General features: G+C 32.4%; 24 protein-coding genes and 1 long non-coding RNA gene across 33 annotated transcripts; 6 read left to right on the top strand and 19 right to left on the bottom strand.

Annotated features, from left to right (window-relative positions):
- Positions 1–13,701: 13,701 nt before the first annotated feature.
- LOC126667105 (ethylene-responsive transcription factor ERF096-like) lies at positions 13,702–14,159 on the bottom strand. Its single transcript, XM_050360075.2, has one exon. It carries the CDS (start codon positions 14,125–14,127, stop codon positions 13,711–13,713), a length of 417 nt encoding a protein of 138 aa, XP_050216032.1. The 5' UTR covers positions 14,128–14,159; the 3' UTR covers positions 13,702–13,710.
- A 15,493-nt stretch (positions 14,160–29,652) lies between these two features.
- On the top strand, positions 29,653–31,118 carry LOC126667101 (RING-H2 finger protein ATL16). The gene has a single exon (XM_050360072.2). It carries the CDS (start codon positions 29,891–29,893, stop codon positions 30,878–30,880), a length of 990 nt encoding a protein of 329 aa, XP_050216029.1. The 5' UTR covers positions 29,653–29,890; the 3' UTR covers positions 30,881–31,118.
- A 3,450-nt stretch (positions 31,119–34,568) lies between these two features.
- On the top strand, positions 34,569–37,482 carry LOC126667102 (electron transfer flavoprotein subunit beta, mitochondrial). The gene is made up of 5 exons (XM_050360073.2): positions 34,569–34,712; positions 34,814–35,098; positions 35,256–35,336; positions 36,305–36,399; positions 37,115–37,482. The coding sequence occupies exons 1-5, from the start codon at positions 34,644–34,646 to the stop codon at positions 37,338–37,340; spliced, it is 756 nt and encodes a 251-aa protein (XP_050216030.1). The 5' UTR covers positions 34,569–34,643; the 3' UTR covers positions 37,341–37,482.
- Positions 37,483–38,420: 938 nt separating this feature from the next.
- On the top strand, positions 38,421–39,994 carry LOC126667103 (transcription factor bHLH34). The gene is made up of 5 exons (XM_050360074.2): positions 38,421–38,693; positions 38,870–38,947; positions 39,034–39,114; positions 39,304–39,466; positions 39,563–39,994. Exons 1-5 carry the CDS (start codon positions 38,566–38,568, stop codon positions 39,806–39,808), a joined length of 696 nt encoding a protein of 231 aa, XP_050216031.1. The 5' UTR covers positions 38,421–38,565; the 3' UTR covers positions 39,809–39,994.
- On the bottom strand, positions 39,839–50,465 carry LOC126667100 (WAT1-related protein At2g39510-like). 6 transcript variants are annotated; one of them, XM_050360067.2, is made up of 8 exons: positions 50,342–50,465; positions 41,913–42,169; positions 41,692–41,754; positions 41,179–41,295; positions 40,861–41,095; positions 40,621–40,779; positions 40,389–40,540; positions 39,839–40,311 (listed from the first exon to the last, which is right to left on the bottom strand). In XM_050360067.2, the coding sequence occupies exons 2-8, from the start codon at positions 42,116–42,118 to the stop codon at positions 40,149–40,151; spliced, it is 1,095 nt and encodes a 364-aa protein (XP_050216024.1). In that variant the 5' UTR covers positions 42,119–42,169; positions 50,342–50,465; the 3' UTR covers positions 39,839–40,148. The 6 variants fall into 6 exon arrangements, with proteins under 6 accessions (XP_050216024.1, XP_050216025.1, XP_050216028.1 ...); XM_050360068.2 differs by having other exon boundaries at positions 41,913–42,165; XM_050360071.2 differs by having other exon boundaries at positions 41,913–42,043; positions 50,342–50,464.
- LOC126668080 (uncharacterized) lies at positions 44,629–45,642 on the top strand. Its single transcript, XM_056104610.1, has 2 exons — positions 44,629–44,644; positions 45,209–45,642. Exons 1-2 carry the CDS (start codon positions 44,629–44,631, stop codon positions 45,640–45,642), a joined length of 450 nt encoding a protein of 149 aa, XP_055960585.1.
- Positions 50,466–52,126: 1,661 nt separating the features above from the next.
- On the bottom strand, positions 52,127–56,671 carry LOC126667099 (WAT1-related protein At4g08300-like). The gene is made up of 8 exons (XM_050360065.2): positions 56,483–56,671; positions 54,330–54,585; positions 54,136–54,198; positions 53,736–53,852; positions 53,415–53,649; positions 53,173–53,331; positions 52,943–53,094; positions 52,127–52,864 (listed from the first exon to the last, which is right to left on the bottom strand). Exons 2-8 carry the CDS (start codon positions 54,536–54,538, stop codon positions 52,702–52,704), a joined length of 1,098 nt encoding a protein of 365 aa, XP_050216022.1. The 5' UTR covers positions 54,539–54,585; positions 56,483–56,671; the 3' UTR covers positions 52,127–52,701.
- Positions 56,672–59,892: 3,221 nt separating this feature from the next.
- Positions 59,893–62,062, bottom strand: LOC126666989 (CASP-like protein 5B3). Its single transcript, XM_050359928.2, has 3 exons — positions 61,612–62,062; positions 60,419–60,551; positions 59,893–60,317 (listed from the first exon to the last, which is right to left on the bottom strand). Exons 1-3 carry the CDS (start codon positions 61,740–61,742, stop codon positions 60,123–60,125), a joined length of 459 nt encoding a protein of 152 aa, XP_050215885.1. The 5' UTR covers positions 61,743–62,062; the 3' UTR covers positions 59,893–60,122.
- A 1,744-nt stretch (positions 62,063–63,806) lies between these two features.
- LOC126667424 (1-aminocyclopropane-1-carboxylate oxidase homolog 11-like) lies at positions 63,807–72,344 on the bottom strand. The gene is made up of 6 exons (XM_050360395.2): positions 71,702–72,344; positions 69,377–69,698; positions 68,939–69,201; positions 65,135–65,485; positions 64,732–65,053; positions 63,807–64,266 (listed from the first exon to the last, which is right to left on the bottom strand). The coding sequence occupies exons 1-6, from the start codon at positions 72,238–72,240 to the stop codon at positions 64,018–64,020; spliced, it is 2,046 nt and encodes a 681-aa protein (XP_050216352.1). The 5' UTR covers positions 72,241–72,344; the 3' UTR covers positions 63,807–64,017.
- A 667-nt stretch (positions 72,345–73,011) lies between these two features.
- On the bottom strand, positions 73,012–76,555 carry LOC126667415 (1-aminocyclopropane-1-carboxylate oxidase homolog 1-like). 2 transcript variants are annotated; one of them, XM_050360381.2, is made up of 4 exons: positions 76,308–76,553; positions 74,614–76,224; positions 73,678–74,002; positions 73,012–73,496 (listed from the first exon to the last, which is right to left on the bottom strand). In XM_050360381.2, exons 2-4 carry the CDS (start codon positions 75,135–75,137, stop codon positions 73,239–73,241), a joined length of 1,107 nt encoding a protein of 368 aa, XP_050216338.1. In that variant the 5' UTR covers positions 75,138–76,224; positions 76,308–76,553; the 3' UTR covers positions 73,012–73,238. The 2 variants fall into 2 exon arrangements, with proteins under 2 accessions (XP_050216338.1, XP_055960741.1); XM_056104766.1 differs by having other exon boundaries at positions 73,356–73,496; positions 73,641–74,002; positions 76,308–76,555.
- Positions 76,556–78,192: 1,637 nt separating this feature from the next.
- Positions 78,193–79,945, bottom strand: LOC126667421 (two-pore potassium channel 1-like). 2 transcript variants are annotated; one of them, XM_050360391.2, is made up of 3 exons: positions 79,840–79,945; positions 78,721–79,598; positions 78,193–78,609 (listed from the first exon to the last, which is right to left on the bottom strand). In XM_050360391.2, exons 2-3 carry the CDS (start codon positions 79,584–79,586, stop codon positions 78,456–78,458), a joined length of 1,020 nt encoding a protein of 339 aa, XP_050216348.1. In that variant the 5' UTR covers positions 79,587–79,598; positions 79,840–79,945; the 3' UTR covers positions 78,193–78,455. The 2 variants fall into 2 exon arrangements, with proteins under 2 accessions (XP_050216348.1, XP_050216349.1); XM_050360392.2 differs by lacking the exon at positions 79,840–79,945 and adding an exon at positions 79,718–79,794.
- Positions 79,946–80,923: 978 nt separating this feature from the next.
- Positions 80,924–82,740, bottom strand: LOC126667420 (two-pore potassium channel 1-like). The gene is made up of 4 exons (XM_050360390.2): positions 82,611–82,740; positions 81,579–82,385; positions 81,371–81,480; positions 80,924–81,287 (listed from the first exon to the last, which is right to left on the bottom strand). The coding sequence occupies exons 2-4, from the start codon at positions 82,350–82,352 to the stop codon at positions 81,146–81,148; spliced, it is 1,026 nt and encodes a 341-aa protein (XP_050216347.1). The 5' UTR covers positions 82,353–82,385; positions 82,611–82,740; the 3' UTR covers positions 80,924–81,145.
- A 287-nt stretch (positions 82,741–83,027) lies between these two features.
- Positions 83,028–84,956, bottom strand: LOC126667416 (1-aminocyclopropane-1-carboxylate oxidase homolog 1-like). 2 transcript variants are annotated; one of them, XM_050360384.2, is made up of 4 exons: positions 84,343–84,956; positions 83,698–84,019; positions 83,299–83,574; positions 83,028–83,118 (listed from the first exon to the last, which is right to left on the bottom strand). In XM_050360384.2, exons 1-3 carry the CDS (start codon positions 84,867–84,869, stop codon positions 83,320–83,322), a joined length of 1,104 nt encoding a protein of 367 aa, XP_050216341.1. In that variant the 5' UTR covers positions 84,870–84,956; the 3' UTR covers positions 83,028–83,118; positions 83,299–83,319. The 2 variants fall into 2 exon arrangements, with proteins under 2 accessions (XP_050216341.1, XP_050216340.1); XM_050360383.2 differs by lacking the exon at positions 83,028–83,118 and having other exon boundaries at positions 83,166–83,574.
- A 1,563-nt stretch (positions 84,957–86,519) lies between these two features.
- Positions 86,520–96,139, top strand: LOC126667425 (uncharacterized). The gene is made up of 3 exons (XR_007638186.2): positions 86,520–86,839; positions 87,306–87,569; positions 88,215–96,139. It is a non-coding gene; the product is annotated as an uncharacterized LOC126667425 (long non-coding RNA).
- A 932-nt stretch (positions 96,140–97,071) lies between these two features.
- On the bottom strand, positions 97,072–98,703 carry LOC126667419 (1-aminocyclopropane-1-carboxylate oxidase homolog 1-like). The gene is made up of 3 exons (XM_050360389.2): positions 98,115–98,703; positions 97,713–98,034; positions 97,072–97,451 (listed from the first exon to the last, which is right to left on the bottom strand). Exons 1-3 carry the CDS (start codon positions 98,627–98,629, stop codon positions 97,197–97,199), a joined length of 1,092 nt encoding a protein of 363 aa, XP_050216346.1. The 5' UTR covers positions 98,630–98,703; the 3' UTR covers positions 97,072–97,196.
- Positions 98,704–100,766: 2,063 nt separating this feature from the next.
- On the bottom strand, positions 100,767–102,248 carry LOC126667417 (1-aminocyclopropane-1-carboxylate oxidase homolog 1-like). The gene is made up of 3 exons (XM_050360385.2): positions 101,606–102,248; positions 101,203–101,524; positions 100,767–101,085 (listed from the first exon to the last, which is right to left on the bottom strand). Exons 1-3 carry the CDS (start codon positions 102,130–102,132, stop codon positions 100,831–100,833), a joined length of 1,104 nt encoding a protein of 367 aa, XP_050216342.1. The 5' UTR covers positions 102,133–102,248; the 3' UTR covers positions 100,767–100,830.
- Positions 102,249–103,420: 1,172 nt separating this feature from the next.
- On the bottom strand, positions 103,421–105,001 carry LOC126667418 (1-aminocyclopropane-1-carboxylate oxidase homolog 3-like). The gene is made up of 3 exons (XM_050360388.2): positions 104,406–105,001; positions 104,009–104,330; positions 103,421–103,880 (listed from the first exon to the last, which is right to left on the bottom strand). The coding sequence occupies exons 1-3, from the start codon at positions 104,930–104,932 to the stop codon at positions 103,626–103,628; spliced, it is 1,104 nt and encodes a 367-aa protein (XP_050216345.1). The 5' UTR covers positions 104,933–105,001; the 3' UTR covers positions 103,421–103,625.
- Positions 105,002–108,142: 3,141 nt separating this feature from the next.
- On the bottom strand, positions 108,143–108,513 carry LOC130015087 (1-aminocyclopropane-1-carboxylate oxidase homolog 3-like). Its single transcript, XM_056104609.1, has 2 exons — positions 108,369–108,513; positions 108,143–108,327 (listed from the first exon to the last, which is right to left on the bottom strand). Exons 1-2 carry the CDS (start codon positions 108,511–108,513, stop codon positions 108,143–108,145), a joined length of 330 nt encoding a protein of 109 aa, XP_055960584.1.
- A 49-nt stretch (positions 108,514–108,562) lies between these two features.
- LOC130014501 (1-aminocyclopropane-1-carboxylate oxidase homolog 1-like) lies at positions 108,563–110,207 on the bottom strand. The gene is made up of 3 exons (XM_050360387.2): positions 109,558–110,207; positions 109,160–109,481; positions 108,563–109,021 (listed from the first exon to the last, which is right to left on the bottom strand). The coding sequence occupies exons 1-3, from the start codon at positions 110,070–110,072 to the stop codon at positions 108,767–108,769; spliced, it is 1,092 nt and encodes a 363-aa protein (XP_050216344.1). The 5' UTR covers positions 110,073–110,207; the 3' UTR covers positions 108,563–108,766.
- Positions 110,208–112,201: 1,994 nt separating this feature from the next.
- On the bottom strand, positions 112,202–113,103 carry LOC126667423 (uncharacterized). Its single transcript, XM_050360394.2, has 2 exons — positions 112,788–113,103; positions 112,202–112,684 (listed from the first exon to the last, which is right to left on the bottom strand). Exons 1-2 carry the CDS (start codon positions 112,891–112,893, stop codon positions 112,560–112,562), a joined length of 231 nt encoding a protein of 76 aa, XP_050216351.1. The 5' UTR covers positions 112,894–113,103; the 3' UTR covers positions 112,202–112,559.
- A 2,223-nt stretch (positions 113,104–115,326) lies between these two features.
- On the bottom strand, positions 115,327–118,515 carry LOC126667422 (chromatin structure-remodeling complex protein BSH). The gene is made up of 10 exons (XM_050360393.2): positions 118,277–118,515; positions 118,090–118,178; positions 117,927–118,021; positions 117,769–117,840; positions 117,648–117,695; positions 117,271–117,354; positions 117,121–117,159; positions 116,900–116,982; positions 116,712–116,774; positions 115,327–116,046 (listed from the first exon to the last, which is right to left on the bottom strand). Exons 1-10 carry the CDS (start codon positions 118,330–118,332, stop codon positions 115,947–115,949), a joined length of 729 nt encoding a protein of 242 aa, XP_050216350.1. The 5' UTR covers positions 118,333–118,515; the 3' UTR covers positions 115,327–115,946.
- Positions 118,516–119,888: 1,373 nt separating this feature from the next.
- LOC126669072 (transcription factor HY5-like) lies at positions 119,889–122,109 on the top strand. Its single transcript, XM_050362386.1, has 4 exons — positions 119,889–120,050; positions 120,125–120,254; positions 121,322–121,478; positions 121,834–122,109. Exons 1-4 carry the CDS (start codon positions 119,924–119,926, stop codon positions 121,885–121,887), a joined length of 468 nt encoding a protein of 155 aa, XP_050218343.1. The 5' UTR covers positions 119,889–119,923; the 3' UTR covers positions 121,888–122,109.
- On the bottom strand, positions 122,074–125,446 carry LOC126669071 (F-box/kelch-repeat protein At1g16250). Its single transcript, XM_050362385.2, has 4 exons — positions 125,265–125,446; positions 124,452–125,027; positions 122,592–123,254; positions 122,074–122,330 (listed from the first exon to the last, which is right to left on the bottom strand). Coding segments are annotated over exons 1-3 (1,140 nt in total). The 5' UTR covers positions 125,267–125,446; the 3' UTR covers positions 122,074–122,330; positions 122,592–122,692.
- Positions 125,447–126,172: 726 nt separating this feature from the next.
- LOC126667828 (DEAD-box ATP-dependent RNA helicase 50) lies at positions 126,173–131,278 on the bottom strand. The gene is made up of 8 exons (XM_050360918.2): positions 130,858–131,278; positions 130,163–130,668; positions 129,556–129,750; positions 128,604–128,791; positions 127,267–127,480; positions 126,999–127,130; positions 126,726–126,901; positions 126,173–126,635 (listed from the first exon to the last, which is right to left on the bottom strand). The coding sequence occupies exons 1-8, from the start codon at positions 131,036–131,038 to the stop codon at positions 126,398–126,400; spliced, it is 1,830 nt and encodes a 609-aa protein (XP_050216875.1). The 5' UTR covers positions 131,039–131,278; the 3' UTR covers positions 126,173–126,397.
- A 921-nt stretch (positions 131,279–132,199) lies between these two features.
- On the bottom strand, positions 132,200–134,332 carry LOC126670389 (rhomboid-like protein 14, mitochondrial). The gene is made up of 2 exons (XM_050364103.2): positions 133,875–134,332; positions 132,200–133,403 (listed from the first exon to the last, which is right to left on the bottom strand). Exons 1-2 carry the CDS (start codon positions 134,085–134,087, stop codon positions 132,627–132,629), a joined length of 990 nt encoding a protein of 329 aa, XP_050220060.1. The 5' UTR covers positions 134,088–134,332; the 3' UTR covers positions 132,200–132,626.
- Positions 134,333–137,489: the final 3,157 nt, after the last annotated feature.

The raw sequence follows: 137,489 nt of genomic DNA, 5'->3' as shown, positions 1-137,489 counted from the left end.
GAAAAGGTGTGTTCTGTTTCCCATTTTGAATTGCCGATTATATACATATACATCACATGCTACATGTGGTCGAGATTTGCAGATGGTGGTTCGAGTTTTATTGTACGGTCAGGGTTTAAAGTTCCATCTCCATGCATTAAAATAGAAATAATAAAATAACTATATAAAAAAAATTATATAGAAAAGAATACTTATTTTCACATGCTTTTGATGCGTTACAATATCGTTTCATTTTCTTTTTTTTTATTAGTAATAAGGTTCGGCTTTAATGCTTGAGGAATTAAGAGATGCAACCATGCATAACAATTTGAATAATCTCTGATATTTTTTTCTACATGATTAGACTAAAAAAAGAAAATTAAATCATAACGGATATTTATGATGGAAAAATTCGTCATAAGTTTATAACGGAATTATAAAAAAATTATGATGGATTTTTGAGGATTTATAACGAATTTGTAATAGAAGCTGACATTATGAAATTTTATGACAGCATTTTCCATCACACATTCGCAGTGGTGAAGCTAAAAATTTAGTGGAGAGAGGCAAAAGGGAAAAACCTAATCGATAATTTATTAGTACCAAGCTTAAAATAAAACAAAAATGCTCCAAAAAATTTACGGTTCCAACCAACTCCATCAGGGCGCCGGCCGCACTGCTCTACTTGTAAGAGGCTCCGCCACTTCACATGCGTCATAAAATTTTGTGACCGCAATTTTCGTCATAAATTGAAAGTTTTTTTTGTTGGATGCCATTTGATAACAGAATCAATGGCCTTAATGCTTTAGCTAGGTTCTGAAAGCTACAACCAGATGGTACTATTTTGAGTGTGATATTGATGTAGAAGAAGACTCGGAGACAAGTAACAGTAAATTAATTAAAGCAGAATCTAAAGAAAGAAATTGACATATATTTGCCACTAATCTAAGAATCAATGGAAAGAAAATGGAATAGGTTGAGATAAATGACTGAAACTGATTTGAATTTTATGAATAGTATCATTGATACCATTGTCTAAAAAAGTTAATCATGTCAAATATACATTTACCAAGAGAATTACAATTTACAATTTACAATTTATTGACTATACTTAAAAATCAAACCAGTCCACTCTAGGGCTGAATGAACGGATTACCGATTCACAGTTTGAATGGTCAGGTTAGTTCACAATTTATTGTCGACTCTTTCTCTTTTCTGACTAGATCAGAAACCGGATCTAGATCAAACCGATTTGTCCAATTTTTACAATATAGCACCCAAAAAAACTAAAACTTTTAAATAGAAAAATGGATAACTTTTAAACCGCGTAGATGAGTTGGTAAGCCGCTCTTTTAGCTTAATCAGTGTTTTAAAAACCGAACCGGTGAGCCACCAATTCCTGGTTCAACCGGTTCAATGACCAGTTCAATCGGTTTAATGAATTTTAAAAAATATTAAAAAGATTCGGGTTCACCGGATTTTTACCTGTTCAACCTCCAGTTCACCGTTCAACACCGGATTTTTACCTGTTCAACCTCCAGTTCACCGGTTCAACACCGGTTTTTTACCGGTTCAATCCGGTCCAACCCGGTCCCATTAAAAGATCCGATTTTCTGCTGTTTTAGATCGGACCACCGGCCAGTCCGGTTTGATTTTTAAAACACTGGCTTAAGTGAAGTTGTGGATTCGAACCGTACTCATGTATGCAGCCGTTTAAAATTTGGGGTCAGACTTTTTCCTCCCGCAAGAGACCTACCCGGCTCGAGTGGGATTAGTCTGAATGTGAAAGATTTAAAGGTGTCGTTTTATAATTGGAATCCGTTCAGGACACCTCATAAAATTACCAAAAAAAAGGTCAATTTTATTACTACCATGAATTTAGGTATGCATTACTATTATCCCCTCAATTTTATAAGAGGGTTTTAATTAAAATAAAATAAAAAATAACGTGAAAAATACTGTCACACATCCACAGTGGTGTAGCTAAAACTTTTAGTGCAAAGAGGGACAACAAACTGTAATTTGCATTATTTTTTATCTCGAGAAACAAAAAATTTGTAGAAAGAATTAAATCTATGACTTAATAAAATATTATTTAGCACTTATACTATTTGAGCTATATTTTATCGGTAATTGTAATCCAGATCTAAGCTTATACAATAATAACAATTATTTCTGAAAGAATGACATTTTAAAAGAAATTGTCCAATATTACTATTGTCTATAAATAACAATGGAAATTGATGAAAGAGGTAAAATAATACTATCTCCGTCCCGTTTAAGAAGGGACAAATGACTTTTTCACATATATTAAGGAAACATTAACTACTATAGTCTTTTCTTATTTTACCCCTATTTATGATAGTGTTGTATATTGTGTATAGACTAATAGTCATTAATTATGAAAAGAGAAAAGGGGGTAAAAAAGGAAAATTCATATAAATTTGCACAAAAAACACGATATGGCCTTCTTAAGTGGGACAAATAAAAATGGAATATGTCCCTTCTTAAATGGGACGGAGGGAGTAACAAATTGAATAAAAAACTGTTTTTAGAAATGGATTTTTCTATTGCTGAATGACAAAAACTTATAGATGAATTTTTTTATTTTCTCAACAGCGACATATCACTCAAATGGTATAAACGTTAGATAAAAAATGCTAGGTCGTGGATTTAAATTCTCTCACAAACGCTCTTTCTCTCCAATTATATAAAAAAAACAGCTAGCGACAAATCAAATCAACACTAATAAGATTTCGTTGCTGAACTATTCCAAATCCGTCTATATCTCCAATTTCTAAATTAGCAACCTTCGTCAAAATCTGTCACTAAAAACCAAATTTCCATTAGTGGTAGCAACTGGAAATTAAAGTGGTTTGCAAATTTTAAGGAAATGTGATTTAAACTAGCTAGAGAAAGAAAAATTAAAGTTGGAATTAAATTGTAGGAAAAATGTTGGGAAGAAATGACCTTCCCCTAATAGAATTAGGACATCTTTTATTTAATGGAAAGGTTATGTGTGAAGCCATTCCATTTGGCCTGAAACTACCTTCCCCTAATAGCATTGTCCGAAAGAGATAGAATATATACTTGTTCTTGATTATGAAATCAAGTTAAGTTTTATATAAATAAATAATAAATATAGCGTTATTCTGAATCTTACTGATCTAATTAATCTTCATAAGAAAACTTAGTTTTCATCAAATTGCTTTATAGTGGTGGAACAAAAACTACCCAAATTCCCACATGGATACCTTATCACCGAATAACTACTCAATGGTCATGTATAAAACATTTCTCACGTTATCATTTATATGTTATAAATTTATTTTAAAAACAATAGAAAGATTATTTAGAATGATTCTATATAATTTATTTATTTTTCAAAAAAATAGAAAAAACAGTCTATTTTTTAAACAATTGTAATTTTTACCTTGATAAAAAAAAATATAGAAAAAATACCTCGCCTTTTTAACACTTTTATTTTAAAATATGTTTTTAATATAATAACACAAAATTTTTATTATATTTTACTTTAAGACACCGTTTGGATTGAGGGTTTTTAAAATCCATGGATTTTAGCAAAATCGATGGATTTTAAATTAATGGAATTTAAATCCATAGATTTTAAAATTCCATCGTTTGAATTGAATATAAAATCAATGGATTTTTAATATTATTTATGGAAAATAATAAATAATATAACAATCCATCATCTATTAAAAATGGTGGATTTGGACTTTCCCACCTAGTAGGTGGGAAATCAAAACCCTCAAAAATGATGGATTGTAGAAAATGAGGGAATTTATAAATCCATGGATTCTATTAAATTTTTTTCTAGGCAAACGATAGATTTTGTCCAAATCCATGGATTGTTTAGAATCCATCGTTTAGAATCCATCAATCCAAACGGTGTCTAAGTGTTTTTTAGAGGAAATTTTCTGCACTATACTATTTCCTATTTTATTTGCAACTTTACATTGTTTTTTTTGTCTTTATTTTTCTAAATTTCTTTTTACGAAAATACCTTCTTTTTTAATTTCACAAATACTTTTTTCACTTTTTAACGATTTATTCTCTTTTTTATAAATTTTTTCTGGTGTTTTTTTATTATCGTGTTTTTTAGTGTAACTATGGTGTATTATAGTGTATATATTTGGTTTTTTAGTATATCTATGGTGTTTTTATAGTGTAACATATTGCATATATATATATAGTGTATATATGTTATTTTTATAGTGTTTTTATAGTGAATGCCATAAAAACACCAGAAAACATAAATGCACTAGAAAAACACCAGAAATACATTATAAATACACCAGAAATATACTAACAAAAATACACCATAAAAACTACAAATACACCATAAATTAATTTATTTTTACAAAATCAGTAGCATCAAAATAAAAGAACAAATCTATGAATAAAAAAATACGAAATAATTATATGAATAATAGAAAAAATTTATAAATATAAAATAATAGATCCACAACAATCTCTTTATAAAAAAATTTAATTTATCAAAAAAACTTAAAAATTAAAAATATCTAAAAACAGCGTCGATGAATCCATCGGAAGAAACGCGGCGACGAGAAAATCATTGGAAGAATCGTGATGATGAGAGATCCACCAAAAAACCCGATGATGAAAAAAATACGACGAAAAATCCATCGGAAGACATGCGACGGTGAAATGAAAGAAAGCGGCGATCGAAAAAGAAAAAAAAGAAGAAAAATTAATATGGAAAGAAGTAAAAAGGAAAAGAAAAATTTAATAGAGAGAGAAAAATAGAGAGAAAGAGAGAATTTGTGTGAGGATAGAGAAAAAATGTGGAAGCTATAAGAATCAAATGACCTACAATAAAATAAAGTCATAATATATAATAGGGTATTTTTTATATTATATTTTAAATAAAGATAGAGCAGGAATTTATGGAAATATAGATGAAAAAGATATAAATATGTTTTAAAATGGAATATTTTGAAAATAATTTCTTTGTTTACTCTACCATTTTTTTCGGTTTCTATTTCTCTCTCCTCATTCTTTTTCTTCTCCATTTTTTTCTCTTCTTCTTCGTCGTCGGTCAATCGTCGTTCCTTCATCGATCTAACTCTTTCCGCCATCGCTCCGTCATTTTTTTCATATTTAATTTTAACAATTTTTTTCTTAGCTCGTGGAAATTGTTACAATTTATTTTAATTCTCAAATCTAAAAAATTGCTCTTTAATTTTATTTCATTTTTCAGATCTAAATATCTTCATATAAAAAAAATTAATGAAATAAACGATTTTCTGCAGAAAACAGCACTTTATTATCATATCGATATCACTAAACTATTATATCGGTATCATAACACTAATAGAAAAACAATTTTCTGTCAAAAAGGGGTTGATTATCATATCGGTATTATTATACTATCATATCAATATCATATCTTTATACAGTTATGATAATAATATGATTTCGTTATATAATAATAGTATGATTGTTGGCAAAATACTGCAAGCGTACGTATGCCAACTTGTAATACAGATTGTGAAGTCCAGATATCGTATCTACAAGGAAAGCTACTAAAGACAACCAGTTAGCAGACTCGATTTGGATAGGTAAGAGATAATTTGAATGCTGTTATTAAACTAAATAAACTGAAATAACAATTATGGTTAAAATTAACTAAATATGTAATGAAAACAAGGTCTTAACAAGGCCTAATGTCTTAAAAAAAAACCTGACCTTTCATCCCCTTTTCAATCCTACCCTGACGTTGCAAATCAGTCAATTTTACCCTATTTCGTATTTTTTTCATTTCAATTGTACCTTAAAGCATAAAATTAACCTTTTTTATCTGGCAAAAATTATCTAAATTGATCCTTTTTGCATTAAATTAACTTTTTATATTAAATTGACTATTTTTAAAGAATTCTTTTGAAATTTTGTCAAATAAATAAAGGTCAATTGTATGCTTTAACGTACAATTGAAATGAAAAAAATACAAAATAGGGTAAAATTGACAAATTTTCAACGTTAGGGTAGGATTGAAAAAGAGATGAAAGGTCGGGGTTTTTTTAAGGCATTAAGCCTTTTAACAATAATGGAAAGGCAGGGATTATTAACTGTCATTATGCTGTTCAATCAGATTGAAATATGGATTTGGTTGTTCTACTAAGATTCAGGCTAATCGTAAGCACCTAAAATTCTCTTTCGAGAAATTGCAGGCAAAAACATACGACGAACTAAAACCAGGCTAATTACACACTTTCGCACAATTATTAACCTAATCACTAATCAATTGATGGTTATGAAGCAAACCCTAAGAACACATGCTTGTCAATTATTAACTTAATCACTAATAAATATGTAAATTTTCTTTTTTTGTTTATTTGATGTACCACCTAACATGATAATAGAGAAGAGGTGAGAGATTTTATTTGTCTAAACATTTTTAGCTAAGGATTTGATAGTAAAAAAACTAGCACGAAAGGAGAGAAATAGAAGCTGGTACAAAAAGTGGATTATTTTTTATTGGATGCGCAAGTAACAGGATGATCAGAATCCCAATCTGATTATGATTAGACTTCCAAATTTGATTATGATTAGACATCCTATTTTGATTAGGACTATTTTAGACTGTATATATATACATATGTAAACAACAAATCAAATACACAGAATTATTATTATTCAATTCTACAATTGCTTTCATCTTCTCTAATTATTTACATGGTATCAGAGCCTATCTGATCCTTTATCTAAACACAAACCCTAAAATTCTAAAACCATACTATGTCGAAAGAAGCTGAGGATGCCGCCGCCGTCGCACACGCTGCCGCCGCCGCTGTACCGAACTTCAAATCTCCATATTATCTTCACCCTTCGGATCACCCGGGACTTAAAATTTGTCCGGTGACTCTGAAAGGCGAAAACTACGAAGAATGGTCTTCTTCCATGATAAATTCTTTGGTAGCTAAACGCAAACTCGGTTTCATTGATGGCCGAATTACGATACCATCTGCCAATATTGATTTGATTGAAGATTGGCAGATGGTAAACTCTATGCTTATAGGTTGGATCGTCCAATCCATTGATCCTTCCCTTAGGTCTTCCATCACTTATTTTCCCACTGTCAAAGAATTATGGGATGATCTAAAGCAGCGTTTTTCAGTTGGGAATGGCCCCCGAAAGCTTCAACTACGATGCGATATCATCTCTTGCAGACAGAACGGGAAATCAGTATCAGATTATTATACGACTCTCAAAAAATTATGGGAGGAATTGGCGACATACGTTCCACCCAATAAATGTTCATGTGGTGGTTGTAAGTGTGAGATTACTGCAACCATAAACAAAGAACGTGATGAAGAAAAAATTCACCAATTTTTAATTGGCCTTGATGACTCTGTGTTTGGTTCTCTTCGCTCCACCATCTTGGCTCAAGAACCCTTGTTACCTATTGCTAGAATTTATTCTCTTATTGTTCAGCAGGAGCGATTAACAACTGTAGTTACAAACCGTGAGTCACCTGCGGATGCAACTGCATTTGTTGCTCGCAAATTCACATCTTCTTCCAAAGACGCTGTCTTAATCGACAAAAAGAATTTGACTTGTACTCACTGCAATGGAAAGGGTCATGACGTTTCCATTTGTTTCAAACTTCACGGTTTTCCTGATTGGTGGAAAGAGCGCGCCGCTGCCAGACGTGGATCCTCATCAACACCTATCGAACACACATCTTCTAATCCTAGTATGACTCGCAATTCTGGTACTGCCAATGCTGTGCAGCCTGCTGTTTCATCCTCCGCTCCTGCTCAGTCCCTCACTACTCAGGATCGTCAGGCTTTTGGTCCAGCACTTACTAATGACCAATGGACTGCGGTTCTTAATCTTTACAACTCTATGAATGTTACGTCCGACAAGTCAGGTAAACTTTTTTGGATATTAGATACAGGCGCATCTTTCCACATGACAGGCGATAGATCTCTTCTTCGGGATATCATCTCGGTTCCTCCTATTGCTATCACTTTACCGGATGGTCGCGTTTCATCGGCTGTTCAAACCGGCAGTTTGACGTTTGATTCAATTCAGCTTCACAACGTCTTATACATACCAAATTTAGATTGTCATTTATTGTCTTTATATCAGCTTGTTCATGATCTACGCCTGCTTGTTCTAATGACTGATCGTGTGGTTGTTTTACAGGAAATCAGTACGAGGATGGTGATTGGCGTGGGTAAGCCGCGAAACGGGGTCTATTGGCTGCAGACGTTCTCATCGGATAGTCGTGCTTGTTCTGCTCACTCTTCAACATCTTCTGCTAGTCTTTGGCACAACCGTCTCGGTCATCCTTCTGCATCAACCTTGTCTTCTATTACTACTTTGGCTTTAGATAGTTCTAGTTTATCTACAATAAATCCTTGTGATGTATGTTACAAGTCTAAACAAACTCGTTTGTCTTTTCCTTCAAGTTATAATAAAGCAGATTGTTTATTTGATCTTATACACTGCGATGTATGGGGGCCCTACAGTACACCTTCTTCTAGTGGTGCCTCTTATTTTCTTACTATTTTAGATGATTACTCCAGGGCAGTATGGGTACATCTGTTCGTTTCCAAGACTGAGGTTTCAACTTTACTGCGTAATTTCTTTGCCATGGTTAGCACTCAGTTTCATAAACAGATTCGACGAGTGCGTGCCGACAATGGCACTGAGTTCCTTCTACTTCGACCTTTCTTTGCCTCCAATGGTGTTGTGTTTGAAACATCCTGTGTGTCTACACCACAACAAAACGGACGTGTCGAACGAAAGCATCGCCATCTTCTTAATGTGGCTCGTGCCTTGCGCTTTACAGCTCATCTTCCGCTGGATTTTTGGGGTGAGTGCGTCTCTACAGCTGCGTTCCTTATCAATCGCACTCCTTCTTCTGCTATTGAGGGCCGAACGCCATATGAATTACTTTATGGCCGTGCTCCCTCCTATGATTCTCTACGTGTCTTCGGGTCTCTTTGCTTTGCTGCGCAAGTTCCGAAACATGGTGACAAGTTTAGCAGTCGAAGTCGGAAGTGTATATTTGTCGGCTATCCGCAGGGTAAGAAAGGGTGGTTATTATATGATCTAGAGACTCGGGTTATATTTGCAAGCCGGGATGTAGTATTCTACGAATCACATTTTCCTTTCTCTCTTGGAAATACCTCGGCGTCAGGTCAACTGCAAGACCGATCTCCGGCTGTCTTTGATGACACTTCACCATCAGATGAACAACCCGACAGGGGGAGTTCAGAAATCGCTGCTATACCTCCAGCAGAGGTGATCCCACCACCCATTGCTCCGCAAGTTTCTCCGCAAACAGAAATTGCGCCAACTTCTATTTCGCGCAGCGATCGTATTCGCCGGCCACCGTCTCATCTAAACGACTATGTTTGTCGCACTACTCGCCATATAGACTCCGTCGGCACTTCATCAATACCCATGTCCTCTTCACATACCTCAGGTACTCGGTTTCCTATCGAAAATTTTGTTTCTTGTGCTAAATTTTCTGCTTCCCATAGTGGTTTTCTTGCAGCTGTTACCGCCGGGGATGAACCGGCTCATTTCAGGCAGGCCATTAATCATCAACATTGGCGGGATGCAATGAGTGCAGAACTCAATGCTCTTTCTGCTAATCACACATGGACACTTACTCCTTTACCACCCGGGAAACATCCAATTGGATCCAAATGGGTCTATCGTATTAAGTACAACTCAAACGGGACTATTGAACGATATAAGGCGCGACTTGTTGTGCTCGGTAATCGCCAAGTGGAGGGCGTTGATTTTAATGAGACGTTTGCCCCTGTTGCTCGCATGGCCTCAGTACGTGTGTTTCTATCCGTCGCATCCGTTCGGCAGTGGGAGCTTCATCAAATGGACGTCCATAACGCTTTCCTTCATGGAGACTTAGATGAGGAGGTGTATATGAATCCACCTTTGGGTCTTCTCGGTGTCCCTCCTGGTCATGTTTGTCGTCTTCGCAAGTCTCTCTATGGACTACGGCAAGCTCCGCGTAATTGGTTTGCAAAATTGGCCTCTGCTTTGCGCCATTATGGCTTCAAACAGAGCTATGCTGATTACTCATTGTTCTCTTATTTTCGACATAAGACATGTATTCATGTTCTAGTCTATGTTGATGATCTCATCATTGCCGGTAATGACTCTGCTACTATAACTCGTTTTAAGACTTACTTAAGTTCTTGCTTCCATATGAAGGATTTGGGGGCTTTGAAGTATTTTTTAGGTATTGAGATAGCTCGAAGCGACAAGGGTCTTTTTCTTTCTCAGCGAAAGTATGCGTTGGATATTCTTTCCGAGTCCGGTCTTTTGGGAGCTAAGCCGGCCGCTTTTCCCATGGATCAAAATCATCATCTTGCGTCTTCTACCGCTGAGTTGCTCGATAAACCGGATCAATATCGGCGTCTTATTGGTCGGTTCATATATCTTACTATTACTCGACCCGAGATCTCCTACTCTGTGCATATGCTAGCACAATTTATGCAAACACCTACTCGTGATCATTGGCAAGCTGCTCTTCGTTTATTACACTATATAAAGGGGAGTCCGGGCAAGGGCCTACTCCTTTCTGCTTCAAGCTCTTTACAGTTACGTGCTTTTTGTGATTCCGACTGGGCTGCCTGTCCTACTACTCGACGGTCTATCACCGGTTTCTTCATTCAGTTGGGTGTATCACCTATTTCTTGGAAGACTAAAAAGCAGGTAACTATTTCTCGGTCGTCTGCTGAGGCTGAGTATCGTTCTATGGCCTCTACATGCTGTGAGCTCATCTGGCTAAAGTCTCTGCTTCTTTCTCTTGGAGTTGCGCATTCCCAGCCAATGCATCTTTTCTGCGACAATCAGGCCGCTTTACATATCGCTGCCAATCCTGTATTTCATGAGCGCACTAAGCATATCGAGATCGATTGTCATTTGGTTCGCGATCAAGTACAGGCTGGCAATGTTCTTACTCGTCATATTGCTTCCGCTGACCAACCAGCTGATCTCTTCACGAAGGCTCTTGGAAGGGTTCAGTTTACTACGTTATTATCCAAATTGGGCATGATTGATCCTCATGCTCCAACTTGAGGGGGAGTATTGGATGCGCAAGTAACAGGATGATCAGAATCCCAATCTGATTATGATTAGACTTCCAAATTTGATTATGATTAGACATCCTATTTTGATTAGGACTATTTTAGACTGTATATATATACATATGTAAACAACAAATCAAATACACAGAATTATTATTATTCAATTCTACAATTGCTTTCATCTTCTCTAATTATTTACATTTTTCATTTGTTATTTTGAGTGCAGCTCTTTGAATCTCTCTCAGGTATCATACAATGACTCCTAATCATTCTACTGAAAAATGATGATATCTTTGATCAACTTGCAGTTTTCGCCGCAAAAAAGTACTTGGCGAGAAATGCTCAACTAACTCTCCCCATGAGATGATGGCTGCACTGGAAGGAGATTGAATCCAAACTCTTGCCATATCCTTTAAAGAGAAAGAAAAAAGACAAAGCTTTATCTAGTCTTCTGTCATTAGACCTGTGCATCGATCGGTTTCGGTCGGTTCGATGAACCGCACCGAAAATAGGCCAAAATCCAAAACCGATTCGGTTCCGAAATAGACCAAAAACCGAAATTGAAACGAACCAAAATTGAACCGAACCAAAAAATTCGGTACTGTTCGGTTCGGTTAAAACCGATTTTTTTTTAAAAAAATCCAGTTTTTTTAATATAAAAAATTTAAAAAATATTGATTAATTATAATTTTACATATGTTATTTGTATATTTTATCTATTATAATAAATTATTAACTTATATATTACATATTATTAAAAAATAAATACTAAAAAAATATAAATAAACATATAAATTTTAATTTTTTCATAAAAAAAAATTGTTATTCGGTTTTTCGATCGGTTCGATTTACAAAAACCTAAAGCTAAATTGAAAACCTAATATCAAATTTTTAAGTTGACAAAAACCAAATTAAACCATTTTAACTAAAAAACCGAACCAACATTAAAATTTTGGTTCGGTTCAGTTCAGTTTTTCAGTTTAATTTGGTTTTTGCACACCCCCTATCTGTCATTCCACTAATCTTGAAAAGATTTTCAAGAAATTGGAGATGTGGTTGCTGGGTCCTCACTCTATAGACCATGACAGTGTTTCTTCAGAAATTGGATGTTACTCATCTTAATCTCAAAATTATTCACTTGCAATGTAGGTGCGAAATAACCATGGCTTGTGTTTTCCACATTTGACAGAAATCCAATGACTTTTCAATCCTACCCTGACTTTAAAAATCGGTCAATTTTACCCTATTTTATTTGTTTTTCATTTCAATTATACCCTAAAATATAAAATTTATCTTTATTTATTTAACAAAAGTTCAAAAAAGTTCTTTAAAATGGTCAATTTAATACTCCCTCCATCTAAGAAGTCCCATATTCCATTTTGGGATGTCCCATTTAAAAAGTCCCATTACTATTTTTAGAATATTTTTCCATTAAATTCTCTATTTTACCCTTTTTAAAATTATCTTAAAAGAGTTCTATGGAAAATCCACTACCATTAATAAGGCAAAATATGAAAAAAGATGAAAAGATAAAGATAATTAATGTTTTCTTAATCTATGTGTAAAGTCAAGTGAGACTTCTAAAATGGGACGAAGGGAGTATTAAAAGTTAATCTAATACAAAAAGGGTCAATGTATATTTTTTTTTTAAATTTTTGCCAAATAAAAAAGATAAATTTTATATTTTAAGGTACAATTGAAATGAAAAATATAAAATAGGGTAAAACTGACTGATTTCAACATCAAGTTAGGATTGAAAAGGGAATAAAAGATTGGGGGTTTTAAAACATTAGACCTTATAATAATCATATTATGTGTCACATATTAAATGGATAGTTTATAATCCTACGTGGTAAACTTGATTCACCTAAAAAAACTATCTTTACTGAGGGTTGTATCAAGGGTTGTATCATGTATGTGTGGTAACTGGTAAGTTGATTAATATCAGTTTATTCCATCGGTTGCTGTTTGTTGTTTAAGAATAGTGTTGAAAACGATAAATATATGATTTGACAATAACAGTTTGCCATCTAGAAAAAGTCATATTTATATATATTTGTTACAAAATCTCTGCACTTTCTTGTTTGTAGGGAATATGCAGTTATGCATATGATTCATAAAAGAAAATTCAAGTAAACGAGATACATTGAATTAGCGAGAATAACAAATAATACATCACGGATGATTTAATTAAGAACTTGACAAATTTGATTAACTAGCTTCATGCGTAATATCTCTTGACTGGGTTGTTGCATGCAATAGTAATCAATCTCATTGTTATGAGAAATTCTTATACAACTTAATTCACTTTGAAAATTATTTATTTATTACATGACACGCGTCATTATAAAATAATCAATCAATAAAGCTTTTAATTTTAATTTTAATTAATATAATATTTATAAATAAGTTAATTTATTCTATAATATCACGTGTTATATAATTAAGTAGATGATATTTAATTTTTTTTGTTAATTAAATATATATCTCTCGTTATATTAGTGTTTGAAATCGAAAGAACATCTGACACGATTCAAATCATTATATTATATATATATATATATATGTGTGTGTATATATAATGATATGCAATGCAAACCAATGCTCTTATCGTTTACTTGTCCTTGCTCCTTTGCTCTTCTTCCTCAAGCATTTCCTCTAGTAACTTATCATCCAAATACTCGAACTCGAATACTTGCTTGTGCATTGAAGACGAAGAAGAGCTAGAGGAGCCCGAAGCAAAATGAGGCGCAGAAGAACAACCACTACTAGAACTAGAACCACCGCGGCCACGACTTCCCCCACTTGTCGGAGGATATTCGTCTGGAAAATTAAGAATAGCTAAGTGGCCTCTCATTGTATAAGCCGCACGATCATAAGCTCTAGCTGCTTCTTCTGCCGTATTAAACGTACCTAACCAAACACGTACACCTTGGCGTGCCGAGTCACGTATCTCCGCTGCAAATTTTCCCCATGGCCGTACTCTAACGCCTCTGTACTTGACTTCTCCGCCGTCATTTTTACTAGCCATGGAAATTACAAATGCTATAAGCTTAAGCTGTCTCTGTGCTGTTGTTTTTATTAGTATTTGCATGGGTATAATAACTATATATAGCTATTGTCTAGAACATTCTTGTACGGATAGCAAAAGAATAAAGAATTGGAAGAAAAGCCACCTGGGATTGGAAAAAGTCAAAGCAACATTTAGCCACGTGGAAATAAATCAAGGAAGCGTTCGTATTAAAAGAAGTTTGAAGATTGAGTGGAGTCCAATGCACCTGGATGGTCAATGTGATGGCTTTAGTTTAAATGAGCCCTTTTTTCATTCCTTTTTATTGTATTTTGTAATTTAAAATTATAACCCAAAAATTATTCCATTTTAAACTTTTGCTTTAATGACATAAAAGTGTTTCATTATTATAGTTGTATTTGTTTTAATCCATAGTTTACATTAATTTGAACCTTATAATTGAATTGTAATTGGGTTAACTTAAATTAAACATTTCTAATTTGTGACTAATGATTGATTTTAATTTGATTTTTGTTTCTGTAATGTAAAGCTTGTTCTTTTAAAAGTGAAATTGAGAAATCAAATTTGTTAATGTATGTTTCATAGCCATAATTAACAAACACAATATAGTTAGTTTAATTGTAATTTATGAGTTAAAAAAACTGACACATTCAATCGTAAAACTTGAATGTGTGTTTATTTAATCAAGGCCTAATTATTTAAAAACCACTCATCTTAAATTTTTTTTCGTTTATACCCTGAATTAGGAAAAAATTCATTTATACCCTGACGTATGTGTTTATGTTTCACCTTTACCCCGAGGCACTAAATTAACCTCTTTTCATTTACAAAAAAGTTTAAAATAGTCCTTCATTTAGAAAAAAATTCATTTATAATTAAACTCTAATTAGCTTAGGTTAAAAATGAAGAACTATTTTAAACTTTTTTCTTAATGAAAAGAGGTTAATTTAGTGTCTCGGGTAGAGGTGAAACATAATTACATACGTCAGGGTATAAATATGAATTTTTTCCTAGGTCAGGGTATAAACGAAAAAAAAGTTCAAGATGAGTGGTTTTTAAGTAATTAAGCCTTTAATCAATTGTTAATTTCACTTGGATTTTATTTAGATTAATTACAAATTAAATTACGAATTTTATCCTAATTTACAATTACAACACGAATTTTAAAACTTATCAATGTCAGTAATCAACTTTTAATTTTAGGCAAATTGATACACTGACCAATCATGCAACGACATGTGGCGGTACATTAATTTGCCCACATCAGTGTTTTTTTAGATTGGTGTACTAATTTGTCAAAAAATGAAAATTGGTTACTGACTGAAGTTTTAAAGTTTGTATTATAATTGCAAATTAGCATAAAATTTGTAATTTAATTTGCAATTAATCCATTTTAGTTTTACCAATGAACACGATTATATAGCTAAAATAATTATTAATGTCCAAGTTGAAAATTACCCTTCATGACTTAAAAAGCACATTTTAATTTAAATAATTTATATTAAGTTTATTGTTTTTTTTTTTGATAATTTGGGAGGAGGAGCGCTTGTGGGAGGAATTGAACTCAAGACCTAACAGTTTGCTGCTCAACGCTTATACCATTTGAGTTAAAGTTCATTGGTTATTAAGTTTATTGTTTAATAATAAATGTTTTATTATTTCAAATTATATTATTCTATAAATATGGCTAAAATGAATAAAGGTAAGAAAATACTATGAGATATTCTTTGAAAGCACGATGATATCATCATTAAACACGTCACCTTATTATTAATCTCCACCTCACCTCAGGTGATTCTACAAATTTTCATTTTTCATTAAATGGGCAAATTAGCCTCCTGAATTTGTCTCCAAATCAGTTCAAACTGAACTTTAAAGTCAATTTAGTCCTAATGAAATGTATTATACCACAAAAGCATCTTTTTTATATAATTCATTTGGCAATAGCATTGAAAATCAATATTTTAAAAAATCGGACTAAAAAACGAACCAGTTTTATTGAAAAATTATGGTTCAATTGGTTCAACCAAGTTGGATCCGATTTTTTGATTTTAATAAATATAAATTATTTAAATTAAAAATATGATAAAATATTTAAATTATTATATTTTTTTAAACAATATAAAATATAATTATAAATGGTCATTTTTTAAGAGTACATAAAATAATTCTTTATACCAAAGAAAAAATAACTTTTTATTTGAATAAATGTCAATTATTAAATAAGAATATATGATAAAAATTTATAAATAAAAAATACGGTATATTTAAATAAAATTAAATATTAAATATGTGAAATATATTTATAATTGATTAAAAATGATGATATATTTAAATAAAATTAATTGTTAAATAATTAGTGTTGTGTTAATTTTATAAAAGAGAGAGTGTGTGTATAGGGGGATCACACATATAAATAACAGTGAGGGTAGAATCTAAGAATTTTTTTTGTCATAAGAGAATCTGAGAGTTAGTATGAGATATAAGGGAGACCATATATTTATTTTGAAACAAATGCTACATTTGCAGGTATGTTTTCACAAACCAATTCTACCGATTTTGACTTATAACCGAATTTTAACGGTCAAACTCAGATCTTGACCGATTTTTAAGCTTTTGGATTTTTATACATAACTGCACTAGGCACAGCTGGTTTCGGGTTAACCTGATTCGAATGACCGATCCAGTTAACCTAGTCCGACTGGCTGGTCCAGTTAACTCGGTCCGACCAACCAGTCCGATCTGTTTTTTAAAGCATTGTTGTAAGCTTCCAATATAATATTTTATACATAACTAACGAAATGAAATTGAAATGCCTGCAAAATGATCGCATAAATTTTGAAGAAAACTAATAGAGAAATTGAACATTTTTAAAAACAAATAAATTCATGAAGCAAAAATAATTTAAAGTTTTTTTTATTGTTTACAGTAATTAAAGTTCTTATTTATATATAAAATGAATTATTATTTTTATTTATTTGAGATGGAAGGATTGAACAATTTCCATTTCAAATTGACCCAACAAAACTTAAGAAAAGAAAAGAAAAGAAAAGTAAACGAAGTTTAGGGATGGGATGGTCAATTTTCATTTTTCTCAATTTAAAACACATGGGTCAAAAATGATGAGACACATAATAAATGGTCAAGAATCTAAAATGTTGTGGGTTCCATAAGAACAATTATATTCGATTTGATTCTTATTTCGCAAAATGCAAAATTATTTTATAGAATTTGAAGAGCAAGTTAAATGTATAATTGTTGAACATTGCAAGTTAATGATAAGTTCATTAATCTTGAAAAGAGATAGAATCTTGTTGTACTTGTAAGGAAATTAATGTTAACATATGAGCTAATTTGTTATGCTTCTTGGCAGCCACATTAAAAAATTCTTTATAAACTCTCTTTTTTCACTTATAATCATCCATTTTTTTAATTTTTTTTACTATATTTTTTTAAGGCCTAATGGTAAAAAAACCCCAAACCTTTACGATTTGTTGTAATTATATCCAAACTTTTTAATTTTTGCAATAATATTCAAATTGCATTTTTTTATTGCAATAATATCCAAATTGCATTTTTTGTAGCAACAATAGTCAAATTGATGGATAAACTTATTGTTTTCAATTAAGATATTAGGCTATTATTATGTTTTGATGTATGATAATATAGTAAACGTCTCAAAAAATGGCGAAAAACTCAAAAAAATTCACATAAAAAGTACAATTTGGATATTATTGCAACAAAATAATGCAATTTGGATATTATTGCAAAATTAAAAGGTTTAGATATAATTGTAACAACTCGTAAAGGTTTGGGTTTTTTTTGCCATTAAGCCTTTTTTTAATAATTGGGAGGAGAAACACTTGTGGAAAGATTTAAATCCACGACCTAGCAGTTTGTTGCTCAACGGTTATACCATTTGAATCGGTTTTAATGACTTTCTTAAAATGTATGTTTTGTTAAAAATTGACAATTAAAAAAAACAGAGACATGAATAATTTGACAAGATCATTTTATGGCTTAAACATTGAAGCTGTAGTATATACATCGAAAACTCTTTAAATTAATACTCGATAAATTAATCTAAAATAATACTATATTTTTTGATTTGGGATACTCGATAAAATAATCTAGAATAATACTCCCTCCATTCCATATTTCCATAAAAATGGACAAAATAGAGTTTTCACATGAATTAAGAAATGATGGTTAAAGTAGTTATATTTTATTAACTTCCAATAATAACCTTAATTTAATTATTTAAATATTATTAATTTATATTATGGGAAAGGTAATTATTGTGTTGAAATTGTAATTAAATTTTAAAAAGATAAATTTGTTATTAATTTTTGTATTGTGGACCTTCTTCTTTTACTATTTCTTGCCTTTTTTTTACGTGTAAATAATCAATTATTATCGACGATTCTATTCATATTTGTTTTATGAAAACTGAAAAATTCTTCCAGGTTATATGATAATATGTTGAATATATTGGTTTGTACTGCTCCAGGACCTTCTTTGTAAATATTGACATTTTTTTATATTTTTTAAATAAATCGACAGATTCATCATTTTTACCATTTTATATACAGAAAATCTGCCTTGATCACAAATTGTTTAAAATCGTTTAAAACTATTTTTTTTAGGAACTGTTTGAAACCATTTGCAAATGTATGAAAACTATCTGAAATTATTTTTAGCAATTCTTTTTGAAAATTATATGAAAATAATTTAAAACCGTTTGAAATTTTCGATAAATTATTTTTTAGAAACGGTTGCTAATATGTGTTTTAAAAATCATTTAAAATCCTTTAAAATTATTTGAAATATTATTTTTAAAACTATTTAAAATTGTTTGAAACTGTTTTATAAATTATTTATAAAAAAAAAAGGTTGTATAATTGTGTTTTTGAGATCATTTGAAACCATTTTTTTCGAAAACACATTGAACTTGATTTGGAGTAAAAATCCAAAGCGCAAGAGTAAAATTAATAAATTAAAAAACACGTTAGAGTTTTATTTTCAAATTTTACTTTTAAGGTTAAATTTTGCAAATATTCCTTTTTAGGTAGTTTTTAAAAGATTCCTTTTGGGTTCTATATTTGAGGCTGTACCAAGGTCCCAAGCTTATATGAAGCCAGTACCCAAACAAGGCCCAATTTTATAACTCTTCTAAAATCATGCATCCACGGGGTCAAACTTAATATGGACCGGGTTTAATAATCTGTTGATGCGCGAAAGTCCATAACATTTTTCCAAATTAATTTTAATATTTTAAAATTTAGGATCAAATATATATTAAAAGTATTTTGATAATTTTATGAATTAATTCCTATATGACTGATGTTTTTTTTTTCGGATATTAGATTTTTTTTTTATTAAGTTAATCTTCTTTAACATTTGATTTACTCTGATATTCTTTAATGTGTCTTTATTATTACTTAATTATCTTTTAAAAGAAAAGTAGATTCAAAGCTTACTTTCAGTAAATATAAACAAATATTGTTTGAGTTGGAAAACTGTGATAAGTAGGACTCAGCTCTCATCAATATATTATAGAGATCCCAATATTTTCTTTTCTAATCGGAGAGATTCCTAGGTAGACTCAGTCCACCACGTCATCCGTGGACTATGTCTATCATATAATGACACGTCATTAAAATGATGGCAATTTTGTAAATTTGTTTATTACTTATTTACACTTTTGAATAGTAATATTACAAGATTGTCATCATTTTAATGACGTGTCATTATGTGATAGGCTTAGTACACGGATGACGTGGTGGACTGAGTCTACCTAAGAATCTCTCTTCTAATCGTTAACATTTTAGAATAAAAAATATTTTTTAGATGTTTTATTTAAATTATAATTTTTTAATTAATATTTATTATTAAAAAAAGGCTTAATTTATTAAAAAAATCCCACCTTGTATTTTTTTTTTGTTTATACCCTGATCTTATAAAAACACCATTTGTACCCAATTTTGAGTTTTTATATTTTATCTCTACCCAAAAGCATTAAATTGTACTCTTTTCATTTGAAAAAGAGTTTAAAACAATCCTTCATTTTTAACTTATATACTAATTAGATATTAATATTATTAATACTACAAAAATACCATCTTCTTCAAAAAATTAAAAATAATTTTTTTTTCAAAAGTATTTCCGAATTTTTTTAATTTTTTAAAAAAAATTTAAAATTTTTTAAAGAATATTTCCGACAAAAAAATTAAAAATAATTTTTTTTTATTTTATAAAATTAAAAAAATTAATTAATTATTTGGATGTATTTGATTATTTTTTAAGTTTAAAGATTTATTTATATTTTTTAAAATAGAAAAAAATATGTTTTAAACTTTTTTTCAAATGAAAATAGTACAATTTAATGCTTTTGGGTAGGGATGAAACATAAAAACTCAAAATTGGGTACAAATGGTGTTTTTATAAGATCAGGGTATAAACGAAAAAAAAGTGCAAGGTGGGGTTTTTTTAAGAAATTAAGCCTTTAAAAAAATATACATAAACATGATATATTTAATATAATTTGAGGATAGAAAATTAAAACTGCATATTAATTAATAAAGTTTTTAAAATAACATATTAAACAAATATTTTCAATTAGATTTATAAATACAGTAATGATAAGGACCCACCTTTTTTTGCTACTACAATATATTATTACCTATTAATTAATTGTATATATGTATTATATTCATTAAAATTTCCTAATAGGCCCGTAAAATTTTAATAAAAAATGGTTAACTAAAGTTTTATGAAATTTTTTATCAAATTTGTGTATATATTTTTCCGTAAATCATGTTGAGATATTATATAGAATAAAATTCATATATAGTTGAATCTAATAAATAATTAATTTTTCAATTATAGACTCGACATATGGTTAATTATTGTCTAAAAAAATAAATCCGATATAAAATTTACTAAGATTTTAAAAAAATAAACTGAGTGATAAAATTGTTTAATGATTATTTAATAATATGTGTAAATAATGTATTTAATATGTGAGTAACAATTGAGTTATCCAATATATCAAATAATATAAAATTTCATAAAGGATAAAATAAAAATAATTTAAAATATAATACTCCCTCCGTCCCGTTTAAGAAGTCCCATATTCCATTTTGGGATGTCCCATTTAAAAAGTCTCATTACTATTTTTAGAATATTTTCCATTGAATACCCTATTTTACTCTTATTTTAGTCATTTTAAAAGAGTTCTATGGAAAGTTTCACTATCATTAATAGGGGCAAAACATGAAAAAACATGAAAAGACAAAAATAGTTAATGTTTTCTTAATCTGTGTGTAAAGTCAAATGAGACTTTTAAAGTGGGACGGAGGGAATATTATATATTAAAAAATTAAATTGATAGTATTAATTATATTTTAGGAGATGGTTAATGATTATAGAGAAACGGTTAAAGTTAAAACGATGATCCAAGTTTTGTCAACTTTTGACCATGTTGACTTATTGAATTGTTGTGAAATACTTACTGAAATTGCATTAGCAGCACGTGATACCACGTGCGCATTCAGTGTTGATAACTGTCTCTTAAACTGAAAGAAGACTCTAGAAGACTGATTAATTATCCACTAATTTGGCATTAAGTCACGTGGGTGTAACTTTTCCTACGTAAGCATCCACGTGATCAGCTGAGTTTGTTACTCTCACTACTGCTAGACACGTGGCACAAAACCAATTTTTACATTTGTTTTTTCCAGCTCCCCAACATATAAGATACTAAGAGATCTTTATAATTTATAAAAATGTTTCATTTTCCTCAAAGTTAAGTTTTATTTGGTATTTTTTTATCATTCATTATTTGATTTTATATAAATTTATTTTTAATATAATATATTTGTGAAAAGAAAATTTTACACTTTTATTAAAACTAAAATAAAATATTAAAAAGCTAGTCTAATCCATAAATATTATAGTACAAAGTTGATATTTCATACGATCATATTTTAAATTTAAATAAAAATTATTTTTCTATTAAATATAAAAAATAAATTATTCCTGTTGTGTAATCAACCTCAAATAAATTAAAAAATATACAAGAACATTTGTTATTATAATATGATGTTTCAATGAAGAAATATAAATTTATACGAAATAACATTATAATTGAAAAATTAAAACGAGTTAAAGATATAAGTGAAATCTACTAAACAAAATAAGACAGATTACTATATAAATAATTTGCTATATTAAATTATAATTTAATTAATTCATAACTAAAACTTTTTCTCTAAAAAAAACTAAAAATTTTAAAAAATATTAATAAAATAATAAATATTTTAAAAACTTGATATTTAACTAACACGATTTCTTTTACATTTATGGGATAAAGTAGCTTTCTATTTTTTATGGAGGAGTAGATTGTTTTCTTTTCTTTTTTCTCTTAACTTCAATTCTTTCTTAAATATTGGAGTTTCTCATCTGTTGGAACTCTTCTAATGGACAGCTGTGCTCCCATGCCATGTGTCAGGTTAGACTTATTTATTCCTAATTAATGATTATTAAATAATTTTATCTCCTCTAAAACTATACACTAGTCAAGACAATGCATTTTTAAATATTTTACACGTTATATTTAAAAAATAAATACATAATTTTGACATAGAACAGAATCATTTGTATTAGTATTATACTAAACATGATTCTATTTAGACTATGTGTATAAATATAACAAAAATGGATATAAATTAGGTTACAATGAATTAAATTCTAATAGTAAGTGATTTCAGTTCATGAATGTAATTAGCAGATTGAGCAGCAAACGACATCCCTGAATCAGTAGTTGGAGTGTGTGATATTATAAAGTTTCAACGACATCAATATTTGACTTGCAGACCAAGCTACACATTGGTACAATGAATTAGTTTTGACCAAGCTACACATTGGTACAAGGATTAGTTTTGAACGATCAGAAGTTGGAACATACTTCAAATACTCCCTCCGGTTCATAATATTTGTCGCATTTAACTTTGACATAAAAATTAAGAAAACAATTAATATGTCTTAATTTATAAATACTTTTACTAAGTTAATCCCACACTGAAACTTGTTTACATTTATAACTATTATTTTCATTTGTTTATTGTATTCTTTTTATAAATTAATGAGGGACAAACATGAAAAAATAACAATTAATGCTCTTTTGATATTATAACATGACAAATATTATGGACCAAAAAATTTCTCAAGTGCGACAAATATTATGGACCGGAGGGAGTAGTAAATAATTTATGAAAGATCTAATTTTTAACAACAAATATTTTCTTTTATAATTAAAAAAAGAGAGCGCTTATATAATAAATTGAACTTACGACCTAACAGTTAATTAGTTATTCAGTGCTTATTATTTAAATTATAATTTATTGATAAAAATAAATATAATTTAATATTTTAAATAACTTTATAACAAGTTAGTCTGTATTTAGAGAAACAAATATTATAATTGTTTTATAATAACATACAGTATCTTTACTAATGACATATATAATGGATATATAGATTTTACAATTTTATATGAAGTTTCTCAATTTTAAAAAGTTGCATGGCCAAACTAACATAGTTTATTCATTCATGTATATTTCTTAATTTTGTTTACAATTTGAAATAGGTATAATAAATTTACATGGCCACAATTATAACAAAATTGATAAATATATATTTAAATTAAATTATTTTTGTAATTTGGTCCAACAATTTTTTTAATTAACTAAATTCAATAAGAAAAATAAAGAGTCTAATAATAATAATAAGATATAATTAAGTATAGTAAATTGTTGGCTTAATCACCAAAAAATGCCAAACCTATACGTTTTGTGTCAATTATAGCCAAACCTTTAAAAATCACCAGATTTAGCCAAATCTTATATGTTCAGTTTCTTTTTTAGCCATTTTTGAATCGAACCGTTTTTTCTGACACCGTGTCGTCCACGTCACCGCCAACTAAGCAACTGGCTGGCATGGCAGCTGAAATATTTAAGTAAGGTTTGGCTATAACTGACACAAAATGCATAGATTTGGTATTTTTTGGTGAATAAAACTAATTTTAAAATTAAATAATTAATTATATTATAATAAAATTCATATACATTTAAATAATAATATTTTTATTTAAAGCTAATTAAAATTAATTTATTTTTTTACTATATTTAAATAATTCTAATAATTTTTTTTTTACATATTTGATGGATATATAATTAATTTAAATTCTATTAAAACCAAAAAATGTCATATTCATCTTAATTTTTTTTTAAATTTCAGTTGTCGGTTCTTTGACACCGCCGCCGTTTGAGACCCAATTGTTCGTCTTCCGACGAACAATTTGAGAGTAATATATACAACAAACATACGACATTATTTATAATTCAACTTTACACACATAGACATAAAAATTATCACTGAATAGACTGCTTATTTAAAGGACGAGTGTAATTATTTTCTCATTTTTTTTTCTTTAAAAAGTGAAGCTCATTGTTCTGTAATCAATATATATCATGATGTTTATAAGCATAAACACATATCTCATTTTACTCGGCATAGCCAAAAACTTACCTTAATTTACACATAACTATTTTATTTATTACCTAAACCCAGTCACAACAAGATCTCAACAACATTAAAAATAATAAACCAAGCTCAAAATTATCATGAACATTAAACTTTTTCACCAAATTTAATTCTACATTAATTCCTAAGTAATACATTAATTCATTTTTTTAATTACATATTCATTAACATATATTATAATATAAATTTATTAGATTTAATTAGGTTTAATAAAAAATTAAAATTAATTTTAATTAGTATTAAAAAGGAAATATTAATTATTTTTAAATATATGTAAATTTCATAAATGATATAATTAATTTACTAATTATTAAATTTAAAAATTGGCTTGAATTTAAAATTAGGTTTATTCACCCAAAAAATACCAAACCTATTTTTTTATGTCAGTTATAGCCAAACCTTATTTAAATATTTCAGCTGACATGCCAGCCAATTGCTTAGTTGGCGGTGACGTGGACGACATGGTGTCAGAAAAACCGGTTCGATTCAAAAATGGCTAAAAAAGAAACAGAACATATAAGGTTTGGCTAAATCTGGTGATTTTTAAAGGTTTGGCTATGATTGACACAAAACGTATAGGTTTGGCATTTTTTGGTGATTAAGCCTAAATTGTTTTTATGATTAACAATTAATTCATACTAAATATTTTTTTATAAAATTTAATATAGTAAAATATATTTTAATGATAACATATATATTTTTATATAGATAATTATAAGCTAATTTATCATAAAAATTAACTAAATGATCAAAATAAATTTATTTTTATCAATTAAACTATTTATTTTACTTGTTACTTAAATAATATTGACAAAAGTTATAAAATTGTTGAATCAAATTATTAATTTTGTAATTTATTATATAAATGACAAATTCATTATAGTTTTAGACATGAATTATTTTTATAAAATGAATGATGAGGATATATATTGTTTTAATTTTATAGCTTGACTGATAAACATATACCAGTATAATTGTTTTAAACATCAGATTTCTAGAAGAAGAATCTGATGTTTGGTGATTTTCTTTTGAAAGCAATGATTTTTGATGATTAGTGATCTCATTTGCAATAAGATCAACATTTGTAAATGTTAAGTAAGAAATAATGAATCAAGAGGAATGTTTCTGTTAGAATATTAGTAGAAGATGATCTCATTATACCCATGAAATAACTTTTTCTTCACCAAAAAGGTTGATAAATTTTAAATCCTAATCTTAAATTAATGTTTAAGGATGAACATGGTAGAATTTGACCATGAAATCCAAGAAAACAACAAACGAAGTCTAAGCAAACAAGAAATGAACATGGAAGAATTTGATCACCATCATAAACCAACCAAGGGAATAGCCATATGGTCTTACCCACCTTAAACTACCTTTGACAAAAATACAAAAAATTTAGAGACTTAGTCAGATTTTTTTTTTAAATTAGTCGTGATTTTTTCAAATTAGTCGTGGACTTTTGTTTGTATTGATCAAGACGGAATTTAAAATTAAATCCATAAAATAGTTGTATTTCCAATGATATTTAACCACGGCGGACGGCTCCGTCCAAATATAGCTCCGGCACTATTTAAACTCTATTGGTTATTTTCTAGTTACAAGTTCAATTTTGTAAAAAAAATAAATTTACAAGTTCAACTATGCACATTCTATAGTCAGATTGATTCATGTGTCGTGTGTGTAATATCTATTTTTTGAAAGCCAAAATAGAGAATAAATAAATAAAATGAAATTGAATTGATTCATATATTTGGTTTCCGTGTCAACCGATGGTTGAAGTAGTTAGCTAACAGATACATATCATATGTTTATTTGGTAAAATTTAGTTTTGTTGATATGTTAAATAATTTGGATAAAAAAATATGTTAAATAATTTTAGAAATTAAACTTATTTTAATATTCTTTTAAATTATAAATAAGTAATTAAGTACAATTGTATCAATCAAATAATTGAAATTAAACAATATTTTAATATTTTTAAATTAAATTAAAAAAATTAGTTAAATTATTACTAGTGAAAATAACTTTTACTTAATACTATAAATAATTAAATATTTTACCTAATGTTATATATTATTAAAATAATATATAGCACTAATATTTTTTTAAAAATTAAGTTAACATCTGTCTAAATAGCTATTTGAAACAAAAAAATTATTTTTAACCGCCAAACAGTTGAGCTAAACATGTGAACTAAATTTCCACCGAATGTTCATCCATTACTGATAAATTAATTCTTTGAAAATACTGATAAATTAATTTTTAAAAAGGTTCAAAAGTCACACTGATGCGAATGAAAAAAGTTGCAGGCGGTCTACAAACCAGAAAGGAAAATAAGGCAAAGAGGAAAATTCTGAAATCTTCGGCAGAGATACAAAATTCTTTGACTGTGGAAAAACTTTTAAAACATTTTCTTACCTAAGAATGGTTTGTCAACACGCAAGTATGGAAAATGTCGGTCCTGCTTTTATTATGTCCTTTTATTTCTACATATTTGACTTTCTTGTGTGTATAAAATATTTAATGGCGATTTTGGACCCACCCACCATCAATATTTATCTTTAATTCATCTTTTTATATCTAACTTTTCAAATTAGAGTGGAGGGAGAGACTTTGTATTACAGTATGTTTCAGGAGAGTTTAATTATCATATGGTGACCACTTGTTTTATGATTGATGATAATGATTATGATTGAGAATAAATGAAAGGTCAAGTCCTTTTTGTATCATTAGTGTACATGTTAAAAAAAAATTAACTAACACCCTGTCTTGTGTTAGATATTGATCATTATCAAAAAAAAAAACTCAGATCGAATTGAATAGATAAAAAATTGATTCGGTTTAATGTTATGAATTTTTTATTCAATTTCGTTTTGAATATAAAAAAATTCCAATTTTGTTGTAAAACCAAATAAAATCAAACTTAACTATAAAATCAATCGAACCGATAAATTCAATTTAATTCTTTTACATATGTTTAGAGATTTAAATGCAATCTATATTGGATTTTAGGTAGTAGGTAACACTTCCAATCAGTAGATATTATGAGTCTCATCATTAGAAACCAACTAATGGGTGGTTAATTAGCTCCTATCATGGTTCACTCACTACCAACCAGATTCAATATATTACACAAACTTGTGATTAAAGCTTCTAATTTGAAACCTCCTGTCTATCATCCATATGAATATGATGATAGCGCCCATTCTATTAAATCTCTAATGTTTTAACTTTTAAGAACCGGACCTGTAGTAGTCGAACCAATGTGGCTATGGATTCACGGTTCAATTAATTCAACTATAATATAATTTATTAAATAAAAAATCATAATATAAATGACATTTTCTACTTTCTAATTGCCCATCTAAATAAATATATTAACCTATAAATATTTGATTTTTTTTTTAATTTTTTGATTATGGGTAACGTAGCCAGTAACATAAAGGCAGCAAAACAGCCTTATCAACATAAGACCCCACCAAGTCAGGCAAGTAGGGAACCCGGAACAAAATACCTCCACTAAACAGCATATCGGACTGCTAACTGCATGAGTAGAAGAGATACAAAAACGGTATCTCGGTAGAAAGCACGACTGACGCGATGATCAAAATAATCGACCCAGCTCGGTTCACATCTAGACCGACCTTTATTTTTACCAACAAACTCTCTGAAATCACTAACAGAATTTGACACATACAGAAAGTTCTTTGCATCGCGTATCTTGCTCGATATACGAGACACAATGAGGAGCTACCACATCAGCTAACCGATTATGTGGGGACCAAGAGAAGAGTAATAATCCACTAAGATAGGTATGCACAAGGTGAATCTATATAAAACATCTTATGTGCAAATTTTGAGGTAATTCTTTTTTCATACTCTGCACTTTCTTTTTCTCTTCTCTTCTTCCTTTTCTTCTTACAAACACCGACTAGACCGTCGGAGTGATCTGCCGATGTCCCTCACCGGTGTTTCGTCTGACGTTTTTGTTTGTTCTTATTCTTTCAGGCCCTGTGGACCGGATCAAGCCCTGCAGACCGGATCAGGCAGTAGTGATTTATCAATTATCTATCAAATTCATCCTTCCTATAATTAAAGTGTCACTATTAAATACTAGTTCAATATATACAACTAAATTTTGTCTCTTCATAATCTTACAATCCATATAATGAATTAAAATATTAATTAACTAATAATTCTAGTAATTTGAAATAAAAAAGCATTTTCTTATTTAAATTGACAATTAAAAAAGTTCGGAGGGGGTTAATATACATAAGTCTAAAATAAATCTTTAAAATTTTAACAAATATGACCAAATCTTTTAAATTTTGTAATAATGTTCAATTTAAATTTATTTTTTTGTAATTGTGACCAAAACATTGAATCTCATTTTTAAATCCAAAACTTTGCATACTTTATCAATTAATATCAATTTTAATTTTTTTCTCTAATTTTTAAGAAGAGTTAATAAATTTTTTTGGTCGCAATTAATAAAAAACGCAAAAGTTTAAATTAAAAAAATTAAATTCAAAGTTTGTTCGTAATAGCAAATTAAATAAGCTTTTAAATAGGACATAATTGTAAAAATTAAAAGATTTGGTCGTAATTGATAAAAAAATATAAAAATTTGGATTTAAAAAATAATTACACCTATTTTATTAATAAATTGAAAATAAAAAGAATTACGGTTAAATTATTGTTATAGTTTTTAGTTCCAAGAGGTTGACCCATTACTTTAGTACAAAAGAATCAAACCAAATCGTTCCTTGGTTTCCGCAAGAACGGGCTGGTTTGGTTCGATTCTTAGAACTCTGAGTCACTGACTACAGCTACTCTTTGAAAAAAAAACAATTAACACAATAATCGAGGTAAATCATATGTATTTCAACAACCACGTACTCTTAGCTCAGACTTAATAAATACTAAATTTCTGTGCCATAGCACATTTGCATTCAAATTCAAGTCCCATGTCTCCATTTTAGCACCTCCCTCATTTTCTACACCACCTGCTTTTTCTCTCTTCTGTCTCTCCCTCTTCTTCATCCTTAATTTCTTACACTTATGTATGTTGCTGTACATTAATAATATTTCAAGATCTCATTGGTTCTTCACTGTCTGCAAAATATTTTTCCTCTGTTAAATTAATTTTCATTTTATGGATCCAATCACAACTCCATCTTCGTCAACCTCAATCTTTAGACCTCACACACATTCTTCGGACACAAGTTTCCCCATTATAGCCATTGCCCTCATAGGAATTTTAGCCACTGCTTTTTTGTTAATCAGCTACTACATCTTCGTCATCAAATGCTGTCTAAACTGGCATCGAATCGATCTTTTACGACGGTTTTCTATATCAAGAAACAGAAACCAAGAACACCCGTTAATGGTTTCATCTCCGGATATCGAAAATCGCGGGTTAGATGAGTCGATTATAAGGTCTATCCCAGTCTTGAAGTTCAAGAAGTCCGACACTAATGGCGGAATTCAAAGCTTTTGTGAATGCGCAGTTTGTTTGAATGAGTTCGAAGAAGATGAAAAACTACGAATTATACCAAATTGTAGCCATGTTTTTCATATAGATTGCATTGATATTTGGCTTCAAAACAATGCTAACTGTCCACTCTGTAGAAATAGTGTCTCATTAGTCCCATTGGATCACATTACAGCTCCGAGTTCTTCACCTCAAGATCCAAACCCTAATTACAGTGAGCGTCTCGTTAGCGGAGATGAAGATTACGTTGTTATCGAACTGGGTAGTATTTATAACACGAATTGTGACCATCAAACGAGTTCAGGAGATCAACTAGCACCCGCACGATCAATAAGTTCTTCGCCGAGGAAGCAAAAGTTTGCAGTTCAAAAGAAATCAAGAAAGTTTAGCAAGGGTGATGAGTGTATTAATATTAGAGATAAAGATAATCATTTTGCAATCCAACCGATTAGAAGATCTATTTCAATGGATTCGTCGGGGGACCGGCAACTTTATTTGTCGATTCAAGAAATGGTTCAGCAGAACCGAGTTGTTGATGAGCATGATCAGGTTAGTCCAGCAACAGAAGGTTGTAGTAATGGTAGACCAAGAAGGACTTTTTTTAGTTTTGGGCATGGCAGAGGTTCAAAAAGTTGTATTTTACCTGTTTAATTGGACCCATAAAGCTTAAACAAGGGGTTAGAGTAATTCTTTTTTCTTTTCTTTGTATTAATTTTAAATAGTTGTGTTTAAAAAGGCATATATAGGCTATTTATTTTTGACATAGATAAATTGGATTCAGTTGAAGTCTCATATAAATTTGAGATTCATTGATGTAAAGAGTGGACCAACACCCATGTTTGTTATATGATTCAACAGCAGCAATGAATTATGATTGTGATGGCTCAAACTTCCACTCTCTTGTGCTCATATTTTGTTTCTAAATCTCCATCTTTTGATTGAATATAAATTGTGGGCACGGGCGGAATCAGGTGCAAGGTGGACGGTTGTTCTTTTGATCGCATTCATCGATTGTTTCTAGTGGCGGAATTATGATTTTTTTCACTCCGAACTGAATCATATTTGATTATTTAATTCAGTTTCGACCTTATGGCAGCTCAGACTCAACTTCTTTCTAACTCTGACTTCATACAAGCTTTCTCTCTTCAAAATCAAAAACAAATCTCTAAAAAAAAATCTATAACAATTTAGGTGTGAATTAGAGTCTCTCCCAAAATATATTTGATACAGTCCCTTTCCAAATTTTATTTGATATCGCCCCTAATTGTCTTTAAGTTATTTTTTCCTTTTGATATCATTTTTTAATTGTCTTGTTTGTCCTCTGCTGTTGCCGACCATTTTTCATTTTAGTCCTATCTCGCTTTTTTTTATTTTGTGTTTTCTCCCTCATTTTTAATAATGTTTAATTTATTTTTTAAATAATTTTATTTTTGTTCTTTTCCTTTTAAAGAAAAGAAAAGTTGGGAAAGGTCCCCATCTATGGATTTAGGGAGTAGAGCAAGAGGGTCCTCTATAATAAGAAATATGGTCCTCCTCCATTGATTTAGGAGAGCAGCTTTTAAATTAAGACAATAATGAGAATGGCCACACCAACTTCTTATGTCAATAATGCTAATGTTGGTGAAAGGAGGAATTGGCTAACTTATTCCATAACAACTAGTACTCATATTTTTCCAGCCTGTACCAATTCCATCCATCTACTCATAATTATACTATGCATGGACATTACTTGAGTTTTTAGTCTTATTCTTGATTCCAAATAGCACTCTCTTGGAGGTTTGTTATCATTGTTATATCTAGGGACGGACCTAAAAAGAGCTTATGGTGGGCAATTGACCTCCTTATTTTTTTTGAATCTTTTAAAATGACTAGTTTTGCATTATGTGCTATGCACGTGGCTCGTAACGTAACTCGTCAATGAATATATTAGTAAATTTATAATAATTATATTAATTTTTTATTTATAATTAATATTAAATTAGTTAAGAATTTTTATAAAAGTAAATATAATATATTCGGTTATTAAATGTTTTTCATACTGAATTTATTCTTCTTTTGATTTTATAATAATCATAATTAAATAATTAACTTAATTTAATTAATAATATCTTTAAAAATAATAAAATAGAAATTTAAATAATAATATATTGATCAGATAGAGTATTTTAATTTTGTAGTGCAATCAAACTAAAAGATAGGTATTCCTACTAATTTGGAGACAATTTAGTTATTTTTTGCATACTAAAAACTAAATTTGAGACAATTTAGCTACCTATTTTAATTAGGACTTTGATTACAATAATGATTAATTAATTAGTTAATGACTATAAAACCTTTATTTAATAGTAAACTGAAAAGGATTATTCAGTAAATTTGCCTGTCCCCCCCCATCCGTGCTTTTATATATAGTATAGATATAAATATATACATTAATAGTTTAGTTTTTCAACCTTAAATTTATAACACTGACCATTTTCTTTTATATTATCTATTTTATAAATTGTCGGTACAATCTTGTCAAACTTATAAAAAGTTTCTGTATCCGCTACTGACTATACCATAACTCTATTATTGATTTAACATTTTTGTTGCTATTTCAGAGACTATGATAAATGTTGAGTTGGAATTTCAATATAGTAGTACTGAATTATACTATTTCCTTAAAGTTAAAAATATTTGGTCCAACTCAGGGACAATGAAGATGCACCTACTTCAAGGTCTATATGAAATAAATAAATGTACAACAATTAATGTGAAACAGTATAAAATTATTCAGCAAAAGGTCACTATCTTACCCATATCTTCAGTTTCTTGTTCATTCTCAATTTGTTTGAGGGGGACCAACCAACTCAACTGGTGTTTCCGGTGTTCTGGATGGCATGAATTAATGGGATGTGTTCGAATTCGGAATAACTAGTCGGAACTGTCGGACGGAGCAAGTATTTCTCTTGTTGTATCCAGCAATATCTTTAGAAGTATCAAAAAATCTTTTCCTCAACATGCTTTCGTCTGAATTACGGGTTTGAGTTTTTAAGAGGAAAATTGTTTTTTCTCTTTTAAATAGGTTCACGAGCCGGATCATTGAAGCATATAAGAGACGACCAGCATTTAGCCAACGATATCAAAAAAATTATAATGTATATATTATATTGCATCAAGAAAATTGTTAAAATTTAAAACTGCTAATCGAGCTGATTCAGCTATTGCTTTTGGCTAAACCCTCTTTTCTGAAAAAATGAATGCCAGAAAAAAAAAATCAAAGACGGACTTTCACCAATTAAAATTGGCAAATCAATTAAATTCCATATCAATATTATATATCAGCAAATGCCAAATTGCTAATTAAAGATTCACAAAATGAGATGTGATGCAAGTATTTTTCGTTGGCATGGCATACACGTTCAATACACTTTTTGCCCTTATCCATACTATGAATTATGGATCCCCCCTACTTTACATATGGGTAAGGCCACAATAACATTTAGATCTATTATGTTTGCAAATCAAATTATTATTATTTTTCAAATTTTAGTTTTATTTAACTAAAATATTTTATATGAAAAAAAGATATAAACAAAAATAATTAATTTTCCCATTCCATAAATGTACAAAAGTTATATGAATCAAATTTTAAAATACTTTTAATTTTATCAAAACAACATTCAATATACTTTTTGATTTAATAATCATGAATTAATTAAATCATAATTTTCAATGTATAATATTTCAGGCACTATCAACCTCGGGTATTGTGTGTTTTCTTGGTTTAAAATTTAGTTAATATTTCCGCTAACTCACTAACATCTAACTGGATTGTATAACACTTGAAGTTAAAAAAAAATCGGCTGTTGTAAAGAATGGACAATTTTATTTGTGTCTAGAGCTTTTTCTTTTTTTCATATATACCAAAAAAATATTTAAATTATTAATATAATAGTTTTGATTTTTATAGATAATTAATTTATAATGCTTTATTACTAAAAATATTGAAGGAGAAATTTAGAAATATTATAACAAATTTACTATAATTACCTATTTTTTTTTTTTTTGAAATCAACATAATCTTTTAAATTTTAATAAAAGTATATATTTTTACTTTTTAAGGGACATAATAAATGTAGTAAAAAAGTCCAAAAATAATAATTTAATAAAAATGTAAGAAAAAAATTATATTTATTTCTTATTTAATACAGGAATTTCTTTAATTTTATTATATATTAACTGCAAAATCAAATTTTAATTAATTTGAAATGAAAATGGACAAAAATAAATCAAAAGAAATACAAATATTATTTCCTTTTTCAAAAATATACAAATCTCTTCTTTTAAAACTTATGCTAATTCCGTATTAAGCTTAATTTATTTCGTAACATACGAAGAAGCTTTAACATCGAACGGAAGAGACAAATAACCCATGAAGATATTGGTGGCCGTGAAACGAGTCATAGATTACGCAGTCAAGATCAGAGTCAAGCCCGACAAGGTATCACCTAATCAACTTAACACACAATCTTATTCACAACCGTAAAAAACAAAATATTAACACTGAAAAATTGTTTAATTGTTGAATTGTTTTGGGTTTAGAGTGGAGTGGAGACACAGAATATAAAGATGTCGATGAACCCGTTTTGTGAAATCGCTTTAGAGGAGGCACTTAGAATTAAGGAAGCTGGATTGGCATCTGAGATTGTTGCTGTTAGTATGGGTCCTAAGCAATGTGTTGATACGCTGCGTACTGGTCTTGCTATGGGTGCTGACCGAGGGATTCATGTGGAGGCTAATGAAGCTTTGGTTCCACTCACTGTGGCTAAGATTTTTCAGGCTCTTGTGGGTTTGGAGAAACCTGGTTTGATTATCATGGGCAAACAGGTTTGTTTTTGATTTGGGTTTTGATGAAGTTGTGATCTTTTTGTGAAAATCTTGTGTGGGTTTTGATAAAGTTGTGATCTTTTTGATGAATTTGTAATCTTTTTTGTTTTTTGATTTTGATGATCAACTCTTATTGTTGAGTTGATTTTTGATTCAGGCGATTGATGATGATTGTAATCAAACAGGGCAAATGGTGGCTGGGTTGTTAGGTTGGCCTCAAGGGACATTTGCTTCAAAGGTTAGTTAGAGATCGTTTATTAATTTCAAAAGTTTTGCTGCTAGAGTTAGAGGTAGGCTAGGTAGCACGGACCGTGAAACGGGACACTTGAATACAGTCACGGTGAAACGGTGTTATTTTCAGGTTTTCTATGTTAAGAATGAAGGTTTGTGTCCGTAATGCCAAACGTTGATTGAATGTAGGAGGTAGGCAGTAATTTCAAAGGTTCTCATAAGAACAATGTGGCTTAGTTGAGTGTAAATTCTTCCCGAAGCTTGAAAACACTGATGAATTAAGTGAGGTACAAGCATAACATAATGAAGAGAGACAAGTTGAATAGTGGTCCTAATTATTGTAGCATATGATATTATCCTGTTATGTCTATTTAATTTAGACAAACTTCTAATAATTGAATAGGATTTGTCATGTTTGTTGCGTATATGAATCTCGGGATTTAGCTGCAGCTGTGATTCAACGGAAGCTTGTGTTATTGAAATTGAATCCTAAGACTTTGCTTGTGAAGGAACTTATATAGGTTACTGTGAACAGTATGAGATTATGGAAACTTGTTGGTGTTGAATGTTGCAAAAGGGAAATTCTTACTTAGGCAGGGTCAATGATTGGTTTAGGTCCCAACTAATAAAATCTAAAAATCTTGTATTTTTTTTTCTTCTAGTATTTGATTGGTTATGTCCATGCATTTTATGGACATAACCGATGAAACTGTCTAGGTGAAAAGCTCCCATTGCTAATGATTCGTTACTGTTGGCGCGGAGCATTAGTTCTCAATAAGATATTGCTTAATCATGAATGAGTTTGTTCACCAAACTGACTCTATCATTAGTCTTAAAATGCCTCGGCTCTTGTTACTCAATAATTTTATTAGCAGGAGCTTTATCTAGTTCCTATACGCAGAAACTCCCTCTCCTCTGCGTCTAGCTTTTTCTTGTTTCACGTTTTTTTTCCAATGACTTTCTGCTGTCTAGTAGGTTTTGCTTGATAAGGAGAAACAAGTAGCAACAGTAGAAAGAGAGGTGGATGGTGGTCTCGAGACCCTGTGTCTCGATTTACCTGCAGTAATCACGTAAGTGACCGAGCTTATGATATTCACTTTGAATTCAGTTGCTGCTACAGTTTGGATGCCCACTGCTATAACATGTGCTAGCTACAATTTTATGAAAAATGCCTACTATCATTATGCTTTAGATAAGTTTTCCTGTTCCCTTATCCAATATGACTCCATAAACTATATAAAATAGTTATTTCTTCCCATACACAATAATTTCAAGATACATTAAGTTAAAAAGACCAGAACAACATTATATTTTCCTTTTGCTATCATGTCACCAAGTTGTTATGCCCCTGAGTATATGCCACCATTATACCGTGCCAGTGATAACATATGCTTTGTCTGAGTCCATGCATTGAAGAGAATTTAAATGTCTTTTCCGGGTTACAAATTCCCTACAGCCTGTGTAGTGGCTAGATTACTTTACCATAATTTTGATTCGTGTCAACGTTTAGAAAAATTAAAGACAAATCATAATACGTCAGTTTTCGAGTAGTTCAACTACATGCTCTGTTGCCCGGAAATTTATTAGGTTTTACGTTTTGGCGTTTTGTTTACATTTCGGAAACACTTATGAAACGTCCAAACTTTATATTTGTAACATATTCATAGTGTCGTTTTGCATTTTCTGTTTTAGGATTTTTTATTTTAACGATTTTGTTTCCGTGCAACATAGACTAGATGTCTACTCATGTTGATGGCTACTTGTTTGTATATTCTCATTGCGCAGTACTGATTTGAGACTGAACCAGCCGAGGTATGCGACTCTGCCGAACATTATGAAAGCAAAATCCAAGGTCATAAAAAAGTACACTCCACAAGAGTTGAACATTGAAACGAAATCTGATATCGAGGTCGTTGAAGTTACAGAGCCACCAAAGCGAAAAGCCGGAGTTATTGTTTCTTCTGTGGATGAATTGATTGACAAGCTTAAAAATGAAGCTCATGTCATTTGATTACTGAGCAGTTTCACTAAATTTCCATTGATATACTCTTCTCTGCTAATGTCCAATAACAGTGCTTAATTCTGTATACCAGCTTTTCAGCTGAATAAAAAAGCTAATTTATAATGAGATAAATTCAAATAAATTGTACCAATTTTTCTCCTTTTTTCACCATATAATTTCTTTTGTAATTTTTATAACTGAAATCTCTTATATGTCTGTTTGGATTGCTGTTTAGACCAGTTTTTTAAGAATCAAAACAGACCAGCCAATTCAACCAGTTTGCCCGCAAACCAGAGGTTAATATCGCTCGGTTCTTTCTTAAAAACCAACTTTTTTACTAGTCCAAGTATGATTTATTTGCTAGTTCGTCAAATATATTTTTAGTTAAAATTTTCTTATATTTAAACTTTAAATAAATATACTTTAAATATTATTCATATATCGTGTATATTTTTTTAACAGACATATATTGTATATATTATATACCTATTTGAACCTTTAGTTTTTAAAATACCGGTTTAGACTTATAATATTTTTTTTTCTAAAATTACATTGAATCATTATTTTAATTTACTTTAAAAATCAATAAACATTCATTTTGCCCCTTCAACTTGAAACAAAATATCAAATAAGACCGAGTTCATGGCTTTAAACAAAAACACCCTCACAAAAATACCTTAAAAATAGACATTTTAATTTGTTTTACCCCTTCAGCTCTAAGTGGTACAATAGTTTGTTGCCTTCTCAGTTCGAGTACTCCAATCATTTTTTACCGCCTTAACTAAAGGGGTAAATGAGCCAAATTAACCAACATCAAACTTGTGTTTGTATTTTTTATCAAATTGACGGGGGAAAATGAACCTTTATTGCGTTAAAAGTATAAAGGGCAGTGAGTAGTGGTGGGCTGTTAGCTCAGTGGCTACAAAGTCAGGTCCACAGCCACGGGTGGTTCATAAACACTTACTACGGTCATGATACGACGACGCGGCGGCTCGCAACCCAACCATCACTGGCTGATTTCAACCACGTGTAACGTAATTATTGGTTCTATCTTCTAACAAATTCTCCACCTCATCCACTTGTCATTTTCCAAATTTCAACTCCCCCAAAATATTCCCAATTGCCATCGTTATTATTCTTAATTATCCCTTCTTTTTCCCCAAAAAGTAAAAAACAAACCCTAATTTTGATTCATTTTACATTCGCAATCACAAGAAATCAACATCTCCGATCAATGGAATCATTAGAGGAAGGATCGTGTTGGGATTTTCTTGATTATGATTTCATCGAAGAAACCACCACCACTACTACTTCTCACGATTTCTTATGGTCTAATAATAATAATAATAATAATAATCAGAGGTATTAATTCTTTTATCCAATCCTTGTTTCGTTTCATTTTATTTATTTCATGTTAATTATTGATCAATTGATGTAGTTTTGATTAGGGTTTGTTTTTTATTGTAGTTGATTAAAATATTTGATGAATAGGGTTATGAACTGTTTTAATTAATCTTGATTTGATGGGTGATTTACAGTGATGGAGGTATTGCCGATATTGATTTTTCATCTAGCGGCGGTGCTGTATCAGAAGCAAAACAATGCGTGCGGAAAAGGTAAGCTTGAGCTTCTAGCTAGAATTATGTTTTCTGGATGTCTTTAGTAATGAGTTGTGTTTGATTATTTTATATTTAAAATACAGGAAACACAGTGGTGATTCTTGTAGCAAGCCCGTGACTAAAGCTTGCCGCGAGAAGTTAAGGAGGGAGAGGTTAAATGACAGGTAAGATACAGATTTTATGGCAGGAGTTATGTTTGTCTGTGAGTAAAAGCTTTTTTAGTATAAGATGTATAAGGAGTGGAGTTAGTAATACGGAAAATGTTAAAGCGGATTTAATATTTAGAATTTCTTGAATAGTATAGCGCATGTTTGCTAATGTTTTTAGCTTTGGTGGTTATACCATGATTTCAGGTTTCAGGATTTGAGTTCTGTTTTGGAACCTGACAGACCTGCTAGAATTGACAAACCAGCTCTACTTGATGAGGCTATTAAAGTTCTGAATCAGTTGAAAACTGAAGCTCAAGAGCTCAAAGAAAGTAATGAAAAGTTGGTGGAAGAGATTAAAAGTTTGAAGGTGACTATATCTGAAGTTTGTTGAATTACAGTTTTTATTGCTTCTTGTAGCTCCTATATGTTAGCGCTAACATTCTGATTTGTGACCATGTAATAGGCTGAGAAGAATGAACTTCGCGAAGAGAAACTCACACTCAAGGCGGATAAAGAAAAGATGGAGCAACAATTAAAAGTTATGGCCGTTCCATCACCTGGATTCATGCCAACCCATCCAGCAGCCTATCATGCTGCAATGAATAAGATGGCTGTTTACTCTGGCTACGGTCTGATACCAATGTGGCAATTACCGCCTGCTGCACGTGATACATCTAAAGATCATGAGTACTGGCCTCCTGCTGCATAATTGTTGTTTTTCTTTTTTCAATAGTAAAGGTTATCTAAATTAGAGATGCTTTTTCTAGATTATTCAACAATTTTTGTTTCAAATGTAAATACAAATGGTTTCACCCTGTCTGATTTCGACATTTGAATATGGCTAATGTGCTGTTGGCTATTGAAGAAATGAATTAGTTGGCTATTATTTTCTCAACCAGATTATCCAATATCTGTACTTGATGATTGGTCTTGAAAAAAATTCTGCTTTTTCGGTTGAAATATCTTCAAGTTCGATCCCTGACTTCAGCCTATCGGTAAAGGAATGTTTGGAGATATTGATCCCTTGATAGGAGGAATGAAGTTAGATATCATGGATGAGCTGGTGTTACTTTAATTTCAATAGAAGCATCCTTTTGTTCGTTGTCAGTCGAATGTGATTGATCTTTTGATTTACTGTCAACTGGTTGATCACCTTCTTTACCCCATAACAGCAAATATAAGCCGACAATTACAACGATAGCTCCTATAATGCTGTACAATCCACACATCTTAAACATTTTAGTTCATGCTTTTAAGCTCATAATTCACTTATCTAACTCTATAATTACCTTCCTGTGTACAGTTTTTCGCCGAGAATAAAGTATGCAATAATAGCAACTAATATTGCCGAAACCGGATTGAACACGGTGACAAAAACTGGTCCTTTTACTTCTGTGCACCATAGCTGTATGAAAATTACTGCACCCGACATCACTACTCCCTGCCATTTATAATTTAGCATAAGCGTACTGCGCTTTAAGAATCAGACTGCATATTAAAACAAACCCTGACACCACTTACACCATATATAATTGACCACAAATCGACATTTAACCCGACTGTCCAAGCAGCTTTTCTATGTTCTACAATCACCGTGAAGAAAGCCGACTGTGCTGCCCCAACAAAACTCATCCACGCAGTAAGCGATAGTTGAGCAGGATACCTTTTCAGAGTCACTGCCTGAATATTCAAGCAAATAAGCAAGATAACTACATGTATATGCATTTTTGTAACAATAAAAAGTTGAATTTCGAATTGAACCTGCATAATATACCAGACGGACCATGTTATGCAGCTTGCAACAGTAAGAATCGCACCCTTTATCCAGTTTTCATGGTTGGAGCCAGAACTTGCTTGAATATGTACAGGAACATGCCCCAAGTGTTGCATTACAGGACCTTTATACAATGTCATAGTCGTTACCCCGGCTAACGAGACCAAAGTCCCGAGAAGTTTTGCTATCCCCCGAGGATTTCGAAGATTAAGACTCTCCAATCTATATATGTTAGAATAACTGTTTCAGATAATGAAAGAACGATATTTGTGTTATGAAATTGTCAATTAATAGGTTGTTATAACCTGAATGCAATTGCGATTACGAAAGTTAAAGCAGCTACGGTGTTAACCACTGATGCAACGAAAGTTGGTGATGTGTATCTCAAGCTTGCATAGTACATGTTCAGTGTCAAACTCACCCTGTCATTGTTTAAACACACCGTTAGTGAACTCCTGCATTAGTTAATATCTCTTGCATCTTCTTACCAGTTAAAACTTTTGGCGGTTAGCCTTTAACAAAACGATAATCGACATTGATTTTGTTACATTCTGGCAACGTTACTATAGGAATTCGGGCTAATACTTGCTTATTTAGCAACGACAAAGTCGGATAACCACACAGTTTTCCATCGCCGCATAAGTAATGGTTGAACATAATTTCTAAAGTAACTTTCGGTTATTGTAAAAATTAAAATTCAGTTACCAAAATATAGTATTTTTTTTTTGATAATTGGGGAGGGTGACCAAAATATAATATTGAAAACGTAAAAAGTCTATAGTTTTAGTATCCGCAAGAAATTTCAACTCTCATCTTACCCGAGGAGAGATAGAATGAATATCTCAACAAAAAGTGCTAATGTCAGCTTTGGCCTTTGTTTTCTGCACCACAAACATAAAACAAGTTAGAGTTTCCATCTATAAAAAATTCATAATATTACGTGGTGAACTGAGCTGATCAAAACAATTCATGTTTCCTAGCACGTTAAGGAAAGAAAAGACTCGAACATATATGAAATCTTACGTAGAGATCGCATTACCTTTCGAGAAAGTATGCAAATGGAATCATCACAACACTAGAAACAACGTGTCGATAAGTTACGTAGACGTGAGGATTCATGCCATGATTGAATGAAGCTTCAGTGATGATGTAAAGAAATGTATAGGCAACCTGAGCAAGAATCATGAATAGGTGTGGCTTAAACTTATTGCAAAGCTGCCCAACATTGCAAGCCTTCATTGTCATAAATTAATTCTCTTGATCACTTCAATTTTTCTTCTTTGTCTTCAATCCTTTCTTCACACAAATGAAAATATTATGGAACATAAATAAATGTAATTAAATAGACCAACTGGGAAGATTTTGATTCTTGTGACATGTTGATTTAGTATCATGTTCTTTATCAAATTCTGTAATGCACCTGATTTGTCCCTTTAGATAATCATTCTTATTCCACTTGCATTATTATTATTACCTACATATTTCTTCTTCTACTTCATGCAATTGTACCAAAAAAAAAACACTCATAAGCTTAATTTCATTAAGGGGGTAATTGCAAAATAAATCGTGAATTATAACGCGGTCTGTAATTTTAGCACAAAATCTAAATTTTGGCAATTTAAAACACGAATTATTAATTTTTATAATTCGAGATACTGAGTAATATTTTTTTATCAATAAATGCTGATGTGGATGTTAGATAAGTAATTAACATGGTAAAATAAATTATAAACTTTAACATATTTTGTAATTTTAACATAGATTTTAAATTTTAGCCATTTAAAACACAAACTAATAATTTTTTGTAATTTAAAATACCGAGCAAATTTTTTTTATTAAAAAATTCTGATGTGGATACCAGAAATACATGGTAATATATGTTTAGACGTCTAAATCAGCATTTTTTGATTGGAAAATTGCTCGTTGTACAAATTTAATAGTTTGTTTACTAAATTACTAAAATTTAAAATTCGTGTTAAAATTGCAAAGCGTGCTAAAATTCATAATTTCTTTTGCAATTAACCCTTCAAATTATTAAGAAAAATTATGTAAATGATGAACTTGTTGGCGAACACCCAACAAGATGGAAAGTAGCAACAGATAGAAAGAGAAGAAAGATACTGGAAATTAACTCATAAAAATAGGTACTTACAAATTCTTGTTTGGTTGACTAGAATTTGATGGAAAATATTATGTCTATAGGAGAGAGCACAAATTTTTTGTGCAAATTTTCTGGATATTAATTAGTGATTATACATTGATTTTGCAGTACTTAATTAAGCTAACATCAGTAACTAACACTTAATTTCTTATTTTCTTGGAACACAAAGATCATTGGGTAATCAAACCAAGTAAGCACATCTTGTGTGAGTTTAGCTAACCAGTTAAGCTAAAATTACTTCCAAGTCCCACTTACCAACTATTGCAATTATAAGAGTTTATAGGCCTAATCGATATAAAAATTCAAACTTTTTTTATTTATTGTAAATCTAACTAAGAACTTTAATTATTTTAAATATTATTTTTCATATAAATTTAAGAAATTATTATTTCCCTCTTTATATTTTAGTATTTTTAAACTAAAATCCCTCTTAGGGTGTTTTGTTATAAAACATAAAAAATAAAAAAATAGTTCGGACTTAAATTTATGAAGATTATATTTAATATATACATTTTCTGGATCATTATTATATGATATATCAAATCTATATATCTCTCTTTTATATGTAAGATCATCATATGTGTGTTTAACCAAAAAATAATGTATACTCATATATTTATTGCATATTTAACTAAAACATATTATAGATATAATAATGAAAAACTGTGTAGTTTTGTGCAAGAATATATTGCGTCACAGCATGGTAAATTATGCCATAGCCAAATGGATTTAAGAATGTTCACTTGCAAAGTTAAAATCAATCTCCACAAATCTTCAGAGAATGAGAATGATTATATTCTACTTAGTGCCTATAATATTTGTAAGAAAATACCTTAAGGGTCCTTACTTGACCCTCAAGCCTATTTCCTTTCCCGTAATGTGGTCTAATTAGGAATCTTATTTTCTATAGGAAGTAAGATATATCTAATTGATTTGGTTATTAAATAGGAGATCTTTTCCAATTATGACTCCACCTTGATGGACGGTTGAGATTAAGTTTTAGGGGAAACCCTAATTGGAATTTCGGTCCTCTCTTCTCCTATATATAGTGCTTTTGGATCATCACAAAATCACACTAACAAACACATAACTAACAGATATATAGGTAAGAGGAGAGAAACCGAAACTCTTCATTATAGTGTTTATTCTATTATTCCGCATTCGTAATCGCTATGGAAGGAGGTATTCTTCTATCTCTCCTTTATATTAGTCTATTTGTGATTATCATATTTGTTCAAAGATCTTAGGGTTCATGTAAATTAACTTACATGTGGTATCAGAGCTTAGGTTAACGAACATATGATTGTCCATAAAATAAATAGACCAAAAATTAAAATCGTATTTTTTTTTGCAACGATTAATTATCCTTTTAATCATTATGTTGCATTACGTCAATTCCGTTGTATCCTTGCCAGAACTTATGTTTTAAATTACTGCTCCTTGTATGCTAATTAAGATTCTCGGCCATTGATCATTATGTTTTTGTTATGACTATTGATTGTCAATCTTATGGCCATTAATGACATAGAATTAGGATATTATTTTTTAAGAATATAATATTTGAGTGGCCTGTTTACCATGTCTTTTGAATAATATGGAATTCTCTTGCTGTATTTTCAAATTATAACTGATTGATTTCATATTCATAATTGCTGGAATTAATCAATTTAAATCATATATATTTGTTCATTAATTTAAAAGGGTGACTATTAAAATTTGTTAAATCTGTATGTTAATTTTTTTAAAATTTTGACGATAATTATGAACTTTTATTATTTAATATTTATATTAAAAGTTTTAATGTATTAAATTTTACTATTGAATTCAATTAAAGATTATGAATTGCATAAAATATTATATTACCATTGTTATGTTCTATTAGTCAATATATTAATTAATTATCCACAGATAATTAAAATTATATTTTGATTAATAATAAAGAAGTAATGTATATATAGACTAAGAAAATCCACAGATTTTTTTTGGGTCTAATTAAAGTAAATATATTACTTAATTATGTATGATAGATATTACGACTTTTAATGGTATAAATTGTAGAATATATAGTGACTGCCCACAGGAGCATTATATTTTCTTGTCGTAAATATTCAATTTTATGTGTTACTTATGTCTTTTAAATGCCTTAAAATTTAATGTATCTCTACAAATTGCAGCATCTTTTCCTGCGCATTTGTCATCATCTGTCTCATCTGTCCCACTTCTCACGGGAATCAACTTATCAGAATGGAAAGAGAAAGTTGAATTCACCTTGGGAGTACTTGATCTGGATTTGGCTCTTCAAATTGAAGAGCCAGCTCCTCTTACAGAAACAAGTAATGATGAACAAAAGGCTCTCCATAAAGCTTGGGAGAAGTCTAACAGATTGAGTCTTATGTTTTTACGTATGACAATTGCTAGCAACATCAAAACTTCCTTACCTAAACCGGTAAATGCTAAGGATTATTTAAAAGTAATAGAAGATCGGTTTAAGACTGCAGACAAATCCCTTGCGGGGAAACTTATGGCAGATCTTACAACCATGAAGTTTGATGGCACACTCTCAATGCATGATCATGTCATTGAGATGACGAACTTGCGGCAAAGCTAAAGAATTTAGGAATGATGGTGGACGATTCTTTTCTCGTTCAGCTTATCCTAAATTCTTTGCCTTCTCAGTATGGACCTTTCCAAATTCATTACAACGCCATTAAGGATAAATGGACGGTGAATGAGTTGGCTAATAAATTGGTTCAAGAAGAGGGCAGGCTAAACCAACAAGGTATTAAGGTTGCACATCTTGTCCAAGGAGCTGGATCTAAAGTTGGGAAAAGGCATAATTCAAGCCATAAAAGAGCACCACCCAAAATGAATGATTCTAATCAATCAAAAGAGAAGAAGGCAAAGAAAGAGGCCAGGTGCAATTTTTGCAATAAACCTGGACACTTTCAGAAAGATTGCCAAAAACGAAAGGAATGGTTCGAAAAGAAAGGTAACCCCATGGGTTTCGTAAGCTTTTTTGAATCAAACTTTTCTTATGTTACTTCTCATGCTTGGTGGATTGATTCTGGTGCTAATGTTCATGTTTCAAATTCCATGCAGGGATTTCTTACGACCCAAACCATAAGCCCAAGTGAAAACTTTTTATTTATGGGAAACCGAGACAAAGCGCCAGTTGAAGCTATTGGCACTTATCGTCTTATTTTGGATAGTGGATTTCAGTTAGATTTATTTCAAACTCTTTATGTTCCATCTATTTCTCGTAATTTAGTTTCAGTAAGTAAACTTGATAGTGCTGGTTTTAAAGTTAATCATGGAGATGGTTGTTTTAATTTATTTTTAAATTCTAGCCGTATTGGTTCTGGAATTCTAATTGATGGACTTTATAGATTTAATCTTGCTAGTCAAATTTCTGAAACCCATCTCACCCTGCATACTAATGGTGAAACAAAACATAAGTCGTCTAAAAACGACTCTTATTTCTTGTGGCATAAAAGGTTGGGACACATTTCCAGTGAAAGAATAAAGCGATTGGTAAAAGATGAAATTCTTCCAAGTCTTGATTTTACCAATCATAAAGCATGTGTAGATTGCATTAAAGGAAAGCAAACTAAACATACAAAGAAAGGAGCCACAAGAAGTACACAGCTTCTTGAAATCATACATACAGATATTTGTGGACCCTTCGACGTTCCAACGTTTGGAGGTGAGAAGTATTTCATTACTTTTATCGACGATTTCTCACGTTATTGTTATCTCTATTTATTGCATGAAAAATCTCAGTCTGTGGACGCTGTACAAGTGTTCATAACTGAAGTTGAAAGGCAATTAGATAGAAAAGTGAAAATCATAAGATCAGATAGAGGTGGTGAATTTTATGGAAGGTATGATGAAACAGGACAACATCCTGGACCTTTTGCAAAACTTCTCCAAAAACTTGGAATTGTTGCTCAATACACAACGTCTGGTTCTCCAGGGCAGAATGGTGTAGCTGAAAGGCGAAATCGTACTTATATGGGAATGGTTAGATCCATGATGAGTCATGCCAATTTACCAATATCTTTGTGGATGGATGCTTTACGAACAGCTGTTTATATTTTAAACCGGGTTCCTAGCAAAGCAGTTCCAAAGACCCCTTTTGAACTGTGGAAAGGCTGGAAACCTAGTTTAAAACATCTCCAAATTTGGAGATGCCCAGCTGAGGCTCGAATTTACAACCCTCATGAAAAGAAATTGGACTTCAGAACGATCAGTGGTTACTTTATTGGTTACCCTGAGAAGTCCAAAGGATATTGGTTTTATTGTCCCAACCATAGTACAAGAATTGTTGAAACCGGAAATGCTAGATTCTATGAAAATGGCAAAATCAGTGGGAGTGATAAAGTACAAGATGTGATCATTCAGGAAATAAGGGTACTTATCCCTTTACCCTTAATTCCGAAAGGTGTTGGAAATCTCCGAATTGTCGAACAAATTGACAATGAGGAATACCCAAACAATGATCCACAACTCCATAATGAGATTATTGCCAATAATGATCATATGGCTGAAGCACCAGAGGAACCAGCATTAAGAAGATCTACTCGTGAGAGAAGATCAGCTATTTCCGATGATTACTTGCTTTATCAAGTAGAATCTGATATTGGGATTATTAAAGATCTGATTTCATACAAACAAGCCCTTAAAGATGTTAATTCTAATAAATGGATTGATGCCATGAAAGATGAATTAAAATCTATGGCTGAAAATGAAGTCTGGGACGCTGTTCAATTGCCTACAGGACATAAGCCAGTCGGGTGTAAATGGGTCTTCAAGACCAAATGCGACTGCAATGGCAATATTGAACGACATAAAGCTAGACTTGTAGCCAAAGGTTTTAATCAGAAAGAAGGCATTGATTATACTGAGACTTTTTCCCCAGTGTCCAGGAAAGACTCTCTTAGAATTATCTTGGCATTAGTAGCTCATTATGATCTCGAGTTACATCAAATGGATGTGAAAACCGCCTTTCTTAATGGAGACTTGCAAGAAGAAGTCTACATGCGTCAACCTGAAGGCTTCATTACCGAAGGTCAGGAAGACATGGTCTGCAAACTTAAGAAATCACTTTATGGACTGAAACAAGCTTCGAGGCAATGGTATCTAAAGTTTGACGAAACCATTACTGTTTTTGGTTTTAAGGAAAACATTGTTGATCCATGTATATACCTCAAGATCAGTGGGAGTAAGTTCATATTTTTGGTACTGTATGTTGATGACATCTTATTGGCCAGTAGTGATCTTGGTCTTTTACATGAGACTAAGCATTACTTATTTGAGAACTTTGAAATGAAAGATATGGGCGAGGCATCCTATGTGATTGGAATAGAGATATTCCGTGATAGATCACTTGGAATTTTGGGGCTGTCTCAGAAAGCCTATATTGATAAAGTTCTTGAAAGATTTGGCATGATGACATGTTCTTCTAGTGTTGTTCCATTGCATAAAGGAGACAAACTTGATCTTGATCAATGTCCGCAGAATGAATTGGAACGTAAAGAAATGGAAAATTATCCTTATGCTTCACTTGTTGGGAGTTTGATGTATGCACAGTTTGCACGAGACCTGACATTAGCCATGCAGTTGGCATGTTAGGCAGATTTCAAAGTAACCCAGGACTCGCTCATTGGAAAGCTGCAAAGAAAGTGTTGAGATATTTAAAAGGATCAAGAAATTACATGCTCACATATAGAAAATCAACACATCTACAGATGGTTGGATTTTCTGATTCAGATTTTGGTGGATGTTTAGATTCTAGACACTGCACTCTTGGCTATGTGTACCTCTTATCTGGAGGTGCAGTATCATGGAAAAGCCAGAAATCTGAGTTGCTCTATACATCTACTATGGAAGCTGAATATGTGGCATGTTTTGAGGCTGCAAATCAAGGAGCATGGTTGCGAAATTTTGTCTCTCAGTTCGGGGCTTTGAGCTTCATCTCTAAGCCTTTGACTATTTACTGTGACAATAATGCTGCAATCCAATTCTCCAAGCATGATCGGATATCTAAGGGAGCCAAACACATGGACCTTAAATATCTATCACTGAAACAAGATGTTAGAAGAGGAAAGTTTGTCATTCATCACTTAGGCACGAATGATATGGTTGCAGACATATTTACGAAAGGACTACCTCCAAAGCCTTTTCAGAAACACACTGAAAGTATGGGCCTTGAAGATAGCTCCTAGTTATTACTTTTCTGACCATTTATTATGTCTGTATTTGACATTTATTATTGAGCTCTTAATAGAATTCTACATCTTTTCCATTCTGTTTTCCATTGTGTACACATATTATTTTTTGGACTAACGATAACAGAATTCGTCTTTTTAAGACATTATGGGACCATTATGAAAACTCCTGATAATGGCCTAATTATGATAGTTGTTAATGACGTGGTACATGGAAGGAAGCATGTTGAAAAATGATGTAACCGCCATGACTCACATTAACTACTAGATTAATCAAGGCACTTATGACAACCGACTAAAAACAGGTTTATCTTTTTATGCGCGCCTTATGATTTCTATTGAAAATATTAATGAATATTCCTAAAGACCAAGTGGGAGACTGTAAGAAAATACCTTAAGGGTCCTTACTTGACCCTCAAGCCTATTTCCTTTCCCGTAATGTGGTCTAATTAGGAATCTTATTTTCTATAGGAAGTAAGATATATCTAATTGATTTGGTTATTAAATAGGAGATCTTTTCCAATTATGACTCCACCTTGATGGACGGTTGAGATTAAGTTTTAGGGGAAACCCTAATTGGAATTTCGGTCCTCTCTTCTCCTATATATAGTGCTTTTGGATCATCACAAAATCACACTAACAAACACATAACTAACAGATATATAGGTAAGAGGAGAGAAACCGAAACTCTTCATTATAGTGTTTATTCTATTATTCCGCATTCGTAATCGCTATGGAAGGAGGTATTCTTCTATCTCTCCTTTATATTAGTCTATTTGTGATTATCATATTTGTTCAAAGATCTTAGGGTTCATGTAAATTAACTTACAATATTCTCTCTCTTTATTTGGCTTAATGCCGTCAACTTCTTAATAACTCTTGGTCATCATCTATGAAAATTTCTTCTTTCAAAATTAAATTTGATAGAATTTATATAACAATATACACAATATATATATTATTAAATCGAATCGAATTATATGGAATTGTGGAATTTAATCCAATAAATAGATATAAATCTTTCTTCAAAATAAAGAGACATATATTAATCCTTAATTAGAGTGAGTTCAGCATGCTTACCTTAAGGAATGAGTTTTAGTGTATGATCAAGACAATTATCTCCACAGTTTTACTAGCCTCTGGCAGCTTCTTTAATAATATGAAAAAACAAAAATAGAAACTAGAAACCCATAATTATTTTTTGAAAAATTTAAATCTTGATGTTTGCTAAATGATCAAATATATATGGTTATTAATTAATTCTTATTAGCAAAAAAATTGATTCACGTGTTTGATGTTAGTGCAAGTGTCAGCATTTGGTGATTAGCTTCAAAAGGGTGTTAAGGGGGTGTCATTCTGCGTGATTATCATTTGTCATATTCTTAAATTAAGTTATGAGAATGATGCTTTAATTTAAATTTTCTTAATTAGTGAATTTCAAACGTGTCATCCATTTTTCTCTTATCTGTAAATTGTTTTTTTTTCTTCTTAATTTGCTATGTCTTTTGTCACTTTTTCCATATATGTAATCAATATTTTTTAATAATTAAGATGCAAAATTTATCTTATATAGAGACGGGGGATTAATATGTTGAAAATAAATTAATAAAATTGAATATTTGTTATTGTTTGAATTAAGAATTAATCAATCTGTTGTCTATTTCAATTATTTTTATTATTCTTATATTAATATCAATTAGAATATTGGGTTAATCCTGAATTAAATCATGAGATTTATTGTGTTTTGAAATTAAAACACGAAATTTAAAATTTAACAAAATAAGTTACCAACTTTCATTTTTCTGGTAACGCCGATCTAATTTTCGTTCCTATTTCTGTAATTTGAATAGTTGACATAGGAGCAAATTATCATGAAGTCCCTCACATGTCATCATTCACTTTTTATTCCCTTTTATTTGAAAATCAAACGATATGGTCTCTCACTTTTGTTTTTGTTAATAGTTTAGTTTTAGCTTCCATTTTTAGTGTTAGTAAACAGAGTGAAAGGAATTAGAGGTAAATTAATGAAACATCTACACTCTTAAACTACAGTTTCCATTAGGGTTAATTCCATAAAAAAAATCACGATTTTTACACGAAATTTCATTTTTATCACGACCTTTAAAAGTTGCTATATAAAACCATGATTTTTCATTTTTTTTCAAATCTATCATTTTAGTGTATTTTTTTGACTAAATTCTTCATTAAACCATTAATTAAAGACCTAAATTATAAATCGACACCAAATATTATTATCTTTCGGCTAGGGTATGTAGGATTAGTAATTTTTTGTCAGAAAAAATACACCGAATTTTATTTTTATAATAGATTTAAAATAAAATGAAAGATCATGTTTTTAAATGTCAACTTTTAAAGGTTATGATTAAAATGAAATTTCGTGCAAAGATCGTGATTTTTTTATAAAATTAACCCTTTCTATTATTGCAATATATCTTATAATAGCATCTTTTTCCCTACACATAAAATACATTTTTAGTTAGTGGGCAGGACTGTTCCTGTTCATTATGAGGTGTATCCCAACTATGGATACTACCATAACTCCACAGTTCCACTAACACTCAAAATCAGTTTAAAAATGGCTCATTCTTATTTTTTCAGACATAAAATATGGAAATTTGTTTGCGCATGATTACAACTAGACAAAGATCAAAGTGGCTATGAAAAGCCTAAAGAAAAGGGTATGCGTAGGTTGGGGTTTACTGCGGTCGGTTCGATAATCAACCAAACTAAATTAACCAAAACTGAACCTTTTTAAGGTTAAACCATAGCCGAAATATACAAAAACCAAATTCTAATCAAACTAAAATAATTATTTAGTTCGATGAGCTATTACGGTTAACTGAATAACCAAATTTAATTTTATTAACATTAATTATTAATAATAAAAATATAGGATAATTAGTTAAGCTATGGATACGGAGAACCATTGCCATGTGAGCTCTTATTATGCTAATGATCCATAGGTAATGGAGTTACGAAGCTAAATTCAATTAATCTCATAACGATAATGCAGAGATATAAACAAAAATTATAGCAATAATTGAACTAATTAACTGAGACAGAATTGGATGACTGTTCTTGTACAAGATGATGTCTGTTTAGCTGTCATGGTTTGTTGGTTGGAACCTTTGGTCTAACTGGAACAGTGCAGTCTGGTCGAAGAAGAATGGTTTGGTGGAGTCAGTACGGAACGCTGCTGAGTTCAATTGTTAGCATGGCAAGGTACGAATGTGGGAAGAGCGGCCATGAGGTCTGTAGCTACCGGAAGGCGATCTGCGAATCAAGCAGCATATTCTTACATGGAATGCTTATCTCATGTTAGCTCACCAGGAGTGGTTTTCTCACTTTTCTGAATATCTTACAAATGTTCGGAGATCTTAATTGGGCATCGATCGTTAATAGGAGGATTAATTTAGATGTCATGGATGAGCTGGTGCTACTCTAATTTCTATAGAAGCATCGTTTTGTCCATCGTAAGTCGAATTCGATTGATCATTTGATTTGCTGTTATATGGCTGATCACCTTCTTTACCCCACAACAGCAAATATAATCCGAAGATTACGACGAAAGCTCCTATGATGCTGCACAACACACAAATCTTTGAAAAATTTAGTTCATGTATTTAACTTCATAATTCACTTATCTAATTCTATAATTACCTGCCCAGGTACAGTTTTTCGCCGAGAATAAAGTATGCAATAAGTGCAACTAATATCGTCGAAACCGGATTGAACACGGTAATAAAAACTGGTCCTTTTACTTCTGTGCACCACAGCTGAATGAAAACTACTGCACCAGACATCACCACTCCCTGCGATTTATAATTTAGCGTAAGGTACCGCGTTTTAAGAATTCGACAGCATAATAAACGGACTCTAACACCACTTACACCGTATACAATTGCCAACAAATCGACATTGAACCCCACTGTCCAAGCAGCTTTTCTATGTACTACAATTACCGTGAAGAAAGCTGACTGTGCCGCCCCAACCAAACTCATCCACGCAGTAAGCGATAGTTGAGCAGGATACCTTTTCAATGTCACTGCCTGAATATTCAAGCAAATAAGCAAAATAACTGCATATATATGCATTTTTTGGACCAATAAAAAGATTGAAATTCGAATTGAACCTGCATAATATACCAGACCGACCAAGTTATGCAGCTTGCAACAGCAAGAATCGAACCCTTTAGCCAGTTCTCGTGGTCGGTGGCAGAATTTGTTTGAATATGTATAGGAGCATGCGCAAAATGTTTCATTATAGGACCCTTATATAATGTCATAGTCGTTGCACCGGCTAACGAGACCAAAGTCCCGAGAAGTTTCGCGATTCCTCGAGGATTTCGAAGATTAAGACTCTCCAATCTATATACGTCAGAATAATATTGTTTTTAGATATGTCTGAAAGAATGGTATTTGTGTTAGGAAATTGTAGGTTGAGTTGTTGTAACCTGAGTGCAATTGCAATTACAAAAGTCACGGCAGCTACTGTGTTAAGTACTGATGCAACAAAAGTTGACGATGTGTATTTCAAGCTTGCAAAATACATGTTCAGTGTTAAACTCACCCTGTCATTGTTTAAAACAAACTGTTAGTAACTCTCCTGCATCTTCTTATCGGGTTAAAAAAAAATTACGTTACTTAACTATAAGCCTTTTATATAGTGGTTATCAATATTCAATTTGTTATATTTTGATAGCTGAACTTTTAGTTTCAATTACGTGCCAACGACAAAGTTGGCTAACCACTCGATTTCCAAGCTATAATTTCTAAAGTAACACTTCTTTGATGTAAAAATAACCGTTATATAAAAAATTTATAGTTTAGCAAGAAATTCAACACTTCTCTCACCCAAGGAGAGATAGAATGAATATCTCAACAAAAAGGGCTAATGTCAACTTTGGCCTCTTTTTTCTGCACACAAAAATAATGTCATTTTTATCTCATCAAATTCGAGTATCCATCAATGAAAAATGTATATATTATGTGACAAATTGAGTAGACCTAAAGCTCGACAATATACAAAATCGTAGAAATCACACTACCTTTCAAGAAAGTATGCAAAAGGAATTATCACGACACTAGCGACAACGTGTCGATAAGTTACGTAGACGTGAGGATTCATACCATGATTGAAGGAAGCTTCAGTGATGATGTAAAGAAATGTATAGCCAACCTGAGCAAGAAGCATCAGTAGATGTGGCCTAAACTTATTGCAAAGCTGCACAATATTGCACCAGCTCTTCATTGCCATGAATTAATTTTGTTGATCACTTCAATTCTTCTTCTTTGTGTTTAAACCTTTGTTCACACAAATGAAAGTATTATGAAGATAAATAAAATAATTAAATGGACCAATTGGGCAGATTAATTTTGATTCTTGTGACATGCTGATTTAGTATCATGTTCTTTATCAAAGTATTAAGTAACCAAACCAGTAAGCACATCTTGTGTGACTTTTACTACCTACCAAAATTCAAACTTTTTCAGCTTCTTAAAAATCTAACAAAAAAATTTAGTTCAATAATTTTATTCCAATTCTAATATGTTGGAAGCAATTCTAGCTCAGTCTCAAAAATTGTTTGATTGACACATGAAATAAAACATTAAGTATAGAATATATATGTTTAAAGTTATATACTTAAACACTATATAAGTTTATAGAAATACATTTTAGACTTCAAAAAGAGTTATTCTCTCTGTCACATAAGTATAGAATTTTTTTCAGAATCTTTTTAAATTGTATATGAATTTAGAGATATTATTAATGCTATATACTTTCTTTTATAAAGTTTTAAAAATAACTCCAACACTTCTTCTAATTAGTAAATTCTAATTGATTAGAATTAAGATATCCATTGAAACTGGCAATATTATCCAAATTGTTAGTATCCAAAAAAAAAATAAAAGTATTTTTGCCAAAAACTTAAATGAGAGCATTTAAAGTATAATAATTCAATAAAAAAAAGTATAATAAAAAATAAAAAAATTCAATATTGGGACAACTCAAATTGTTAATGCTCTTTCAAAAAAATAAAAAATTGTTAATGCTAATTTTATTACACTAGATTAAATTACTTTTTTTCTTCTCAAAACTAGATTAAAATTATTGAAGCTATAACTCCCTTTTGATTAAAGTAGCAGGAAGGAAGAGATTAACGTTTTGGGTTAACTAATGAAAGTATGAAACCCTCCCGAGATTAGGTCAAACTGACTAAGTCCCATGATATTTGAAAAATTAATTTATTTTAACATGACTTTTAATCAAAGTCAATGTCACCCCCTCCATTAATTAATTTTATTACTTGATTTTTTTAAAATAATGTGATTTTTATAATTAAAGTTTAATTTCATCCCTGAAATTATTTAGTTTTCATAAAAGTAAATAGATTAAAAAAATAAAAATAAATTAATTTTTTATAATGTTATTAATTATTTTGGATGAAAAGTGAATTTAATACAATAAGATCTTTTAACTAAGTCAGTAATTTTAAATTATAATATATATAAAGTATTTTAAAAAAAAGCCAGTAATTTCACAAATATAATTTTTTTTATCTTTTTAGAAAATTATTTTGCAAGTTTTATACTTATCACTTTTTTTGTTATCTATTAGATAATTTCCTATCATCATATAACAAAAACTCATCACTTATTTGCAAATTAAATCAACTTGGCAAGAATTTAAACTAAATACAATTAATTTCATAGAATTACATAAAATTTCAAAGGAGTTCCAATAAAATCAATACAAAACATAATTTCTTTAGAATTTAGTAAAAAATAAATTATACCAAACATACTCTAAATCTGAAAAATTCTAAAAAATATCAAAATGAGAATACTCTTTTTTTCTTGAAAGATTTAAATTCAGCCATCAAAATAAATTAAATACTTTGTATAATCTTATAAATCCTTACAATTTAGGCAGAACGGATGCGAATACAGATAAATGGGATACTTAGACACAGATACGTCAAAACAGAGTTATTTTAAAGTTTTTCGTGTTAAAATCAAAGTTTTGTGTTCCGAATGCCTAGTGTTCGACACATTACTGAAACGAAAAATATAGATCAAGTGAAGTGTTTGTGCTATCTAACTTACGATATATACTATAATGTGTTTGTATATATATATATATATATATACAAAAAAATAAAAAAATTGTTAGTCCTTATAGTGGGTTCAGCATGCTTACCTTAAAGTATGAAGATTTGGGAGAAAATGACTCAAATTTTAGTATTTATAGACCATTATCTCCACAGTTTAACACCCTTTTGGCAGCTTCTTAAAAGATTGAATATAAAAGGGGAAAAAAGAGAAGAAAGGAAAATAGAAACTACAAACCCATAATTTTTAGTTGTTAAATTAATGAGTGAAAAGAAGAGTTGCAAAATTAATGTATATTACTTGTATATTGAAGACTGTACATAGTTGATCCTCTTATCCAGGGTCAAATTGTACATGACTAAAGGCATAATTATAGCATAAATCAAGAGGTTGTTTTGAAGTGATAACAGTAATTAAATTAGTCAACAATTATAAATTAGCTAAAAAAATTGGTTCACGTGTTTGATGAAAATGAAAGTGGTACCATTTGGTGACTATCTTTAAAGGAAAAATCTGGCGTATCAAACAAAATTTAAGATAATTTTTTTAAAAAAAATCTCCAAACAACCAGTAAAGTTAAATTTATGAAGAGCAAGAAGATCCTATTTCCAAGCAATAATCTGATGTTGAGATTTTCTTTAATTTTAGTTCTTTTTATTCATTATTGAATTGTTTAGTTTAATTTTGTATCAAACACTTTATTTTGATTTTTATAATATTTGACAGCAAGAAATCTAATTTATCGACCCCAGCTTTTTACTTAAAAATTTGTTGATCAAATATCTTTAAAAGGGTATTAAGGTGTGTCATTTTGTATAATTATCATTTGTCATCTTCTCAAATTAAGTTTAATATCGACGCTTTAATTTAAATATTGCTTTCTTTCTTAATTAGTCAATTTCAAAACGTATCATCCATTTTCTCTATCTATGAATTGTTCCTTTTCTGATTTGGGTGGACATTTTTGCAATAGTCTTTTTTCTTCGTAATTTTCAGCATTCTTTTATAATACATATCCTTTTTTAATGAAACTAAAAGTTTTATATATTAAAATCGAACCGACAATCTTTGTACTGTTCATTATCAAACTATTAAAGTATCAAATTTTTCTTTATTTAATTATGTAGACAACACTTAAATAATGTTTGAATCACTTACATATTCACACTTTTTGAGAAATAAAAAATAAAACAAACAACTTATATTGAACTCCTTAGGTAGTTAGCTTCTCAACCATTATACTTACCAGAAGATTAACTTTGTAAAAAGTACTTTAAAATGAACCAAGTAAACACCAAATAATGGAGTGAAACCCTCACCCTTCTAATTTTGCTATTATTTTTGTTAATTTGTCACTTTTCCATCTATGTTTAATTTATATAGAGATGGGTTTCTACTAATCATTTATTTTAGTCAATTTATTTTGCCAATTTAAGATCTTGCAGCCTCATTTTTTTTTTTTGATAGAAAGGAGAATGGCCAAAGTCAAAGGAATACTAAAGAGATCTACACATGCGGGGTAGTGAAACTCGAGCATTATTTTCCGAGACTAAGCTAGAAATACTAGCAGGTATAGTGTAGAAAACTTTGAGGGCTACTTCCTCACAAAGGCCATGGTCGGCCATTCTGTCAGCACACTGATTGCCATCTTTGTGAATATGCTGAATAATAACACGCCAATTTTGTTTCAGAAGACTTTTAATTTTTGCAGCCTCATCTGTGTGGAAGTGTAATTTTTTTTATTATTCTGGAACTCGGACTAGGACGGTCTACATACATATTTAATTTGTCACATAATTATTAAATTATATTTTATTTAAAATTAACTCATTTTAATATTATATATTAATACAAGAATATAAAAAATCAAATTCATTTTCATTCCACATTATTTGAAAAAATACATTCTCATCTCATTCCTATCATTCCCATTATTATTTTCATATTCATTCTCAACATTCCTACCAGTTTACATCAACTCACTAGTACTGTATACCAAGTCATCACAATCTTAGAAGGATCTAATTTGAGTAATACTTTACATAAGATTTCACCACAACAGATTAGCAACTTACTCTACACTCTTAAGTTACAATTTATATAATAACAAATAACAGAGATTTATTTTGCCCCACACACAAAAGTTCAAATAAAATCAACCTCGTGGCTTATAAAACCACTTTCAAACTTAGCATTTTAGCTTATTTTATCCTTTCAAATGAAGTAACAGAAAAGATTGGAGCATTACATACAAAATCGAGCTGAGGTAATAGAAATTTATCAGACAATTTCGAGCTCAAGTGCCAAGAGCCAAAAAAGAAGTTTGAATGTGTTTTTTTTAAGTCACGAACTTGAATTTATTTGATGTTTTGTGTCAAATTCAAGGTGCAAAATGACCCTCTATTAAATATCTTATAATAGCGTCTTTTGCCTAAACATAAATTTAAATTTAAATTTTAGTTAGTGGGCAGGTGTGGTATCTTCTCATTATGAGGTGTATCTCAATTATGGATACCAGAACTCCACAGTTCCACTTACATAACACTAAACATCAGTTTAAAATGGCACATTGTCATCTTTTCAACCATAAAATATGGAATTCCATAAAAAAAACCATAAAATATGGAAAGACAGTTTCCACATGATTCCAACTAGACACAGATAGCTTTAAGAAAAGGGTAATGCATAGATAAGGGTGTGCATCGGTCGGTTCAGTTACCGAGCCAAACTAAATTAACCAAAACCAAATTTCTTTTAGTTTTTTTTTTAACCAAACCGTAACCAGGTAATGTAGAAACCGAGTTGTAATCAAACCACAAAAATTATTTGTTTCATTAATCGGCTATTTTAGTTAACCGGATAACCAATTTTTATTTACATTAATTATTAATAAAAGAAAATGAAATAAATTTTGGTGTTAATTTCTCAACACATAAATTTAGGGGATAAATGGAAACTTGAGTCCTATAGAAACTTACAAGTATATCTTAATTACTCTAAATTACAAAAATAACATAATATATATAATTAGATTAATTCGGCCATTCGTCTATTTCAGTAATTTCAGACCGAAAATTGAACCAAATGAGATCGAATTACCAAATGCCTTAGATATCTTAACTGAACCAAATTAATCGAAAATCAAATCAAACACAAATTTTGGCTTGGTTCGGTCAATAAACTCAGTTATACCGGAATACTGTGCATAAATGATGGTTTCGCTTTATCTTATTTTATTTTTAGATAGCAGGTTCAGTAATGATAGAGAGCTATTGATTTAAGCAATACAATATTTGGCAAAGACAAATCATAAATATGAACTTCTTGGTCGGCTGTTGGTGCAAACAAACAAAAGCATTCACTATCCCTTGTAATCATATGCTTGGATTAATATATGCAAAAACAAGCAACGTATTGCTAATTCATGGTGGGACAGAAAATAGAGTTAGCTGTTATAATCAGATGCATATGATGTGATAATGTGATGAGTACAAGAGATTATCATCGACCCGGAAAAATTTGTCTTTCGTTTTGTTTCACCGACTCATCTTTAGCTCTCTTGGCAGAAGAGAGAAAGAATAATAAAGTAAAAAAATACAGTTTGGGTATGGTTTTGCTATTCTTCTTGTTTTTCTTTTCTATTCACACTGTGGAATGACAAAAATTTCTATAATGAATGATAGATGACATTTTAAGTGTTTTCATTAATGAATACAAGAAACTAGTTGCTAACCTGCAGCCAGTATCCATAGCATAATTAGAGATGACATGGCAATGGCTATCCAGCTCAAAAAGGCCAATCCAACCGACATTTGGTACTTTTGGCATTCGCTCAAATAGTTACAATGTCCAACATCATGAAATAAGAGCACAGTGATTCCTGCCGAGGCAGATGCTGCTGCAAGAGACAATGTCGCTGTTACCTGTTGTAAAACATCTGTTAAAATGACAAAACGGTATGAAGATACAGCTATTATAATGAAATTACAGAACAAAAACCGTTGAAGGATTTCTAAAGGCTGACCCAATCACCAACTACGAAAAGGCTGACCAAGATGGAGTTGTGGAGAGCTTTCTTTCGAACCAAGGAATAAGCGTCTAGTAATGCAAGGCCAAAGCTCCATATGACTTGTAAACCCATTGAAGCTATCAAGTAGCTACAAAAAGAATTTGGCTAGTTATAGTATGAGTTGCAAAATTAAACACAAGTTAACTGGTTTGTGTATAACTGGCAATACAGTAAGTATTCTTGCAGTACTGAATCAATTATTTTACAGAAATATAGCCTATTTTTACAAAATTCTTGCTAAGATGCTGATAAGGGCAGTGAGATTAACAGAGTACATAATATGATATGCAGTTTTATGGTCAAACTTTATCGCTACTGAGAGGCCATAGCTAAAATATCATCGAAAAATTAGTAGGACATGATTTCAAAAACACTTTGTGGGAAATAAGAAGGCATTACCAACAATTAGCAAGTTTTCTGTCAGTAGTACTACGAACTATGAAGTATTCGATGCCTTACAGATAAGATGGCACAAAATCAAAAGTCAACAGCTAAGTTTATAGCACAAGACGATGGCAACTAGAAAAGGAGATGAAGGTACTTCCATATCTCATTAATTAAAAGTCAAGTAAATCTATCAAAGTGTCTACTAAGAGACAACTATAAAACATACAGTCACAAACACACTCCTTTTCAAGAATTCAACTCAAACAAAAATGTGACTGCATAGAGCAGATATTTACTACTGTAGACACTTGTGTAATTAGGCCTATTTAAGCCCAGTCAGTTAAGTTTCTCGCATCACGCAGTCTGATGATTATATCTGATTCGCACCTTCTTCAAGTTGAAACAGTCTACCCCATGCTAGATTGCTAATAAACATTCATAATCAATTTACTTTCAGCTACATCAGTCATGCATATGAGAAGAAATTGGCTGCCAATCAATCAATTCGGAGCAAGACAAACAATCAGAAAATAGTAGATAAATGATGCTATTCAACAATCAATGCAGCTTCTCAATGTTATAAGCAACTTCGACTTCGTAGTTTTAACATATCATCTCATTTTTGTGGACTTTGTGTCTATAAAACGCATATTTAAATAAGTATTATACTTCAACATAAGCTAATTGCAAAGCTTTGACTTCATCAATTAAGCACATCAAAGCACAAAATTATGCAGCTTAAATCATTAAAAAATAATTACCAGAAAGCAGTGAAATTGAAGAAGGTGGAGGTGGTAGCCATTGCAGTGATAGAACCAGCTGCAAAAATACACTGAGAAATTCTCAAAACAAGGGCAGTCAAAGTTCCTGGGGTTCCAGCAAAATCCTTCATTTTCTCCACCAAAACCCCAACAAATTATCAACTTTGTAATTGAAATTGATCAATCAAACCTACCCATCTCCCAAAAATCATCCAAAACAACAACCCATAAAAACCAAAGACCGTTCAAGTGAAAAGAACCGGTCTTTAAGATACCCAGAAGCAGAAATTGAACAATTAAGGAAAAAATTTATTCTGGGTAAGTCTAAATTTGTGTGCAGAAGCAACTAAGAAGATTGTGAAATTAAAAAAAAAAAGAATTGTAAGAGATTATTACAAATGGGGACAGGTAAAGCGAAGTGTTGTCTTGAGACTTTGAGTAATAAGTTTAAATTAAATAAAACGATAATGATTTTATAAAACAGCGGTACGCAATTTACTGGTATTAATATTATTTAACACAGATTGTATTACTCCTCAATTTTTTGGTTAAATACTTTAATACCCGTTTTAATGTCTACCACATGTGTGTGTAACGGTGTAAAGATTAAAATTATTACGGGTATCAGGTTGTAATATTTGTAGATGGAATAAATTCGTTATAAAATTAAGAAATATAGGGCTAGAGAGAATTATGAATGGTTCTAGATTTTAGTCTTTGAAGAAATGGCAAAAATAGTTATTTAATGAAATAGCCCAAACTAGCAAAAACTATTAACGATGGTCAAACTAGAAAATAAAGAAAGAAAATGATGGAATTTTAAAATGGATATGTTGGAGTGAAATGGACGGACTGTCCATGCACATAAAATAAACTATTTTCAAAATGGTTAAAGAATAAAAACATAATTTTCATAATTTAGTTGAGCAATTTAAATTGAAATTGTCACGGCTGCAATTGTGATCTTAGTAAAGTGCATTATGAGTCTAATGCACGATCAACTAGATCTAGTTCAATTGCTTAAAAAAATGTTGTGATTTTTTTTTTATAATTAAAAACGGATGAGAATTTGTGGGAGGAATTGAACTCACGAACTTAACAGTTTCTGTATGGTGGTTGTACCATTTGAACTATTTCTCGTTAGTGGATGACGTGATACTTGATTGACAGTTTGCAATTTTTTGAGTTTATTTTATTATCAATAGAACTTTAATATTTTTCATTCCTGTATATAAAGAGGTATGTAATAATTGATTAATTATTTGTCTATTAAAATATTCACATTTAAGCTACATACTTGAGATTGCAATGCAATACTTAGTGTTGCAGTAAAATCCTCTATTTATTCCAAAATAAAACATGTGGAAGGGAATGGATTCATTTTTCATAAACATCAATGGAAAATAACCAAAGGTCATCGTAGTCTTTAAATTTCAACTAAAAACAATAATTTTTAATTTTACATCATTATTATGATAATACTCTATTTTTAGGTAATTTAACCCCAATTTGGGTCATCGCAGTCTCTGAATGCGTTGAATTTATTTGCAGGTTAATTGTCAAAAAAATAGGAAGTATATATCGTAGTTATTAAATAGTTAAGTGTGAGTTAGTTCATAGGAAAGTTTAGAAATGATGACGAAATTGGCAAAGGCAACAAAATGTGGTAGGTAATCTTAATTTGTCCATGGATGATGGCTCCCTCTATCTTTTATTACACATCAAACAAGGTTTAAGTCCTTTCTCTTTACGCATCTTCTTCTTCAGGTTACCATCATCAAAGCATTAGGTAATCGTCGGATTATATTAATGTTTAAAATTCACAAGATTACTCTCCTTTAAATTATCAACCAACTTATTTGATGTATTTGGTCTGAAATAATGTTCAAAATTGAGTTATTGGAATCGGTATTGTTCTTGATTTTATATTCTAATAGAAGTAATTTCATCCATTCGTGTAAATAAGATATTTCTTGAAAAAAGTTTTGATTTTTGCATGAAACCAGTGTTTTAAAATCCGAACCGGACGACGTCAAGTGTCTGATACATTTCCAAAGGGACACGCTGATTGAATGAAGTGTCTTTGGTACCTAGACGGCTAGACCATAAGCCAATATGTTCAATTTTTCCGAAAATACAATAAAATACAATTTCACATTTTGGAATAAAAAAAAAGCTGCAAAAGTCAAAAGCTATAAAACCATAAAAGTGTTAGATTCTTTATTTATTTAGTTAGAATGTTCTCCATTTATTAATTTTTATTTAACTGTTTGAACCGTGAACCGGTGATCACACCGGTTCGGCCACCTCGGTTCAACTTTTAATACATTGCATGAAGCAACAAACACACTCCTCCCGTACTCATTTTTATTAGTATCATTGTTATTTCTTACTAGTTGCCAGATTTCAGATCCTATAATCTTCAGGACTAGGCTTCTCATGGATAGGTTTTGTAAAGAAGTTAGCAACATATTCGCTAACCGCAACTTCTTTATACTTGGCTGGATTTTCTTCGGATATCAACTCTTTGATTGGACCATACAGCCTTGCCGGAGGAGCCACACGTCCTGCAAAAAATCCTATCACTGAAATTCTTGGGGCTCTGCTAGGAACTACTCTGTGCATATTGCTCTTGAACTTGTCATTTGATACAATCTGATTCACAATGTCAAGTAAATCATGTCTAAAGTAGTCAATGTTATATTAGTGGTGAGCATGGCACCGTTAAAACTGATTAACGGAACCGAAACAAATTAGTCAAACAAATTGTTTTTTGATAATCCGTTCAGTTTTCGATTACAAAAAATTTAATTAAATAATTTGGTTGGGATAAATAGAAAACTGAAATAACTGCAACGACCTAATGATGAAACTGTCATTTGATGAATAATGAAACTGCTGGTTTGATTAATGAAAATTTCGTTTTTTGATCGAACCCAACCGATTTATTTTGATTCAGGCTTAAAATAATTTTGATAAATTTGGTTTGGTTACAAAACTTTAAAAAACTGATCAGTTATAAATTTTGGGTAGACCGAATGGACCGTTGCTCATCTCTAGTTACATAGATAACGTAAAATATCAATTTCCACGTAAGAAAATAGGTTTTAAGTAATGCACCTGAAGAAGGTCACCAATGTTTACCACTAAGCTCCCTGGAATAGGATGAACGTGGACCCATTGATTATCGTGTAGAACTTGAAGACCGCCGGTCTCGTCTTCGACAAGCACGGTGAGGAATGTGTTATCAGTATGCTGAGTTACTCCCATGGCTAGTTCTGGTTCAGGGCATACTGGATAATAGTGGCATACAAGTGTACGCCCTTTGTTACATTCTATAGATTTCAGGTGGTCGGGTTTCAGACCGAGAGCTTCTGATAGCAATTCCAAAAGAGTGTCTCCAATTTTCCTGATTTCATCTATGAACTCCACAGTTTCGTCTCTACAATATTTTGGAAACAAATCAAGTAATGAAAATTAGTGTTACTTAGACAATTAAATTCATCGGATTAGTAATGTATACCTGCATATTGCAGGCAATTCGTTTGGATCAATATGGTCTGATCTCAGCATGGAAACAGACAGAGTGTCTCTCCAATCAGCTCTTTCCGAATGAAACAAATCATGGTTACTATTAAATCTCACTCTTATGCTTGTGTCGCGAGAATATAGTTTTTTCTTCACATTAATATCCTGTTCATTAAATTTTCTAACAGCATTTATCATATCATTTAGTACGCGTAAGGGTATTCCATGATTTATCACATGAAAAAATCCCCACTCCTCGGATGCACTGCGGACCTCATCGACAATCTTCTGGTGTCGATCGGTCAACAGGCCATCCAAATCAACCACTGGAAGTCCAATGTGGGTCCGAGGATGTCGAAGTTCCTCAGCTAGTTCCTCTGTAGATCGAACGAACATCTTTGGAATATTTACGACACCAGCATCTACTAGTCCCTGCACACCCAAATTTGTTTCATCGAAAGCCTTGATCTCTTTACTACGATCATAAAGAGATTCGATTGTACTGCCGTCTATGATTTCCATCTCCTTCTCGCTATATACTGAAACGGAATAAATATTATATTATCGAGCTTCTTCTAATTGGATTTGAATCTGCCTTCCCTCAACAAAGACTAATTTATAGGGAAAAAATGCTAAATTTACAAGTTATTATGTTTTTTCCTTTTTGTTTTCTAGTCTTGCATTCAATTCTTTATTTTGCTGTCTTTTTAGTTATGTTTCCAAAGTTCAGATGCTGACAATGAAACAAATAGTATAATGAATCAATACAAAATATGAAATACAAGTTAGCATTGATTCACTACCAAGATGAACAAAAAACTGAAATTTTCGGGTCGACCTCATGGTAAGTACAAAAAGGCAAAATAATGATTCTCTTTATCGAATGTGTCTGAATTTAGTATATCAGGCCGCCCTAAAAATTGAATCTCAACAATGTACATAGCTCCTCAACTAAAGTTAAGTGATAATTACATTCTACTTGTCCTTATTTGTTATAGGAATGCTCAATGCCAAATTTTCTTGTTTAGAAGTTTGCAGCATTTAATTCGGTTTTAGGATCTTGAAAGGAGATACCAGTTTGATTTTAGATACTAAAATAGCCTGAGAAAGATCCTTAAATTATTTAGAACATATGTCCGGAAGGATTTTGCATATTCGAATCATAGAAAATAATTAATGGATAGCTAAGGGTTTTAAGACATGGCTGACTCCTAATAAATGTAAAAGATAATAACTTTCAACTCCTGAGGTTGGACGTATTACACTAGTCAGTCCTCGACGTTTTAAAAATATATTAAAACGTCCCTCATAAAAAAATGGTGCTTTGATGAAATCAATAACATGTCAAATACAGTTTACCCACCATTTATGAACAATTATACTCTGCATCAATGATCCTCAGCAGAATACGTTGATCACTTGATCGTATGGTGGAAACCAACATACAAATTATCAGTTAGGCATGGTATATAATATAGCAATCAGTGTCACTAATTGCTATATACCATGCCAAACTCATAATTCGTTCTCATCGATCCATTCATTTTATGAACCAACATTATTAATTTAAACATCATATGAGAACCAAAAATTGAAGCCATTCTAACCTTATATTCCTATGGCTTTCGTCGCAGCTTGAAATGTGTAAGGGAAGAATTCCCATATAGTCCTTTTAAATCGACATAAGCAACGAAGTCTTTCACAGTTCCATAGTACACAGGGGGATTGTACTACATCATTATTTCTTTTCAAATTCGATAAGAAATGGATATTCATATTTGGTCTAGTTCTAATGTTGATGTAATTCAACAAGTTTCAGGTAAAATTGCCAACTTTTTTTAAAACTAATACTACTATTATTGTGAAAAGATCAACTAAACCAAAAAAAAATAAAAAATTTAAGTAAAATTTGAACAATTTGTTATCTATCCTCCATAAAAGTAAATGAATTTACAAGAGCAAAACAAATTCATCAAATCGTACTAATTAGCTAAGATAATTAAGAATCAATTAATTACCTGCCAACATCTTCTCCAGCACTCTCTACACCGCCTCACTGCGCCTTCCCACCATGTGATCGCCGGCGGCTAGTTCCTCAGGTGGGCGAATGAAAATTTGGGGAACTTTGTGACGCCTGAAAACGTTGGGCACCGGGTTTTGACTCGTCGACGGATTTGAGTTCTTGGCAACGGTTATTGAAATTCCGGCGAAGGAATCTCCGGCCACCTCCATTTTATATCACTTAAAATTTACTGATCTTACTGTAAATATTTGGACTTTGGACTTTGGGACAGCAGTAGATAGGATAGGACATAAGTTTTTAGGGGTGAGAAAAAATGGAACCAAATTATATAACGAAGCAAACCAAACCGAATTGAAATTGAGATTGAATTAGTTAAAAGTTAAAATAGTTTAAGTTGGTTTAAAATTTATAAAGATTAACTAAATTGAACCAAAATTTTGTTCACCAAATCAAAGTAACCGTATAATAAACTAGTGAAATTTGATTTTGATTTGATTTTTATAGAGTTTGGTTTTAGTTATTTATAAATCAAACCGAATCATACTGACCTCTAATCAGTTTTATAAATAGCTAATTAGTCTAATATCCTTTATATATGACATAATTTACGATTTTATTCTTTTTATTTAAAAAATAAACGATATGATCTTTTATTTTTATTTTAGATAATATTTTAGTTTTTCTGCTAATTTTTCTGTTAATTAAATTAAAACAAATTATTTAAAAATAAATAAATTTTAGTCTATTTTTCAAACTAATTTTTGATATAAATATAAATAAAAAATACTGTATTTTATGATAGCTGATGAATTAATAATTCTAATTAATACACTGTTTCATTTTTATTGATGTTTAATTTTCTCTATTTTTCTTGCTTTCTAAAATTTAAACAATGTTAGATATCAGAAGTATATTTAAAAAAGAATAATAAATTGAAAATATTAAAAAATAAATTAAATTCAATAAGTCACAAACTTACAGAAACATAATGTTTATTTATATTTATATTAAAAATAAATTTAAGTGCTAAACTAATCTAATTCTATGAATTAAGTAATTTAACTTAATTAGTTGACTAACATATAAAATAAATAAAATACTAAAATACTAATATTAGTATTAATATTAATAAAAATAAAAAAAATTATATCATCTAATTTTTTTTTTAAAAAAGAGACCAAACAATAAATTATGATAAATGTTAAAAAAAATATTGTATTTTACCTTTCACCTACTACATTTAAAAATAATAATTTAACTCCCATATTTTAGCAATTGCCAGCCAAAAAGCATTTTTAGGTAACCAAATAATGCTATTTTGATAGTTTTATAATGAATGGAAAAAAAACCATATAGAAATGTCCAAAAAAAAAAAACTAAATTACTATTGATGTTATTGTCAAAAAAAATTACTATTGATGCAACAATAAATAAATCTGATGGAATTGGTTCGATGAACATGATCCCCATCAATTCACCACGTGCTTTTTTTTCGTTGTTTTGCAAAGCGCTTTTTAACATTTTTATCCTTTGATGCTAAAAGTTCGTAGTCTTTTTTTAGAGTCTTTATTGACCAAATGTACGGAGTTGTCATTAACTATTGTCGAAAGTGATGCAAAACATATCATAAACGACGCATCAGAGATACCTATGTTATTTTATTGGCAGAATGCATAATTGAATGACTCATAAAACGGTCACAATATTCTTATATGTCAAGTCTTGTGGCTGAAGCAAGACACTGAATTTGGAGAAGTACATGAGATTTATTTTGAGAGTTTGAAATAGTGAAGTCCAGAGTTACCATCAAGCCCTTTTGTGTAAATTTTGGAAACATATTCTCGTACAGTTGTTTCTCTATATAATGGAGGATTATCTTCCGACAGCAGTTGCTTGATCGGCCCAAACTTTCTAGAACAAGAAGATGAACTCCCTTCTTCCATATGACTTCTGATGAAACTTGCAATTGAAATTCTTGGTCCAACTTCTTTTGATATTACTCTGTGATACACGCTTTTGAATTTGTCATTGCTGATTAACTGTTCCCAGACATCAAAAACTTACATTAGCTCAAATTAAGACATAAGGTAATTGTAAAAACTTGTGTTAAATATTTATGCGGTTATCAAATTATATATTTTTTATAAAGGTCTAATGTCGATCTCTTATCCACTTTTCAATCCTATCCTGACGTTGAAAATCGGTTAATTTTACCTGTAATAAATCTCCCAAATTGACGACTAAACCTCCAGAAATAGGAGTAACATCGAACCATTGATCTTGATGAAGGACTTGAAGGCCACCCAATAGATCTTGTAATACAATTGTGAGGAAGCCACTGTCAGTATGCTTGGTGGCACCCCACGTCAGCTCTGGTTCAGGACACGCTGGATAGTAGTGACCAATCATATAAAGCCCCTCTGCGCAGCCCATTTCTTTCAGATGGTTCGCACTCAGTCCGAGTGCCTCCGATAGCAACTCGAATAATGTTAACGCTAAGCTCATTACTTTCTTAGAGTAATCTATCGTGATATCTCTGTAATTAAGAGAAATATGTGTAGCAAAATAAGTTAATTTAAGGAGTTTTTTATTAATTTTAACCAATTTTTTAAATTTTTGTAAATTGCAATATAATTTTTAAAATTATTTAATTATAATAAAATTTCTCTAGTTAAATAAATTAAATATTGTTCTATTCGATCCCAAGTAATACAAATAACGACTAATTGAATAGAAAATAAACACAAAAAACAGAAAATATTTAATTTTTTTTGCAATTGTCCAACTATATTACTTTTATTTTGGGTAATTCATCATTTGTTTTTAAAACAATAGAAATTTACCTATTCTATTGGGGTATATATATTTGACTGAACCGAACCGAATTTTTGGTGCACCAAACCGAAAAAACCATAAATCAAACTATAAAATTTAGTTTTTATTTATATAGGGGTGGTTTGGTTTGTATTTGGCATTTTGCACTCTAAACCAAACCGCACTAAAGCAAACTGAACTGTGCATATTCTAATCTATATATACATTTGTAATCACCAATTATTAATAACAACATTATTATTTTATTCCATAATCTTCCTTCTCTAATTTATCATATTACCCTATCCTATTAAAATATGTCAAATTTTATTTAGGGGCCGTTTAGTTCAAGGTTGAAAATGGGAATCGGAATGAGAAGGAATGAGAATGGCAATGATTGTTTTTATTTTTTGTTTGGTTTAAAATTAGTGTAGGAATGAGAATGGATAAAGTTTAATAAAAAAATTATTTATTATTTATTAAAAATATTTTTTTTATTTTTTTAAATATTTTTGTATATAAAAAATAAAATTATTTAAAAAAAAATTCGAAAAAATTAAAAAAATTATTTTCGAAATTTTTTAAAAAAAAATTAAAAAAGTTTTTTTATTATTTTAAGTATATTTTTTAAAATAAATATTTAAAAATAATTTTTTTAATAATTATATATTTATTATTTATTATTAAAATATTTTATAAAATTTTGATTCTCATTTCTAAAAGTACATTCTCATAAGGTAAGGGGGGAATGAGTGATTCCCATTGAGGGGGTAATCACATTCCCAATCCCTAGTACAATTTAACAAAACAAACACAAATAATGGGAATTATTCCCATGTCCATTCTCATTCTCTTTTTTTATGGCGAACCAAACGGCCCTTATATGTTAATCTATCCGTCAAGTAACATATTGATAATTTGTTTGCAGCATAGATTTTTTTCCCCCAATGTTTGCAGCATAGATAAACTTTGATCTAAGTTGATTTAAGAACCTTATTATTTTTTTCAAAATAAATATTGGATTATCAAAATTTAATAAATAAATGCCGGTATCCGTTATATAAAAATGCTATAGTCGGTTAATCGTAAAAATATTTAACTGATCAAAAGGCGGTTGCTCAAGGGGAATCACATGAGTAAAGTCAAACCAAACTAATTTAATCGGACAAACTTAGCTACTATAACTTTGGGTAATTGATCCTAAAAATCACTGAACTTTCGAATTTTTTTATTTCAGTCACTAAACTATTTTTTTTCATTTTGATCACTGAACTTTCATTTTTTTTCATTTTAATATTTTCCGGCCAAAAATGCTTAGGTGGCAGCCGAAATTAATTTTTTTTAACCTGAAAACTTGCCATATATGCATTGTTTGATTTAAAAAGTCATTTTCAAAGTGAAATTATGTATGTGTGATAAATTTTCAAAGTAAAACTTGTAAAATCCGGTTGTCACATGTCAATTTCCGGCTGCCAGCTAAGCATTTTTGGCCTGAAATACCAAAATGAAAAAAAATGAAAGTTGAGTGATCAAAATGAAAAAAAAATAGTTTAGTGACTGAAATGAAAAAACTTAAAAGTTCAATGATGGTCAGAATCAATTACCCCTATAATTTCAATAAATTTCTTAGAACCAGACTATAACTAATAGTATAATTCTATAATTCATAATAATCATTATGCTTTTTTATATATGTAATGAGAATTGAAATTTAAGTATACATACCTACAAACTTCAGGCAAATCAGCAGGATTTGGTGGATTAGGAGCCATTAAACAATACAAAGAATCTCTCCAGTTAGCTGCCTTAGCTTGATAAAAATCAAAATTAGTATTATAAATCACCTTCTTACTCTCATCTCGCGTAAAGAAACGTTTCTTCACCTCAGTTTCTTGTTCATGAAATCTACGTACCCCATCTATCATTTCATTCAAAGCAGTTTCAGAAATTCCATGGTTGATCAACTGAAAAAACCCCCATTTTTCACAAGCTTCTCTAACTTTATCTACAGCTTCTCCGCGTAGCCTTCGATCTTTTTCTATGTCCTGCAAATCTATGACCGGTATGCAGTTCTTATCGTTGGCTGCAGATTGTGGATTGTGGATCTTCTCGTGGATAAAGATTCTTGGAATTTTTGCAACTCGGGCGTCGACGAGACCTTTTACGCCAGTTTTGGTGTCGTCGAACGCCTTTAATTCAGTTCTCCTGTCGTAACTCGAGTTTGTTTTGATGTCAGCTTCAAAATTTTGTGATTCTGCAGACATATTTAAAATGTGTACTGTTTTGGAGAAGAAAGTATAGTGTTGTAGTTGATGAACTTTTTTACACCTTGATTTATTTATAGCATTATGCCACTATTCAATGTGTAGATGACATGAGTGAATGTCTTCAACTTTTTGCAGCTATGATTTATTTAAATCATACAATAAGATAGTGGGTAAGTAAAGGAAACGTTTTATTCCTTTTTTATTTATTTAACTAAAGTTAGGCATTCATTGAAAAAATAGGTAAAATATTTTTTCAGATCCATAACTTTGATTATTTTATTAAATATATCTCTAATATATAAATTGACTGACCAAAATATTTTTATTATATTTTAAAATTATATTTGATAAATGGCCGAAATTATGGATTTAAAACATCATTTTGCGTAAGAAATGATTAGTAGGAAAAAGAAAAAGAAAAAGAAACATTAACATAAAGGAAATTTTACCACCACTTTATTTTTGGTGCACTTTGTTCATTTTGCTAATGGATGAAAGCAATAATATTCGTCCAAGCGGTCCAACAGTTACAGATAAACAAAGTAATATTTACTTTATTAAAAATAAAATAATCGTAGACCTTTAACATAAAATGAATTTAATTCAAATGATACAAGCGCCAGATACTACTCTATCAGATTATAAGTTTTTTTTCCCACAAGTGTTCTCACTTTGCCAGTTATAAAAATAAAAATTCTGCCATAATCTAATTCCACCGAAAGAGTATAGAGATACGGAAAGAGATAAGAGAGACAAGAGAAACCGACATATAGAAATTACATTTTATTACAGCTTTAGTCATCATCACTTAACTTTCATAAAAAAAAGTACACTCTTTTAATAATGATTATATTATGAAATATTCTTATATCATAATTTGATGAATACAATCCTGTATGACGAATTAGATTCATGTAAGTATTTTTTCCAAATCATAGTTGTTGAAAACCTGAACGAGAAACCTTCATATAAACAAGGTCTCTATATAAGCAAATTCACAGCTTGAAATGCTGTAATGCCGAAACACCATTAAGCCCTTTGGAATAGTAATACGACAAATAATCTTTGACGGTGGTTTCTCGATAAACTGGTGGATTTTCTTCCGATACCAACTCCATGATTGGCCCGTAAGTTCTCCATGCATTCTTTGAATCACCAAGCTGTATGTTAAAGCATGCCACTGATATTCTCGGACCTACACTTTTGGCTACCACTCTATGCTCCGAGCTTTTAAATTTATCATTAGAAATTAACTGCAAAAAACCAATACAAAATAAATAATTAAGCAGTTAAAATTTCAAAGATTCAAATATGTATGTATAAGGCAACTTGGCAACAAAAGGTCAATATTTTACTCTAACTTGGCATAAAAAATGAAATAAAATCATCTTTCATACCAAGTTAGAGGGGCGAATGGAATCCGATTTAAAGCACCTGTAATAAATCTCCGAGGTTTACGACAAGAGCTCCGGGAGTTGGAACGACATCAACCCATTGATGATCAGAAGAAAGGATTTGAAGGCCACCACTTTGGTCTTGCAATAGGACAGTTAGAAAGCTATTATCAGAATGGCTACTGGTTCCCAATGTGAGGTGTGGTTCAGGGCAAGCAGGGTAGTAATGCCCCAGTACCAGTAGTCCCTCTGAACAACCTATATCTTTAAGGTAGCTAGGATCAAGTCCCAATGCCTCGGACAGCAATTCGAATAGGGTATTCGACAGTGTTGCTACCTTGTTCGCATACTCGATCATAATTTCACTGCAAAAAAATCCTAACATTAGATCAGAACTACTAATTCTTCCGATTTTCAAAAAGCCATATATTTCATTTGGATTTTTTAATAATTTATGAAATTTTTATAAAAAGTATGAGTCAAATTAAACTGTATTTTTGATAATCGGACCATTTGATCAAATCAACTATCAGAACTAACCAACGAACAAGGGCGGTAGTGAATTTAATCAAATTTAAAGAGAAAAATAGTTGATTTTCTAAAAATATTAGAAAATTAGTAATTACGATTGATCACTCTTGCTTTTAGGTCCACATTTTCTTTGAAAATGCTTTAATTCAAGTAGCTCAAGTTCAATTCAAAATAATTTCGAATATTTTTCGAGTCAATTTATATAACTCGTGAGTAGTTCAACTTATTTACACCCATAATAGCATCAATTATAGAACATAAATCTTTTATAATTCGTCGGACTAGTTGATTACTTTGTGATTAATACTGGAACCCTTGGGAGGAGTTTCAGCTACCGAATACTATCTAATTAAAAAAAGATTAAAATTCAAGTGCGAAAACAGTAATTTCGACCAAACACTAGAATTAATTTCACAAAAAATATAGTTTATGAGTTAGTAACTACCTGCAAACATGAGGCAATTCTTCAGGACTCGGAGGATTAGGAGCCATAAGACAATACATAGTATCTCTCCAATTAGCAGCTTCCGATTGATAAAAATCAAAATTCGTATTATACTTAACTTTTGTTTTCGTCACCCCTTGCTCACGGCTATAAAATCGTTTCTTGATCTCGTTATCTTGCTCGTGAAATCTACGAACACCTTTTATTATCTCATCTAAAGTAGCTTCTGAAATTCCATGGTTGATCACCTGGAAGAAACCCCATTTCTCGCAGGCTTCGCGAACTTGGTTGATCACAGTAATACGAGGCGTTGGATCATCACCAGATTCATTGCTGTCTATGCCTTTGAAGTCTATGATGGGTATGCTGCTTTGGTCTGAGGTTGATTCAGAATTGATCTTAGATTGATCATGAACGAATATTCTTGGGATTTTTGTAATTCCGGCATCTACGAGACCCTTTACGCCAGATTTTGTGTCGTCGAACTCTTTAAGTTCAGTTTGTCTGTCATAGCTCGTAACCATTTTTGATCTTTTTTTCAGGTAAAACAGAGGAAAAAGTTGTTTATTTTTTAGATGATGAGTGTTAGAAATAGAAGGCAGTTTTTGACCAGAAACAGCAAGAAATTTTGACAAAACAAAAGTTAGGACAGAGACACATGTGGATTACCTTGAATCTTCCACACTAAAAACAAAAGCCAGCTCACTTTGATTAACATATTTTTAGTGAAAATAATTCCATGTAAGAATTCAATTCAACTTTTTGGAATTGTATTATTCTATTGAAATGATACTATGAAAATATTAATATTTTTAAATAAAAGTGAGATGGCTATGATTGTGACTGGATGATCCGGTGGCTGTGAATCAACTATTCCATTTGATACATCACTCAGCCTACTAAAGCCAAACACTGCCTCAAACATTCTACACTTTTCATAGCAGTAAATTCTGAGAACAGAAGGCTTAAACTGTTTATTGTCTGAATCCAAGTCAATTTTGGATACAAAAAGTAATAGTTATAATTATGAAAAGATATTGAAGAAAAGCATCAAGAAGCTAACTTGCAAAGCTTGAAATGCAGCAGACGAGAAGTACCCGTAGAGAACGTATTATGTCACTGCGGTTTCTCTGTACATAGGAGGATTATCTTCTGATAACTCCTTAATTGATCCATTAAGTCTTGGTTTTGCCGTTACAGAATTGCTAAAAAAAAGCATGCCACCGATACTCTATGCTCAACGCTTAAAAACTTGTCGTCTGATTTGAGCTGGAAAGCAGCAACTATGTGCAAGTACAGCTACAGGCACAACAAGATAAGGCTTGCCTGTAGAGGGTCACCAATGTTGACCACTAGAGCGCCTGGTGTTAAGGAACATCGATCCATAGGTTCTCTGATCTTGTAGAAGCACAGTGTATGCTTGCTTGTGCCCGAGGTTAATTCTGGCTGAGGGCATGCTGGATAGTAATGGCACAGAACAGCAAGTCCTTTAGCACAATCTATACCTTTCAAATGATTTAGGTTCAAACTTCAAACCAAGAGCTTCTGATAATAATTCGAGCAAAGCTTCCCAATTTCGCCACTTCCTTGCTGTACTTCTTCAATATATCTCTGCAAAAACAATTTGCATTTAAGAACTCATATCATAAGGAAAATGGCATCATTAAGATAAGAAATGGTATCTTTCTAATAACCTGCATTCTGCTGCCAACTCTTCTGGCTCGGGAGTAGGGAGTGAGCATTCGGTTGAATTTTCCAAAACTGACCAAACCGATCGACCTAATACTCAAAACCGAACTGACAGAATATTATATTTTAACCGTAACCGAACCGACCGTAAAAAAAATTCAAAATCAAACTGACTGAATAAGTCGGCAATTCTTTTCTTTTCTGTTAAAACTTAAAACGGACAAAAATACAAGGAATAATTATAAAAAAAAATATAAGAGAGTAAAAGAACCTATATTTTCAATCGGGAGAGTTGAACCGTCTCCGATAATGAAATCGTCCAGTCCGGTATAAGGAGAATGAAAAGCTAAAGTGTCCAGATCGTGGGTGATATGATTGGTAGCGCCGCTGTCAAGCAGGAAGTTTGGGTTCGGTGGAGGTGCTCCATAGGTGGCCGAGTGGGCCTGAGGTGGTGGTTGATTATAGCGAGTAGATGGTGGCGCCGGGAAGACAATGGTTGGAAAAAGTTTCCTGAATAAGGGGCAATTGGCAATGACATGGCCTGTTTGACGGCACCACTGACATCGCCCTTGGAAGGGTCGGGGATTTGGATGGTTGTGGGTGGTGGTTTGTGGGTAAGGAGAGTTGGGTTGGTGGCGGGAATAACTACGATGGTGGTGCTGGTTATTCTGGCGATATGCAGGATTCGCCGATGGGGTGAAATGATTGGTGGTTTCTTGGTGTTTGACAATCAGTTCGTGTTGAAGTAGTTTTTCATGTAATGCTTCAAAACTAATGGGTGTATCACGAGCTCTAATGGCGTTGATGACGGGTTTATAGAGCTCATAGTTAAGGCCCTTTAAGACCTTGGAGATAATATCTTCGGGATCAAGGACTTTGCCCATAAGGGCGAGTTGGTCTACACACGCTTTAATCGAGTGCATATAGTCCGAGATGGTTTGATCCGTTGATTTAACAATGGAGTCAAATTTGTCTTTAAGTTGCATAATATGCGCACGCGAGGGGTTTGCGTAAGTATGGGCAAGAATGTCCCAAGCCTCCTTAGTGGTTTTAGCCCTTACAATTAAGGATTGGAGGGCAGAAGAGATAGTACCCATTAAGGCACCAAGAATCAGTCCGTCTTACTTGAGCCAAGTCAAGTAGGCGGGATTGGGTTTTTCATTTGTCTCAGAGTCAAGGACGGTGGCAGGTGGTGGAGACTCGGATCCATCCAGAAAACCGAGTAAGCTGAGCCCGAAAAGTATATTTGTTAACTGAAAATGCCACGAGGAATAGTTAAGTGGTGTCAACTTAATGACATGGCTTAGGTTGAGAGCAGTTAAGGGTTTTGTGGTTTCATGTGGGTTGGGAATCAGAGTTTCTTGCACAGTGTTTGTCATGGTGGAACGGGGTTGAGGCAAGGGTGGGTTGGTGCGCTTGAAGGTGAAGCGTTTTGGTCGGAGGTTGTTTGTTGCGGATCGTTGATGGCGCTGTGATACCATATAAGACAAGGTTGCTGAATGTTTTTGAAATTGTGTATATTTACTGTTGAATGAGGTACATATTTATAGGATTACAATGTTAAGTATAGCAAGAATAATTGATATAATTACAATGATACACTAATATAAATTTCCTATATTTGTAATATGAACATGATTAATTGTCCTTGATTGTAGGAGATGATTGATAGGATGATTGTTGATTTGTTTGACTGTCAATATTGGTAAGGATTTTCTGATTTGTATTGATATGGTTAATAAAAAATCGGTTATTCGGTGTGTTCGGTTAATCTAGGTTCCGAAGCTCAAACCAAACTGATAACCCAAAACTGAAAAATTTGTCAAAACCAAACACACCGAAGCCAAATTTTATTGATCATAGACATGCTAATTAACATGAAATGAAAAATAATAAAGCTATAACTTTTCATGCAACCGAATTTACTTCAACAATAGTTTTTACAGCATGGTAAAGTAACTAATAAAAGGGAGTTGTTGAGGATATGTTAAAACAAAGACAAACGGACATTTTCATTAACATATATAAACAATCAAATGTAAAGGCTTGCCTGTAAGAGATATCAAACAAGAGCTCCAAAAGAAGGAGAGGCAACATATATAGACATTTTGAATATTTTATAGTTGTATAAATCTGATACTTGATAGCTTAAATCATCTCTTCGTTTGAGCGAACACTAGGTCAGACGCCGACAAGAATCCACATTGCCGAACATCAAGATCCTCAAACTCTTTCATTAAACATGAGATATCTTCTTGGCTAATCTTCCCCATTTCTTTAAGCTTATGCACAGTAAACTCCGCAATCCTATAGAAATGCAGCAGAGCATCAGTAAGAGAAACAGATTAAATTATATGAATCAAAGAGTATAGCAGAATAGTATTAAATGTATAACAAAGTAACGCGAATTCAACTTACTCGGCTTTGTTTGTATTTAGATTGACCATCCCTCTGGTAAGAATCCAGTTAACAAGCGCCTTTTGTCTGTTTTCGACGAATTCCTCAGTCATGTACAGGAAGAACTGGCCCGTACCAAAAGTGCCAGTCAGTATCCAAACTGCACCAAAAAGTCGCCCACCAACATCCGAGAAGGCTTTATCTCCATAGCCTACGGTTGCAATGGTTGTACAGACACAATAGATGGCATCAACCAATCGCAAATTTTGACTCGAGTTTAAGTATATGACTCCAACTAACATGAAAATCAAAAGAACAGCCGTGGCCCCAATACACTTGTAGTTAATTTTGTTGGTTGCAGTCTCCTTGACGATCTTAAATGGATCATATTTTTCTTGCTTGCTCAGGGCTTTAACGAGCATCTTTTCCTGCTTCTCAACTATGTAATCTGCTACTTTGCACGTTATTGTTCCGACAAGTATCATGCCTACAGCAACAAATAGACAGCTGAAAAGCTTGACGTGAGGAGCCCCGGGCGCTAAGTCCCCATATCCTACCGTGGTCATAGTCACAACAGTGAAGTATAGAGCATCGAACATTTCGTTTGATTTCTCCCCTTGGACATCGTTTATGAAAACGTAAAAGCATAAGGTGCCAACAACCAAGTAGACTGCTACAGCCACTGCCAAAATAGGAAAAGTTGGGTGGAACTTCCCAGAAATGGACTCAGGCGCTTCGAGTGAAACTTTGCCTAAATCTTTAGGAATAAGGTCCGGTAACGGAGAGTTTTTAACAGTCTGGAGTCTTCTTCTGCTGGAATTATATACTTTATTTGTTTGATCCACTAGTTTAGACAGAAAATGAAGTTTTTCACCAGTGGATGCCATTATGCAAAAGACCTGCAAAATATATAACATCCTTTATATACAAAATCATAAACACACACATGTAAATATGCAAGTCAGAGAGATTAAGATCAAATATCAACTAAGCTTAGTTGCATCAAACATTTGCACACATTGAATTAATGTTTAATGCTTGTCATTTCACACGAAGGCTTAGAACAGATAAGCGGGTGTAGCGAACACAAAAAATAATCTATACTTTAACAACATAATGTACAAAATATCAGTCACTAACCTCCAGAGACAGTTTGGGAGGAAATTGAGTGTAAGATGTAATGATTGAATCAAATGCAAAGTTGCATAAAGCTTATATCATTACTCTGCAACTGCAAGTAGAGAAATTTCCAGGCAAATTCCTTTATATAGCCATAATTAACACCTTTCTGGCAAAAATTGTCGTTTGCAACATATATCTATTGTCTTTTTCTTGATCTGATACACTAATGTAAGGTACTGTGCACACGTGACTGAGAAATTTCCTACACAAATCCAAAAAACAAATGCAAAATTACCCATTTTCAAAGAAAAAATGGCCATTTCAAAGAACATAGCTTGGAAACTTCACTTCTAAATATTGCATTTGCATTTGAATCTTGAAAAAGGTTGTTGTCATTCAATTATTTTCAAATTCATGGTATATTTAATGGCAGTGCATACTGTTTTTGTTTGAACTAGTTAATTTTGTGTTAAGTTAGAGGGTAATCTTGTTTTAATATTACATCACTTTACATTTCACATGTTGTGGATTAATTAGTTTAGTTCAGAGAATGGAAGAACTGAAAAGCTTTTGATGAAATTGCTGGTGTCAATTGATAGGTGCAAATATCTAAAAGTAATTAACATTGACATTATTTTTCTACTTAAGTAGGTGCAAATTCCTCCAAGGTTATATATTGCAGCTTTATCAAGTGCACAGAAACTTTTTGGATCATTCATTTTAGTATTTTGTTTCTATTTTCGAAAACTACTTATGAACTTCTAATATATATATTTAAATTGAACTTTTGCCAGAAACATTTCGCCATTTTCCATTTTAGCGTTTCTGTATTCATGCTACAATCAACATTAGATTGCAACTTGATTATGATTCATACAAATTTGAAGAAGAGCAACTCTGGATGAAGTACATTAAGCATACTTAACTAGGACGGATATATGAATTTTAGTGGCGTGTTATTTCACTTAGTTTCATGTCCGGATTTCTCTTCCCGAATTTTCGTTCCTATTATCAGACTGATGGTGATGCTGTTCAACTGTTGAAGCCGGAAACCTTATGTTCATCACATTTTGATTATCTTTACGAGTTTTTGCACAAAATATAAACATATATTATGGATATCTTATAATTAGATAGACAAACATTTTCATCAACATACATATACAAACTAAGCATTTCAAGATTGGCCTGTGGTATACATCAGATCATTACCACAAGACCTTCACATGAAGTAGTAGCCCTTACATAAAGTTTCTTCATTAAAATAACTGTTGTACAAAGCTGATAGCCACTTATTGATAGCTTAATTACAATACCTCTTTCCTTAAACACGCATTAACTCAGATATCGCCAAGAATCCACGTTGATGAACATCGAGAACATCAAATTGTTTCATTAAACTTGTGATATCCTCTTCGCTAATCTTCCCCATCGCTTTAAGCTTATGTATAGCAAACTCGGCAACCCTATAAAACAGCAGGGATTAAAGAATATATGATAAAATAAAACAATTTCCATAGAAATAGCTAGCGTGAAATCTACTACTTACTCTGCAACTCCATCATTATCGATCTCAGCTGAAATCAGGTTGTGATCAGGCATCATCATTCTAGCAGCAACCCAGTTAGCTAGTGCCTTTTGTCTGCTCTCGGTGAATACCTGATATGAGGAGATTATTGACCAAAGTTATTAGTACTATGATGTTATCTAATATTTAATTTGATTTGCTTTTTAGATAAATCTTTTAGTATCAATACCTCAGTAAGGTACATAAAGAGCTGAGCCAAACCGACAGTACTTAGCAGGATCCAAACTATAGCAAAAACTCGTCCACCGTAAGTTGCAAACGCTTTATCTCCATAACCTACGGTTGTAATGGTAGTAAAGACGCAATAGATGGAATCAATGAAGTCCAATTCTTCATGTACATATAAAACCATGACTCCAAGCAATCCAAGAACCGAAAGAGCCCCCATGACCACGAGACACTTGAAGCTAATTTCATTGCTTTCCGTCTGAGAATTAGCTATGAATGACCCATAATTTTGTTGCTTGTTTAGGGCTTCAACAAGCAACACTTCCTGCTTCTCTACTAAATAATCTGCTGCTTTCCTTATTATTAATGCCATAAGTGCCATTCCAATGACTGCAAATACACAGGAAAGCACCTTTATATCGGAACGATTAGGTGCCAGGTCCCCATATCCTACGGTGGTCAAAGTTGTGACCGTGAAATATATAGTATCGATCAATGCACTTTCTTTATTCCCTTTCATTTGATCATAGACAGAGTAAAAGCATAAGACTGCAACACCAAAGTAAACCCCAAAGGCCACAGCCAAATTGCGAAAACTTGGATGAAATTTCAAAAAAATGTATTCAGGAGGTGGAAGTGAAATAATGCTACCAAAATCTTTAGGAATAAGGTCTGCTAGAAGAGAATGCTTTAAACTAAGAAATCGTTTCCTGTAAGAGGCATATGCATCCAGTAATCCCGACGGAAAATGCAGTTTTGCACCATTGGATGCCATTAAGATTGTGTAGCAATACCAGTCTTGAAAGACCTGAAAATTTTCAACAAAATGAACTGATACAAAATTTAGCCTCAAATTTATTGACTTGGACACCGTCAATATTTCTCATTGAAGTTTCTACACATATATATTTCTTATCCTTTTTCAATAATATCCAATACATGTAACAAGTTAAAGAAAAATAAATAAAAAAACAGCAGTAGAATCTGAAAAATAAAAATTGGGAGTTACATAATATTTGGATGAGTCACTTACAAGTTCGAACTTGAGCTTTCAGAGAAAACTTGCGAGGAAATACTGAACAAATGTAACTTACAGAAGCAAGCTTATAATAATCTTAAGCCCTGTTGGCAAAATTTCCAGGTAATTTCTTGCCATATAACTCACCATCACCACAAACCCTGTTGGCAAATTTGATCTGTGAAATAATAGGTACAATTAGTTAGTGTTTGCAGGAAATTTCCTACAGAAGTAGTTCAAATTACAATGGGATCTCAGAAGAATTTAAATGATAAGGACTTGATTTTTACTGTTTATGTCCTGTTCTAAGTAAAACATACAAATTTGCAAGATATACTTCAATTAGATAGCAGAAAGCAAAATGAATATCAATCAAAATAATCCGGCATACCTACAAACATTGCTCGAAACTTCACATACAGTGCACATTATAGTCCCACGACAAAACAAGTTGCAGACACATACCTGGAGAAGCTTTGGCACCAAACTTTGGCAAACTCTTAAAAAGATTGTAACTTTTTACCTGTATAGTTTAAATTCAATTTTCCCTGAAGTTATAAACAACAACAATTTAACCCAAAACAATATTTTTACATCAATTAACATAATTTTTAGTTATATCTTCTTGATTACAAATTCATGAGGTGAAATACCAGTTCAAGAAACTTTATATTGTACATAAAACAATATTTATATATCGTACAAGTTGATTGATTGCTAGTTTTCAGAGCTTGAAATGAAGCAAAGCAGAAGTTCCATCAAGGCCTTTAGAATTATAGTGGTCAATAAATTCTTTGACTGTAGTTTCTCTGTATTTAGGAGGATTATGTTCCGATAATAGCTCTTTAATCGGTCCATAAATTCTTGATACGGACAATAAATATGTGGTAAAGAAGCATGCCACCGATACTCTTGCTTCTTCTTTACGGTTCGCCAGCACTCTATGCTCACTGCTTTTAAACTTGTCATTTGATATGAGCTGAAAAGCAATGAATAAAACCAAGTTTAGCGTAAATATACAAAATCAATGCATCTAATAAACTAAATTATTCCGAATCAAACCAAAAACCGAAATTGCACACAGGTAGTTTCGAGGGCTTGCCTGCAGAAGATCTCCAATGTTAACCACTATGGCACCAGGCATGGGAGGAACATCGATCCAGTGATTTTGATGGAGCACTTGTAAGCCGCCGATATGATCTTGGAGGAGCAGAGTGAGGAAGTCACCGTCTGCGTGCTTGCTTGTGCCTAAGGTTAATTCTGGCTCAGGACATGGTGGATAGTAATGGCACCCAACAAGGAAACCTTTCTCACATTCCATTTCTTTCAAGTGGTTAGGTTTCAAACCAAGAGCTTCTGATAATAATTCAAACAGTAAGTTTCCCAATTTCATTATTTCCTTGGAGTACTCCATCAATATATCTCTGCAATTTTTTTCTCAGGAAATCAGATTTATAAATTTAAGTGTTCATATCATAAAAATTCACAAACTTTACACGTTTTCTCAATTTAATGTAATTTGCTGAGGCGACACCCAACTTCCGGTAAAATTTGTTGAGGTAGAAGTTTTTTTTTTTCATCTAAGCAAATTACACCGGATTATAAAAAATATAAGTTGGTATCTAAATATGATACTTTTTAGAATAACTCATTAAATTGAAAAAACGTGTAAAATTTATAATTTTTTTATGCTATTAACCCTAAGTTAAAAACCAAATTAAATCACTAGTGAATCTGCAGGGCATACCTGCAAGCTGCTGGAATCTCTTCAGGTTTTGGAGGATGAGGAGTCATTTGAAAACCCAACGTATCTCTCCAATTAGCTGCTGGTGCTTTATACAAATCAAAGTTGCTGTTATAACGTACCTTTTTTGTTGGATCGCGAGTATAATATCCCTTTTTCAGATCCGTATCTTGCTCGTGAAATCGACGAACTCCATCCTTCATCTCCTCAAGAACATGGATGGGAATCCCATGATTAACAACTTGGAAAAATCCCCAACTCTCCGACGCATTTCGTACCTTTTCGATAATCTCCTTGCGCGAAACTGAACTGTTTCCGACACCTTGAAGATCTATGATTGGAAAGCTGAGCTTGGTACCAGTATCAGTATCAGCATGTGAAATATTGTCCAGGGCATGAGGAGGATGATGGAAAATTCGAGGGATCTTGGTAACTCCAGCATCCACGAGTCCTTTAACACCAGATTTGGTATCATCAAAAGCTTTTAATTCAGTTGATCGACAATATTCAGGCTCAACTGTTGAATTCATTTTGTTTGTTCTTGAATGGAACAGTACTGAAGGAGAGAGGGTACATAAAATGCTCCGAAAAAGTCAGTTAAGTAGTCTATTAAATCCATTTTTTTTCTCTCCTGTCTCATTCATTCAGTCACCCGCCCGCATTTTTTCTAATCTCACGTTTTTTTCGTTACTTTTTAATTTAGTCATTGTGTATTATTATAATAGTGGCTTTGAAAACTAAACACTCTAGGCCCGCATAGAGGTGGCAAATGGATGGGTTTGGGTGGGTATGGGTTATGTTTAAATGGGTAGGGTTATAAATGAGTAATCTATCCATTTATAACCCATTTTAATTTTATATGGGTGCTTATACCCTTGTAATCCTATATAATTCTAACCCACCCATTAACCCACTTATATGCATAGTGTTAAAATTGACTTTTTAAGATTTAAATTATATTTCATTTTAATTTGTACATCTTGTGAGAAATAATGAATTTTAGAGAGAATATTTTCCGGGAAAAAAATATTTTCTGGAAAAAAATATTTTCCGGAAAAACTAATATTTTCTGAAAACTAATATTTTCTGAAAAAAAAATTTCTGGAAAAAAAAAAATTTCAAAAAAAAAAATTCGGAAAAAAAAAATATTTTGGTTTATTATGACTTCTGAATATTGATTTTGAAATTTAAAATTTATTTGATATTCTAAAAAAACTCAAATACTCTTAAATTGACATGTGTTATTCAACCAATTTTGCTTATTGAATTATTGTGGGTAGATTGTGGGTACCCATGTCAAACCCTTTTATAACTCTTATTTTAATGGGTTGGAAGATTTTTACTCATTTATTACCCAGTTAACATATAACTACCCTTTTATAACCCATACCCTTTATACAATGGACGGGTATGGGTGGGTAAATGGGTATGTGTGAAAATTGCCACCTTTAAAGCCCGCACGGATTTGGTTTAATGGTTTAAGTTTCAGCCATCTGGGCGCCAAAGGTCATGGGTTCGAACCCACGCCTACGCCTTTTCTTAATATGGAGTGGTTGAGGTTGGTTGCTGATCATTATAGTCCGGATTTACCAGGTATGTGGGCTTGCGGGCGGTCCATATCCTGGGGTTTGACAATGATATTGAATTTCGGCTCGGTAGAGTGAGTCCTTGTCCCAAAAAAAACTAAACACTCATTTGGCATTATGATTTGTTTTACCCTTTGAACTTTAAATTATACGATAATTTTCTATCACATCAGCTCCAATATGTATAAAATAAGCCAAACATTATTTAACATCTCATTTGAGGGGGTATAATGAGTCAAACCGCCAAATTCATAGTGTTTTTTTATAAAACTATAAATTTAATTTTTTACAACTTAAATTTTTAAATTCTAAAAATATTGAATAATTATATCGTGGCTTACACTATTAAATATATTTTATACTATTAAATATTAATTCAACTACTAATTCACTCATTCTACTACTTTAATCATTCTAGTAAAAATAAAAACAAATATATTCATTTAAAATTTAATAGTAATTAATAAGTAAAATATATAAATATATATGCATGTTCATGTTGTATATTTATACTTTATATAAATCTTAATGAAATTTTTACTTTAATTGTTTAAAATTTAAATTTGCACTGACTGATTTTTATTTTTCAATTAATAAACTAAATATATAGGTTTTGAAAAGAGTTAACTATTTTATGATCATTTCAATTAGTAAAATGTTTATTAATATTTTTATTTGATAAATAAGAAAGTCGTAATCTTCTTATTTTGTTGATTGTTTTTTTGAATTGCTAAACACCGCCAGTTTTTACTTAACACAGCTCATACACATTACCTTTTTACCCTTTTTATTTTTTGAATAGAAAACTAAATCATAAACAAAAACCTAAATCCTCTCAACTCATTCAACCATATTCAAACTCATATTCTACAGCAATATCGGATTTCGAACGAGATGAAAATCGACAACTCCTGGTAAGTTTTTTTAAAAAATTTTGAAATAAATTTTTTTTATTCAGTTTTAGAGGGAACGTCTCCATTTCACGTCCACTCCGGAGGAGAGGATGCTGGAAAACGGCGTCCCCTCCGGTGGGAGAACCACGTCCCCTCTCCCACGTCCACTTCTGAGGAGGAGACGTGGTTCGTCTTCTCTTCAGGAGGGGACGTGGGAGATCCCCGTCTCCTCCTGAGGAGGGGACGAACACGTCTGGCGTTCTCTCCGGACGTCTGGTTTTCCGGCTGCGACTGAAAAGTCGCAGCCGGAAATTATTTTAATTATTTTAAAAAAAATTATAAAATTAATAATTATTTTATTTTATTTTAAAAAAATTATAAAATAAATAATTATTTTAAATAAGTTAAATGATTTTAGGAATTTATTCGATATAATATATATTATATATTATTTCTATAACTTATATTTAAATTTTTATAATTGCAGGGCGGAAAACGTAGAGGGAAGTCGTTTTTGCCCCAGAATTAGGTGGGTCGGGAGCCCGTCACGTTGCTACGCGTAAAATTTCTGTCTCAGCTCGACGAAAGAACCAACCGACGCATACTTCTCCCGATAACAGGCGCATGTCAGTTGATGATCTTAGAGAGTCTGATGATTTTAATAGCTCAGAGGACGAGCCAAGTGAAAAAAATTACATTTCTAAACGGAAGAAGGGTGCAGGTGGTCGGTTCGTTGGCGACTCGTCATCAGGTAAATATAATTAAATGATTTTAATTAATTTAATAATGTTGTTAAAAAAATCACTGAAATTATTAAAAATAAGAAAATTATTATTTTAACATTTTTTTTTAAAAAATAATTTACGGCTGCGAGTCGCAGCCGGAAATATCCCCTTGAAGGGGGACAGTCCCCCTTCAAGGGGACGTCCGGCGTCCGCACCGGATTTCGGCGTCCCCTCCTCCGAAAGGGACTCTGGAAGGGACATGGCGATTCACGTCCCCTCCGGAGGAGGGGACGTCGGACGCCGGCGTCCCCTCCTCCGGAGGGGACGTGAATTGGGGTCGTCCCCCCCTAAAATAACATAAAAAAATTAAAAAAAATTATTTTTTACCTCGGAAAACAGGAAAAATTTGTTTCTGAATGTCGATACTCGTTATCCGACGAATTGTACTCGTTGTCCGTCATTTAAATCGACTTTTTACGTATTTGTTCGAATGTGTTCGAATGAGTTGAGAGAACTTTTTTTAGAAAATTTTGTTAGAATGGTAGAAATATCTTTTGCATAGGCGATGTTAAGTAAAATGAGCGGCGAATAGTAAAACCCTTGTTTTCAATAAAAGAGTTTAAAAAAGTTTGTAGACTAATACATATATTATTATTATTACTTTTTTTCAGAAAAAGGTGAGGTTCATGGACCACACACCACACCCTCTTCTATTTACATCGGCCATGATGTAATTAATACTGAAAATTCAACGTCAACGACGTAGTTTTAGTGTTTTATCCATGTTAATTTAGCTAAGCAGTAATGACTTGGTCCATAAAAAATTTAAAACACAACTAATTTATTTTTTTTTTTAACGGAGATATATTATTGAAGGATCATTCAAAGTACAATACAAAATAAGAAACACAAAACTTAACTAAGGGAGGATACAACGTTTAACCTGCTGCACCCAATTATGCGCTTCTATGTTTTGTTGTCGAGGTACTGATTGGGAGACAATATTATCGAAGGAATTTTGAAGATGCCAGATATCTGCACAAACACCTTGAAGACTTGCTATGGAGCATTTTTGAGATTTGATGATAGTGGTAATTTGGAGAGCATCACCTTCGAAGATTGTATTTTTCCAACCTTTTGAAATTGCCCAATTCATTGCTTCTCGAAGAGCCAACATTTCCAAAATTCCCGGGTCCCAAATAAATCTGTATGCTGCCGAGAACTTACCTTTCAAGCACATATGTTCATCTTTAGACACAATTCCTACAAAACCTCTTTTCTTTTGTGCATCGACAGCAGCATCATAATTTAGCTTTATAAATTCTGTCGGAATTCCTTGGATATTTGTGATGTGAATGTGATTGCTTGATCTACAAGGATGAGGAATCAGTGATTTTTCCATGGACTGCTGGAATTCTTCTGCGTCCCTTAAAATACTGTGGATTGTGTCCTCAGGTGTGGGTATATCATCTTTGAAAATGAGGTTGTTCCTGGCTTTCCAGATGTGCCACAAAGAAAAGCCAAAGATAGTTATGGCTTTGTTAGCAGGGTCGAGATCTTTAAGCTGCATTGTAATTTTCTTCCATTGGGTTGCAAAATTTGATGAAATGTCAGCAGTTGATCGATAATGGAGTGGTCCTTTAAACCATATTTGTTTAGCAAATGGGCAAGTAAATAGGAGGTGGGTTAATGTTTCACGTTCAGTGCAGTAAGAGCATTCTGGGGGAAGAAGAAGTCGTTGATGGAGTGCAGCTCCCGTTGGCAAACCATCATGTATGCATCGCCAAATGAATATCTTGATTTTATTTGGTAATGATAACTCCCATATGTATTTCCAGTCCTGTTTGGATAATTGGGGTATCAGCGAAGTATATTCTCTGAATCCGTTATTGAGAGCAATATGATATCCAGACTTGACTGTATATTCTCCGTCAGGTTTGTAGTGCCAAATCAGTCTATCTTCATGAGGCCAGTAAGGTAATGGTAGAGCAAGAATTCTGTCAGCATCTTCTTTCACAAATGTGTTCAAGATTAATGCTGAATTCCAATCCCGTGTGACTGGATTAATTAACTCCGATATCCTTCCTGAGAGCGGTGTCTGTAGAAATAAGGGTTTTGGAAGAAAGGGGTAAGACCCCGGTATCCAGGGATCCCGAAAGTATTGGAGTGATGATCCACTGTTAATTTGCCAGCGCAATCCTTTCATAAGGAGATCTCTACCCCAAAGCAAACTTCTCCATCCCCATGATGGCCGTCCAGACAATCTGCCCTCGAGTATTGTAGAAGAAGGAAAATACTTGCTTTGATAGACTTTGTAAAGCAAAGAGTTAGGATTTTTCATAATTCTCCAGAATTGTTTACCCAAAAGGGCTTGATTGAATGCTTGCAAATCCTTAAACCCTAGACCCCCTTCCCATTTTCTGTGGCTCATCTTACTCCAAGCTATCCAGCATATTTTCTTTTCAGATTCTTTCTGACCCCACCAGAATTGCCTAACTAGGTGGTGAATACGATGGCAAAGAGACTGTGGAAGTCTGAAACACATCATGCCATAAATTGGGATAGCCATTGCAACTGCTTTAATCATAATTTCCTTCCCTGCTGAGGATAAAAAATTTTCTTTCCATCCGGCTAATTTTGAAGCAATAGCAGAGATGATGTGTGAGAAGGTCTGATTTTTGGATCTCAAAATCTGATACGGAAGGCCCAAGTACTTTTCCTGAATTGCATTTTGCGGAATGCCTAACATCTCAGTATATAGCTGCCTTTGGTACTCATCTACATTTGCGCTGTAGAAAACTGAAGATTTTTTGTAATTGATACACTGACCACTTTGTTGGGCATATGTATTGAGGATAAGCTGGATGTTTAAGATTGCAGGAAGGGTGGTCTTGGAGAAGATTATGGTATCATCCGCAAAAAGCAAATGGGTGATTGTTGGACATCTGTAATTGAGTTTAATGCCTTGGAGGGATTTATCTAGGATTGCTGAACTGATTATCTGAGTCAAGCCTTCAGAACATAGGACATATATCAAAGGAGACATTGGATCTCCTTGTCTTATGCCCCGAGTTGGTTTAAAGAAACCGTGGGAGGATCCATTAATTCGGACTGAGTACGTTACAGATGTAATACACTTCATGATCCATTTAATAAAGATGGGGTGGAAACCCCAAGCAGTAAGAATAGAATGAATGTATGGCCACTCCAGCCGGTCATAGGCTTTGCTGATATCTAATTTTAGAGCCATGAAATGGGTGTTTCCTGAAGGTCGGGTTTTCAAATAGTGAATCAGTTCATGGGCCAGTAGGACATTGTCCGAAATGGACCACCCTTTTGTAAAAGCATTTTGATTTTGGGAAGTTAAGACAGGTACAATGTTTTGAAGTCTGGATGTAAGGATTTTAGATATTATCTTGTAAAAGACTGAACAAAGGCTTATGGGTCGAAAATCGGAGACTATGAGAGGTTTAGGGATTTTAGGGATTAGGGCAATGATTGTATGGTTTAAGCTAGTCAATATGTGACCCCCTTGGAAGAAGTTTTGAATCGATAGTATAATGTCATTTTGGATGAGATACCAGAAATTTTGGTAGAACAAGGAGGTAAACCCGTCACTCCCTGGGGCTTTGGAAGGATTAATGGAGAAGGTAGCATTTGAAATTTCCTGGATTGAAACTGGTCTACATAATGCCAAATTCATATCGAAATTGACTCTAGTTGGGACTGGATTGTTTACCTGTGTTTGCGAACTTTGAAATGTGGAGGTAAATTGATCCTTGAAATGCTCCAGTATTAGTTGTCGAATCATGTGAGGCTGTGTGGTCCAATTTCCATGGGGATCAGTTAAACCAAGAATAGTATTCTTCCTCCTACGATGCATGGTGCTGGCATGGAAGTATTTTGTGTTTTGATCCCCCTGTTGTAGCCAAGTCTGCCTTGATTGTCTCCAAAAGTCATCCTCCTGTTTGCGTGCCTCATATAGTTGCTGCTCCAGTTGTCTGATATATGGCCAATGAATATACACTGGTGGTTGGGATTTCGCACTTTGTAATTGTTGCGTTAGCTGTTGAATTTTGGTTTTTGCGTTTGTTTTGGAGTCACTATTCCACTTGACAAGAGAATGACGGACATTTTTTAATTTTTGGTAAAGCTGATACATTGGAGAGCCATTGGAGTTGAAATTCCATGCTTCTTCAATGATCTGGTGAATTTGTGGATGCTTGAGCCAATGTTTATCAAAATGAAACATGCCTTTTGGGCGAGGTATAGTGGTATCCGTTGTAAACAGAAGGGCACAATGATCTGATCCAATCACATCTAAATGCTGGACTTGTGCATGAATATGGTGCTGTAACCAGTTTGGGCTAGCAAAAACACGATCAATTCTCTCTTGGATAAGGTATGGATGTGCTCTACGGTTGCTCCAAGTATAATCAGAACCCAAATAGCTTAAACTATGCATATTCATATTGAAAATAAAGGTTTGAAAAATTACATGCTGGTTTGGATCAAAGGGCAGACCTCCTAACTTATCTGTTTGATCTAAGACATCATTAAAGTCCCCCACAAAAACAAAAGACTGACAAAGCCGATTCTTTAAGCTAGCTAGACATTGAAATTGCCCATCCCGCACTGATTGTTTGGTGTTTAGATGGCAACTAACTAAATCAAAACAAACATCAAATTGATCTATGATTGACATAGCTACAAAATAAGTATCATATTGATGAATTTGAACCTGTATATCCAGATTCCAAAATAGGGCCATGCCTCCCGAGTTTCCTTGAGGCTCGATCACAAAATGTTTCTGGAACTTTAAGGCCTTTGTCAGTGAAAGGGTTTTATCCAACTTGTTTTTTGTTTCAACTAAAATGACCATATCTGGATTGGCAGTTTTGCACATAGTCTTTAGTTGCTGGATTGTCAGGGGATTCCCCAACCCCTGACAATTCCAGAAAATCAGCTTCATGGATCCTTTGGAGACCCATTAGGGGTGGTCTCCTCATCCCAGAAGAAGCTGTCTGTGTTGAAGGGTTCTTCCAATTCTTCAATAATAACTGGCAGTTGACCTGCAGAGTTGAAAAAGTCTGGCAAGGTATAGTTGGTTTCTGCTGCTGTGTGCATTGTTTTGCTGATTTTAAGATGATCTTGTTCATGATGTGTGACCCAATCAATCTTTCGCTTACCCTCTACTACCTGCATTGCCATGGAATCAGACTGGTAAAGAGTAGAAGCTTCATGACGAACAATTCGAGTCCATGTGGTCTGGGTCTTTACAGCAGAAGAGGAAGATTCCTGACAATATTTGTTTCTCAGTGCCATGCCAAGTATGGGATTCGTGTTGTAATCATCAATGCAGGCTTCTTGGAAGAGAGTGAGGATTTCCTCTTGATAAGCTGCATTGCAGTCCGTTGAACCATTGGCACAGTGTGGATTATTGCGATATAAGAGATCCAAACATACTTCAATCTGTTCTATCTCAGCCAGCATAATGTGTGGGCCTCCATTTAGAAATTTGGCTTTCAAATGTGGGCTTAGAATATGAATGAGATGCTGGGGGAGAAAAACAGGTTTTGGGCTTCTAGTTGGGCCATATTGTTTAGGGGGTGGGTTCTGCAGGATAGGATGTGTAGCGGGAACAGTTGTATATATTGGGTTAATGATAATGCCTTTAGAGAAGTCAAGGAGTGCTTTGGTAAGTAAGGCAGGTGAAGGAGCTGTGGTATTAATGCCAGGTGTTTTGGATTGTGCAGTAAATTGGAAAGATGGTTCTTGGATAGCGGGGTACTTACCTTTTGTCGGGGCACGTGTACCCTCAAATGCTGTAGAATCATCTGACAGTAAGATTTGTGGCGGCTTAACCATCATAGTGCTTTCCACTACCTCGTCATTTGAAATGGTAGTTGTGCATGGATACTGTGGCATGCATGGCAGAGGGGTTGTGACAGCCGGATTGGTGTTGGTGTTCTGCTCAGCCGGAAAATGTAGCGGAACTTGACGGCAGTGCTGCGGCCGGCGAGTGTCTGCCTGGAAATGGGCATCATAGTCACTCTTATTTCGGACCAAAGAGCTATGTAGCAGTGGTGCAGCTCCTAGAAATGGCCCATAAGGGAGAGGTTGCCCAGGTTGCATGTAGATGCGTTGAGCTTCATTATCCAGCCGGTACCTGCAAGCACGAATCATATGACCCATACGGCCACAATAAAAACAAGTATCTGGGAAACCTTCATACTTGAAATCAACCCAGACCGCAGCAGGAGTATTAGGGTTAGTCATGATGCCCTTTGCAAATGGTTTATTAGCTAGAATCTCCACCTTAAGACGCAAGAATTGCTGTCTCCAGATAGGGTTAGTTGCATCAATATCAACTTCCAGTAGCCTGTGGAACATAGCCCCTAATTTGGTAGCATTCATTGCTGTAATTTGATTCCTAGGGAGGCCATGAATCTGGACCCAGAAGATGGTGGTTCTAAATTGAATATGGTTGATGTTTTTATGAGTTGGCCATTCTTTAATAACCATATGCTGGTGCAGGATATTCCATGGCCGTTGCGCGAGTACTTTATCATAGTCGGTCTTGTTCTCGAAGGCGAATGAAAATAAGCTGAAGGAGACCCGTTCCACCAATAGACCTGCTGTAGGTTTCCATTCCTGTTGAACCCATTGTTGAACTTCAGGAGCTTCAAAGGTCTTCTTTGTGAGGATGCGCCCTAATTCGCACTTTTTGATTTCAATTCCACCCTCAAAATCAAATTGGACTCTTTTCCACACAAAAAGTTAAAAATGAATGACTTATTTTAACTTTTTTTAAAATGGAGAAGAGATCAATTTAGTACTTGAGCAGTGGCGGAGCCACATAGAAAGTAAGAGGGGCATTTGCCCCTCTTATTCTTTCAAAAAGGCAGATTTTCTAAGTAATTTTTAAAAAAATTATCATGTTATTTAGACAATTACTACATATTGACCCCCTTAATTTTAACAAATTTTCAAATTTTGTATATTATATAAAAACAATTCTATTTTACCCCCCTTAATTTTGATTTCTGGTTACGCCACTGTACTTGAGGGTGGAATTGAAAACCAAAGGTGTGAATCAGGATGCAGCTGACAAAATCGCAACGTCAGGGTGCATCTGAAAAGGGGCTAAAAGGTGGGTTATTTGTGTGATTAAACCTAAAAAAACAAATGTTCCTAAGTCGCACCAATACTTAAATAAGCACTTGGCTAAATATATCGCTCGTTTTTTTTTAAACTTGGCCTAAAATGATCTTATCATTTAAAAATGATATCTAGCGTTATTTAAAAAATGATGAAATAAACTTTTTTGTTATTGATTTTTTTAGGCAAATCTTTTGAAAAAACCTTCACCTTTTAGCCTCAATTCATTTGCACCCTCACGTTGTAAAATCACCAATTTTATCCAAATTATGACCCTTCGTTTTCAATTGCACCCTAACCTAAAAAAATTGACACCATGGCAGTCATGTCAGCTAATTTTGCTTAATCATCAACTGACATGTCATTTAAAAAATTAAAATAATAATTAATTTTTTATTTAAAACTATATGGACTTTTTTTTACACTTTTTAAAACTATAGGAATTTTGTTTTGCATTTTTCCTCTAACTTTAATTAACCAAACAAATAACCCTAATTCATACAACATCCAACCCGCCGCCAGCCATTTTCTTCTTCTCCTTTTCACAACCATCTTCGCCTGCAACAATCCATCATCACCATGCATCTTTCGTTCGCACCACCACCTATGAGCGCTGTTCGAGCACGGCAAATTTTCTTCTGTGGATAAAATTTTGTGGATAAGTGTTCGAGCAGACCTTTCGTTTCTTTGATTTTTTTCTCCGATGAAAGATAGGATTGGAAGCGTGGCGACTTGGCATGAGATTGAAGATGTAGTGGCTGATGGGATTTTTTAATATGATCAATTCTTTTTGTGTTCTTGCAGATGTGGTGTTTACCACTGTCATTTTTTTCTTTGTTTTGTAATCTTTGAGTTTAAGATTTTAGTTTTAGGTGGTTGCAGGTGCTGGGTTCGGCTGAAGGTAAAGGAAGATTAAGATTGGGTTAGTTTATTAGGTTAATCAGGTTTTTGTTTTGAAATCAGGTTAATTAGGTTTAATTAGGTTTAATTGATTAGGTTTAATTAGGATTAGGTTTTAATTAAAGTTAATTATGATTAATTAAGGTAAGTGTGATTATTTAAGATTAACTAATAACATAATGTAAAAAGAGCAAAAGAGTTCCTTAAGTTTAAATAAAAATTTAATTATTATTTTTAATTTTTTAAATAATATGTCAGCCGATGAATAAGCAAGGGCTATAGGGTAATTACAATGAATTTGCTGACATGGCTTTCTATGTGTCAAAAAAGCGTGTGCCAATTTCGGTTAGGGTGCAATTGAAAACAAAAGGTTATAATTTGGATAAAATTGGTGATTTTACAATGTGATGGTGCAAATAAATTGGGGCTAAAAGGTGGAGGTTTTTTCAGAGGATTATCCATTTTTATAATGTCAAGTTCCGAGTTGAAATAGACCATTTGAATTTTAATTGAATAAAATGTCATGTGTATGTTATGCGTTGCGATATCAGCAGAGATAATAGCAAAAAGAAAACATTTGTTAATAAAATGTATATTTAATAACGTGAATACCATTTGAAAGCAAAAATAATTATTAAAGTTTTAGGTTAAAAACCGAGTCTAACATAAAAAAATAAAATTATAAATTGGACCTAACTAAGTATGTTAAAGAGTTTACAAATTCAGTGTTGGTTAATACCTTCCACAGATTCATGCTAGATGTGCAATTTAGAAAGAGAGTTAGAATAAGAGAAAATTTATGTGCTTTAGATGAGTTTACAAATTCAATGTTGGCTATACCCTCCAAAAATTCATGCCTAGATGTACATTTTAGAAAGAGAAAGTTAGAATAAGAGAAAATTTATGTGCTAAAGGATTAAGAGGCGGCGATCTTTGGGCCTCCACCGAAAAATCATCATTTTTCCACATTTACTCGAGTGTGTTGATTTTTGATTCGATCAAAACTATTTAGGATTTGTTCGATTTTATATTCAAGTTTTTTGATTAGTCCGGATGTGATTTTGTTGGATTGATGAAGATTTCGAGCTGATTTTGTGTATACATGTTGAATTCTTTTGAAAAATCAGGTTGATGGCTAGATCTGATTAAAAGTGCTGTAAAATTTTACCTTTTTAAATTTGTAAGGCGACGTGTGATTAAGGTGTACATGTTTTAACATAAGAGTCTCCTTATTCTATGTCTACTCGTCCGAAATTTTCTGAATTCTTTCAATTATAACCCCTTCAATTTGAGCTAGTACTATGTTATGTCCTTATTTTAAAACATATAACAAATCGATCCATGCCGGAGTGTATAGTTGGTTATCATGAATCAATAGAAGATCAAGGATAGATAAAACAAAATACAGAATCAAAGACATACTGAAATAAAAATAAAACAATAATGATACTTAGGTAATTTATAAAAGAAAAAAAAAGCATATTCTTCCATGTTTTTGTATTTCTTGCTTACAAATTCATAAGGCATAATACAATTTCATGAACTTACTTTATTAGACCAGCTCAATATACATGTTGACTGACTGCTAATTTTTAAAGTTTGAAATGAAGCAGAGCAGAAGTTCCATCAAGGCCTTTAGCATTAAAGTGAGCAGCATATTCTTTAACTGTAGTTTCTCTGTATTTCGGAGGATTATCTTCCGATAATAGCTCCTTGATCGGTCCATAAAGTTTTGGCACAGACAATAAAGCTGTGCTGAAAAAGCATGCCACCGATACTCTTGCTTCTTCTTCACAGTTCGCCAACACTCTATGCTCACTGCTCTTAAATTTGTCATTTGATATGAGCTGTAAAGACAAATAACATGTTAGAAAATCAAAACATGCCCAAATTTTATCCGAATCAAACCAAAAACCAATTGCACACAAGCTAGGTAGCACATACACGGACACAGGAAACAGAACACCCAAAATATTAAAGTTTCCGATGTCAAAAATGAAGTTTCGTGTGTGAAAAGTTAAGTGTTCGAAACGATTCTAAAACAGGACACACGTTGATTGAATGAAGTGTCTGTGCTACCTAACACACGAGTAGCTAAAGGAGCTTGCCTGTAGAAGATCTCCGATGTTAACCACTATGGCACCAGGCATGGGAGGAACATCAATCCAGTGATTCTGATGGAGGACTTGTAAGCCGCCGATATGATCTTGAAGAAGCAGAGTGAGGAAGTCATTATCGGCATGCTGGGTTGTGCCTAAGGTTAGTTCCGGCTCAGGGCACGGTGGGTAGTAATGGGTCAAAACAAGAAGACCTTTGTCACACTCCATTTCTTTCAAGTGGTTAGGTTTTAAACCTAAAGCTTCTGATAATAATTCAAACATTAAATTTCCCAAGTTCATCATTTCCTTGGAGTACTCCATCAATATATCTCTGCAATTTTTGTTTCGGAGTATCAGATTGATAACTTAAAAATCAAATTAAATTGAGTCCGAATTATCTATAGCGCATACCTGCAAGTTTCTGGAATCTCTTCAGGTTTTGGAGGATGAGGAACCATCTGAATAGCCAACGTATCTCTCCAATTAGCTGCTGGTGAACTATACAAATCAAAATTGCTGTAATAAACTACCTTTTCAGTTAAAACGCGAGAATAGTATCCTTTTTTCAGCTTGGAATCTTGCTCGTGAAATCGATGAACTCCATTTTTCATCTCCTCAAGAACATTGATAGGAATCCCATGATTAACAACTTGGAAAAATCCCCAAGTTTCTGATGCGTCTCGTACTTTTTCGATAATCTCCTTGCGCGAATCTGCACTATTTTCGACACCTTGGAGATCTATGATAGGAAAACTGAAATTTGTATTAGTATCAGAAATATTGTGCAAGGCATTCGGAGGTTGATGGAAAATTCGAGGGATTTTGGTAATTCCGGCATCGACGAGTCCTTTAACACCGGCTTTGGTATCATCGAAAGCTTTTAGTTCACTTGATCGACAATATTCAGGCTCAAATGTGGATTTCATTTTCTTTGATCTTGAAGGAAACAGTACGAAAGGGGAGAGCTACAGAAAAAGTTATGCTACATATAAATGTTCCAAAATAGTCAGTAAGCAGTCTTGTTATGCGGAATTAATTTTATTTTTTAAATTTATTTAGCTAACTGTGGTTCACAGTTGTATTTTATTCTCTTTTATTTGCCACTATTTTCTTAGTTTTGCCATTATTTTTACTAGTGATCTTAACCGTGAACATAGAGAAAACAAGAGGAAAATTACACCCTATGCTATATCAATAACACGCTACCACTGTTGTTGTCTTCACGCCGCTTGCAAGCTCTCCATGCCGCCACCGCTCACATAACATTCATCTTTTTCAATTTGGATTTGAAATATCAGATTTTAAATTTCAGGTCTGATATTTTCAGATCTAATTTTTTTTTTAAAAATCGTATATAATTTTTATAAAATACGAATTATATACAAAATTAATGAATTGTTCATATTATTTGGATTATATACGGAATTTGTACTAAATATTTGTATTTGTATTTTTGTATACAAAGAGATAGTATTTTTATAAATAATTTTAAAAAGATATTATTTTTTATAAAGAAAACTTTTATCTAATATTTTTATAATATTTTTTATTTTTTCGGTATTTGTGTAACCCCCGCCCCCCTCCCAAAAAAAAGGTCAGGCCGATCCTTAAAATTGCGACTCATATATAAATAACGCACTTCCAACTATTTTGATCATATAAAAATAGTACTCTTTATATTTTGATAAATTAAAGAAGTTATTGTATAAAATGAATAAGTTTAGAGAGTGAGATGATCCAATTTGTTCTTAATTGATTTTAGAATAGAAAATATTGCTCTTAATTGATCTAAAAATTGAAAAAAAATATCATCAGTCGATTGAAATTATTGAAAATGAATTATTTAATCTCAAATTATAAATTCAAGGACATAATTGATCATATACTCAAAAAAGAAAATAAAAAGAGTCGTTTCGAAGTTGGCTAACAATCGGAAATATATGATTTTGTAATTATTCAATTTTGGCATGGCATCTATAACTGCTTTTGTAATTACTCAATCTATCAAACAATTGAGTTTTAAATTGCTACCAAAAACCTAAACTTCAATAAATCCATAATTTCAATTAACTTTTCGTTCCCAAAATGAATTTAAAAGAATTTTATGTAGCTACCACCCGTGTTTTATAAACTGAATCGGAGGCAAAATCAATTCTCGGTTTAATCGATTTAATGGCCTGTTCAATCGGTTAAATATATTAAAAAATAAAAAAAATATCAGTTTGCCGGTTTTTTACCGATTCACCGGTCCATCCCTGACTTTTTACTAATTCGATCTGGTTTGATCCGATCTAACCCAGTCTAACCCGGTTTAACAGTGAATTTTGGGTTTTTAGCATTTTAAATCGGACCACAGTCTGGTTCGACTAGCTAATCCGGTCTGGTTTTTAAAACACTATCTACCACTCTCCATGAAAGTTTATGGTAGCAAAATGATCCAGGACTGGGCACTGTGCACCATACATTTGACGAATTTAGCCACAGTCATAGTTCGTGAACCTACGGTTTTGATTCAAAATTTCCCGTCTATAATTGTTAATTTAATGGAACCAGCTCAAAACTGTCTAAGGGGCGGTTCTTAGCCGGCTCTGAACCAACCGGTTTTAATAGGCATTACTAGTTCCGGTCTATTCAAAAAAAAAATTACAGTCAATTACTTTTATTTAAACTAAATTAAAATGAGACAAACACAATTTTATAAAAATAAAAATAAAGATTAAAAATCGACACACTTTATATCACATTTTTAGCAGATGTGACATAAAATTACAAGCACATGAGATGAACAAGATAGCTTTTTTTTAATTAAAATTTTCAATTTCAAAATCAAATCTGCCAATTCCAATTCAAAATCAACATTTATGGTTCAGAAAATTGAAATCAGCTTTGAATCGGTTGGCTCCAGGATCGGGCCAATTTTGACCCGATTCAGATTTTGACTAACTTTGGATCGAGTCCGAACCAAAACCAGAATGTGGCCAGGCTTAGACGAACAAAAAAGAGCAATACTACAAAGTATAAACAACTATTAGTTCTTGGCCTGATGAGATGAGATGAGAGTCATTGGTTCCTTTAAATTCCATTATTACTCATAAGATTACTAATAAGTTCTGCATATTACAAGTTTTCAGAGCTTTAAATAAAGCAGAGAAGAATTTCCATCAAGCCCTCTAGCATTACAGCGTTCAGAAAATTCTTTGATCGAGGTTCCTCTGTATTTAGGAGGATTATCTTCCGATAAGAGCTCATTAATCGGTCCATAAAGTCTTGATGCAGCCAATAAATCTGTACTGAAGAAGCATGCCACCGATACTCTTGCTTCTTCTTCACGGTTCGCCAGCACCCTATGATCAATGCTTTTAAACTTGTCGTTCGATACGAGCTGAAGCATCAAGTAAACCAAACTTTAGCCGGTGTAAAATTCAAAAGCAAAATGTAATTTTAGTTCTATCTCCTTGGAAGACTATTTCCTTTTTAAAATTCAGTTAGAAGGGCTTGCCTGTAGAAGATCTCCAATGTTAACCACTAGCGCACCGGGTGTGGGAGGAACATCAATCCAGCGATTTTGATGGAGGACTTGTAAGCCGCCGATATGATCTTGAAGAAGCAGAGTGAGGAAGTCACCATCCGCGTGCTTGCTTGTGCCGAAGGTTAATTCGGGCTCAGGGCACGGTGGATAATAATGGCACAAAACAAAAAGACCTTTGTCACAATCCATTTCTTTCAAGTGGTCTGGTTTCAGACCAAGAGCTTCTGATAACAATTGCAACAATAAATTCCCCAATTTCATTATTTCCTTGAAATACTCCATCACTATATCTCTGCAGATTTTTTGTCGTCAGGAAATCAGAATTATAAATTAGCTAGGAACATGTAATTGTAAATCTGTAGCACATATATACCTGCAAACTGCTGGAATGTCTTCAGGTTGTGGAAGATGAGGAGCCATTTGGATAGCCAACGTATCTCTCCAATTAGCTGCTGGTGCTGTATACAAATCAAAATTGCTATTAAAAACAACTTTTTTAGTCGTATCGCGAGTATAATATCCCTTTTTCAGATTTGTATCTTGCTCGTGAAATCGACGAACTCCATCCTTCATCTCCTCAAGAACATTGATAGGAATCCCATGATTAACAACTTGGAAAAATCCCCAACTTTCCGACGCATTTCGTACCTTTTCGATAATCTCCTTGTGTGAAATTGGATTATTTTCGAAGCCTTGGAGATCTATGATTGGAAAGCTGAACTGGGTAGCAGTATCCTTGGGAGCATGTGAAATGTTTTCTAAAGCATTCGGAGGTTGATGGAAAATTCGAGGGATTTTGGCAATTCCAGCATCGACCAGTCCTTTAACACCAGATTTTGTATCATCAAAAGCTTTTAATTCACTTGATCGACAGTACTCAGCATCAATTGTACAATTCATTTTCTTTGTTCTAGATTGAAACCGTACTGAAGGAGAGAGCTACAGAAAAAGTTATGTTTAGAGATAACATATAAATTCTTAGGGAAACCACATCTATATAAAGTGTGACCACCCCATAATGAATTAATATGATTTATTTATAAATAATATGGTTTTTATTAATGATAATGACTAATAACTATAAAAAGTCTTTAATTAAATAATCAATTAGCTGGTGTCCAAGTTTCTATATATATAAAAAAACTGTCTCCAAGTTTCTACATCTAAAATAAACTTGGTGTCCAAGTTTGTCGGTTCAACTTTAAGGAAAACAATTATTTTGACAACAAATTCTGATACTATACTATATTTTTATAACGTGATGTGCAAGTTTTATGGTTCATTTCCATTTGTAAAGCTTTTGAACATGAGTTGCAGTAGACAAACTAGCATAGTTCTTTGATTATATGCATGTCCACAATGCCGCTATAAAAAAAAAGGTTGCCTTTGTTTAGAAAAATAATTTTCGATTTGGAGCTTGCGAGCTTGATTGATTTATCATCAATTATGATTATTTTCCCTATAGTTTGCTCCTCAAACTATGTTTTCTAGCTACGCTGCTGATTGATGCTATAGATTATTTATGCAAAAAAGTTGGATTTGGTTGGTTGAGTTGAGCATGCCATTGTATTAGAACTACAGAAGAATTTTTTTATATATATAATTATAAAAAGAGAGCGTTTGAGTGAGAAATTTAACACACTCAACAGTTTGTGCCCTAATGCTTATAGCATTTAAGCTATAGCTCGTTGGTTACTAGAGGAGGATGACTTTGCTACCTAGAAAAAATCCATACTGCTAAAACTTATAAAATTAGTGAAACAAAAAAATGCAGATAAATCACTCTCCATAAAAGCTTATGGCTGCAGAAACGTCCACGATTGAGCACTGTGCACCACAGACTTGACCATAGGTTTGATTATTCAGAAATATATTATTCTTTTCTATATTTTAAAATTTTAAAATCGTCAATGTTTTTTCTAAAAAAAGGATAGTTTCGATTGTATCAATTTTTTTAAATTGTAGTTTTTCCGCTTAGAAGAGTTTAAATATATCCTTGATATTTACTTTTTAAAATATTAAAATACTAAAATCTTATTTGGATTACGTATCAAATATGAAAAAAATGTACTCATATAATTAATATATAAAAAAAATAAAATTAACTATAGTTTGATTAGACTTGCTAGCTTATCGTATCTAGTATGTTGATCAAATTCAACTTGATAATTATTTAATCTCGACTCGATTAATACCAAATAAATTTCAAGTACTTCAAATTTATTTCGAATAGCTCAAGTTAACTCGTGTGACTCGGTCACATCCCAAAAGTTTGCTATATCTTGCTTACAAATTCATGAGGTAAAATACCATTTCAACAAACTTCATTCTGTACATAAATTACCAATTTTATAAGCCTAGTCCAGTATACAAGCTGATGAGATAGCTAGTTTTCAGAGCTTGAAATGAAGCAGAGCAGAAGTTCCATCAAGGCCTTTAGCATTAAAGTGGTCAGCAAATTCTTTGACGGTAGTTTCTCTGTATTTAGGAGGATTGTTTTCCGATAATAACTCTTTAATAGGCCCGTAACGTCTCGATACAGACAATAGAGCTGTGGTAAAGAAGCACGCCACCGATACTCTCGCTTCTTTTTCGCAGTTGGCCAGCACTCTATGCTCACTGCTTTTAAACTTGTCATTTGATATGAGCTGAAAAGCATCGAGTAAATCTAAGTTTAGGCAAATCTACAAAACTAAGTTACAAGGAGAATACCGAATTGACAGAAAAATCAAACTATTTCAATTCGAAAATGATCGGTTTTGTTAGAGGAGCTTGCCTGTAGAAGATCTCCATTGTTAACCACTATGGCACCGGGCACGGGAGGAACATCAATCCAGTGATTTTGGTGGAGAACTTGTAAACCGCCGATATGATCTTGGAGGAGCAGAGTGAGGAAGTCATTATCGGCATGCTTGCTTGTGCCGATGGTTAATTCGGGCTGAGGACACGGTGGATAGTAATGGCTCAAAACAAGAATACCTTTCTCACAATCCATTTCTTTCAGGTGGTTAGGTTTTAAACCAAGAGCTTCTGATAATAATTCAAACACTAAATTTCCCAATTTCATTATTTCCTTGGAGTACTCCATCAATATATCTCTGCAATTTTTTTGTCAGGAAATCAGATTAATATTGATAATAAAAATAAATTTACAGGGAATCTGTAGTTTATACCTGCAGGCTGCCGGAATCTCTTCAGTATTTGGAGGATTAGGAACCATTTGTACAGCCAACGTGTCTCTCCAATTAGCTGCTGGTGCTCTATACAAATCGAAATTGCTGTTATAGAGTACCTTTTTAGTTAAATCGCGAGAGTAATATCGTTTTTTCAGCTCGGAATCTTGCTCGTGAAATCGATGAACTCCATTCTTCATCTCCTCAAGAACATTGATAGGAATCCCATGATTAACAACTTGGAAAAATCCCCAATTTTCTGACGCGTTCCGTACCTTTTCGATAATCTCCTTGCGCAAATCTGCACTATTTTCGACACCTTGAAAATCAATGATAGGAAATTTGAACTTTGTATTAGTATTATTAGGAGCATGAGAAATATTATGTAAAACATTCGTAGGTTGATGGAAAATTCGAGGGATTTTGGTAATTCCGGCATCGACGAGTCCTTTAACACCAGATTTTGTATCATCAAAAGCTTTTAATTCACTTGCTCTACAATATTCAGGCTCAACTTTGGAATTCATTTTCTTTCTTCAGCGAAGAATTAGCAGAAAAAGTGAGAGACTACAGAAAAAGTAATGCCTTAATAAATACTCGGCAGTAATTATGCCTTAATTAATATCCTGTCCATTAGTTTCATTTTTTCCTTTTCCGTCTCATTTACGTCAATGGGCTCAAATCAAATGGTAGGATATTAAAGTTATTAATTCCTCTCTTTTTTTATATTATTTTTAATTATCCAATCACACTTTTTTTTCATAAATAATTATTCAATATAACGGTTGTTTCACGTCTCTCGTACAAGAAATCAATGAAACATTTGCAATTTTAAGATATTTTATGATAAAAGATAAAAAATGGTTGAATATTTAAATATTACAAATACTCATTAGCTTATTATAAGAATGACATGAGACAACCGTTACATGAAATAATCGGGTAATTAATCCTGAAGATCACTGAACTTTCGAATTTTTTTATTTTAGTCACTAAACTATTTTTTTTTCATTTTGATCACTGAACTTTCATTTTTTTTCATTCTAGTATTTTCAGGCCAAAAATGCTTAGGTGGCAGCCGGAATTAAATTTTTTTAACCTGAAAACTTGCCATATATGCAATATTTGATCCAAAAAGTCATTTTCAAAGTGAAATTATGTACATGTGATAAATTTTCAAGGTAAAACTTGTAAAATCCGGTTGTCACATGTCAACTTCCGGTTGCCACCTAAGCATTTTTGGCCTGAAATACTAAAATGAAAAAAAATGAAAGTTCAGTGATCAAAATGAAAAAAAAATAGTTTAATGACTGAAATGAAAAAAATCGAAAGTTCAATGATCTTCAGGATTAATTACCCTGAAATAATCACTCTTTTTTTTGGTTGTCCATCCGATTTTCAGAGCTTCGCCCTGACTAATCCGGATCCGACCCACGTCGCACACCTGGCAATGGCATGATGGGTGTGCCAGCTGGAATTTCTGCATTCACAAAACTCGAATCTGAAATCTTACTTAAGCGATATCAAATCGCTTAGCACGTGGACCAACCTTCGTTGGTTGTAAATAATCACTCTTTTTAGTCATCTTTATTTGTTAACCACCTTCTCGTTTCATTTTAAAAAAGTATTATTTCAATTACGTACAAATTAAAAACTAAATTAACTTTTGTATATTGATATTCTATCCTCATTAGTTATTCTAAAATTTATAGGTAATAATTACTAAAAGAGTCTAGTACAGTTTCAAACTATGTTGAAAATAATTTTTAAAATGGCAGTATATTTTATAAATTAAGATATGAGAGTGGTTTGTATACATTTTTCTACTTAAAATAAAGGTTTGCTTTATCTATTGATTTTTAAAATGTAATTGTAAATAAACAGATTGATAATTGAAAACTTATATTATAAGTATGGTTATAAAAATACCTATTTTCAGCTAAATATTTGTAAAATACGCTCTAATTTTATTATTTTTTTGCAAAAAATACTCTTTTGGTAGATCATTGGTATATTATTGATAGATGGCGTATTTTAAAAAAAAAAGTATTTTTACAACATCAAAAAATTAAAACGTATTTTTATAAAAAAATTCAAAAAAAAGTGCAGAGTTTAATTTTCCCTAAAAAGTTTAGTAGTCCTTTTTAATCTCTTACAAACTGATTGCTTATAACTAAAGATTTTATGGTCATTAAGTAATTAAATTTAAATATTTATTTAATTATAAAAATAAATACAATTGGAATTAATAATAAGAAGAAGAAATTAATGAATTTTACTTGAGTTAGAAAAGTAAAATTTATTAAGGCACCGTTTGAATTGAAAAAAATTAGATGCATAAATACAACGATCGATATGATAAAGAGTGCTGGAAATTTATAAATTTTTAAAAGTCATTGTTCTCTATATCTTTTTCATTTGATTTTTCACCTAGGAGATATGATTTAATTTCTTATACATGAAATATTGTAATAATATTTAAAAATTATCTATATAAATTTATTGACTTTAAATTCATTCGAAACAATAAAAACTCTAAATTAATAAACATCACATTTTATAAATTATGGATTTAATTAAATTCATAAATTTAGAATTCTTGGAGTTCAGAAAATCTATAAATTTATAAGACTATTAATATAAATTATAAATTGTTTTTAATTTAAATAAATGATAAAAAAAAGAAATTTATATTTAGAAAGTACTACAAAATATAATATGAGGTATTATAAAAGAGAAAAATAGATTTTAAAATGGAACGGAAAACATATTTTAAAAATAAGACACAATATTAAAAATACCTCATCTTATTAATTTTTTTTCCGTTTATGGTTCAAACATTTAAAACTTTTGTTTTAGCCTTTTTTTTTCGATTTCAATTATAGTCATGTTCAAATTATAGCGGAAAAGAGTTCAAATATATTTTTCATATTGTTAATATCGAAAATTTTAAATATCGACATATTTGAAGATTTTTCTACTTCTAAATGACAATAATAAAAGCAGAAAAGTGATAAATAAGCTGAAATTGACGATTTTAAAAGTTTTAACCAAAATAAAAAAATAGTCAAGAAGATGCATTGTTTTTCTATAATAAAGACTATGATCTATCGTTATCTTCAATAATACTCTCAGCACAATACAAACATGAACGTAGAGGGAAAAAAAAAGAGACGTTTTGAAATTAGTAGATTTTTCTACCCAAAAAAATTAGTGGCTTAAAATTGAAAATTTATGTTTTTATTGGCATGGCATCCACAACTGCATTCGTAATTACTTAATTTTCAATTCAGAAAATGAGTTTAAAATCATTTTGTGTCGCTATCACTCTCCATAAAAGTTTGTGGCTGTAAAATTGTCCAGGATTTAGCATCGTGCACCACATATTTGACGAACCAAGCCCTGACCACCATTTAAATTTATGGAACCATTCCGGGACGGCCCAAGGGACGGTTCCACTTGTAGGTAACCGGCCAATTTCGGTTACAGTTTTAATTATGGCGAATTTGAAATAAAAAAATTAAATTCAGAAAATTAAATTTAAATTAATTTCAATTTTAATATAGATATTTCTAAGACAAATTAAATTAACAACTTTTATATCGCATCTATTATATGTGTCCCGTTAAATTGTGACAAATGTCCTTATTTATGACTTTTGTTTAGTTTAACTACAAGGTGTCCTAACTGAGTTTTAAATTATGGAGTGGCATTTTTAAACTTATTCCATATTCATACTAATGTCTACTCGAGTCGGATAATTTTCTTACGGAAGACGAAAGACTAGCCTCAAATCTTAAACGGCTACGCACATGAGAATATGCTTGTAGAAGAACTCCAATGTTAGCCACTAGCGCACAGGGCGTGCGAGGAACATCAATCCAGTGAATTTTACGGACAACTTGTAAGTCGCCGATATGATCTTGAAGAAGCAGAGATAGAAAGCACCATTCGCTTAATTGCAGGTTAATTCCTGGCCAGGGCACGGTGGATAGTAAATAGTAATGGCACAAAATGAAAAGCTTCTGCTAACAATTCCAACAATCAGTTTCCCAATTTCATTATATCCTTGAAAGTTGAAACACTCCATCACTATATCTCTGCACATTATTATTATTATTTTCAGAATACCAGATTTATAAATTAGCAGATAGAAAAGTTCAAACTCGTGACAATATATAATGGATTTGGATCGAACCATAACCAAGATGACTAGAAGAACTAGTCATTGGTTGACCTCTTAGCTTCACAAACTCATTATATTAGCAATGTGGGATATTTTATCAAAAATACTGTTGACACGAAGATCAAATATTATAAGACTGCTAACCAGTTTTACATGTTGATTGGATTGCAAGTTCTCAGAGCTTGAAGTGAAGCAGAGAAGAAATTCCGTTAAGGCCATTAGCATTACGGTGTTCAGAAAATTCTTTGACCGTAGTTTCTCTGTATTTAGGAGGATTATCTTCCGATAATAGCTCCTTAATAGGTCCGTAACGTCTTGGTGCAGACAATAAATCTGTACTAAAGAAACATGCCACCGATACTCTTGCTCCTTCTTCTCGGTTCGCCAGCACCCTATGCTCAACGCTTTTAAACTTGTCATTTGATACGAGCTGAAAATCAGCAAGTAAATCCAAGTTTAGCTAAAATTACAATAAAGTTGAAAATCAAAATGTAACGCGATTTCTATTTCAAAAAGTATCATTTTATAAACCAAAATTGACTACGCATTGCTAGTTAGAAGAGCTTGCCTGCAGAAGATCTCCAATGTTAACCACTATCGCACCGGGCATGGGAGGAACATTAATCCAGTTATCTTGATGGAGCACTTGTAAGCCGCCGATATGATTTTGGAGGAGCAGAGTGAGGAAGTCATTATCGGTATGCTTGCTCGTGCCTAAGGTTAATTCCGGCTGAGGGCACGGTGGATAGTAATGGCACAAAACAAGAAGACCTTTGTCACAATCCATTTCTTTCAAGTGGTTAGGTTTCAAACCAAGAGCTTCTGATAACAATTCAAACAATAACTTCCCCAATTTCATTATTTCTTTGGAGTACTCCATCAATATATCTCTGCAATTATACTATCAGGAGTTTTATAAATTCAAACTCAAAATAAATTAATTGCGAATCTATAGCGCATATATACCTGCAAGTTTGTGGAATCTCTTCAGGTTTTGGAGGATGAGGAGCCATTTGGATAGCCAATGTATCTTTCCAATTAGCTGCTGGTGATCTATACAAATAAAAATTGCTAACATAATCTACCTTTTTAGTCGAATCGCGAGTATAATATCCCTTTTTCACCTGAGTATCTTGCTCGTGAAATCGATGAACTCCATTCTTCATCTCCTCAAGAACATGGATAGGAATCCCATGATTAACAACTTGGAAAAATCCCCAGTTTTCTGACGCGTCCCGAACTTTTTCCACAATCTCCTTGCGCGAATCTGCACTATTTTGCAAACCTTGAAGATCTATGGTAGGAAAACTGAAATTGTTATCAGTATGGGAAATATTATGTAAAAGATGAGGAGGTTGATGGAAAATTCGAGGGATTTTGGTAATTCCAGCATCGACGAGTCCTTTAACACCAGCTTTTGAATCATCGAAAGCTTTTAATTCACTTGATCGACAATATTCAGGCTCACTTGTGCAATTCATCTTCTTTCTTCAACAAAGAAACAGTAGAAAAAGTGAGAGGCGTTAAGTAGGGCTTTTCTGATGCTGAGTTCATTTTATATTTTCCAGCATACTTTCTTATTTTTTATCATCCCATTGTGGCTTACACTTTTTTTCCCTCTTTTTCATCATTCTTTTCCATTTTTGCCTTTATTTACTAGGCTAATCGCTTAAAAATACCTTTATCTTTTCGATTTTTTTTGTTTATGGTGACATTTTTTAAATCTTCAATTTTAACTCATTTTTTAACTTTTATCTTCAAAAAAAAAACTTTCATTTTGAATTGTAGCTAATTGTTCAAATTGAAGCGGAAAAATTCAAATCAACCTCATATTATTATTTAAAATTTATTATAATAAAAATACAAATTAAAATAATAAAATAATATGAACAAGTATTTAAATTTTTCTTCCACTTTAATATGAACAAATGGCTACAATTGAAGTGAAAATTGAAAAATTAGCTAAAATTGAAGATTTTAAAAGATATGGACATAAACGAAAAAAAAAATTAAAGATGGTGCATTTTTAGGTGATTAAGTCTATTTACTATTATAGGAACAAAAATGACGTAATACAATCGAACAAAGGATCAATCTGTCCCCTGAACTTGGCATTTGAAGCTTTTGGTTAAACAGACCCGTAATTATGTCAAAGTGCATCAAATCAGCCTCTCCCTTCGAGAGTGAAACACACTCTCTGGTTTTGAATAGTAAAAAAATTAAAATAGTGTCTAGAATTTTTCCATTTTCTAAATTAACGCTTAATAATTTTAAAATTTTATTTTTCTCCTTATATCTTAAAATTTAGAAAATCAAATCATTTTTTAAACAAAAATTAAGGTCTTTTTAAAAAAAAATTACATTCCATGCCCAACGAAAGAGCCAATGTCTTCCGGCAAATGAGAAGTTGATGCTCCGCTTTGAGATCATTCTCAAAGAGGATGAACTCCGGCTATTCGTCCTCAAAGAGGACGAACTCGCCGGAATTACGGAGTGTAAAAATTATTAGAAAAAACCCTTCAATTTTTATTGTAAAAATTAGTGTTTAATTTAATATTTTAATTATTGCTAATTGAGATTATTTAAAATTAATTCATAAGATTAGAAATACTCCTATATTTTAGATACATTTTGATCTTTTTATCACACATTTACCATTGAAATCAAACTCGTTTTGGTTCTTATTGTTGTGTCCAAGTGTTTTATGCGTATGCATGAAAACTGATAAATGTTGAGCATAATGGAGCAATAATGAACCTATGTGAAGAGTCGCAAAGCATCAAAGTAAAAACAGAGAGTTTTTGAAGCGAAATAACAAGTGGTGCGTTGCACCAGAGGTCCTCAACTCCTCATGCCGCACCAGACTGCCTTGCGAACAAGACTCCAAAGAGCCAATGTTGCACGATGGAGGAGAGACGAGGGGCGCATCGCCCCTTTACCAAAATATGTGGCGCGTCGTGCCAGGGCTTGGTGTGTCGCGCCACTTTCCAGACACGCACAATTGAATTTAGAATTTGAGCCTGCGAGTTTTGATTCGATAAGAAATGAAAATTTTAATTTGTGAACTGTAGTGATTGTCCATTAGTGATTTTGTTTAGACCAGTGATTATAAGTTATAAAGATTTTACTTCCGTAAGGAAATCTGGAATTTTATTACAATGGTTTAAATAGCATTTTATTCTGCACTAGTTTTGTTTTCTGTCTTAAGAATGTTTAAATTTAATGTTTGACAGTGTTTTGAAATAATAATAATACAAAATGAATAATTTATGTAACTATTGCATAATTATTAATTCAATAATGTCATAATAGTTAATATAAAAAATAAAAAGAATAAAATACTATTTTCTCTCTAAAGTTATATCATGATTATTAGTCCACGCATTTTTTTAAACAAAGCATATTGACTTCCTTAGTTTTAAGCTATTTTTTTTTTTTGACTACTTAACTACTTACTCCCTCTGAATAAATGTTGATATCATCTAAGCAATTAATTATTAAAATAAAATTTATCTTAATTAGTTTTTCAATTTACTTTTAGTAACGAATAATTAAAAATCAACTTGTGGATGAATTTTAGATGTATTTTACTCACATAAACGCGATAATATTAAATTCATCAAAATCAACATCAATAATTTTAAATTCATCAAAATCAACATCAAATTCATACCACCACGAGATCCATTAGATTCACGTTGAGTTTAGCCATTAAGATAGCCCATATTTTTCAGAATATGCTCTGATACTGATAAAACTGAAAGATGAAATTCGTGAAATACAAAGAAGTTCATCCAAAAATCTCGCTGTGATTTGATCACAGGGATTGCCTATAATTCCTAAAATTCAAACAGCATGACCTGCTTCAAATCTTGAAGCTGAAGCAATAAATTAAAGAGGTGGGAACCTAGCTAGCTGTGTAACCTGGGAATGGTTACAATTATATGTACATGAACAGAGCAGATCCATCATGAAGAAGTAAAACCAGAGTTGGCAGATTTGGATTTATCAAGTATGGACCACATCACTTGAACATCTTCATATCCGCATGCCATCACCTCTCCATGCAGATTCATCGCGCTATTCTCATTCACTGCAAATAATTAAATCGAATCCGAAACATATTAAATATGTAATTCATCAATTCTATATATAAAAACACACACGCACAGACACACACATATATATATATATACCTGGCTGCGACTTCTTATGATGATCGCGGGCGGTGGGCTGGGGTTGATTGAAGAAAGTGCAGGCTTTCTTGAAAGGGGAAGCGATGGATTTTTTCCATGAGGTCATTGTTATGTAGTGCAGAAGGCTGTGTTTTGTTTAGTAGTATTTTTGTAGTTGGAGTGTATTAATGTGGAGATTAAGAGTTGGGCCCTATGAAAGGTGTGGAGTATATAAATAGTGGGAGAGGAAGGGCGGAGGAAAGATAGAGAAGAGGCAAGATCCGGAAGATGAGCCATAGGAACATCGCTCCTTGATTTTCTTATCTTGGCCGACTGCACATGGACCATCCCTACAAACACGTGAACGCCTTTACTTCTTTTTCATCTTTATATTCATCAATAATTACCAACACTTGCCCACGCCCTAAGTGGCGTAGAAACGAGAAACGAAAATAGAGAACGGAAACGAAAACAACACTAAACGAACATAGAAAATGATATTTTGCATAAAATAAGAACATGAAATGCGCTTAAAATAAGAATTACTTTTGATGGAAGTATAAATAAAAATTATATTTTTATGAGATATATTGACTTAAATCAAATTTAATTTTTTTTATTTTTACATACATTTCATTTTTTCTTAATTTTCTTTCTAAAAATAAAAAAATCATTTTTTTCAAAATAATAGAATATTAAAAAATTAAATTAAATTCATTAAGTATTAAATGTAATGGTAATATAATAATATAATAATACATATTAAAAATATAAATTTATGGATTAAATTAAATTTGAACTTTTTTTAGTTAAATTTTTTAATCCAGTTGACTAATATCAAAATTGAACGATGCAATAAAGTCTAAATCGTTAGTGTAAATTAAAATGAGGGAACACATCATTTGATTTTTAAAATAGATAATAATATAAATAATATATGTGGTACTATGTGAAAAGCCGGGTGTAATTTGCTCTAAAATATATCTCTTTCTCTTCCTCTTAAACTCCATGTGCGAGTTATTATGTAACTACCATCCTGTCTTTGACCCATAAAGTACAATTTTCTATTTTATCATCAAAGAGTAATTAATTGTTCACATTGCAAATTCAAAGAGGATACATCAGCTGAAATATAGGAAACAATATGATTGGGAACATCTTCCACAGTCACAACTGTTAAAAGTAAACTATGGTTTTTTCCATTTTAAACTAATAGAATGTTTGCCCAATTACGGAAAAATAAAAAAATATTTAGTTAAATTAATAAAAATTAATATTTTTTATTCATTTTTTTAACTTTATCTTTTTATAATTTTTTAAATAATGACTGATTCTTTATTAGTGCATTTTATATTAGAATAAAAAACAATTAATTTATTTATAAATAACAATACATATTTAAAGAGTTTAACTCGAATATAAAAAGTGATTTATAATTTAGTGTCATAGTCTGTAGAGAACCCATCCAAGCATCATGGAAACTAAAGGGAGAGTTTTTTTATAGGAAAGTAAGCATCTGAGTCTTGATCTATCATTACAACTAATAAAATATTTGATTGAGTTTCAACATCTTCTGCTGAGTGGGATGCCACATCTTGCGGGTTAACGATATTCGGTTTTGAGTAATGTTATATAACCCTCCTTTTTAACCCACCTTTTTTAACCCATCTGACGTGGCAACAAATTAATGGATGCATTAAAAGTTGTTTTTGAGATATACACTTTTGGAGGGAAATTAGACGAATTAAATGTTGACACGTAAGGAGGGACAATGAAGGAGGTACAAAATGATGGGTTAAATAACATTTTCCATTCGGTTTTTGCCAGCTAAAATGTCACATAGACACAATTAAATTGATTATGAAAAATTGAAGTATCAATTTGGAGTAAATATACAAACTTAAAATCTTTGGTTAAATTTGCAGAAAGTAAAAAACATTTGAATTTTCTGAGTCATTAAGCCTTTAATTTTTCAATCAGTCGTTATTATAATTGTTTACAAATTATTCAAACCCGTTTATACGAGAAAATTAACTTTTGGAAAAATTCTTACTCATTAATATAAAGCGAACTTTTGCGATCACATTTATTTAACCTTTAACTTTAATTTTTCTCTTTATTTTATTTTGTTTTAATGATTGATCACAATTTATAAAATAATCAATCATTAAGTATAATTCTGCATTATAATAATTTTTCCATTCTCCATTACTTTTTACTAATAGTAAAATAACAAATATTTTCAAAATTTTAAATCTCTTCTAAAAGCAATTATTAAAATACACAATTAACTAAATCAAATCAGAAATAAAAAGTATGAATTATGTCTTTTTAAACACCGTAAATTAATAATGAAACTTTCTAAATGTGACAGAAGAAATATATTTTAACTTCACCGTCCATATCTTTTTGGCTCAAAATTTACCAAAATTAAAAAAGAAATGAAAAAAATGGGGCAAAAAATTTAACTTCACCGTCCACTAAGAAGTTTTTTGAATCGATTAGAATACAAGTCATGAAAGGTATGAAGTAAAGTTAAATAGACTTTTGCACATCGAGAGCCCCAAAACTAATTATTTTATAGCAGACAATAATACAAGCCTACTCAACCAAGCAAACGCATATTCACATTACAATTAACAGAGAAAGAAAAACTGCTTAACTAGTATAGAGTTGAGTACTTTAGTTATCTGGATAAGCAGCCTTTTAGATGATGCGACTAATTGGAATAATTAATTGCAAATCAACAGCATCACTTGTACCTTTGACTGGCAATGAACAAATTGATGGCAATGGAAAAAACAAATTCCATTTTCATAATCGGCTCAGGCTATATACGGGGACGATTTGAGGCCACTAGAGAAGGTCATTTGGTCACTTTACAGGATATTCAAGTTTTCGTCTGAACTTGTCGAGTTTAGCTTTTAACAATGCCTTAACATGCCGCAGAGAAATATAAGACGTCCTTCAGCATGGAACTTACAATTTCAGCGTTTTGCATACCAGATGTGCAGGCTGCTTCACATATGCAGCCACAGAGAGAAGAACAAGACATCCACATCCCACATGCTCAAGGCAGCTAACCCAAGATTTAATTTGTAACAAATTAAATCTTGTATTAACTTTGATCAACCCCTAAGTATTTTAATAGATCCATATACCTGCCCCGCGGTTTATAATTCATCGCAAGTTCCTTTCCTCCCTTTCTTCAAGAGCTTCCACTTCCTCATTTGATAAGTGATCAACAATAGGCTGATACATATCCCACTCCTTTCTTTTCCTAATATCAGAGACACCATCTATAAGTAATCAGTTCATAAAGCTTCAGCAACATTTAATGTTCATAGCAAAAATTTAAAATGCAACAAAGTGGAACCAACTCATACAGAAATAGCCTACACTGTAGAGAAGGGAAAAGTGAAACTGTAACAGAGTGTTGTAGTCTAGAGACGTTTTTTAAGACCGAGGAATAGTTTAACACATAAAGAGAGACAACAAGGTCTGCAAGTAAACTATAGACAAATTTGATGCAGATGACGACATAGTAGAGTCCTACTGCTGCATAACAGCTCTAAAGGGCTTTAGGCAAGGTGCACATTTTCCCTATAATCCTCTTCATAAAGTTAAATCACTCCCAACTCTCAAGAACTGTGAAATGCAGCCCAATGTGGAACTTGTTGTGGAAGAACAGGAAATAAAGCGATATAATTAAGAGCATTATGTGGCAATTATAGGATGGGAGGAAATGGATGCATGATATATCTCTGTAATGCGATCTATGCACATTATTGTCATACTAGGTCATTGTTGGAATGGAAAGCCATTATTGTAACTTCTTTCCCTTGCTTAAATTAGAAGATGATAAATTGCCAACGCAATAATAATAAAAAAAAATTAGCTCTCAGGAAACAGATACTTTCTCCAGTCTCATAAAGTCAGACATACCTAACCATGCTGTATCTATTAGTGAATAACTTCATTGAATCTGATGCAAGACCCCCGGCTTTACTGTAAGAAAGGTAGAGAAAAGGGTGACTAGAATTTTCTCACAAAGTAGTTAACTGTCCAACTTCGTTAACTATTCAAGGTAAACCTCAAGCAACGAGAAGAAAGGAATAGTAGCAAGGAGATACCTGGCGGAGAAATATTCAAAGCCCCGGCGACCCTTTTTGGTTAGTCTGCTTTCTCTTGCTGTAGCTACACTTTGAGTTGCAATCTAAAAGGCCCACAAATCACAAGGATATTTTAGGTGAAGCAAGGGAAGTGCATGCTAGGATAAATGTAAGATATGGTAAACAAAACCACATCATATAAAAAAAAAAGACTGGCTAAACAAATAAAGTGCAGCTAAAACCTCATAAAGTTGTTCCCTAATTGCAAAGGCAACTGCAGGCTGCAAAGAAAAAATCAAAGGTTTGCGTTGAGATTTACAGAGTCATGATAAGTAAACAGGGGAAAGATAAGGTGCGGAAACGAGAGAGAATGAATGGTAATGTTTACTTACAGCAACTTCAGGATCTAGAATACCCAAATCTTTACAAAAGGTTAAAGCAAAGTCTTCAGGGTCACTGTCAAAATTGTTCAAATCCTGGAAATTCACGAGGCATAGTAGTGCAAATGCAATCAAATTCAGGCAAACTAAAAAGACACTAATGATTTCTTCTAAGTAACGCAGACACTTCAGTCAATCAACATTTCCCGTTTCGAAAACTTGGCATTTCGGACACAAAACTTCATTATTAATATCAAAACCTTAAACAACACCCTTTCATCTTGTCAGTGTCCAAGTGTCCTATTCCCCCCTATCCGTGTCAGTGCTACATAGGATTTCTTTCATAATTTAAAAGAAAAAGATGAATACAACTTATAATTAATAATTACCCATAAAAATTGATCTTTGATAAGAGTGTGATTCACCCGAAGATCAAGCTGCGAAACAACGAAGGGACCGCAATCAATTATCAGTAGCATATGAAAACAATACAAGAGAGCGAGAGAGAACCTTGATTGGAACAAATTTCTCTCCGGAGAACATATCCTGCCCTTCAAAGGACCGAAACTCACTCAATTGTGTCTTTAAGTAACAAAAAATACAGCGAATTAGAGCAGCGAAATAAGAAATTGCTGAAATTAAAACAAAAGGAATCCAAAATAGAAAACCTGAATAGACTGAGCGATCTGCATAACGAAAGCAGGCGGCAGCTTCAAGTCTTTGGCAGTCCGTTTAGCAAAAACCACCACCTCCGAGTCCGGATCTATTATTACAGCCAATTAGATATTTGATTATATTGAAGTTCCCTTAATTTAAATAGATGTAAATTACCGGAAGGGTTCCAGGTGAAAGCATCTTTAAAGCGGTGGCCGTCGATTTCTATGTCTAATCGAATTGGGACTAGGTTATCGGCCGTCGGTCTGTAAAAGAAACGAAAAAATTCACGGTAACATATACAGCCTGAACTCGACGGAGCAATGGACAGAAGTATGAGAAAATAGAAGAAAAGAAAACTGACATCCTGAACTTGACCGGAGCTCTGGAAGACATTGATGACATCAGCATTCCTTTCATTGTATTTCTTTACTCCTTAATCAAACTATTTTTGTTGTTCAAATTCTTTCTTCTTCTTCTTCTTCTTCTTCTTCTTCTTCTGGAGTCGACAGAACTGTTATTTGAATTTGGAACAATGTTCTTCAAACGTTCTGTATTTGGGCTTCTATATTTTAGGGTTTTTTACACTGATGCCACTGAAATTACAAAAACGTAAACGATGTAGATTTTAAAATATCTATTTAAACTATGCTTAACACATTATTAAGTTCTTAAATTATACTTTTGTCTTTATACACAAGTCTCCAAGCTAACGTTTATCTCTTTTTGGTCTTTAAACTCTAGAAAAATATGTCTTCAAGCCTTTTGATAAATCTTTGTTAGAAATTTTGTTAATTATGGGTTATTTTTTAACAACTAACTCACCATTTTTAAAACGTGAATCGTATGCTCTTAACGGAAGGACTTAGAAACACATTTTTTTATAAACTCAAATGCTAGAGATAAGATTTAGTAAAGAAACTGTTTAATCATAAAATGTATAGTTTGAAAACCTAGCAATAATTTATTCTTTAAAATATATAAAAAAAAACATGGTAGCTTTTTTTCTTAGTGTACTTTGTTCATTTTGTAAAAAATGAAGTTACCCTAGAAAAAACCTTAAAATATTTATTTGAAATGGATTATTATAAATTTGGTGTATGAACTTGTTTGAATATAATAATTTAGTGTTTGAACTAAAATTTATAAATAATTGTTGTTTGAACTTGTTAAAAAATTACATATTGGTGTTTGAACTTCCTAAAAAGTTACAAACAAGTATTTCCAGTACGTCATCTTTAGATTACAGGTTACCATTATAAAAAAAAAGGTAAATTTGATTTCTAAATTTTTTAAGCAGTACTGATAAATACACAAGAAAAAATATTTTCAATTAGTCCATTTAACTCTCAAATAAAAAGAAAATAAACTTTGTAAAAAAACACTATTTGCACAATAATTAATTAAATTAGTTTAATGGGTAATCCAACTGAAAGTTCGGACTCTAATAATTTAGATTTATCATTATCAGAATCTGATATGGACTATGAAATAAATATTGTTTAAACTGATAATGATGAATAATTAATCCGACATCAGCACAGCAAAACAAAATATATCGAAACCAACGTCATATCCACCACCGAAATCTGGCAATGGGCGCTAGTAGTCCGACAGTGATAGAAGTAAAAGCAATATTTAAAAATTATTTTTATTTTTAAGATATTTTTAAATTGATACTTTTGTTTTTTTGTTTTTTCTAAAAATTGGTTAATTGTGTTAATTTTTTTAATACTCAATGAAATAAAAATGAAACTTGATTATATGTAAAATTAATAAGTAAACTAAATAAGAATATTAGTTGATATTATGAGTAATTAAATTTGAGAAGTATACAATTTTAATTATATTTAATTTTAAAGAGAAAATCATTTAATTTATTTAAAAAAATGAATAATAAAGTAATAGAGTGGACGGCTATGCATGCATCAACGTGTTCGTAGGAGAACCAAAATTTAGGGTCTAAAATACAAATCCGCAACTCGAAAGTGGACTGGTGAAGATCCGAAGGATGATGTCTGTTCCTGGACCAACCACCAGTGAGGCTACTGCTACCACTTCAAGCTCTTCTTCATGGATCAACAATCAAAAGGACGATACTACCCTCCTCCCTCCCCACACCCACAACAATAAGCTAGGTAACTGTTAATTTATTATTTATCATTATGATTCATGGTTTAATATTGATTGGGAATTGGCCTTGAATTACCAGAAGAGAGCGATGAGGATCTTTTCACAGTCCCAGACGTGGAAGCCCGATCGTCTACTGTCAATAAGCATACGGAGGAGAAGCGCCGAAAGGGACGGAACCCTGTTGATAAAGAGTACCGAAGGCTCAAGAGGTTCATGCACATTTTACCACCTAATACTTTATTTTGTCATTCTACTTTATTTTAAATACAGGTTAGGTAAGACTGACTGTAGCAGAAAAACCGGATATGATGATGATCCATTTGATAGATATTTGAAATGTATATGCATTATAATAAAACGACTTTTAATAATTGATAAATCACCACAACTCCGAGATGATCTATGCAAGTCAGATCACCGCCGAGAACAAGAAACAAAGGTCAGAAGGAACACCGGAGGGGTTCTCTTGTCGTTCGCTCCGACGCTCAAGTTAGTAGTTTTTAGTAGAGGAAGAAAAAAGTAAAAATAGAATGGAGAAGTACCTTAACCTTAGGGTTTCCTTATAAACTGACTTTTATAGGCTGACATGTAACCGTTGAATGATCTCTCGCTGATCCCTTTCAGATTTATTGAGCTGTACAATTAAGTTATTCTTTTGAGCGTGTAGGACGCGGGGGACATTTTGTGTGTCACAAAATCTTTTGTGGTCTCAATATCTTGACAGACACATTGTCCTCCTAGATGTGACGAATGTCTACATCTCCGAGGACGGTTATAAGTTAAGCGAGAGTTCGTCATGGGTGGATGTATCTGAGTAGTTCTAGATGAAAGTGAGCATATCCGTGTGACATTGTGGCGGTGGTTTCTACTCTACGAGTATCCCTATAGTTAGTGATATTGTACTTCATCAAGGTTGCTTCGCCCCTATGATGCGTTTTCAGTAATAATTTGAAATTTTAGATGGTTTGGTTATTTGATATTTGATATATGATATGGAAGACTGTGATTGAAATGTCTTGAATTCAATTTTAGCAATCTTTATTTGATTAATTAAATAGAGAAGACTTTATAATTATTCATATATCTAACAAATATTTGTGTGCGAGTTTTTATCATTGGAGAGAGAGAGTGCTTATAGGACGAATTGAATCCTCAATGTAATAGAATGTTACTCATCACTTATAACATTTGAATTATAACTGTTAGGTATTCGGTTAATTAAGTATTTTAAAGTTTGGATAGATGAATTAACTACTTGGTAATTAAGTAAGCACAGGTTGCTGAGGAATAGGGTGTCTGCCCAACAAGCCAGAGAAAGGAAGAAAGTGTACGTGAATGAGCTGGAATCGAAGGCCAAGGAATTGCAAGAGCACAACTCAAAATTAGATGAAAAAATTTCTACCTTGATCAACGAAAACGCCATGCTTCGAAAGGTATGGATGATGTATACTTGTAAGTATTAAGGTTCATGTCAATTTGTATCGGGATGTTTACAAAAATACCAAAAGAACAGAAATATTTATAAAAATTAGCCAAGTTAAAAATCATTTTAGGGAGTGTCAAGAGTTTACTTTTTTACTCTTGTGCTTTGATTTCCTACTTCAAATCCCGTTCTAGCATGTTTTTTTAAAAGTGACATCAAACAATTTTTAAAAACACAGTTTTTAAAAAGTTTTAAACAGTTTTCAAAAGCACAATTGGCTATATTTTCTTAAATGGTTTCTGAAAAAAGAATTCCAATGGTATCATATAATTGTGATATATTTAATTGTTTCACTTGACCTGCAGGTCCTTATGAATACGAGGCCTAAGGTTGATCAAAGTACGGAAGGCAAAGATTGATCAGTAGTGCAAAGGTTCAATCAGGCTGCAATCACATTTAATTGTCTGTCTCTAGAAATTACATTTATAATTGGATCAAAATTAGACATAAATGGTAGCATCAACATTTATATAAAGAATTATATGGTGTCTGATGCTTAGATTAATTATTAGTTGATGGAGGAATAATTTATTTTCAATATAATATTTATGAAGAATCTATGGTAATATTAATTTTCATAAGTGCTGTATCAAGATAATGAAAAACTCTTAGCACAATACATATGTCAAGAACAAATCAAATACATTGAACCAAGTTTAAGCACAACATTTGTCAAGAAAAATATAATATTATGATCAAAACAATCATAGTACTGTCGAATCCTGGAACAAGCAAAGGACAAGCTTTCAGCTGCGGTTGGTCGTCTTGCCCAAGAGGTGTATGCATATAACGGCCAATTCTACTGCAATATTGAATAGCATGATAAAAGATGAAATCAATAACCCAGAAGCCCAGCAATGTTATAGAGAAATGAGAATAAACAAAGGAAATGGAAGAAGAACATATGAACTCAAAGAGATGACATCTCCTATAACTGTTTATTAGGAATCTGATACAATCATTTTGATCTCTACCAACCAACAGAGTTCGTAAAAGTTAGAATTGCATTCAGCAATAGACATATGCTATTTATATAGATCAAGGCAACTTGGAAACAAATTACCTTACTCTTGTTGCATTTCCAGGCTCCTTAGCTACTAATAAAACATGTTGTCCTCCACTGCCAGAGCTTTCTGTTTATGTTTCTCCGCAACAGTCCACCAATTACTCTTCTAAAGTCGCACATCCTACTACAGAGCCACGTGCTGGCTGGCACATTCCTCTAGCTTCCTTCCAATTTAATGGTCGCTCTACTGGATTGCAAACTCTCACTAAACCCAATCTCACTATATCAAATCTCCCCGTTCCTGCCTCTTCCCACTTTAGAACCTTTCCACCCAATACATATAATTCCCCTCTTAAGTTAGCAAAACCATAACCAAACGACTCCAATGCACGTGGGTGGTTTTCAAGAATCACTGCAGGAACCGCACCAACATCATACCATTCTCCTTTTTCAGTATCTCTTGTTTTTATCAAGCTTTCACCCCAATCAGCAACTGTATATACTCGACCATCATCCATCACCTGAACTGAGAATTGCGTTGCCCTTGAGAATGGCCAGATGTCCTCCACCATGCACCATGTTTCTTTTAATGGATCGAATACTTGGGATGTGTTGATGTCTGATAGCCCTACCTGGTCACTCAATACGTGAAATATCCCTTTATATGATAAACCTAAGCAATCCACCTGCGGGTTGGGCATTGGTGGCAATTCCTCCCATCTGCAATGATGCTATGTCATAAATAAGAATTTTACTCATAAAATACAAAGACATGTACATGCATATGTACACATACCAGGGAGACAAAAGAAGAAGGTAGAAAGCTTTAATGTCAAAGAAACATAACTATATTTAGATATAAATAGCCAAAATCATTTTATAAACAGTTATCTGTTAGCTGAGACTTCAAGTGATCTATCTTGACCTAGAAATACTACTCTCAAGGCAGTGAAGATAAAGCAAAGATAGCAGCAAATGTAATAAATGTACAAACAAACTCACACAAGAGGAAGAATACAAGAGAAGCTTTTGTGCTGAGTTTGCATGTAGTATGGGGACATTAATTTCATTTTTTGAGTGAAGAAGTGATTTCTAGAAAATGACAACTGCAAGTACAATCCTGGGTGCAACACAATAAACATGTCATAAAAAAGTCGATTCCTCTTGAGTTAAATGTAAAAGATGACACCACTCAGGAACAGAAATCTAGAGTTTACAAACAGAAATGTGCTACGAGATCAAGACCATGATTTTCTAAACAACAACCAATAATTAAATGTTCTGGCAGGGAAAATAAACCAAAAAGTTGGTGCATAACAGAGTTCAAGGAAACCAAATGAAAAATGTAAAGAAATAAACAATGGAGTTTAACACTTTTAAGAGTTTCGAAGTTATTCTAGAAAATTATGTACAGCGTTATCATTTTGCTCAATTAAACTAGTGTCATGAAGATTATTGTTTGATTCTGTCAACAATGTCCCCAAGCTCTACTTCATCATTCCATTGCCGTAGGCACTGTATTGCACTTCTGGTGTCCACCAACATCACACCAACGCGCCATCAAGAAAGTGTAATAGAGGAGAACGAATGCTTATACCAAGAAGCCCTCTTCAAGCTTAAAATTACAGTAGATGGAACCAAAAAGACATTTGCAGCATACTAAAATCACTACCACATTATCAATTTGTGTGTTTTGGACAAAACAATAACAAAGTTCATGTTCGTTAATAAAAAGAAGTTCAAATTCCTAACAGATAAAGTAAAAAGACTGAACAGACCATTACAATTATCAATATCTATAGAGCACTAGATGAAGCATAAATACACAGGTATAATATATAAGAAGCAATTGGAAGTTTCAACATAACAGCAAGAATCATTTAATGAATTCTAAAGGAGATTGCAGCTGATACTTACTTATCTACAAGTGGATCATAAACCTCAGCAAGAGCAAGCCCTCCAATGCAAGATAAGTTGCGGCCCCCAGCAACATAAACCTTACCACAGATGACATTGCAAGCAAAATGAGAACGAGGCGTTCGCATTTTTTCCAGGCTTTTCCACTCTTTCTTAAATGGATCAAACTGCAACACACGATTGGTTACCACAGGCTTTTGATTGGGGTGTGAAGAATCATTGAGCGTATAGGATCCACCGATCACAAGAAATCGATTACCAATGCAAACACATGAAAACCCAAAATGATGCCAGCTAGCAAAATCCTCAGTAGAAATCGGTAGAGGGTGCCATCTATCCGCTTCAGGATCATAGGCTACCCATTGGTTTTTGGAGTTTTCGGTTAGTACAAAAAGCCAATTTCCACACCATCCTTCTCTAGCTTTATAATGGGCATAGTCTGAGCTACGAATTAAATTTCTCCATCTCTTTGAGACAGTTTCCAGCAATCCATGGTGCCCATGGGACAATTTCGCAAGGCACCGCAAAGCCAGGTCATCCGGCAATCCCGGAATGACAGGCTGATGTTCAGATTTCCTATATTGAAAATGCTAACAAAATCAAAATAAGTCCAAAAAAACAAGATTCTGAACAATCTTAAGTAAGATGACACACAAATAATCAAACCCTAAGTAAATTGATTTGAAAAATTAAAAAAAAAAAATCTGAATTCATTATAAACAGGAGATGTAAATAGCAGGGATTAGATTAAAGAACATAAAAATTAAAATAAATGCAATTAAATGCAGAATGTGTTGAAGAAGTGCGACTCACATGGCTGAATCGAACCGTTTTTGCAGAGGAAGCGAATCTGTGAGAGAAATAGGATTTTCGTTTGCTTCTCAACTTGAGAATTTCTCCGGAATTAATAATTCAAGTGATGCAATTTCCAATTACGGAGGAGAAAGAAGGAAAATTGTGCAAAAATGACCTAGTGTCTTAAGTAGACATTTAATTAATATTAAGTCTTAATTATGACATAAAAGTTTCTAAAAAAAGCCAAATGTCGTAAAAAGAACCAAACCTTTTATAAAAGTTTCATAAAAGTCCTGATTTTTCAATTTTGTCGATTTTGGCCAAAAATAAATTATTTGGTTTCAATTGTGGCCAACTCTCAGTTTGATTTCAATTTGCCTATGTGACGCCTATGTGGCATGCCAAATATTGAAAGGTCAGGACTTTTGTGAAACCAAATAATCAGTTTTTGGCCAAAATCGATAAAATTAAAAGGTTGGGACTTTTGTGAAATGTTTGGCCTTTTTACAACATTTGGCCTTCTAAAAATGATTTAAACATTTGCCGACTGGAATATCATCCACATATTAAAGCCAAACAAGCACTTTTCGTAATCTGCAGTGAATGGTTGGGCTGGATATTTAATTGGTTGATAAATTTTATTTTATAAATTCATTATAATAATTTTTAAAATTTAAAATTTAAAATATTAAAACGGTTAACCATGAAGTTCTATAACATGTATTAATTTAATTTTTAGGATGCAATTAAAAAAAATATCACAATTCTAAATTTTCACTAACCTTTAAGTTCTGTAACATATACTTTTATTAGATTGATTTTAATAACAAAAATTAAAGACCTAATATTAAAATTCAAAAAGCCATGAAATTGAATAATTTTTATAACATCTACATTTTTGCGTGGAATATAGAGAGCTTTCACAATTCTTAAATTTTACTCCACTTTTAGCTTCATAATCTATAATGTTATTACATAATTATAGTAACATAAACTTATGTATTTTAATTTGTAAGATAAAATATATAATAACCCTAATATTGAAAAATTAAAAAATCACATATTTGCTCCATATGCAGGCGCAAAGATATGAAAAAAAGAGATACATTAGCCACTAGATCCATCACTATTTCCTTCAAACACAACATATTTCAACTCATAAGCTCATAGGCTGATGGCACATCATGCAGTGGGTGACCTTTAAGGTTTCTCTCCATTATCTTTTGTGCTAAGGAAACTTGCTTCCCAACCACAAAGATGAATGCCTTCCCCTTTCCTGTTGCACCTCTTGCGGTTCTTCCTACACGTCGCACATATTCACTTGGATCACGTGGAAAGTCGAATAGTATAACATGATCGACACCGGTAAAATCAATTCCCCGTGATGCTCTGCCATCAATTCAAACATGTTACGTTATTATAAGCTATTCTAGGACCCAGGCTTCTAAGAAAATAATAGTTGCACAACCATGGCCATACCTATCAGTACAAACCAGAAACAAGGAGTACTCTCCGGAGCTACAATTCATGAATTCCTTCATGTTTGTAAGCCTCGCTTCTTGTGCCACAGCAGAATGGAATGGAAGAACTCGTACAGTTGTTCCTTTTCTATCAAATCTTTTTAATACATTCTCTACTTTTCTGCACGTCTCTATCTGTAAATGTAGAGGGCAAAATCTTTTCCATTATACAGACAAGTAATTTTTTTTAAATAGAATATTCGACTCCTATCAAAATCAGTTTCCAACTTACCTTATTACAAAAAACAATTGTCTTGAGAACGGGTCTTTGCTCTATGACCTGCAGAAGAGCAGTTCTCTTATTATTAAATGCTGTTTCTGGAGTTCTATCTTCCCCATGTTGTCCACTGCAATCTACAAGAACCTAGACGTGCAAAATAACAATTATTAATATTACCACACAAAACTATCCAAAATGTGTCAAAACTACCAAGACTTTCCTATGAAAAAAAAAAATAACACCTGCAGAGCCTCCATACTCAGTAAGTTTGAAAACCCACCTCTTCAAGCCTAGAACTTGTACGATGCATACCCGGCCCCATGATCACTTGACAATCAGGAAAAATCTCAATAAGCTTGTTATACACACCCACTGGTAAAGTTGCCGTCACAAACAGATATTGCGTGCCAACGGGAGCAGAACTCATCAAGCTTTTCAGTGCAACCTCAAAGTCTTCATCATTAAAAAGTAGATCTACCTCATCCAACACGGCACTGCAAAATGAGGTTCGTGTCCAATATTAGGGTTAATACATCACACTATATATATGTATATAGACACGATCCATAGACGACTGAAACATGTTATAGGATCATAAAGAACAGGTCAATTTAGATGCCGATGACGACAGGCAGATTTGACCCTAGTGTGAGTTAAGCCTCTGATGTTAGCTCATTACATTCACATCCCTATGGCGATGTTGACATGTATAATATCATTCTTTCAAGTTATACATCATTGCATATGACCGGATTAGCTGATTCCAAATTACACTCTAAATTGTTTGATGAAGTTTCAGTATATACAAGGACAAGGTTGGAGATAAAAATTAGGGATGGGAACTTATTTCTCTAATGAAAAAAATATAAGTAATGAAAGTCTTTGGGAGGTTTTTAAACACATATATCATCTTCTTCTTCTTTTTTCAAACAAGTGCAAATTCATCTATTTATTTCTTATTATCTGTTATTTCCGCCCATCTCCAGCCAATAAATTTGCATTCCATCTCTCTCCATGTGGTGGGAGTTTTACAACTTTGTATTTCTCATATTCAGAGATCTCAGTGATAGGGAGATATCTTTTTTTTTTGTCAAAATAGGGAGATACTGATTATGACTCATTTCTCAATCTTACAATATCTTTTCATGAAAGACATTAGAGTTCAGACATTGGAAAGCTCTAAAACCCGTTCTTATTGTTCTATCTATGTTCCTTCTTTCTACAAACAGAGACACTTGTTACTTCAGAACATAGATTTCTAATGCACGAGCAGTCTCCTTACTTCCCCAGCTTTCATAAGCACCTATGATGTATATGAAAAGTTGCACCACAAAATGTTTGTTTTTCTACATTCATTTAATGCCATAGTTTGCTTACGTGGTTATTACCTTGAATTGAAACAAGAACCTACCCTGCCTATAAGAATGTCTGTGTTCTCTAATTAGAGACTCAGATGAAAACAAATACTGAAACAGATGATAGTTATTCTGTCACTACTTGTTATGCATTTACCAATTATATAAAAAGAAAGAAAACCACCAAGAGAATTGAGGAAGAAATCACTATCACAAAGTCTTATTTTATTCTAAGAAAACTGTACGAACTCTAATGAGTTACCATTTCAGATTTGATAACTTCAAGAATCCTTCTTTAACTAAGAACATGAAACGACCTGGTGTCACTGTTAGAACGTCAACACCTTGTTCTAGATTTTCCATCTGAGTTCTCTGCGAAAATCCCCCAGTTACGGCCATTGATCTAAATGGAACCCCAAATTTTGACAGTGATCGGCAATTATTCAAAACCTGCAACAATTGCACCTACTTTAAGCAACAGTTAAACTGCCAAAAAAGGATGTGAATGACATAGTATCTAAATTCCTATTTAAGCAATAAAAATAAACAATTTTGCAAGATAAATTCATCTTTCAGGATCTGGTTTATGATTGCTTGTCCAATTCCCCTGGAAAGTCAAAATTATACCTTCACCCAAGCACATGCCTTATGATAGGAAATTTTAAATATCTCAAGATTACAATTCAGCATTGTCCAATATATTTCTCCCTGTAGGTCTTGTGGGCAGTTTACCCTTGTATTCTCCAGGAATCCTATGACGTGAAACTCAAATATCTCTATTCTGCATTAGTTAAAGATTGCCTATTCTCTCTCATACTGCATAATAATGTAAGCCATTTCCTGCAGTTCTGCCTAGCAGCATTCTCAATCTTCAGTATGTTACTTATTACTATGAGCATTTGGAAAATAAAAATGACCAGTGATCAGTTCAACAGAATGAAGAACTTATTGCATTCAAATCATTTGATTGCAGGCTATGTCGACATCATGACAGTTCGTGGATCCCACAAGTTTAGGAAGGACAATCAGGTAGAACTTAATAGCCTCTAATATAACACCTACCACCAGAAGGTTATACACTTCAAAAGTAGCTACAAAATTGGAGAAACCGTAGAACGCATATCACTATTGAATTTATAGGAAAACTAAAAGAGGAAAAAGAAAGGAAAATCACACTAGGTTAAAATGAGTTGGCTTAGCTGCAAAAGTAGAACCTGAGAAGCCAGCTCAGCAGTTGGTGCCATCACAAGTACTTCTGGACTATGTGGTAAGGATTTCCTGAGTCCTTGAAGTTCTTCTAGCCTCAGCCGCTGTATTAAAGGTATAAGGTATGCCAGTGTCTTGCCTGATCCACTTTGATCTGCTATGACACAGCTTTTCCCTTCAATTACAGGTGTAAATGCCATCGCCTGCAATCACTGATCAGTTGCAACATAATAGCCATGCTAATAGACTCACCGAGGTGTAAATACAGCACGCTTGAGATTCGTGGTTCAATCCACTCCAATTAATAAAATAAAATAAAAAGGAAACAAAGCCCTAGTTCGAGGTAAACAAATATACTAAGAGATCAAAATAAACTTAACCAATATCCCTATCAAATGAACAGATAATTGCACACCTCTAAAGCTTACATAAGTTGATGAGACAGCATTTTTGAGGTACCACCTATGTTGCCGTAAGTCGAAAATTTGCAATAGCCATATAAAGGAAGTCAATTATGAAAGAATGCCAGAACAGTACTAAAAAGACAGGTATAAATCTGTTTTACAGAACAAATGCCTTCTAGTTCTCGGACAAGAATGCAAATTACTGATATACCTGAATATGAGAGGGGCGCATAAAACTTTGTTTGTTTAAAGATTCAATCATAAATTCACTGCATCCCAAATCAGTAAAGGATTGTTTACTGAAGAAGCCAGTCTGGGCAGATGATTTATATTCTTGCATAGATGTTGTTGTAAGACCTGCATTACCCCATCCTCTGGAGTAAGAAGAACCTCCTGCTCCAGATCTTTTGAAAGCCGATCTTCGAGGTTTATCTGGCTCCACCCTGTGAAAGTCCTCATTCTTAAACTTGGCATTGGAGCTTCTGATGGCCTTACCAGCCTTGGTTGCTGAAGAATCTCGTGTTAACGAAGGCGATGAATTCGATTTCGCATCTGAGATAACCGGGTTGTGAAAATGTTCATCAGCTGGGGATGGTACATGTACATTAGTCCTGACATTTTTCTTCAAGGACTCGGCTATCTTAAGCAGCTTTAACCTTTGTGCTTTCAACTTGTCAAAAGCTGGACGTGTCGGAGGAGCGGCATCAGTTGCAAGAACTGCAAGCCAAAAATGAGGTGGCGGGGCCAGAAACTTTTTAGAAAGTGGGCAAGATTGTACTGAAAGTTTGTAAGATGACAAAATTGATAAAAAATAATTTTAAGGTGGTTTATTCTATAAATTTTCAGACAATTTGGATAAGGTAACCAAAGCTAGAAATAAAGCGATAAAAAACGCAGCGCTCATACCTGAAGTATCGTTGTCGTCGGAGTGAGTGGAGCTATGGGCGGCAAAAGGACTTTTATAACTACTTGTTCTTCTTCTAAAACCTAATGAAAAATCGGAATCGCCGATAAATTGGGAATTCCGGCTGCTGCTTTTGACAAAAATTATAGGATGGAACTGAGGAGGAATAACGATTGGCAACATTTCTTTTCCTTTTTCGTTTTACAGTATTATTATTAAGCTCTCTAATTTTCTCCGATTCTGATGCTCCGTCGTGTAAGGCGGCAATAAGGCCGCTAGCTAGCGCTGCTCTGCTTGGATAAACTGTATAATTTTAATACTTTTTTTGTTCCTATGTCGCGATTTATCTATTTGTTGCTGTTCAAAACAAATACCACTGCTTTATACTGCAAATTTTAGACATAGTGAGCAAATTCTGTGGAACAAAGGGTCAACGCGCCCCCTAAACTTGTGTCACGGGGTCATCTAACCCAATTTATACTTTTTTGAGCAAATAACCCCAAAACTCTTCATTTTCGGGTCAAGTAACCCATAGTTATATTTTTAAAACGCGTAAAATACAAATCGGAGGTGAGAGATGCAAAAAAATAATTAAATACTTCCCTAATTGTTGCGATATAATTATCCTAAATCTGTTTTTTAAAATAAAAATATAAATTATTGGGTTATTTGACCCAAAAATGAAGAGTTTTGGGGTTAGTTGCTCAAAAAAGTATAAATTGGGCTAGATGACCCCGTGTCACAAGTTCAGGGGGTGCGTTGACCCTTTGTTCAAATTCTGTGGGAAGATAACTGTAAAGATCTTTTACACTTAAAATAGTGAAGCAACTAAATATGAATATTGCCTTTTTTTTTATTTTTTAAGCAGAATGCTTCCGAGTTCCCGAGCTCACTTATCTATTTATCGTGCGATACATAATAATAAATTAAATATATAATTTGAACCTTCATATTTGATTTTATTTTTAACTTGAAAGTTAATAAAAAAATATTTAAAAGTGGTACCTAACATTATCAAAAATGACAAAATATACCTCCTTTAACAAAAAAGAAAATTCACTATTACTCATGTGAACGTGAATAATGTGTGGCATACACGAGACATTGACCGAGAGTTTAATTTATAAATATTTTATAACATTAAATTACAAATTTTAAAAAATCATTCACTTCCGAATTGAAATAAATTACACAAATGCCGTAGATAGTCCACAACAACAGAAATAATGGCAAAAAACAAACTGGTTTATTTTGTCATTTTGTAATGACGTTAATCAAAATTGTATATTCGACCAAAAATATATAATTTTAAAATGAAAAGAGTAATAATAATGAGTATTACACTAATCTCTATAATCAAAAATATATTGATAGTCATAAAATATCACAATGGAAACAAATCCCAAACCCTTCCGAGAACTAACAGGGAAGCCCAATCATATTCCTCTATATTCATGTACCTCTTTTTCTACTTAATCTCTATCAAAAATATATGAAAAATAAGACCACAACTGAAGTTTTATCTAAAACACACGCAAACATTTCAATGGATATATGCCATTTCTTCTAAAGACAACAATGAAAAAAGATGAGGAATATACATCATAACAAAGTGAAAGCATAACCCTCTTGCATCTACTGAACGTTCACCCGATGTCCAAGAGCTGTTGGAATGAGCACAATACCGAATCAATGACCATGGGTAATCAGACATACGAGGTATGGTTATTCCTAGCATTAGTCAATATAGTTCATCACCGAAATTATTTTATCAACCAAATCTTTGAATCCTTCGACGGCGTATCTCTTCCACTGACAAATCATCAAACTGATGGGGCACTTGATCGGATGGCAATCCACCACCTCGGCTACTCCCACACATTTCACATACACTCAACCAACTAGAATTATCATATGTGCATGCTCGGCACCTCCATACCCTTGTTAGAGTCCTTCCTCCTTGACTCCCACCAACAGCTCCCCGTCCAGAAATCCTTTGCTGCCTGATACGAAATAAGCCTTTCACAAACCTTAAAGGCCAGCTCAATGCACCAGCAAGATTATTGATTATCCGAGTAAGTGGGTCTGAACCTGAGTAAGTTCTTTTCAACTTCAAATATAGAATTCCAGCAAGTATCCCACCAAGGTGGCCAAGAAATGAGACTCCAGGAACAAACATTTGGACAAGAACCAATTCAGCCCATGCCGCATGCCGTGCAGGTACCATTAGTCCATGCACATATGTGTAGTTATCAGACTGAGAATTGAGGACAACTTTCATCGCAAATAGAACACCAGAGAATCCAACAGCATATTCAGAATAGAAAGGTCTACCATAGTCAAAGAACAAGAGGAGCGACTTGGCTATTAACAGCGTAATACCCTGGGACATAGCAAGTAATGATGCAACCATCACTGCGAATTCGGTACTTCCCATTGAAGTTTCCAGCTGGATACCCTTCCACAGGAGAGACATCATATTGAATACCAGGTGAGACTCCCCAATATGGTAGAATGGCGAGAGGAAGAAGCGTTTTAGGTCCCCATACTGTCAATTCAACGACGAATGCATAACAGAATGACAAACTTTAGCTACTGAAAACTAAAAGCAAACAGAGAGAAAAAGAACAACACTACCATGGCATCATAAACTACATCTTAATATCTTATGGCAATAGATGAGACTACTAAAAAGTGAATTACATGGAAGTGCTTCATGACCTACATTACATACAATTAAGTGGTGTGGCCTAGTGGTGGATTCCGCGGGCTGGAGGTCTTGCGTTCAAACATCCAGACCCACACCTTAACACACGTAGAGCCCCACTGATAGCGGGTGACGTTAAACATCCACCTACTAACTACTAACTACTAATGCATTAGACTCTAGCAGTCGATTACCACCTCTATAAAAAAGAACTACATTATATTGCAGGGACATACGCAAAAGTTAAATGACGTTTGAATTAAGAAAATTAACAGGTAATTTAAATGAAAATGGAGAAACAGAAATACTAACTTTGAGAATGAGGTAAGGATTGAAGCAGACGTCGCGAATAGAAGGGAGGAGGGGATGAAGGAAGGCTGGCCGCAAATAGATGAGTGTATTGGCTGCGAGAAGCCCCGCCGTGATTGGAGGTTTCCACGGCAGCCTGTAGTACTCATTCACTGCGTGAATTGCTAGCAGAGGCAACATTCCTCTCCATTTCCTCCCCCCTCCGCTGCTCTCCATGATCGCAAAAATTTCCCGACTACGAAAGCAATTGAATTCTTCTTCACCGATTAATTGATTGATCGCTCTCCATTTTTAATCTCTTTGCCCTAAATTGAACTAAAACATCATTAATGGAGTCGGTTCCTTGCGGAGAGAGTTTTCTAGAGCACACCAGAGTTTTCCTTCATTCTTCCTTCCCCATTTCCTCACTCTGTTGTTTGAGCTGAATTCTTGTGCACTCGTCTTCATCTTAGTTTCGGTGCGCCCGGCCATAGTTCACAGCAATGATTTAAAACCCGGACCGGACCGGCCGGTTCAACCGGTTTGACCGGGAACCGGAGGCCTGTCCGGTCCGATTTTCCACTAAAACCCGGATTTCCGGTTCAACCTTTTTGAACCGGAAATACCCGTTAAAACCCGGATAACCGGATAACCGGTTAGACCTTTAAAACCGGTTTCACATCAGTTTAATTGAAAGAAAATTTTCAGTTAAGAAAAATCAAAAGAAATGGACATATTGATAAATGAAAATAAAACCATGGCTTTACAATTGTTGATGGCTCAAACAGATTTATCATGTAATGGGAAGTGAAGATTATAACAAAAAGACAAAAGGATCTATATTCTTCACGTTTCCAATTATTCATTGCCAAAGAAAGGTTTTGCGAAAAATTAGCCGCCGCCAAGTGCAGTAAGTTGTAAAATAGAACATAAACCCTAATAGAAAAGTGGTTGATTATATAAAATTTGAAGGGCCTATGCAGAATATTGATTATAAAGCCCATATATTTATTAAGAGCCCAAAATAAACTTTTTATCTTTTTATGCCCATCATTTTTTGAATATATTATTATACATACATATTTGGTTATTTATTTATTATCTAAACGGTCCAACCGGTGGTTTAACCGGTTGAACCGGTTGAACCTTGAACCGATGCCCACACCGGTTCTCTTGCCGGTCCGGGTTTTAAAACACTGGTTCACAGTAGGGGTGTGCATCGACCGAACCCAAAATATTAGAAATTTCTAAAACCGAACCGAATTATATTGAAACTAATATTTCGGTTCGGTCGAATTTTTTTGGTTAACCGAAATAACTAAATTTTATTAAAATTAATTATTAAAAAATAAAATAAAAAACAATAATTCTAATACTAATTTATAATTTAAGTACATTTTGAGGGGTTTTAGCAACTAAATTCTAAATAAATTACAAAATTATCTCAACTTTTTTAAAAAAATTATAAAAATAACACAATTAATATATATATTTCGGTCGGTTGGGTTTATTTAGAAATTCCATCGCCAAAACCAAACAGAACCAAATTAACCAAACTTTTTAAAAATAAAAATCGAACCGAATTAACCAAAAACCAAACCAAATTAAAATTCCGGTTTGTTTCGGTCGGTTAATTCGGTTTTAACCGAATACTGCACACCCTTAGTCCACAACTTCAACTAGGGGTGTCAAAATGGGTCATGACACGATAACACTATTCGTCGAATCCGAATTGAGGCTTAGCGGGTTCGTGTCAAAAACGTGTCAACCCGTTTATGACACGAAATAAATGGATCGTGTCACGGGTTGACTCGCGAACCCATCTAACCCACTTAACCCGTTTATAAATTCTATTATTTATAATAATATAAAAATAAAATAGTTATAATTATAAAAAAAAATATAATAAAAATATTAAATTAATTATATTGATATAAAAATAAATTAATTATATTAAAATTTTACAGTTTGAAAATTAATTGATAAATTTGAGGTTAAAAGTATATTTAAATAAAAATTATTAAATGTTAAGTGGGTCGTGTTAGTCGTGTCGTGTTACCCGTGTAATTGTGTTAATCGTGTTACCCATTTATGTTAACGTGTTAATCGTGTCATGTCGTGTCACTCGTTTAAAATTCGTGTCGTGTTAGGGTTGTGAATTTTGACACGATTAGTTAAATGGGTCGTGTTCGTGTTGACCCTAATCGTGTCAACAGAGTGGGTCGACACGAGCACGACCCGCCAACCCATTTTGACACCCCTAGCTTCAACCTTAATATCCGGTTTTTTTTGTTAATAAATTTGATAAAAAAAATAATTTGATTATTTTCAAAATTGATTATTGATTGACACATAAACTCTAGAAGCGGTACCAATAACTTATAAGTTATAATTCAAATAGTATAAGTAAGGGTGTACAAAATTTACATAACCCACCCAAACCAACCATGTGAAACCAACCCAAACCACTATATTCATTTTAATCATAAACTATTGGGTTATTGAAATTTTATAGGGAAGATTAGGATAATACTCTATTTTCTAAAATAATTTGATTTCCTACCTCAACAAGGAAAAGATAGAGAAAATACCTCATAATTTTAATGCTTTTATTTTTTTACTCTAAAGCATGTTTATATTGTAATTATACCTACTTTCTATTAATTTTTTACTCTAAGTAACTTATATGACAGTTGTCATATTTTTACATATCTCACTCTTTTTCTTTCTCTCTCCTCTCTCCTCTCTCCTCTTCTTCTTCTTCTTCTTCTGTGTTTGTTTTTTTCTTCGTTAATTTTCTTCTTCTTCTTTATTTCTTTTCCATTTTTCTTTATACCTTCATCGCTTCGCCGCCGTTTCTTCATTGCTCCACCATCACTGCATTATTCAATCATATTTTATTTTTTCTTTTAATTCATGGTGATTATTGCGATTTTTTAACATTCAGATATAATTAAATTGCTCTTGATTTTTTTTTTTCAATTTTAGATCTAAAAATCTGCATGAAAAAACGACATTATGATGAAAAAAACGATTTTCTGCACAAAAAACGATTTTTTGCAAAAAAAACAGCATCTGATTATCATATGATTATTATAACACTGTAGAAAAAAAAGATTTTTTATAAAGAAAACAGTCTCTGATTATCATATGAATATCACTGTATTATCATGTTGTTATCATAACACTGCATTAAGAATGATTTTCTACAAAAAAAAAATTGATTATCATGGTGTATTATCATCTCGTTATCATAATATAATCATATGATACCGAGATGATAATGTATTATTGTACCTAAATGATAATGTTATGACAACGACATAATAATAAAATTATGATAACAGTATGATAATATGAAAGCTATATAAAAAAAATTACATAAAAATTATGATAACGAAATGATAATGTGAAAAAAATAGTATGATAATGAAGTATAATAAGGTCATATTATCATACTATTATCTTCACCTTATCATAATTTTTTTGTAATTGTTTTTTTCATACATGTATCATATTATCATACTATTATCTTCACATTATCATCTCGTTATCATAATTTTTTGTGTTTTTTTTTTCGTACAAATATCATATTATCATACTATTATCTTTACATTATCATCTCATTATCATAATTTT

Source organism: Mercurialis annua, linkage group LG2 (assembly GCF_937616625.2).
Source record: "Mercurialis annua linkage group LG2, ddMerAnnu1.2, whole genome shotgun sequence".
Lineage (NCBI taxonomy): Eukaryota > Viridiplantae > Streptophyta > Magnoliopsida > Malpighiales > Euphorbiaceae > Mercurialis > Mercurialis annua.
This window is presented reverse-complemented; position numbering and strand designations above follow the sequence as displayed.

Bases quoted from the DNA above. Each gene is read 5' to 3' on its own strand.
- LOC126667105 (XM_050360075.2), bottom strand. From the start codon at position 14,127: ATGGCTAGTAAAAATGACGGCGGAGAAGTCAAGTACAGAGGCGTTAGA.
- LOC126667101 (XM_050360072.2), top strand. From the start codon at position 29,891: ATGGATCCAATCACAACTCCATCTTCGTCAACCTCAATCTTTAGACCT.
- LOC126667102 (XM_050360073.2), top strand. From the start codon at position 34,644: ATGAAGATATTGGTGGCCGTGAAACGAGTCATAGATTACGCAGTCAAG. The intron at 34,713-34,813 runs GTATCACCTAAT...TTTTGGGTTTAG, and splicing joins TCAGAGTCAAGCCCGACAAG to AGTGGAGTGGAGACACAGAA. The intron at 35,099-35,255 runs GTTTGTTTTTGA...TTTTTGATTCAG, and splicing joins TGATTATCATGGGCAAACAG to GCGATTGATGATGATTGTAA.
- LOC126667103 (XM_050360074.2), top strand. From the start codon at position 38,566: ATGGAATCATTAGAGGAAGGATCGTGTTGGGATTTTCTTGATTATGAT. The intron at 38,694-38,869 runs GTATTAATTCTT...GGTGATTTACAG, and splicing joins AATAATAATAATAATCAGAG to TGATGGAGGTATTGCCGATA. The intron at 38,948-39,033 runs GTAAGCTTGAGC...TTTAAAATACAG, and splicing joins AAACAATGCGTGCGGAAAAG to GAAACACAGTGGTGATTCTT.
- LOC126667100 (XM_050360067.2), bottom strand. From the start codon at position 42,118: ATGACAATGAAGGCTTGCAATGTTGGGCAGCTTTGCAATAAGTTTAAG. The intron at 41,296-41,691 runs GTAAGATGAGAG...AAACAATGACAG, and splicing joins TTCATTCTATCTCTCCTCGG to GGTGAGTTTGACACTGAACA. The intron at 41,096-41,178 runs GTTATAACAACC...TAACATATATAG, and splicing joins GTAATCGCAATTGCATTCAG to ATTGGAGAGTCTTAATCTTC.
- LOC126667099 (XM_050360065.2), bottom strand. From the start codon at position 54,538: ATGGCAATGAAGAGCTGGTGCAATATTGTGCAGCTTTGCAATAAGTTT. The intron at 53,650-53,735 runs GTTACAACAACT...TGACGTATATAG, and splicing joins GTAATTGCAATTGCACTCAG to ATTGGAGAGTCTTAATCTTC. The intron at 52,865-52,942 runs GTAATTATAGAA...TGTGTTGTGCAG, and splicing joins GAAAAACTGTACCTGGGCAG to CATCATAGGAGCTTTCGTCG.
- LOC126666989 (XM_050359928.2), bottom strand. From the start codon at position 61,742: ATGAAGGATTTTGCTGGAACCCCAGGAACTTTGACTGCCCTTGTTTTG. The intron at 60,552-61,611 runs GTAATTATTTTT...TTCTTTTTGTAG, and splicing joins TTCAATTTCACTGCTTTCTG to CTACTTGATAGCTTCAATGG. The intron at 60,318-60,418 runs GTCAGCCTTTAG...GTTTTACAACAG, and splicing joins TTTTCGTAGTTGGTGATTGG to GTAACAGCGACATTGTCTCT.
- LOC126667424 (XM_050360395.2), bottom strand. From the start codon at position 72,240: ATGTCTGCAGAATCACAAAATTTTGAAGCTGACATCAAAACAAACTCG. The intron at 69,699-71,701 runs GTATGTATACTT...TCTTAATTACAG, and splicing joins GATTTGCCTGAAGTTTGTAG to AGATATCACGATAGATTACT. The intron at 64,267-64,731 runs GTGCATTACTTA...ATTGTGAATCAG, and splicing joins ACATTGGTGACCTTCTTCAG to ATTGTATCAAATGACAAGTT.
- LOC126667415 (XM_050360381.2), bottom strand. From the start codon at position 75,137: ATGGTTACGAGCTATGACAGACAAACTGAACTTAAAGAGTTCGACGAC. The intron at 74,003-74,613 runs GTAGTTACTAAC...ATTTTTTTGCAG, and splicing joins GAATTGCCTCATGTTTGCAG to TGAAATTATGATCGAGTATG. The intron at 73,497-73,677 runs GTGCTTTAAATC...GGTTTTTTGCAG, and splicing joins ACCTCGGAGATTTATTACAG to TTAATTTCTAATGATAAATT.
- LOC126667421 (XM_050360391.2), bottom strand. From the start codon at position 79,586: ATGGCATCCACTGGTGAAAAACTTCATTTTCTGTCTAAACTAGTGGAT. The intron at 78,610-78,720 runs GTAAGTTGAATT...GCATTTCTATAG, and splicing joins CTAAATACAAACAAAGCCGA to GATTGCGGAGTTTACTGTGC.
- LOC126667420 (XM_050360390.2), bottom strand. From the start codon at position 82,352: ATGGCATCCAATGGTGCAAAACTGCATTTTCCGTCGGGATTACTGGAT. The intron at 81,481-81,578 runs GTATTGATACTA...TCCTCATATCAG, and splicing joins TCTTTATGTACCTTACTGAG to GTATTCACCGAGAGCAGACA. The intron at 81,288-81,370 runs GTAAGTAGTAGA...GCTGTTTTATAG, and splicing joins GATAATGATGGAGTTGCAGA to GGTTGCCGAGTTTGCTATAC.
- LOC126667416 (XM_050360384.2), bottom strand. From the start codon at position 84,869: ATGAATTCAACAGTTGAGCCTGAATATTGTCGATCAACTGAATTAAAA. The intron at 84,020-84,342 runs GTATGCCCTGCA...AAAAAATTGCAG, and splicing joins GAGATTCCAGCAGCTTGCAG to AGATATATTGATGGAGTACT. The intron at 83,575-83,697 runs GCAAGCCCTCGA...ATTGCTTTTCAG, and splicing joins ACATTGGAGATCTTCTGCAG to CTCATATCAAATGACAAGTT.
- LOC126667419 (XM_050360389.2), bottom strand. From the start codon at position 98,629: ATGAAATCCACATTTGAGCCTGAATATTGTCGATCAAGTGAACTAAAA. The intron at 98,035-98,114 runs GTATGCGCTATA...CAAAAATTGCAG, and splicing joins GAGATTCCAGAAACTTGCAG to AGATATATTGATGGAGTACT. The intron at 97,452-97,712 runs GCAAGCTCCTTT...TTGTCTTTACAG, and splicing joins ACATCGGAGATCTTCTACAG to CTCATATCAAATGACAAATT.
- LOC126667417 (XM_050360385.2), bottom strand. From the start codon at position 102,132: ATGAATTGTACAATTGATGCTGAGTACTGTCGATCAAGTGAATTAAAA. The intron at 101,525-101,605 runs GTATATATGTGC...AAAAATCTGCAG, and splicing joins GACATTCCAGCAGTTTGCAG to AGATATAGTGATGGAGTATT. The intron at 101,086-101,202 runs GCAAGCCCTTCT...TTGATGCTTCAG, and splicing joins ACATTGGAGATCTTCTACAG to CTCGTATCGAACGACAAGTT.
- LOC126667418 (XM_050360388.2), bottom strand. From the start codon at position 104,932: ATGAATTCCAAAGTTGAGCCTGAATATTGTAGAGCAAGTGAATTAAAA. The intron at 104,331-104,405 runs GTATAAACTACA...AAAAAATTGCAG, and splicing joins GAGATTCCGGCAGCCTGCAG to AGATATATTGATGGAGTACT. The intron at 103,881-104,008 runs GCAAGCTCCTCT...GATGCTTTTCAG, and splicing joins ACAATGGAGATCTTCTACAG to CTCATATCAAATGACAAGTT.
- LOC130015087 (XM_056104609.1), bottom strand. From the start codon at position 108,513: ATGTGCAGAGATATAGTGATGGAGTGTTTCAACTTTCAAGGATATAAT. The intron at 108,328-108,368 runs GCAATTAAGCGA...TGCTTCTTCAAG, and splicing joins CCCTGGCCAGGAATTAACCT to ATCATATCGGCGACTTACAA.
- LOC130014501 (XM_050360387.2), bottom strand. From the start codon at position 110,072: ATGAATTGCACAAGTGAGCCTGAATATTGTCGATCAAGTGAATTAAAA. The intron at 109,482-109,557 runs GTATATATGCGC...GTATAATTGCAG, and splicing joins GAGATTCCACAAACTTGCAG to AGATATATTGATGGAGTACT. The intron at 109,022-109,159 runs GCAAGCTCTTCT...GCTGATTTTCAG, and splicing joins ACATTGGAGATCTTCTGCAG to CTCGTATCAAATGACAAGTT.
- LOC126667423 (XM_050360394.2), bottom strand. From the start codon at position 112,893: ATGACCTCATGGAAAAAATCCATCGCTTCCCCTTTCAAGAAAGCCTGC. The intron at 112,685-112,787 runs GTATATATATAT...AATTATTTGCAG, and splicing joins TCATAAGAAGTCGCAGCCAG to TGAATGAGAATAGCGCGATG.
- LOC126667422 (XM_050360393.2), bottom strand. From the start codon at position 118,332: ATGAAAGGAATGCTGATGTCATCAATGTCTTCCAGAGCTCCGGTCAAG. The intron at 117,355-117,647 runs GTAATTATTAAT...GTGAATTTCCAG, and splicing joins TCAAAGATCAATTTTTATGG to GATTTGAACAATTTTGACAG. The intron at 117,160-117,270 runs GTAAGTAAACAT...TTTTCTTTGCAG, and splicing joins TTCTAGATCCTGAAGTTGCT to CCTGCAGTTGCCTTTGCAAT.
- LOC126669072 (XM_050362386.1), top strand. From the start codon at position 119,924: ATGATGTCTGTTCCTGGACCAACCACCAGTGAGGCTACTGCTACCACT. The intron at 120,051-120,124 runs GTAACTGTTAAT...TTGAATTACCAG, and splicing joins CACCCACAACAATAAGCTAG to AAGAGAGCGATGAGGATCTT. The intron at 120,255-121,321 runs GTTCATGCACAT...AAGTAAGCACAG, and splicing joins GAGTACCGAAGGCTCAAGAG to GTTGCTGAGGAATAGGGTGT.
- LOC126669071 (XM_050362385.2), bottom strand. The intron at 123,255-124,451 runs GTAAGTATCAGC...GCATCATTGCAG, and splicing joins TATGATCCACTTGTAGATAA to ATGGGAGGAATTGCCACCAA.
- LOC126667828 (XM_050360918.2), bottom strand. From the start codon at position 131,038: ATGTTGCCAATCGTTATTCCTCCTCAGTTCCATCCTATAATTTTTGTC. The intron at 127,481-128,603 runs GTAACTCATTAG...CTCATTTTGCAG, and splicing joins AAGTTATCAAATCTGAAATG to TGCCGTGTTGGATGAGGTAG. The intron at 126,902-126,998 runs GTAAGTTGGAAA...CTACATTTACAG, and splicing joins CAATTGTTTTTTGTAATAAG to ATAGAGACGTGCAGAAAAGT.
- LOC126670389 (XM_050364103.2), bottom strand. From the start codon at position 134,087: ATGGAGAGCAGCGGAGGGGGGAGGAAATGGAGAGGAATGTTGCCTCTG. The intron at 133,404-133,874 runs GTTAGTATTTCT...TTGAATTGACAG, and splicing joins ATCCTTACCTCATTCTCAAA to TATGGGGACCTAAAACGCTT.